Genomic DNA, 128921 nt, shown 5'->3' with positions numbered 1-128921 from the left:
CGACGCTTAACCCACTGAGCCAAACCAGCTAGGGCTGGAATATCTTTCTTTTCACACTGCATCCACTCGCTCACTCCACAAAGATTAAGTGAGCTCAGGCCAGATACTGGGCAATTTCAGAAAGGAGTGACATTTAAAGTAAATAAAGCAGGCCCATGGGCCAGCTATGAAAGGGCATGGAGGTAATCTGGGAAGGTCTCTCAGAGGTGACATTTAAACAGAGACCTAAATAATCAGAAGAGGCCAGCCTTGAGGACATGATAGAAGGGCACTTCAGGCCAGGGAACAACCAGCACAAAGGCCCTGAGGTTGGAAGTCAGGTAAGAATATTTGAGGAACAGAGAGAGGTCAGTGTTGCTGGGTGGGGATGAGGGCTCTGAAGGAGGATGTGGCTGGACAGGTGGTTAGAGGTCTGATAGAACCATCTTGTAGACCAGGTGAGGGGTGGGAAGTTTTCCCTATGAGCTCCAGAGAGGGAGAGATTGGAACAGGTTTTCCAGGAGGCAGAGGTGGGGGTGGTTTCCAAGCTCCCAGAGCAGAATGGAGAGGGGCCAGAGCAGCTGCAGTTATCTTATTTGGTTGAAACTGTACAATAAATCCTTGGTCTTTGAGTTTCAAGCCTGGAGTCTGACTCTGTTTCTAGTGCCATCAGGTTGGCATCCATAAATAATCACTGAGTAAAGGAATGCCGGAAGGTTGTAGTGAGAATCTGGCAGGTTTCCCCAGCTCCATCCGGGGAGAGAGCCTAAAACCTGGCAGGCAACATAAGGCCCATCCCTAGTCAGGGGTGGCCCAGTCCCTGCGCTGGCTCGGAGCCTTACTCTGCCACATCCTCCCCATCTGCAAAATGGGTGGGCTGGAGGATCTCAGGAAGATACCCTGTCCCTGAGGACAAGGACCATAAACATAATTTGGGTGAGGGGCTTCGTTCTGAGTCTGTTTCCTCATCTGTAAATTTGGGGCAAAAGAACTAGCTCAAAGGGTTATTTCATGGAATCCATAAATATTCGAGAAACAGCCAGGAAGCCAATGTGGCTGGAGGGAGTGAACGGTGGAAGGTGGGAGGAGAGGAGAGAAGAAGGAGAGGGGGGCAGATTATCCAGGGCCTTGTGGGCTGTGGTTAGGATTTGGGCTTTTACTCTGAAAAGGTGGGAGGAATAAAGGGATCTAAGCAGAAGAGGGACGTGAATTGACACAGTTGTTCGAAGACATCCTGGGTCTGTTAAGGGGAAAACAGACTATGAGGTGGTAGGCGGAGCTGAAAGAATTGAAAGGAGCCAGCACTGGGCGGGGAGGGAAGATGGAAAGAGACTAGACCTGATGGGCACCTCGGGAAGGGAGAGAATTGGGCAGATTGGTATCATTTCTCCTCCTTCTCTTTCTTTCCCAAAGAGTTTCGCACAGGAAAACGAGAAAACATCGCGCCCTGGTCTCTGGGACGACGCAAACCACGCACAGCCGCGAATCACCAAGGAACCCACAACTCGGCAGGATCCCGGGAGGGCGCCACTGGGCAGGCACCACCGCCAGGGAGCGCTCCCCGCTGCGCGCCCCAGAGACCGCCGTTTGGCGCGGTCACCAGGTTGTAAAGAGAATGCGGGTGGGCCATGAGCCAAGCTGCACTCTCCAGAGGCTCTGGGAGACCTTGGAGTAGTTCTGCAGAAGCCTCCATCCTCCGCCTCCGCTTGGGCACAAGTGTGGATTTATGGAGCGCCAACTGCATACAACAGCCTCGAAGAAGAGGCTGGTCCCCACTTTACAGCGCGGAAAACTGGCTCAGCAGCCACAGGATCCACACGGCCCAGAGAGAGGCAGTGATGGAGTTGGGATTCAAACCCCTTTTCATAAAAACGGCAATAATAAAAATGACAGCAGTTAACATTTATGGAGCGCTTACGTGCTCTCAGCATTTGGCCCGCACTCATTTTATCAACACCCGAGGGATGGGTGGGTAAATCTCATTTCACAGATGAGGAGCTCTTAGGAGTTTGTGGCTCCGTTCCCGCCCCCGCTCCGCCTTACCCCCAGGCATGGGGCACTGGGATTTGAACCCAGATCTGCCCAGAGCTTGCCTGCAGGCAATGGAGGGGGGGGGGGCTCCCGTGCACTTAAACTTGAATTCCCCGTAAACCGAATGGTTCCAGGAGGCCTGAGCTTGCACACACAGGGAGATGGTTTGCTTTTTGAGGGGTCCCGGGAGATCCAGAGGCCTCCGCCACTCCCCGCTTTGACCGCGCTCACGCTTTTTGGGTTTCCGCGCACCAAATGGAGGACCTCTGAGCAGAGCGGATCCAGAAGGGCGTGGGGAGCAGACGAAGTGCCGCGGAGAGGGGGCGCCGGGCAGGCTGAGCCCCGCAGCCCCAGGGGCCGCCGGGAGCCCCGCCCCTCTGCCCCGCCCCCTCCCCGGGCGCCGACCTCGGCGGTCACGTGACGGGTCCGGCAGCCGCTGGGGCCGGAGGGCGCGGCGCGCGGACGCGGCGGCCTGGTCAAGCGGGGCCGAAGTGGAGCAGGCCGAGCGGGCCGCGCCCCGGGCCTGGGTCCCGCTGTGCCCGCCCCCTTTACGCCCTCACACCCGGCGCGGGGCGCACGCGCACTTTCCCCGCTACCCCTCCCTCTGCACGGGGACCCCTGGAGGGCGGCGCGAGGACATGGCCAGCGACGCCGTGCAGGTAGGCGCACCTGCATTCGCAGCCGCTCCGCGGCCGCCGGGCGCCAGGCACTCCCGCCCGCGCGCTGCCGGGATCCCCGAGACCAGGGCGGCCAGGGCGGGAGCCTCCCGAATGTCCGGCGTCCCTTCCCTGGGCCCGTCGGGTGGAGCCAGCACGGCCCCCTTCTCGGCAGGTGGAGGTAGGCACCAGGGGGAGCGGGGAGGTCCGGGAGCCCTCGCCGCACCCCCAAGCTCCACCCCTTCCCGATAATTTGAGGGGGCGCCTCGGAGGTGCGACTTGGGTTGTCTGAGGCTGGCTGTGCGTCCCAGTGCTTGTCGCCCCCGTCACTCGCCTCCCCTCCCCCTCAGGGTTTGATTCTCGGCAGGTGCCGCTTTACCTGGGGCAGGTGCTTGGCATGGTGCCTCGGGAGGGGAGGAGGCCACGCGGCGCGGCCCGGCCCGGCCCTTCCCCCGCACAACAAAGCTCCAGTGGCCCCGCCTCCGGACTGAGGTTTACGAGGGTCCCCACGCTACTCCGATTGGCACCTGTTGGCAGAAGTGCCCGAGACACCTCATTAGGTGGGGGAACTGGGAGTCCACAGGGCCACCCTCTGGGCTGCCAGGTGGAACCTCATCCCAGGTGGGAATACCCGGGTCAACAGGCTGGGGATTTTCTCATACCTGGAATCCTACCTGGGCATGGGGAACAGGGCTAGGTCACCCCCCCCCCGCCCCCCCCCCACACACACATATATACACACACAGAGGCACAGGTGACTGTTGCCAATCTGCTGCCCAGCCATGTACTCCTCATGCCACCTTGTGGACATGACAGCCCTGAACTCACCACCCCCACCTTTGACAAGCAGGGCCAGGGTGACTTCTGACCTTTGGTTCAATGACCCAGATCTGAGACATGTCCTGTGCCCCCTTAGTGCCTCACCATCTCAGCGTCGTCTGTGGTGCTGTGTAACCAGGTTCTCGTCTCCTTCTGCACCTGCCCTCCATCCCCTCTGTCTCCCCCATGTCCCCCGTCCCCCACCCCAGTCCTGCTGATGGCCTGCCAGCCTTGCCGAGGAGCTGGGCGTATATGGTGTTGCAGATCACACAAGGTCAGACCGTGGGGCTGGGGAGGGCCAGGGTCCCTGTCTCTCCCCAGGGCCTTAAGAATCCCCATTATATGCATGTGCTTGGTATGTACCAAACATGACCGGGATGGAGGCTGTGATTCCTGGAACGAGGCTGGACCTGTGCCTTGGTTCCCCTTCCCATCTCTTGCCCGCTTTCACCCCCCTCCTATTCATCCTTTTCTTGTGGCTGCTTGGGCCTGCCACCCTGTCCCTCTGTCTGTCCCAACTTGTGCCTGTCTGTTCTGTGTCCGGCAAACGGATGTCCTGTCCAGATTCCGGAAACGCCCAAAGCATTGAAATCTCCGGACGTGGGGGTCTAGGTCCCTGGTTGCTCTTGGAAGAGGGGAGGATTCTGTGAGGTAGGCCTGAGGTCTCCTGCTTTACAGTGAGAGGTGGTGGAGCAGGGATTCTCTAAGCCTGGGCCAGGCCCCTGACTCATGGGTTCACCCTGCTGGCCCTCTGGTGACTCCTGCCTCCTGGGTAGGAGTGAGTCACTCTAGGGAGAACCCAGGAGGTCAGGCCTCCCTTCCTCCCTGCTGTGCATATTCTCAAGCCTTAGCTGCCGGAGATCAACTGCTCCTCTTTGCCTGGACCCCCATTTGAGATGGTTCTGCTCCTGGCTGCACCCCTGCTCTGCCTGCTGGGGGCTGGGTGGGGCTGGGCAGTGGGCACGACCGGTTGGGAGTGGGTAGTATTAGGTGACCCTGAGTTTAAATTCCAGCGCTGGAACTTCCCTGCCGTGTGTTCTGGGCTGGGTGCCTTTGTCTCTCTGAGCCTCAGTTCTGCTGTTAGAAAAATGGGACTAAGAGGGTGTGTTCATGGTTGGGAGGAAACGTAGACCAGCACTCTGCCAGGTGGGGCTGCTGTGAAATCCTTACTGGCAGTCCTGATCAGCAGCGCAGGGTGTCAGTCTGTGTCCTTTAACCCAGGTTTCTCAGCTTCAGCGCTATTTTTTTAAAAAATACATTTTTATCGATTTCAGAGAGGGAGAAATATCAATGATGAGAGAGAATCATTGATTGGCTGCCTCCTGCACGCCCCCTACTGGGGGGTCGAGCCCACAACCCAGGCATGTGTCCTTGACTGGATTCGAACCCGGGACCCTTTAACCCGCAGGCCGATGCTCTATCCACTAAGCCAAACTGGCTAGGGCAGCCTCAGCACTGTTGACGTTCGGGGCTGGATCATTCTTTGAGGTGGGGACTGTCCAGTGCACTCTAGGTTATTGAGCAGCATCTCTAGTCTCAACCCACTAGATGCCAGTAGCACCCCCTCCTCACCCCCAGTTGTGACAACCAAACATGTTTCTGGGTGATGTCAAATGTGCTCAGAGGTGGGGTGTGCAAAATTCCCCACCCTCATTGAGAACTGCTCTGTCATCTCTCTGAGCCTCAGTTTCCTCACCTGTAAAGTGGGGGAGAATGATGGCAGCTGCTCAGGATTCATGTGAGTGTTTGGTGGGATTGTGGGGGTTTGGCTCGTGGCCAGCCATAAACCCTCCCTGGGGGCAGCTGCCCTCGAAGTTGGTCAGGAGCCAAGGAAGACTTTCTTCATCTGTGAAATGGGATCTCTCAGGGGGTGGGGGGAAGACAGCTCCTGACAGCCAAGCCTGCACTAGGATTCTGGGCACTCTGCTTTAAGTCCTGGTTCTGCCTCGTGCTGGCTGTGAGACCTTGGGACAAGCTATGTCACCATTCTGGGCTTCAGTTTCTTCATATTGAAAATGGGGTGATAACATCTGTAATACTTTCAACAATAAAGATAAATTTATAAAAGAAAATGGGGTGATATAGCACCTACCTCATGGACTTCATTAATTGCCCTGGGTGCAGCTTGTAGTAACTACTGTTGTTATTACTATTATTATTACTCACGTCATACTTGAGCTTCAGAGAGCCACTGGTTTGGGGTACCCTCACCCCAGTACTGTTTTCTTAGATCTCAGGGAGGTGCCCCTGGCCAGGCCAGGCCCCCTAGGCCTCCAGGCTGTAGTCAGCAGCAGTGGGCACCCAGAGGAAGCAGGAAGTTGTGACTGCCTGCATCTGCAGGCAGGGGGCTGGCTCATGTAAACAACCATGTGCATTTGCATATCAGTGTACACTTGTGTTCTGTGCACATACCTGTAGGTATATGAGGGTGTGCATACCTCTGAGTCAGCCCCAGGAGCCTGTATACACTTGGGGGAGCCTGCCTTCAAGTTCATTCAGATGGGGGTTGAGGAGAAAAGTTCCCTAGATGCACAGAGCCCCGGAGCTGGCCCAGCGCAGGGGTTGCTGGGAGCTAGCAGGAAAGAGGAAGTGGCCAGTGAGAGGCCCTGGTAGGGCTGAGGTTCAGGAAGAGGGCAGGGCCCTCAGCCGGGACCCAGGATGGCGGAGGCTGATCCCCCTTTGGACCAGGAGCTGGAGGTGGGGATTGGGGTCCCTGTGGGAGGAGGGCAGAAGAGGACCCCAAGCAGCACAGGCCAGAGGCCCCGTTCTTGGTACCCCTCAGTTTTGGACAGAAGAGAGGAGATAGGTTGGAGTTTCTGTTTGGAAGATGGAACTATCTGAGGCCCTTGGGGACTCCCACGTCAGGGAGATAGAGGAAGAAAGAGAGAGGGCTCTGCTCTTAGGTCCTGGTTGTAGGGGATGAGAGGAGGGGAGACAGGGACTGTCATTGCGACCTCCTAGTTTGGGTGTATAACAGAGGGAAGATGAGGCCGGCCTTGGCACTTACTAGTTTGAGGCACAGCAAAGGGGAGAAAGAGCCTGTTCTCAGGACCCCAATCCCATAGTTTTGGGGGGCAGCAGAAGCCTGCCCTTGATACTTCCTTGATCGGGGAGCAGCAGAGGGAAGATGGGGCCTCCTAGTCTGGAGGGACAGCGAAGAGGAGAAGGGGGTCTGCCCACAGGACCTTGCCATTTGGGGGGGCAACAAAAGGGAGACAAGGCCTATCCTTGGGGCCCCCTAGTTTGGAAGGACAATGTAAGTAAGGGAGATAGGGCCTGTCCTAGGGGATCCCCCCTAGTTGGGGGAGCACAGTGGTGGGGCAATGGGGCCTGTCCTCCAGAATCCCACCGTGTAAGAAACAGATAAAGGGAGACAGGACTGTACCCATGGGGTCCCTGAGGCAGGGCATTGTCTCATCTCCCAGTTTTAGGGGTCAGAAGATGTGGAACAGGCCCTGTCATGGGAGCCCCAGGCCAGGAGGAGGCCAGGCTTGGCTGGCTGAATGGTCTTTACCCCACATCCTCCCGGCCCCACTGACCCTGCTCTGTCCCCGCAGAGTGAGCCCCGCAGCTGGTCCCTGCTGGAGCAGCTGGGTCTGGCAGGTGCTGACCTGGCGGCTCCCGGGGTGCAACAGCAGCTGGAACTAGAGCGGGAGCGGCTGCGGCGAGAGATCCGCAAGGAGCTGAAGCTGAAGGAGGGTGCCGAGAACCTGCGGCGGGCCACCACCGACCTGGGTCGCAGCCTCGGGCCTGTGGAGCTGCTGCTGCGCGGCTCCTCCCGCAGGCTCGACCTGCTGCACCAGCAGCTGCAGGAGTTGCACGCCCACGTGGTGCTGCCCGACCCTGCGACTGCCACCCATGGTGAGCAGGGCCTTCCCAGAGGAGGCGGGACTTCAGGGGCACCACTGCTAGGGACTGAGCTGCAGTTTCCCAGAGGGAGGCTAGCCCCATCTCCACTGAGCCCCAGGGAGACACACTTGGTTACAGTAGCCTCCACCCTCAAATACAGCTCGAGCAAACATCAAAACCAGCACCCAGAGAAAGGACCAACACCCAGAGACTTACAGTGCCACATAGGTACCCAAACCCACACACAGTCACACCAACACCTGGACAACACCAAAGGACCCACACAGTGTCACACCAATATCTAGACTCACACAGTCACACCAACACCCAGACAACAGCCACAGACCTAAACACTATCATGTGAATCCCAGGAAGGCTTCAAGTCACCACAGCACCCAGAGACTTCCATACTACCACCCAGCACCCAAACAGATGCACACACAGTCACACCAATGCACAAACAACACACACCCAGAGACTCACACACGGTCACACCAACCCCCACAGATTCACATAAACACAGCTGTAGCTCTTCCAGACATACACTGTATGCATAATGGGACAAGGCCTGAAGACCCAACACCACTTTCACCAACACCCAGCCTTTCCATACAATAGGCATATCATTAGCTAGGGACCCACACTGTCATGTCAGTACTCTGAGATAGTGAGTTAGGCCAACACCCAGAATCTCATATGGTCACATCTACACCTAGAGTCACTCCCACAGTCACATTACTCTCCAGAGAGTCACACAGAGCCATGCCATCTCCAGAGACATGAGTATCTGGCTGTACACACCCAGACACTCAGACACAGTCATACCATCACCTGAGATCTGAACATCCAGTTGTGCCAACAGTCAGAAACATGCTAGGGTCGCCCCAGCACCCAGATTCTCACACAGTCCTTTTTCTTTTCTCTTTTTAATGTTTTCTTGATTTATAGAGAGAGGGGGGAGAGAAAGGGACAGAGAGATAGAAATATTGATGAGAGAGAAACATCATTGATCAGGTGCCTCCTGCACGCCCCTACTGGAGATAGAGCCTGCAACCTGGGCATGTGCCCTGATCCGGAATGAAACCAGCAACCTCTTGGTCCATGGGTTGACGCTTAACCTCTGAGCCACACAAGCCGTGCTCACACAGTCCTTCCAACCCTGCTGTCTCACATAGTTACACAAGTGCCTAGGGAGATGCACACTGGCTTCATCATGCCAATACCCTATGGGTTACAGAAAACCACATTCACACCCATGGCCTCCACACAGCTGTGTAAAGAATTAGGGGCCGCCGAAACCGGTTTGGCTCAGTGGATAGAGCGTCGGCCTGCGAACTGAAGGGTCCCGGGTTCGATTCCGGTCAAGGGCACGTACCTTGGTTGAGGGCACATCCCCAGTAGGAGGTGTGCAGGAGGCAGCTGATCGATGTTTCTCTCTCATCGATGTTTCTAACTCTATCCCTCTCCCTTTTTCTCTGTAAAATATCAACAAAATATATTTTAAAAAAAAGAAAAAAAAGAATTAGGGGCCTCTGTTCACAGTCCCACCAAACTGAGGACTCAAGCACACCTGGACACTTGCCCATGCCCGTTCATGCTGGTCCCGCCCTAGCCCTGAGGGGGTTCCCTGTGAGGTCTGGGGTGGTTGGATCCTCAGGGCCCTGGCCCGGGATGGAATCCAGGTTGGACAGAGGGCAGATCCTTTCAGCTGGGCCAAACCTCCTGGGCAGATGGAGGTGAGGGCCCTGGTGACTCTGTCACGCCCACCTCTCTCCAGATGCCCCCCTGTCTCCTGGTGAGGGTGGCCCAGCCTGCTCAGCCACCAACCTGAGCCGCGTGGCTGGTCTGGAGAAGCAGCTGGCCATCGAGCTGAAGGTGAAGCAGGGGGCAGAAAACATGATCCAGACATACAGCAACGGCAGCACCAAGGTAGGGCACAAGCAGGCACCCCCATGTGCATGCATGCTCATTCAAGAGGGCAGTGGGTGGGAGAGGTCAGGGGCTAGGGGAGGACAGGGACTGATTGGGGCGCTGGGAGGCAGGACTGGGGTGCAAGCAGGCCCTAAGGGCATATGGGAAAGGGGGTGACTGTGTGATGTCAGACACATGACAGAGACTGTCCTCCCACACTTAGTTGTCCCCTAGAGACTTGAGGGTGTCCATGGTCAGGCCCACACACAGCCACTCGCTGCTAGTGACATCTCTCTGACACATGCAACACAGGTTAACACCTGGATGTACACATGTCATCATCCTAACATACAGAGACATCCAGATGCATACCCATGTCATAACATCTAGAGTCACAGAGTCATAGCAACCCCTAGACACACACACACCATCATAACATGTAGAGACACCTAGACCCACAGATACACCATTAAATTCACACCCAGAGACCAGAGTTTTCATATAGATATCCCCCCCCCAGTCATACCAACATGGGGGACACTGTCACAGGTCTGTCTGTCCCAACACCTAGAGACACTCACACAGACAAACAGTCAGACATGCTGCTAGAGACACTTGTTCACCCATGCTCGCACACACACACACACACACAAATATTACATGTGAGGAAATAAACTACACAGATTATTTTTTCTAGCTTTTATTGAGCCGTAACATACAGACGTATGGGAAACTTAAGTGTACAACCCAATGAAATTTTTTTTTTTTTTTTTTTAAATATATTTTATTGATTTTTTACGGAGAGGAAGGGAGAGGGAGAGGGAGTTAGAAACATCGATGAGAGAGAAACATCGATCAGCTGCCTCCTGCACACCCCCTACTGGGGATGTGCCCGCAACCAAGGCACATGCCCCTGACCGGAATCGAACCCGGGACCCTTGAGTCCACAGGCCGACGCTCTATCCACTGAGCCAAACCAGCCAGGGCCAACCCAATGAAATTTTACCTGTGTACACACCACCCCGTCAAAATCCAGAACATTTCCAGTCACCCAGAAAGTTCCCTCCTGCCCCCTTCAGTCAGTACCCAGGCTTCTGTCACCATAGGTTAGCTTTGCCTGGTTTTGAAACACAGCACAAAGTGGATAGAAAAATCCACAACCAGTTTCTTCTTATTTTTTTTTTAATATAGAACGCTTCACGAATTTGTGTGTCATCCTTGCGCAGGAGCCATGCTAATCTCTGTATCGTTCCGGTTTTAGTATATGTGCTGCCGAAGCAAGCATGACAGCCAGTTTCTACTACTTGTACGCACAGAGCGTCCTGGGCTATGCCCAGTCATTGCAATACCTTGAACTGCACACACAAACATCTGGAGCCCCATGATAGCAGACTGTCTCATACACCCACCCAGTCACCCTTGGAGACTCACCCACATGGCTACAGTCAGGGCTACACCTGCCATGGGGACATGCATGCGTGCTAACAGCTGATGCGAATACAGTGCCTGCTGGTGCCAGGCACAGCCCTGAGCTCTTCATACAGATCAGCTCCTTTAATCCTCAGCCCACTGGGGATCAGTGCTCTTAGTACAGATCCCATTCCTGCAGATTGAGGAAACAAGCCCAGAGAGGTTAAGTGGCTTGCCTGAAGCCACACAGCTATGGCAGAGCCAGGATTCAGACCCCCTGGGCTGCATCACTCCTTTACATCCAGGAACACACAAACACTCTGTCACACAGTCACCCAGGCCTGCACTGTGTGGACAGTAGGGCCGGTGGTTGGACCCAGCTGTTCAGCAATCCTCTCACGACCTACCTCTGCCCCCAGGACCGGAAGCTGCTGTTGACGGCCCAGCAGATGCTACAGGACAGTAAGACCAAAATTGACATAATCCGCATGCAGCTCCGCCGGGCGCTGCAGGCCTGCCAGCTGGAGAGCCAGGCAGCCCCAGATGAGGCCCAAGGTGAGCCCCTCGCCTTGAGACAACCTAGCCTGCATTTAGACTTGCAGCTTAGCTCTCAACCCTGAGAGGGAGCCCTTTCTGTGGCAGAGCGGTGGGTGCTATGACTCACTCTGTGACTGGAGCCTATTTCCAACCCTCTCTGTGCCTCAGTTTCCCATTTTGTCCCACTTGAAGTTTACCCTAGATCACATATTGGCAGACTATAGCCCACAGGCCAAATCTGCTATTGCTTTTTTTCCTTTCTTTTGTAAGTAAATTTTTATTGGCACACAGCGATGCCCATTCATTTACTATCATCTAAGGCCAATTTTGCACTGGGACAGCAGAGCTGCATAGTGGCAACACAGCCTGTGTGGTCTGCAAAGCCAAAAGTATTTACTCCCAATTTTTATAGAAAAAATTGCAGACATCTGGGCTAAGTGGTTGCCTTGTCATGTTGGTTCCTGTTATGTAAATCTGTGGGTGTCCACAGCATGTGTGTCTCTGTCAATGAATGCCTGAGGGGTGTCTCAACCTGAACTTGTGACAGGGTCTTGATGTATTGTGTGACTGTGTCTGCTACTGATGTGTGTCAGCATTAATGTGCCATAGACTGTGGGGACCATTGGTTGAGTGTATGCCCTGGTAACTATGCTAGTTTGTGTGTCACCATGACAGATAGAGTAGTGTCAGCTGTTGGTGGGTGTAAGGGTGTTTGGGCTGCTATCACAGAACCATAGACTGTGTGGCTAATGAACAGAAATTTATTGCTCACAGTCTGGAGGCTGGAAGTCCAAGATCAAAGTACTCACAGTTTCAGTGTCTGGTGAGGCCCACTCCTTGGTTCATAGATGGTGTCTTCAAGCTGTCTTCATGTGGGGAAAGGGGCGAGGGAACTCTCTGGGGTCTCTCTTATTTATTTATTAATTAATTTATTTATTTATTTATTTATTTATTTGTGTATTCTAAAATATTTTTATTGATTTCAGAGAGGAAGGAAGAGGGAGAGAGAGATAGAAACATTGATGATGAGAGAGAATCATCGATCAAGCTGCCTCCTGCACGCTCTCCACTGGGGATTGAGCCCACAACCTGGGCATATGTCCTGACTGGGAATTGAACCTGGGACTTCTGGTTAATAGGTCAACGTTCAGCCACTGAGCACACCAGCCAGGCCTGGGGTCTTTTTTATAAGGGCACTAATCCCATTTGTGAGGGCTCCACTTTCATGATCTAATCACCTCCCAAAGGTCCCACCTTCTAATACTGCCATGTTGGGGCTGGGTTTCAACATAGAAATTTCAGGGAGACACATACATTCAGACTAGCAGTAGGACTTGTAACTCAGATGGCAATGTGTGTGTCTTTGAGGGGGGCGGGTGTCAGTATGACTGTCCATGTGATTGTCTCTGTATTGTGAATACCCTTGTGGGTTTCTCAGTGATGGTGTGTGATGGGATGATGATGGCCATGCGCCTCTTGGTGATATCATGACCTTGGGGACAGTATGACTTTGTCCTGTAAGTGTATAAGTCTCAGCGATTGTCTGAGTGCCATGAGACAGCAGGCCCAGAAGCAAGAGTGTGACTATGTGTGTAAGATGACATGCCTATGAATATCAGGGTTCCTGTGGCACTGTCTGTGTCGTTGGTGTGCAGGTGAGTGCCATACACCTGTGGGTAATGGTATGACTCTGTGACTGAGTGCCAGGGTCTAAGTCTGATATACAGGACAGCGAGACTGTTGGGTTGTTTCCCGTCTTTTGCTCTTAGAAAGAAGGCTGCCATGAATAGTGTACCTATGTCAAGACAGCCATGGATAAGTGTGACCATGGCCTTGTGCCTCTGGGTGACAAGTTTCATACACCTGTGTGACAGTATGTCCTGGTGCCTTTTCCTGTGCCTTTGGGTGACTGGCTGCGTCCTGCATCAGTGACTTCACACTGGGTGTGACAGCCAGCTTTCTCGACATTGGGTCTCCATGCCTATGGGTACTGGTGACACTGCCCTGCCGGGGTGACAGCGTGATGGCATTTCTTTGCCTATCTCTATGCCTTATCTATGTGGCCGTGTGATTACATTCTTATGATTTTCCCTGGGCTGGAGTTAGAGTCCTGGGAGTTCTGCCAGGGTGTGACCGTGTGTCTTAGGGGTCTTGTGATCATGCCCATCTGCCTCTGTGACAGTGTCCCTTTGCCAAAATTGGGTTGTTCCCAGTCTTTTGCTCTTAGAAAGAAGGCTGCCATGGACAACAATGTACCTATGTCAAGTGCAGAGGTGTTTCTATGGGATGTAGTCCCTGAATTGCTGGATCAAAGAGTAAATACAGCCCTAACCGGTTTGGCTCAGTGGATAGAGCGTCGGCCTGCAGACTGAAGGGTCCCAGGTTCGATTCTGGTCAAGGGCATGTACCTTGGTTGCGGACACATCCCCAGTGGGGGGTGTGCAGGAGGCAGCTGATAGATGTTCTCTCTCATCGATGTTTCTAACTCTCTATCCCTCTCCCTTCCTCTCTGTAGGAAACTCAATAAAATATATTAAAAAAAAAAAAAAGTAAATACATTTGTGATTTTGACAGACATGGCCAAACTACCTCCCATTGAAAGGCAACTTGTATTCCCATCAGCAATGAATAAAAGTTAATTTTTAAAAAAATGTCCTTGTGTTTGTGTGACTATGTTCTTGTGGCTGTCCAGTTGTCCATGGTGTCCCCATGACAGTCCCTGGGGATGAAGTGGGATCCTGACAGTTTCTGTCCCTCTGCCTGTGTTGACAGCATGCCTGTGTGTATGACTGCCCAGTGTGGCAGCCTCTGTCCTTGAGACCATCCTCGGGAGTGACAGTATTTGGATAAAAGAGCCTGACCACCCCTTGGGTGAAACTCGATGCATATTGGTAGTGATATGTCTGTGGCCAGTACCAGTTCTTATGGAAGGCTGTGTCCGGGTCTGGGTTGGTTAGACCTGGGTTGGTTAGACTGGATCCCAGGCTCGCCTCACTGCCCTGTGTCCTGTGCCCACAGGGAGTCCGGACCTGGGGGCGGTGGAGCTGCGCATTGAGGAGCTGCGGCACCACTTCCGAGTTGAGCACGCGGTGGCGGAGGGCGCCAAGAATGTGCTGCGCCTGCTCAGCGCCGCCAAGGCCCCTGACCGCAAGGCAGTCAGTGAGGTGAGAAGCGAGGTCTCCATGTGAGGGGGGCGGGGCCTCCGTGAGGGGCGGGGCCTTGGCATGGGAGGGCTGCGGTGAGGGTTGGGGGTTTAGTCCGTGTGATCAGACCTACTTTTCAGGGGTAGGACCAAGAAGGTTTGGGTTTGGGGCCTCAAGGGAAAAGGGGCCCTAGGTAGGACTTAGTCGAAGGGAGGGGCCTGGGTCTGCGCTTGAAGGGCACCCCCAGACCAGCTGTGTCCCCAGCCGGCCCTGCGCCTCCTCCTGCAGGCCCAGGAGAAGCTGACCGAGTCCAACCAGAAGCTGGGGCTTCTTCGAGAGGCGCTGGAGCGGCGACTTGGGGAGCTGCCCACTGACCACCCCAAGGGGCAGCTGCTGCGCGAGGAGCTCGTTGCAGCCTCGTCCGCAGCCTTCAGTGCCCGCCTGGCTGGACCCTTCCCTGCCATGCACTATAGCACCTTATGCAAGCCCTCACCACTCACAGGTGGGTCCCGACCTCCCCTACCCCCCTACAGCTATGGACTCCTGACCCCTCATTGTCCCCAACCCCAAGACCCCCAACCCTCACCCCCCACCCAAAGATCCAGACTCCCATCCCACTGTTCTCTCACTTTTCCATTCACCCCAACCCTCCAGCCTGGGCCCCATGTACCCTGGACTCCTGTCTCACTTTCCCCACCTCCCCATCCAGCTCTGTCTTTTTCCTGCAGCCATAATCCCTCAGTCCAGCCACTCACTCTCAGAACCGGAACCTCTAATCCTGCCCCTAATCCCACCTTCCTTAGACTTTTCAGCCACTATCTCACCAGACCAACCCTACTGTAGGCCTCAGCCCCTGCCCTAGACCTCAGATGGCCCTCTGAATCATGGCCTAGTTCTGCTCTGCTTCTCCTTGCCTGGACTTCCAGCCTACACGCTTTTCTGTCTAAACCCCAGCATTCAGAGCCCCACCCCAGCCTGGCCTGCTGCAGCCTCCCCCCTCCCCCTGGTCCCATATTTCTTATTTCTGGGCACAGCCATCCTGTATCAGATCCCCTGCCCCATTCTGATTGTCCTTCACCAGCTCCCACTTGCGTGCTGACTGTTTCTGTATTGTATACCCACTTCACCTGGGGCCCCCTCCCTTCGACCTGCCCCAATGGTAGTTCCCTCCTGAGCCTCACCCTCCCTCAGGGACCCTGGAGGTGCGTGTGGTGGGCTGCAGGGACCTTCCAGAGACCATCCCCTGGAACCCCTCACCCTCAACGGGAGGGCCTGGGCCCCCGGACAGCCGCACCCCCTTCCTGAGCCGGCCAGCTCGGGGCCTTTACAGCCGAAGTGGAAGCCTTAGTGGCCGGAGCAGCCTCAAAGCAGAAGCCGAGAACACCAGTGAGTGGGTCTGGAGGGATGAGGTGGGGTGAGGGCTCCTTGGATACCCCACATGTATAACACTATAGCATCACACTCATAAGATGGGTACTGTAAAACAAAACAACAGGTGTTAGGGAGGGTGCGGAGAAATTGGAACCCTTGCGCATAGTTGGTGAGGATGTAAAATGGTGCAGCCACTGAACAGCACGACAGATCCTCAAAAAAATTAAACATGGAATTACCATTTGACCCAGCGGTCCTGCCTCTGAGTATATGTCCAAAAGATTTGAAAGCAGGTTCTTGAAGAGACATTTGCACACCTGTGTTCATAGCAGCATGACTCAACAATAGCCAAAAGGTAGAAGCAACCCAAATGTCCATTGAACCACGTCGTGCTGAGTGAAATAAGCCAGTCACAAAGGACAAATGCTGTGATTCCACTTACGTGCAGTGTCTAGAGTAGTCCAATCATAGAGGTGGGAGGAATGGTGGTTCCCAGTGACTGGGGGAGGAGGGTGGGGAGTTAATGCTTAATGAGGACAGAGTTCTGGAGATAGATGGTGGTGATGATCACATAACAATGTGAAATACTAATGTCACGTGGCTATACACCTAAAAATGTTTATGATGGTAACTTTTATGTGAATTTACCACAATAAAAAAACACTAATATATATAAAGTATGTGTAACGAAAAATAACAATAGGGCAAACATTCATATATCCACCACCCAGGTCAAGAAATGGAACTCTGGAAGCTGCCTTAGGTTCCCTCCCCAATTCTAGCCCCTTCCTTCTCTGTCCTAGAGGTAGCTACTCTTCTGACTTCATGGTTATCTTTGTTTTTTTTTGTTTTTTCCTTTTTTGGTTTCCTTTGTAATTTTAGCACTTCAGATATGTGGAAGCATACAGAATGTATTCTATATCAGTGGCTTCTTTCATTCAACATTGTTTGGAAGATGGATCCATATTGTGTGGAAATTTTTTTTTTAAATTTTTTTAAAAATTAACTTTTATTCATTCATTCATTTTTACTCCTGTTTAATTGTCTATTGTCTTAAACTGAGCCAAATCAAATTGATGTCTTTCAGTTTTTTTGTGTTGTTGTTTTTTTTACACAACTCTTTATATATTTTTTACATAGATTTTTAAAAATATTTTTTATTGCCCTCGACAGCTTGGCTCAGTGGATAGAGCGTCGGCCTGCGGACTGAAGGGTCCCGGGTTTGATTCCTGCCAGGGGCACATGCCTGGGTTGCGGGCTTGGTCCCCAGTGGGGGGCATACAGGAGGCGGCCGATCCATGATTCTCTCTCATTGATGTTTCTATCTCTCCTCCCTTCTTCTCTGAAATCAATAAAGAAATATATTTTTAAAAAGTATTTTTTATTGATTTTAGAGAGAAAGGGAGAGGATTAGAGAGCTAGAAACATCAATGAGGGTGAAACATCAATTGGCTGCCTCCTGCACTCCCCTCACTGGGGATTGAGCCCACAACCCAGGCATGTGCCCTGACCGGAATCAAACTGGTGACCTCTTGGTTCATGGGTCAAAGCTCAACTACTGCACCACACTTGCTGAGTTGATTTTTTTTTTCTTTTTTTAGAGAGAGAGGAAGGGAGAGAGAAAGAGAGAAACATCAATCTGCTGCCTTGTGCATGTCTCTTTTGTGTTGTTTTTTTTTTAGGTAAAAAATAGTTGAATATCAGCAATTTCATGATTTAGCTAATAAGACTATATGTTGTCATTTATATAGATTGTTCCTAAAAAATGTATACACATACTTCGAATAATTATAAAGGCAGTGTTTATTAAAATACATTTCATTTTCAAAACTGAGCTATCAGCTATTAAAGTGTGTATACATTTCTTTGGGACATGTATACACATGCCCTATGTATTCATTCTTTTGTTAATGGATAGGGAGATGCTCCCAGTTTGGGGCCATTATGTAAGCATTATATTATGCATTTCCTGATGCATATCTGCATGCATTTTTCTAGGGTAAATATTTAGGAGTACATTGCTGGAATGTGCATATAGAATAAAAGTAAATTTGGATCCCTACCTCACATCATACACAAAAATCAACTAGAGGTGGATTAAAGGCCTTAATATGAAAGGCAGACCTAACTAGTTTGGCTCAGTGGATGGAGTGTTGCCCTACAGACTGAAGGGTCCCTGGTTCAATTCCGGTCAAGGGCACATGCCCAGGTTGCAGGCTCAATCCCCAGTGGGGGGCGTGCAGGAGGCAGCCAAACAGTGATTCTCATCATTGATGTTTCTATCTCTCCCTCTCTCTTTCTCTCTGAAATCAATAAAAGAATATTTTTTTAAAAAAGATAGCATAGCAGAATATTATGATAGGAAATACTATGATAAAAAGATTTAATCAGATATAAGAGCTATACCCCTGCCCCAACATTTCCTGATCCTGTCATCCCCCCACCCCCCTTCCCCGGTTGCAGGTGAAGTTAGTACTGTGCTCAAGCTGGATAACACAGTGGTGGGACAGACATCCTGGAAGCCATGTGGCCCCAACGCCTGGGACCAGAACTTCACACTGGAGCTGGAGAGGGTGAGTTAGGTTGGGGGACAAATGGGGCCTGAAGGAGGGTTCTGGGCCTTGGGCACCCCCAAATGACAGCCCTCTTCCTTTCCCTTGAGGCACGGGAACTGGAATTAGCTGTGTTCTGGCGGGACCAGCGGGGCCTGTGTGCCCTCAAATTCCTGAAGTTGGAGGATTTCTTGGACAACGAGAGGCATGAGGTCCAGCTGGACATGGAACCCCAGGGCTGCCTGGTGGCTGAGGTACAGCCGGACCCCTGACCCTGAGAAAATACTTCCTGCATCTCCAGCTCCAAATTTGGAAGATATGTATCGATTGGGCTCAGAACCTTGATAGAAAAGTACCTCTCATTAGTTACATCAGTGACACGACTTAAGCTTGGATTGGTTTTGTTTTGAGGCAAGATTTAAAAAAAAAAAATTTTTTTTTAATCACAGAATTTTGTCAAGCCAGAAAAGAAAAACAAAACTTGGCAACATGTCATGGCCCGTGGCAACATGTGCTAGCAGAGCCACGGTCAAGTAGAGCGATTCCTTCTGCAGTGGGGTTAGGGTTCAAGTCAGGGGATCCCACCCTCAGCACTGTAGACATGGGGGCAGATCATTCTCAGTTGCAGGGGCCGTTCTGTACATTGAGCAGCATCCCTGGTTCCCACCCCCAGGATGCCAGTTGCAACCCCCCAGTTGTGACAGCCACAGTGTCTCCAGACATTGTCAAATGTCCTCTGGTCGAGAGGCCATGATCTGAATAACATTCCTAGCTGACCCCTTGTCCTATGTCCCAAGTGCTTTGCTGACGTTCACTTGTTAATCCTCACAACAATTCACTGCACAACTGACAGTGGAGGAAACTGAGGCCCAGAGAAGGAAAGTCCCTGGCCCTTCATTTAGCCAAAATTATCCTCAAAATTTTTTTTAATTTGCCTCTAACATATCCATGTGCCCCTGTTTTATATATACATACATCCCTCCCCATATCCATATCCCCATGTGAAAATTCTTACGTGATCTCATAATCCAGGAGCTGAAGGAAACAGAGAGGAGCTGACTTCAGTGGCAGGCCAGTTTCTTCTGTGAGGAATGTCCCAAACCAAGCGAGAATGGTGGGGGTGGCCCCGGGGGCAAATGCTGAGGCCTTCGGGGTTTCTCTCTAGCATTTGATTTTGTTTTATGCTTCCCCAAAATGTCATCTGGTGGAACTTTCTATAGTTCTGTTGTCGATGAGCCAACAATAGTTGCATTCTACTGTGGGAGGAAATGTTTTCTGTCCGTGTCATCCAGTATAGTAGCCACCAGCCTAGTAGCCACTTGAAGTGTGGCCAGTGTGACTGGGAAACTGAAACGTTAATGTTACTTAAATTTTGCTTCACTTAAATAGCCACATGTGGCTAGTGGCAACTGTATTGGACACATATAAAGTGACACCATTCTGTGACTTTAGCACTTTCTAGAAGATGTGTTGGAGTTTGGAGAATTCATCTAGACCAGTGGTGGCCCCACCTGGGTGGGCACCAGTATCACCTGGAGGGCTTATTGAAACAGACCACTGGGCCCCACCCCTGGTGTTTCTGAATCAGTGAGTGCAGGTGGGGGGCACGTGGATCTGCATTTCTAGCACCTTCCCCGGCGATGCTGATTTGCAGGTCTGGGTCCACTCTTGGGAATCAGGGCACTAAGTGACGTAGGACCTGTTTGCTGGAGTTGAATGTGCATCTTGTTGGGTCAGACTCCCTCCCCACCCCTTGAGGAAGGCTTGGGTGCCTGTTTCTCGTGTCTCCAAAATGGCACTCTCTCTCCCTTCCTTGCTCTCTCCTTGCCTCCCGCACGCGCCCCAACTGGGGCCGAGGAGGTGGCTCTGCCAAGCGGTGGATTGGTTTTATAACCCCTTAATATGATGCAATGCCACAGTGATCGGAATCCCCAAAACATGCATGTGCACACCTCTGCTCCTAAGGGCTTCTCCACTACGCTGCCTGGAAGTGGGCAAGGGTCCTCACCCGTTGACCCCTCTCCCCAGGTCACCTTCCGCAACCCTGTCATTGAGAGGATACCCCGGCTTCGACGGCAGAAGAAAATCTTCTCCAAGCAGCAAGGTGAATGGGTGGGTCAGGGCAGGGGAGAGGCCAGGGGTCCCAGGAGCGTCTCGGAGGGTGACACTGCCCTGTCCCCCCAGGGAAGGCGTTCCAGCGTGCTAGGCAGATGAACATCGACGTCGCCACCTGGGTGCGGCTGCTTCGAAGGTTCATTCCCAGTGCCACAGCCACGGGCACCTTCAGCCCGGGGTCTTCTCCCGCACCTGAGACCCGATCCACAGGGTAAGGAGGACAGGCCCTGGGGGTCCCTGCTCCCCCTGTTGCCTCTCAGGGTGCTGGGTCCCAGATATACCCTCCTTTTTTGTACTACAGCGACATATCCGTGGAGAAGCTTAACCTCGGGGCTGATTTGGACAGCTCCCCCCAGAAGAGCCCTCTGGGTTCTCCTTCCAGCTCATCAAGTCTGGTAAGCATCTCTCTCCTCCCCTAAGCCTGCCTAGGCAGCATCAGGGGGCCTCCTTCCCAGCTCAAGGCCCAGAGACCACAAGGAACTTCCCTGGGTCACACAGCACTCCTCTGGCAGAACCTGGGTCCAGTTCTTTTTGTTGTTGTTAATCCTCACCTGCGGATATTTTTTCTATTGATTTTTATTAGAATGGAGGGAAGGAGGAAGGATGAGAAAGATTGAGAGAGAGAAAAACATCGATGTGAGACACATCAATTGCTTGCCTCCTGCATGAGCCCCAACTGGGGCAGGGATTGAACATGCAACCCAGTGCAAGTTCCTTGACAGGGAATTGAACCCGTGATCCTTCGGTTCTTGAACGGCTGCTCTAACTCAGGGGTCCTCAAACTACGGCCCGCGGGCCACATGCGGCCCGCCGAGGACATTTATCCGGCCCGCCGGGTGCCGCTGCCTGTACTGCTTAGCAGCCGACTCGTCCCGGGCCCGCAGTGCGCATAGGAATTTGTTCATAGTTTTTTTTTTAAACTATAGTCCGGCCCTCCAACGGTCTGAGGGACAGTGAACTGGCCCCCTGTTTAAAAAGTTTGAGGACCCCTGACACCTGCCAGGGCAGGGTCCAGTTCTTTAGTCTGGATAAAACATGAGCTCAAGAGCCAGGCCTCCTGGGTCCCCATTCCTGCTCTGCTACCTCCTAGCTGTGTGACCCATGCCAAGCACTGCCCTGTAAAAATGAGCCTGTTTAAAACTGACGTCAAAGATAGTGGTTTTCTCTGGGTGGGGTGGGGGTGGTTATTGATAGGAGGAGGGCACAGGGGAGCCTGCCAAGTGATAGGAGTCTTCTACATCTTGATCTAGGTCAGAGGTCAGCATACTTTTTCTGTAAAGGGTGATATAATCAATATTTTCATCTTTGTGGGCCAGATAGCCTTGCTGCTATCAACACTGCCCCTGTAGAAAGCAGCCACAGGTAATACTAACATACACTAGGGGGTGTGGTGGTGTTCTGGGAAAACCTTGCGGATGGACACTTAAGTTTCAATGATACATCGTTTTCCTAGATCAGGAAGTATTCTTTCGATATTTTCCCATCCCTTTAAAACTATAAAGACCATCCTTAGCTTATAAACCATAGGAAAAACAGCATTTGCCCACCCCTCATCTAGGCATGTGGACCCAGGTGGACATATTCTAGTATATGATAGCTGATCCTTTCACCACCTCCCTGAGTGCATTTTTTAAATTACTATTATTTAAAAATATATGTTGATTACAGAGAGGAAGGGAGAGAAAGAAAGAAAGAAAAACAAATGAGGAGAGAGAATCATTGACTGGCTGCATGCCCCCTACTGGGGTTTGAGCCTGCAACCCAGGCATGTACCCTTGACCAGAATTGAACCCAGGACCCTTCAGTCTGCAGGCCAACGCTCTGTCCACTGAGCCAAACCAGCTAGGGCCTGAGTGCATTTTATATCTTATTTTATTTTGTTTGTTGATCCTCACCCGAGGATATTTGTTTAATGATTTATTTAGAGAGAAGGGAAGGGAGGGGGAGAGACAGAGAAACATTGATGTGAGAGACACAACGACTGGTTGCCTCCCGCACGTGCCCCAACTGGGCTGAGGATTGAGCCTGCAGCCAAGGTATGTGCCCTTGTCTGTAATCAGTCCTTGGGCCGGCACTCTAACTACTGAGCAAACCCTAGGGCTATTTCATTTAAAATAAAAATAAAAATAGCCTTGGCCTGGTGGCTCAGCTGGTTGAAACATTGTTTAACTCCCAAAGGTTGTGGGTTTGATTCCGAGTCAGGGCACATACCTAGGCTGTGGGTTCAATCATGGGTTGGGTGGGTATAGGAGGCAGCTAATCGATGTTTCTCTCTCACATTGATATTTCTCTTTCTCCCTTCCTTGCTTTCTAAAAATCAAATAAAAAAAACCACCATATCCTCGGGTGAGGATTAAAGAATAAAAGAAAATAGTACATGCTTCATTGAATTAAATGAGATATCTCATTATATGAGATGAGAAGAGTTTGGCAAAAAAAGCAACAAACCCAAACCTCCCCAAAATTAATAACACTGATGGCTGGGAAAGATGCAGGAAAACAGACAGCCCACGGGCATGCCCATTGCTATATCACTTGGGAGGGCCTAGCTGGCTGAGTTAAAAATGGACACTATCTTGCCCTGCCCAGAGTGACTCAGCAATTAAAGCATCGGTTCCTGCACCAAAGGGTCTCGGGTTCAATTTCCGGTCAAAGGCACATACCCGGGTTTCAGGTTCGATCCACAGCCCCAGGAGGCCCGTGCAGGAGGCCATCAATCAATGTGTCTCTCACATCGATGTTTCTCTCTCTCTTTCCCCCCACTCCTTCCTTTCCATTTTTCTGGGTTTTTTTTGTTGTTTGTTTGTTTGTTTTTTTAAAAAATATATTTTATTGATATTTTACAGAGAGGAAGGGAGAGGGATAGAGAGCTAGAAACATCGATGAGAGAGAAACATCGATCAGCTGCCTCCTGCACACCCCCTACTGGGGATGTGCCCGCAACCAAGGTACATGCCCTTGACCGGAATCGAACCTGGGACCCTTCAGTCCGCAGGCCGACGCTCTATCCACTGAGCCAAACTGGTTTCGGCTCCATTCTTTCTGAAAAGCAATGGAAAAAAATATCCTTGGGTGAGGATTAACCAAACAAAAAACAAAGAAATGGATACTGTCTTGACCCAGAAATCCCACTCTTGACCTCCCCTAGATCTTCACACATGCATCACCAGGATGTTCACTGCAGTAGCTTTGTGAGGGCAAAAGAGTGGAAACAACTTCAGGGTCCCTCCATAGGAACCAGTGCTAAATAAATGACAGAATGGATAGTGTGCAGCTGTGAAAATGAAACAAGTCTGGTGTGCCGGTGTAGACTGATTTCCAAGACAGATTGTCCAGCGGAAGAGGCAAGATTAGAATATTGTCAATAGAATATTGTGCAAGAAAAGTGGAGCCTGTCCCGGCACTTTGGTTCATGTGGGTATAAAATATATCTAGGAAGATACCAAGGAAATCACTAACAGCAGCTGGCTCTAGGGAGGGCCGCTGAGGCAGGAAGGACTGTTTTTTTTGTTTTGTTTTGTTTTTTAAATATATTTTATTGATTTTTTACAGAGAGGAAGAAAGAGGGATAGAGAGTTAGAAACATCGATGAGAGAGAAACATCAATAAGCTGCCTCTTGCACACCTCCTACCAGGGATGTGCCCGCAACCAAGTTACGTGCCCTTGACCGGAATCGAACCTGGGACCTTTCAGTCCGCAGGCTGACGCTCCATCCACTGAGCCAAACCGGTTTTGGCAGGAAGGACTGTTTTGAACCTGTTTGTACTGATTGAATTTTTGGAACTGTGTTATTTTCCCCCATAAAAATATTATATTTGATCCTTTTCAAAGTTTCATATAGATGTGGTATAAAGAATTAAATGGCATCCTAGCCAGTTTGGCTCAGTGGATAGAGCGTTGGCCTGCAGATTTAAGGGTCCTGGGTTCGATTCGGTCAAGGGCACATGCCCAGATTTCGGGCTCGATCCCCAGTAGGAGGCAGCCAACCGATGATTCTCTCTCATCATTGATGTTTCTATCTCTCTCTTCTCTCTCTTCGTCTCTGAAATCAATAAAAAATATATTTTAAAAAGTCTTGTTTAAAAAAAAAAAGGATTAAGTGGCTCCAAAGGACTAATACCAATAAAGGTAATAAGTAGATAAATGGTAAAATATGTTTATAGCATAAAATGTACTGGAGAGAAAAATAAAGCAGAAAAGGGGGGAATAGAGAGGGTTGGTGTTGCGGGTTCTGTTACTTATTCCATAGAGTGGTCTGCTGACCACCTACGAAGGTGACATTGGAATAAAGGCCTGAAGGAGGTGAGGAAGGAACTGTGTAGAAAAGAGAGTTCTAGGCAGAGGGAACACTCCGTGCAAAGATACTAGGGTGGAAACGGCCTGGTCTGTTCAGGGCACAGTGAGAGGAACTTGTGGTTAGAGGGAGGTGAACGAGGGGCAAGTGGGAGCAGAGGTGAGGTCAGAGAGGTGACAGGAGCCTTGGTGGCTATTGTGGTTATGGGGTGCCTCACTCTGACCCCCTCTCTCTGCTACAGAGTTCGCCAGTCCAGGAGACAACCACCACATCTGAGCTGCCTTCAGAGACTCAGGAGACCCCAGGCCCCACCCTATGCAGGTGACACCCCTCCCCTGTCCACCACCAACCACTGCTGCTCACTGTCCCTGTCCCCACTAGTGTCCTTTCTCCACAGCCCTCTCAGGAAGTCACCCCTGACCCTCGAGGACTTCAAGTTCCTGGCGGTGTTGGGCCGGGGTCACTTTGGGAAGGTGAGACGGTGGCAAGAAGTTGAAGAGCTGGGAGTCCACACCCTTGGGTCTCTGGACTGGTTGCTAAGGCCACCCCTGCCCACTGTGGTTACAGGTGCTGCTTTCTGAGTTCCGGCCCAGTGGGGAGCTGTTTGCCATCAAGGCTCTGAAGAAAGGGGACATTGTGGCCCGAGATGAGGTGGAGAGGTGGGGACCCGGCTCAGGCCATCTGAGAACATCAGTCTTCTCTTCTGGGAAATGGGAGTCAGAGTAGTCCTTTCTCACACTTATTAAGCTAGTACTTAAGAAAATACTCTTTTCGTAACATTTATTTATTTACTTATTTATACTAACTCTTAGAAACATCCACTCTGCACTTTATATTCAGTGACTCATTTGTTCCCCACAACAGCCCTGTGGGGTAAATACTATTATTGTTCCCATTCTCCTGATGGCACAGAGAAGTTGAGCAAGTTGCCTGAGGTCACATAGCCAGTAAGCAGCAGGTCCAGGATTCAATCCTAGGGACTCGGGCTCTGAAGCCTGTGCTTTTTTTTTTTTTTTTTTAATTGATTTCAGAGAGCAAGGAAGAGAAAGATAGGAACATTAGTGATGAGAGAGAATCATTGATCGGCTGCTTCCTACACAACCCCTACTGGGGATTGAGCCCACAACCTGGGCATGTGCTCTGATCTGGAATCAAACCTTGATTTCCTGGTTCATAGATCAGTGTTCAACCACTGAGCCACACCAGCTGGGCTGAAGCCTATGCTCTTAATGGTGCCATTGCATTGCCTCAGCTTTGGGGTTGGGGCCCTGAGTTCAAATCCCATCTCTGCCACAGACATACTTAAAGATCCTGGGGAGGCCCTTCTGAGCCTCAGCCTCCCCCTCTATAAAAGGGGAGTAATGATGCCTTTCTTGCATGGTAATCAAGGTGGATTAAATGAGAGACTGAATCTAGAGTATTCTGCATAGTGCCTGGCCTCCTGTAAATTCTCAGAAGAAACACTGAGATTGTCCCCAATCTTCTTGACATCTTTTTGTTAATCAGGAACCCAATTTGGGCAGGCTTAAGCAAATAGAAGAATTTATTGCTCTGGATCAGAAATGTCCAGGGGTGTCTGCCTTCAGGCATGGCTGTATCCAGGTGCTCAGATGATGTCTCTCAGTTCTGCTTTCCTGGGTATGGACTTTGCAATGCCCTTATGGCGGCAGAGAATGCCCTCCACCCAGCAGTTTAAGGCTCATCCACTAGCTTTAGCCCTTCCTTAAAAATTCCAGGAGATCCCAGACACATGCTTATGTTGCGGGCTCCATCCCCAGTAGGGGGCGTGCTGGAGGCAGCCCATTGATGTTTCTCTTTTTCTCTTCCTCTCTCTGAAATCAATAAAAACATTTTTTAAAAATATATTTTTATTGATTTCAGAGAGGAAGGGAGAGGGAAACAGAAACATTAATGATGTGAGAGAATTATTGATCAGCTGCCTCCTGCACGCCCCCTACTGGGGATTGAGCCCACAACCCAGGCTCAATGTGCCTTTGACCAGAATCGAACCCGAAACCCTTCAGTCCGCAGGCTGATGCTCTATCCATTGAGCCAAACCAGCTAGGGCAATAAAAACATATTTTTTAAAAATTCCAACAGAAATCCTGAGATTGAGCCCCATTGGTTTGGCTTCCTCATTCCTGAATAAATTCCTGGTCAGGGAGATGGGGTGCTCCAATTAGCCCACCCCTTCCAGCTCCCCAAAGAGAAGTTGGGGGACTGTTACTAGGATGACATGAATTCTAGGTGCCTGTTTAGCAGACAAGGCTGCCGAAGGTCAGAGATATAAAGCAATTTGCCCAAGGTTGCACAGCCGTGAGAGGCCTTCAACAAATATCCAATGTTTGAGGACTCTAGGGAGTGTGAGAGTTGGGGGTAGGGAGCTACTATGCTCTCTGACCCCTGTCCCCACCCTGTCCAGCCTGATGTGCGAGAAGCGGATCTTGGCAGCGGTGACCAGCGCAGGACACCCCTTCTTGGTGAACCTGTTTGGCTGCTTCCAGACACCGGAGCACGTGTGCTTTGTGATGGAATACTCAGCTGGTGGGGACCTGATGCTGCACATCCACAGTGACGTCTTCTCCGAACCCCGAGCTATGTGAGCCTGGCCCCCTGTACCCCATGCCTCAGCCCCTTCTCATTCCTCCCCCTAAAGATCCCACCTTCCTCCCCGCCCCCCAGCCCTTGGAGTCTGGTCGAATGGGGGGCTTTTGAGGATGTGACAACCAGGTTTGTATGATCTTCCTGTGGGGAGGCCTGGCTCTCACACCAGCCTCTCTCTGCAGCTTCTATTCAGCCTGTGTGGTGCTGGGGCTGCAGTTTCTCCACGAACACAAGATTGTCTACAGGTGTGTGCGTGTGCGTGCTCATGCATGCATGCTCTGCCCACTGGGGGGCCCTCAGGCTTGAGGCAGGGCACCCATTCCCACTCATCCCTCTTTACATCCCCCCAACCCCTCACAGGGACCTGAAGTTGGACAATTTGCTCCTGGACACGGAGGGCTATGTCAAGATCGCAGACTTTGGCCTCTGCAAGGAGGGTGAGGGGCGGGGCCGGGATCTGAGGGTATTAGACAGAATGGGGGGGAAGGAATGGAGTCCCCAACCCTACCCAGGTTATCTCACAACCCCACCCTTGATCCTGGGACAGGGCTGGCTGGACCCCCTCTGTCCCCCAATAATCTCACATGTCCCTGCTGCCCCAGGGATGGGCTATGGGGACCGGACCAGCACATTCTGTGGAACCCCGGAGTTCCTGGCCCCCGAGGTGCTGACAGACACGTCGTACACGCGGGCGGTGGACTGGTGGGGGCTGGGCGTGCTGCTCTATGAGATGCTGGTTGGTGAGGTGAGGCCACAGGCTGCCCCCACCCTGCTTGTCCCTGGGATGGCACTGGAACCTGCGTGTGCCCAGGGGTGGAATCAGAATCTGCCTCCAACACGTGTTGTGTGATGGGGCAGGTGGCTTCTCCTCCCTGGCCTTAGTTTCCAAATTGTAAAATGGGGTACATACCCTCTATGTGCAGGTGCAGCCAGAGCAGAGGGCTTTGGGGCTGGGTGTGGCATGGCCAGAGGAGATGCCTAATTTGTTCACCCTGTACTCCCTGCTTTCTCCCTGTTCCCAGTCCCCTTTTCCAGGGGACGATGAGGAAGAAGTATTTGACAGCATCGTCAACGATGAGGTTCGCTACCCCCGATTCCTGTCAGCTGAAGCCATCGGCATCATGCGCAGGGTGAGGACCCTCCAAGCTGGGGTATACTGGGGAGGGGCCCTGGGATCCAGAGGGGAAGACTGATATAGTGCCCCCACCCCCAGCTTCTGCGGAGGAATCCGGAGCGGAGGCTGGGATCCAGCGAGAGGGATGCAGAGGATGTGAAGAAACAGCCCTTCTTTAGGGTGAGGACCCTCATCCTTCCAAGGGCCAGGCCATTTCCCCCTAAGACCTCGTTGCTTCACCTTCAACATTGTCACTCCTGCCTTCCCTCCCTCACCCTCACTGACCCTGCTGCACCCATACCTCCTCCAGGCTGGCCTGGTGGGAAACACAGCCTTAGTGTGAGACCAGGCTCCCCTGATCCTTTCGGACCTCCCAGCCCTGCCTACTATGCCCCTCTATCTTGTGGCTCAGATGGACCTCCACAGATCCGATGGACCTCCACAGATCCAGAGGTGGAGGGGGCGCAAGGGGCTGGCCCCTCATGCCCTCTGTGCCCCAGCCCTCCACACTGACCTCCCCCCACTCTCCCTGCAGACCCTGGGCTGGGACGCCCTGCTGGCCCGGCGCCTGCCGCCGCCCTTCGTGCCCACGCTGTCAGGCCGCACAGATGTCAGCAACTTCGATGAGGAGTTCACAGGGGAGGCCCCCACACTGAGCCCGGCCCGAGACTCGAGGCCCCTCACGGCCACGGAGCAGGCAGCCTTCCGGGACTTCGACTTTGTGGCCGGGGGCTGTTAGCCTGCTCCCCTGCCCTTGCTCCCACCCAGCTGTTGTTAGTTTTTAAAAATGCCTTTGGGGTTTGCCCCCTCCATGCATCCCTGGCTCTTTTGTTCATAGTAATGGGATTGGAGGAGCGTAATGAGAGATGGGGAAAGTGGGATGGGAAGATGCCTTGGGTTATGCTGGGGGGTAATTTGAAGGGAGTCAAGGGAGGATGGGAACTTGGAGCTGTCACTATGGTAGGGAGCATGGACAGGCCTTGGAGGGGTTCAAGGCTGTGATGGGACGTGGCTTGGGGGTACAGTCTTGGGGCTCTGTTGGGGGAGCTCAGAGCCCCCGTGGGCGAATGGCTGCGGGAGTCCGTCCTGGCAGCGGCAGGGACCAGAAGCCCTCCACCATCCTCACTGCACCCACTCGAGCCTGGAGCCTGGGGCTGCGGTTGCAGCACTCTGCGCATGCTCCTGCGGCTCCGGCTCCGGCTCCGCGTCAGGCGGCTTGGGCCCCCGCGTGGCCAGTCCCGGAACTGCACCTCCGGAGAAGTGCTCTGGGCCTCTGCCACCTCCCCCCCGCAGCGGCCACGGGCGTTGCTGTAGCACCAACGGGACACACCGCCCTGGGCTGGTCCGCAAAATAGCTTTATTCCTCGAAGGCTCCGCGCTGCGCACCTTGCCGGGCATGGAGTGGTCTGGCTTAGTTGCTGGGTCTCCGGGTGTGCCTAGAAATGGCTGAGGCCACTATGCCGGGAGCTGCGCAGCGAGCTGGCCTCCCAGGTGCTTCTGGTTAGACCCAGCGCGGGGCTGCCCTTGGCGCCGGTCCTCCCGGGCAGGAGGTGAAGCAGTTGGCGCAGCACGGCTTGGCGCAGCAGGATATACACCCATGGGTCCAGGATCTGGTTCCACGAGGCGAGGCGCACGGCCATAAACAGCGGCCTCTGCAGGGAGCTGGAGCCCCAGCCCCCAACGGCCAATACCACCAACACCTGCGGGAGAAGCCGGTGTGAGCGGTGGAATGGCTGTCAGAGAAGGGGCCCAGCGATGGGTGGGGCTGGGATGAATGGGAGCTTGACTGGAAGGTAAGGGGGTTGTGAGCGTCACGGAGGAAAATGGGTGTCTTCGTGGAAAGGAGCTATGGAAAGATCGGCGAAGAAGCGGGGCCTTAAAGGACGCGGAGAAGCAAAGGCCTTCATTGAGTGGGGCTCGGACTAGAAAGAAGTCCCAGGTGTTCCAAAGGGCAGAGGGCTGAAAGGAAGAAGAGAAACGGTGTGTGTTGTGGGGGGAAGCCAGAGAAGGAAGTGTCAGGGTCTAGAGGTTGTGGGGCTGGGGAGAAAGCTTGTGGGGTTGGGGTGAACTACAAAGACCCCAAGAAGGAGTAAGATCTGGGGGCTTGGAGGAGGGGTGAATGTCAGAGGGAGAGGGCAAAGGGCGGGCTTTCTTGACAGGTGGGGCTTGAAGGGGGCGGGACTCTGGTTGGGGAGAGGACAGGAATATGCTCTGATGGAAAAGGGTAGTAGGGGCCAAGGCGGGAGCAGATAGAAGCTTGGCTGAAGGGGCCGGTGCGCCCCTCACCAGCAGCGGGCTCCAGCAGATGCACGACACCATCATGATGCCCACGAGCTGGCCCACCATCTCCACGTCGTGGGCGCGGGCTCTACGCGCTGAGCCACGGCCCAGGATGCCGCTGGGGGCAGCGGAGGCCGAAGCGACGGAAGAGGCGGAGGAGGCGGAGGCCGAGCGGAGTCCGCGCCCACCCCATCGCCGGCGGCTGTCCGGGCCTGAGGTCAGGGGTGGCGGTCGCGAGCGGCGTCGCCAGCGGGCGCGCAGCAGGGCCAGGCCGCTGAGCGTGTTGCACACGAGCGCAGCGAGCAGCGCGGCCAGGCCGAGGCCGGCGAAAAGGCCAGCGAGCAGTGCCTGGCCCCAGCCGCCCGCCGGGCCCAGGCCGATGAAGCACCACGTGCCGGGGTACTGCAGCTCGTAGCGGCCCACGCGCACCAGGGGCAGCAGAGCCACGGCCAAGGCCACGGCGGCCAGCGCGGCCAGCACAAGGCGAGCGCGGGCCACCGAGACGTGCGCTGCGTGCAGCAGGGGCCGCGTAACCCCCACACAGCGCTCCACGGCCATGCCACAGCCCAGCAGCAGTGGGCACAGGCCAAAGAAGACCATGCAGCCACCCAGAAAGTGGCAGGCGCCTCCGGCTGGCGGGCGCCCCGCGGCGTACAGGCGCAGCACCAGTGCACCCGGGATCACATGGCCAGCCAGGTCGGTGGCCAGCAGGCTGGCGACGAACAGCAGGAAGGTGGCAGCCGAGCGGCGGCGCCGCATGCGACCCAAGGCCTGCGCAAGCAGCGCCAGTGCCAGCACATTGGACACGGCGCCCAGCGTCATGGAGAAGATGGGCAGCGCTGGTGATGCGCCCCCGATGCCCGGCGGTGGCCCAGTGGATGCGTTGGGGGCCACAGGTGCAATACACGTGGTCGCCTCGCCCACCAGGCTCAGGTTGAGGGGCCCGTAGGGGTTCATGTCAGGTGCCGGGGGTGGGGCTGGGGAGAAGAGGAGGGCAAGTTGAGGCTGGCCCAGGGCACAGCGCCCACTGGGACCAGCTGATGGTCCCTTTTTGGGTCATTAGAGCCCAAGTCACCTCATGGCAACTCCAAAGACCCTGGAGCCCAGTTCCTGACTCCTCCTCCACCTCTTACCCTCCCAGCTCTTGCTCTCAGCCCCACTCTGCCTCACTGCCTACTTCTCCTTCACTGTGGCCCGTCCCCTGGTCTATCATAGCCTCTGGGTCTCACAGACCCACCTCCCATTTACATCATAGCAAATTTCTGGTCCACTGTCCCATCTGATACTCACGGACCCGTTTCTGATCCTAGGGCTCCACATGACCCCACTGCCCCATCTCGGACAACCATCATCATGTCATCTCTACTCCAGTCCCATCCTTGATGCCCACAGCCCCACCTCTGCCACTGTGGGCCCATCTCTCCCCATTGCACTGTCTCTGTCGCCATGGCCCCATCTCTGTCCTCCACATTCCCATCTCTGAGCTCCATTGCTGTCTCCCTCTCACTCAGGCCCTACCCGACCACAGCTACCTCACCCAGGATTCCACTCCCGCCAGCTCCATGTCCCTGCCCCAGAGGCCTCAGGTTGACCCAGGACCACCCCTCCCTTGATACCAGTGGTGAGGGCTGAGAGGGCATTACTGCCCCCTGGTTCAGAAGAGAAAGGAGAAGGGACAGATGGTTAAGAGCAACCGGGACAGAGGGCTGAGAACACAGGATGGACAGGTAGAGGGAACCATCCTTCTGTGCCCTCCAACCCCACCTGAGATCCTTGCACCCAGTCTTCTTACCTGGTGGTGCCTGGAACACCAGGTCCCCATCGCCTGCTTCTCAGTCCCTGCGGCCCGCTGCGCTCCAGCTCTCGGCAGGCCGCTCCCTCCCTCCCTTCCTACAGGGGCGGCTCCTCACTCAGCTCCCTGCCTCCTCTGGCTGCCCACTCAGGCCTCCAGGGGCTGCTCCACCCAGCACCAGCCCGTTGAGGGGCCTGGGGGGGCAGAGACCCCCCTCTCTGCACTCCTGGCAATGGGTAGGGGCCACTCTGGGCCCCAGCTCCCCTTATAAGGGGGACTTCCATGGAGCTGTCCTGGCCCCCCCTTAACCCCCTCCCCTCGGTAGGGCAGGAGCACCCCCCTTCCCCCCCAGGCTTGGGCCTCTCGCCTGCCTCATTAATAAAGCGGATAAAATCTAAACACTGGAAAATGTGAGCGTCACCAGGGGCCGGCTGGGGCGGCTACAGGGGGTGCCGCTACGCCCATAGGGGCTGCAAGATTGGGGGGCTAGCCCTTGTGGGGGCAGCAGCACTCTTATGCCCTGCCAGAGTCCTCATGGATGTTGGGTGGGTGGTGGTGGGCAGTGCCCTGGGTGAACTAGCTTGGGTCAGGCCCAGCCAGGCCAGGAGATCCGCCCACTATTTACACAGGGCTTAAAGCCCAGGCCAGGGCAGCAGGGAGTCATATCCCTGGAGGGGAGGAGGACGAGGCCCAGTGACCAGGGGGCTCTCCTAGATCCTGCTTCAGGATGTGGTGAGGGACACCTGGGACACACCCGTGGATACACAGCTGCAGCCTCACCTCCTGCCCTGAGAAGTAGGGACAGTCTCACACCTGAAGACACACTATCATATCCCCTAACACCCTGAGACCAGCCACCATCTCAGCCTGTCCCCAGCCAGCCACATTCCTCAGAGCCTTGGAGTCAGCCATCATCACATCCCTGAACTCACTAAGGCTTTTGCACCCCAGCACCAGAGACATCCCCATAGTTACTGACTCTAACACCACTTTTCTCAACACCCTGAAATACAGCCCCTGAGATCCTTCGCTGATACAGCCCCCAAGCCATCCGTATCACTCAGAGATACCCCCTAACAGTCCAAGACAAGTTTCATGGTCACACTCTACACCAGAAACACAAGGCGTTGCAATGCCCTGGACTCCCCGAGATCTTGCTGGTCACGCCTACCCTAGAAATAGGAACATCCAGACACACAGTTCTACAGTCACATACCCACCCTCTGTGTAGACACTGCCATTTATACCCACAAACACCTCAATACAGTCACAAATCATCAACACTGATACACAGTCCTACTCTCAACACTGAGACACACCCTTTCAGTAGAAGGCTCCTACTGGTACGGACACATGAAACACCTCCAGGTGCCCAGGAATGCATGGAGTAATCCCGACAACTGCTACCCCTGCCCCACCAGAGAATATAGCCATGCACCCCCAGTTCAGCGGCACTCCCACACCCCCCACCTTGGAGGCCAACTGCCCACCCAGTGGGAATGGGGAGTGGACTGGGCTCACATTTCCCCCCTCGGCTCACCCCTGCCCCCCAACATTCCTGCAGGGACCTCCAGCCTAGCTGGCTCCCTCCCTTCAATTTTGGCTCTTCCCTCCTGGTCTGGCCAGGGTCCCGCCCCACCCCCCTTTCCAGATCCCCCTTAAATCCTCGAGGGTGAAGCGGGTTGTCAAAACAAGCAGGCTGGGTTTATGTCCAGTGCACAACATGGCCTGCCGTGGACACCCGCAGACCCTGCACGTCCAGTCAGGTGGTGTGTGGCGGCATCATGGCTGCTCCCCGAGCTTCAGGGATGGCTCCTCCCCATAGCACTTGCCCCAGCCTCCAGCAGGCCTGAGGCTGGTTGAGCCCCCTCCCTGCCAGCTTTCTTTTTCCAAGCCAGGCTTCCACACCTCCTGGCCCTGGTGCTTCCCACGACCCTGGGCTGTAGCCAGCAGCCTTGTGTCCACTGTTCACATCAGGCTGGGGTGGCAGGAGGCACTGTTCAAAAGGGAGCAAGACTTGAACCCTCAGTAGGCCAAAAAGCTCAGGCCTTGCCTGGAAGCCTGGTGGCCCACAGCCAGAAGCCTCATCAGGCGGAACGGGTGGGAGGGGGTGGGCAGCCAGGGCCAGCTCCTAATTCAATTTGGAGCCAGAGGAGGATGGATTTCAGCTGCTACATTTTTTCCCAGGCTGGGCCCATCCCACATTCTCACTCCAAGGCCACCAGACAGGTCCAACAGCAGAGTCTTTATGTTCGACAGCAAATTCAGATACGAAAGCCCACCGCCATCATTCCTCATGCCGTTTGTCCAGGGCTGGGCTGAGGGAGACACGGGAGTGGGGGGGAGGGGGGAGTTCACAGCAGACGTGTTTCAAATGCAGAGGTAGGGAGCTCCTCTGGACGAATGGCGGAAGGGGAATTATTGCATTTGCTGAGGGGGGACGCTCCCCCTTTTGAATTCCCTGTCAGGAAACCAGGGAGGTCAGGACCCCCGAACAGAACCCGAGGCCGCAGGAAGACAGAGGGACCAGTTTGGCCGCTGATGTGGAAAGTGTTGCGGGCGGGGTCTGGCTGCCCAATCTGGCTGGTCCCTCCCAGAGCCTGATCTGGCTGAGGTAGGTGGGAACAGGGTGGGAGTAGGGGGGTAGCTGGGGACCCCAGCCAGGCTGGGAATTAGGGAGGAGTGGTACCAATTGGAGTGGGGCAGAGGCTCAGCCCCCACCTCCACGCCACATCCTGGGACTGCTGGGCCAGGGCCAGGCTGAGCCGGATGCCGGAGCCTGGGTGGTGGTGTCCCCACCCCAGGGGCTCCCACCAGGCCCGGCTCAGATCATCGCAAGGTCCAGTGGGAGGCCTAGTATCGGCCGACCTTGGCATCCCCAATGGCACCCCAGACGTCAAAGACGAACTCATCAGGAAAGGCAAAGTCACCAAGCCGCTCATCCAGGGCCTCGGCCAGCTCGTCTGGATTCCTCTTGTCCTTCCCAAGCTCTACCATGGTGGCCGCTGGGGGTAGGGGAGCAGAATGGAGGTGGTCAGGGCAGACCCAGTCCACAGGGCCTGGAAGCCTCCTCCCCCTCCCAGATTCAAATGCCAAGCACTCACCCAACTCTGTGTCCCTGATGCCCATGTAACTCTCCAGCAGGTCATCTACTTTCTCAATTGCCTTCTCCTCAAAGGCTGAGGGCTGGAGGTGGGGTGGGAGGAGGGACAGTGGCATCATAATAATGTAAACATACCTCTAATTGTATTTACTAAGTGCCAGGTCTCTTTTTGCTACTTTATCTATATTAACCCTCAGTTCATTCTCAGGACAACCCCGACATTATCAGTATTATTATCCCCCCATTTTACAGTCAAGGAAACTAATAAGGCCAACAAGAAGGGTCCTGGAGCTGGGAGGAGGCAGAGGTGGTTTGAATCCAGTGCTTGGAGCCCCTCAGCTAACAGGTGACACTGTACCCTGTGAGTGTGCAGGGAAGGGGGGCTGGGCCCAGCTGGAACACTCACCAGATCCTCTACAGTGGCAGGGCCCCGGGATCGGAGCCGGAGAGTCCCTCTGCCAGTGCCCAGCTGGGGGCCGGAGCCAGGACGGCCACCCCCTGAACGCATGCTGATCATGTCTGTGGGAGGCAGGGGAGGTGTGAGAGTGGGGGGAGCCCAATTCCAGCATGTTCTGGACAGGAACCAAGACATCCTGGCCTTTGACACTCTCCTCTACCTTCTCCAAGCTCCTGCAGGCTCCAGGGGCAGTTGGGGGCTGAGGTGATCCCAGGAGGGCAGGATTCCTGACAGACTTGGCATGGATGGGAGAGGGGCAGCCAGGGGCTGGGAATGGAAAAGGCTAAAAGGGACATTAAAGGGGCCATATCTTTCCCAGGGCCCAAGGGCCAGGAAGGGGATGGGGTCTTGATCTCTAGCTGCTGTCCCCAGGGTTGAGTGGCGGGGGAGGGGAGAGTAATAGCTGCTGGGCCATAGACCAGCCCTAGCTGCTTGGGGAAGTGTTTCAGAGTCCCCCACCCCCACCTTAGGGGCCTAGAGCCCATTCCTGAGAGTTAGTGAAGCCAGACTGAAAAGTGTGGGGGGGCTGGCACAGAGCAGCCAAGCCTGGCTTATCAGGGCTGGGGGGGTTGGGGGCGCTTGGCTGGGCTAATGGCTCCTGGAAGCTGGATGTGGGGGCAACTTCCTCTTCGTCCCCACCCAGGCTGGGCAAAAGGCCAGCACCCCCCTCCCCAAGGCAAGGCGGAGCTGTCCCTCTTTCCAATTCGGCCTGCTGGGCTTGGGGCGCCACCTTCTGGTGGCCCATGGCACTGCAGGCCGGACCCAAGTATATTGGGTGGTCCAAGCAGCAGCCCCTCACCAAAAGCTCTTTGCGGGGCTCCGTGAGCTTCAGTGTGAAGGTGCGTCCTCGGGGCAGCTCCTTGAGCAGCCGGGCCACCTCGTAGTGCCGACAGCCCAGCAGGCTCTGCCCGTTGATGGCCTCGATCATGTCGCCCACGCTAATGAGCTGGATGTGGTCAATGACGCTGCCCTCCTTGATGCGCTGAGGAGAAAGGAGCTGTCAGTCCTGTGGCTCTGCCCCCAGACATATGCCGACCTCCCCCCTCCGCCCCAGGCACCTTGATGAAGGCGTAGCCGGCCCCGTTGTCTGTGATAGTGAGCCCTAGCGCCTCCTCCGACTTGACACACTCCACCTCCTTACGCTTGCCCCCTTGACATGGGCAAAGATGAACGTCCTCCAGCCCCAATCTGGCCCCCCAGGAGCTTGTCCATATCCACTTTGTGGGTGTTGAGGGTGCAGAACATCACCTGCAGAGGTAGGAGACACTTAACTCTCACCTTCCCTCCCTCGTCCTTTGAGGAATAAGAAAGAGAGTCTGGAAAGGCCTGGGGGGTCCCCACCCCAATGCCTGACCACTCCAGAGCCAGTGCAGGGCCCCCACTGGGATGTCAGCTCAGCTAGGGCTGAAATTTCTGTCCTAGCAAAAATCTCCCTGCCGGCTCCAGGGCACAGAGCCTGGCCCACTGTGGGTGCTTAGTACATGCTTGTGGAATGAGCGAAGGGCACAGATACCCACCCAGCCTACTGAGACCCCTGTGGCTACTTCTTGCTCAATCCCTCCTGTCCTCTCTTTCCTTGTGCCAAAGTCTTGGGGTGAGGCCTCTCATGCATCCTGGAGAAGTGAATCTTGCACCGGACCTCCAACCCCCACAATCCACTGGGGTGAACCTCTCAATGCATGATGGGAATGCAGCATCCAGTCCTGGACATCAGTTCCCATAATCCACTCGGGCGTAGGTGTCCCAATACCCGATGGAAACTCAGCATCCAGCCCTGGCCTCCAGTTCCCCATAATTCAGTGTGGCATAGGCCTCTGCATCTGCAGCTTTGGCACTGAGCCACAGTTCAGGACCAGAATGCACGTCCAGGCCTCTAGCCCACCGTCAGAACCCCAGGACTCCCTGATGTGTACCTCGGCAGCTGGCAGCCGGAAGGCCTCTGCAATCTTGCCATACAGCTCCTTGACGTTGGTAAAGCCCTCGATGCGACCAGTGGGACTGCCGTGGGCCAGCTGGGTGTGGAACACAAGGCGGGGCCGCAGGGCCGGGGGAGGGGGAGGCAAGCCCATTTGGGGCCCCCCTACCCCACCTCCACCCAAGGGCCCTGGCTCCTCCACACCCAGCCCACCACGGCCTGGCTCAGCTTCTTCATTTTCCACCAGAGGTGGCGCCTTTTTCCGCCGCCCCAGTCCCAGTGGCATGAGCAGCGGGAAGAGGGAGCACGCCCAGGAGATCTGCAGGTGAGAAAGTGGATTTAGGGCCTGTGCAGTGGCCCCAGGACATCTTTCCCCACCATTAGCGCCCTACAGGCCCAATGACAGAGAACAGCGTGGCCTCAGTTCAAATCCCTGGCCCCAGCACTTTTATACTCATACATAATATTAGCAGCTAATATCTATACAACCCCATGCTAACTGCTCCATGACCTTACTTAATTGTTACACTATATCGTGATGTAGGGACCATATTAAGTTACTAAGGCCTGGTACACGAAATTCGTGCAGCGGGGGGGGGGGGGGGGGGGAGGGTCGGTCAGCCTGGCCTGCACCCTCTCGCAATCTGGGACCCCTCGGGACAGTCGGATATCACTCCAGTTGGACATCCCTCTTGCAATCTGGGACTGCTGGTTCCTAACCGCTCACCTGCCTGCCTCATTGCCCCTAACCACTCTGCCTGCCCGATGCCCCTAACTGCTCGTCTGCCTGCCTGATCACCCCTAACCACTCTGCCTGCTGGCCTGATCGCCCCTAACTGCTCACCTGCCTACCTGATCGCCCCTAATCACTCTGCCTGTCTTCCTGATCGCCCCTAACTGCTGCCTGCCTGCCTGATCGCCCCTAACTGCCTCTGCCTCGGCCCCCGCTGCTGCAGCTTCATCCGGAAGGACGTCCAAAATGTCGTTCGGGGGTCCAGTCTAATTAGCATATTACACTTTTATTTTTTATTTTTTTATATTTTATTGATTTTTTACAGAGAAGAAGGGAGAGGGATAGAGAACCAGAAACATAGATGAGAGAGAAACATCGACCAGCTGCCTCCTGCACACCCCCTTCTGGGGATGTGCCCGCAACCAGGATACATGCTCTTGACTGGAATCGAACCTGGACCCTTCAGTCCACAGGCTGAAGCTCTATCCACTGAGCCAAACAGGTTAGGGCACACTTTTATTATTGTAGATGATTACACCCATTTAACGGATGAGAAAATGGAGGCCCAGAGTGGTTAAATTCCTCTTTATTTTTCTATCAGTCGCAGTCATTAGTGCTGTATATTACTGCTGCCAGCCCTCCCTTCAAAGCACATAGGCAGATGGCACTTACAGATCTCCTTATGATTGGGCAGTCATGTCACTAGTTCTGGACAATGAGTTGTGAGAGGAAGTAACACATGACATTTCTGAACTGAAGCGTTTAATTACTAGAGCGAGAGCCTCCGGAGATCTGTTTCTCCCTGGCAGGGTGACCAGCCACAACTGACATGGTGGTGGCTCCATCAGGCCAGGCCCTACGTGACTACAGTGAATGAAACTTCCTGACAAGCTGCAATGGACATGGAGCAGGAATGAAAATTAAACCTTTGTTGAGTTTGACCACTAAGATTTTTGTTCAGCCACTAAGTTGTTTGTTCCTGAGGCACAACCTGTCAGGATTGATACAATGTTTTTCTTTCTTCTCTCCCCCCACTGTCTCTCTTACTCCCCTCTCCCTCCCGTCAAACAATATTTTTGGGGTATTTACAATAATCCATACACCATTTCAGATACTTCCTTCAATAAGCAAGGTCCCTGGCTCGGGCCACCATGTGCAGTTACATAGTTATTCACTGTGCAAAAGCACCAGACCCTGGTGTGGTGATGTGTGTGCTAGGAGGAAGGGCTGCCTTTTCCTAGTTCACTCCTAGGTACTATACTGGCTAAATGGGGCCCTGTTGTGCTGCCCAGAAGCATTCATTCAGAGGAGAGGTATATCTAATATAACTTCTAATAGTCCCATGAAGACAATAAAACCAGAAAAGTTCTATAAACAAGGTCAGGGAGGGCCTCTCTGAGCAGGTGAAGCTGAACCTGAGACTTGACTGATGGGAGGAAGCATCCACACGAGGATGTGAGGCAAGAACGTTCCAGGCAGAGGGAACAGCCAATACAGAGCCCCTGAAGTGCTTGGCATGTTTGAGTAACAGTAAGGAGGCCTGTGTAGTTGGAACAGAGTGAGTAAGGGGGAGAACAGGAGGAGGTGAGGGTAAGGAGGTGACAGGCATACATAGCAGGGCCTTGTGGGCTGCAGGAAGGACTTGGGCTTTTGCTCTGGGTGAGGGTAGCAGACATGGAGGGTTCTGAGCAGACTCACAGATTCAGGCTCACAGATCAGCCAGAGACCAGTGAGATGGAGCGGAGTAAGCAATGGGAGGGTATAAAGAGGGAAAGTAAAAGAGGTGACATTAGCTGACTGTGCAGGGCCTTATAGACTGGGAAAGAATTCAGATTTCATTTTTCAGTCACATGTCCAAAGTCACGGAGGCTGGCTGCATGCATCCTCAGGTCTGACTCCCAAGCACAAGTTAATAACCACAAAGCTGTCCCCTATGCGGTGCTATTTTCCTGGGCCTCAGATGCTTGGCCTGCAGATGAGGACATTTTATCCCTGGCCAGGTTGTGGTGAGGATCAAATGAAACCAAATTATATTTTTCTGTGTAAAAGACTGCCTTCCCTCCCTTCAGACTGCCTATTCTGAGAGCTGTCCTAGATTCAGTTGAGCCCAGTGGGCTGCACCCATCCTCATGCATCCATTCACTCGTTCGTTCATTCATTCATCTATTCTCCAACACCTCCTCCAGTATCACCTGGTCCAGTCCCATCGTCACTCACCTAGACTAGTGCAGTTGCCTCCTCCGGGTTTTCCAGTTTCTACCCTTGCCCCCCACAGTCTCTTGTCAACACAGTAGCCAGAGTGATCCTGTAAAACATAAGCCATATCATATCCGTCCTCTGCTCTGAACCCTTCCAGGGCTCCTAACTCAGAATAAAAGTAAATGTTCTCCCCTCAGCCCACGAGCCCCCAAATATCTGCCCCCCCTCCCATTACCTCCCTTCCCTTACCTCCTCCTACTCTCCCCCTCGCTCACTCCCTCCAGTCATATAGGCCTCGCCCCAACACATTAGGCATAGTCCTGCCTCAGGGCCTTTGCACTGGCTGTGCTCCCTGTTATCCACACAAATCACTCTCACATCTTTCAGGTGGAAAATCTATTTCATCAATTTAGCTTGTTCATTATCTGTGTTCTAAAAGGTCAGGGAATTCTGTCTTATTCATACCTATATTCTCAGTGCAGAGAACAGTGCCTGGCACATAGCAGGTGCTTAATATATATTTGTTGAATGATTTATCCTAATATTCACCAGCCCTCCAGATTCTATGCCTGGTTCTGGGGAGACAAAGAGGCACAGGCTGTAGTCTCTGCCCTCAAGAGGGTCTTGTCTCGCCAGCAAAAACACAGGCCCCACCTCTATGGTCCCCTATCCCTTGCTTGTCAGCACCCGCCTGGGCACAGGGCAGGTGCTTCCTCTATCCATGGAGACAGGTATTGTATCTCCACCTTTTTGTGAGTGTGTTTTTTTCCCCCACTCTCCTCATAATCAATTATGCTGAATACCTTTTAATACATTTATTAACCACGTGGATTTGCCTTTTTGTTACTTGCCTCCTGCTCACCCCCTACTGGGGATGTGCCCACAACCAAGGTACATGCCCTTGACCGGAATCAAACCTGGGACCCTTCAGTCTACAGGCCAACGCTCTATCCACTGAGCCAAACCGGTTAGCGCAGTCTTTGCCCATTTAAAAATAATTACACAGCCCAGCTAGTGTGGCTTAGTGGATTGAGCATTGTCCTATGCACCAATAGGTCATTGGTTCAATTCCCGGTCAGGGCACATGCACGGGCTGTGGGCTCGATTCCCAGTGTGGGGCATGCAGGCGGCAGCCGATCAATGATTTTCTCTCATCATTGATGTTTCTCTCTCTCTTTCCCTCTCCCTTCCTCTCTGAAATCAATAACAATATATTTTAAAAATAAATAAATAAAATAATAAAAACATATTTTAAAAAGTAAATAAAACTTTCTCCATGAAGCATTAAAATAAATAAACAAACAAATAAATAAATAAATATTATTACACAGTTTGTCTTTTTTTTCTTATTGATTTGTAGGAACTCTTTATATATTCTGGATACTAATACTGTATATCCTTAATACTAGTCTTTTATTGGTTACTTCATCGATAGTACCCATCATTGGATCTAGCACACAGTAGGCACTAACTGGATATTTGACAAAAAATAAAATTCTGAATGGATAAACCATTACTGTCTCAAGTTATTTCATTACACTCAATGATTAAAAATAAAAGTACTCATCATCACCTCCTCTGATTCCCCTCCATACACTGGGAGGCAGAATGCTAAGGACTTGAGTCTGAAATCTGGCCTCCCCACTTAATAGCTGTGTGGCCTGGGGCAAGTATCTCAAGCTCTCTGAGTTCTAAGGAAACCCTACATGTGCCAGGAACAGTTCCTGGCACACAATATAAATGCTGGTGATTATGCCCAACCTCCTTATTCTTTTTGCCCACACTCACTACCCTGGTTTGGGATGGCTGCGTGTCCTCACCTGTGAAGTGGGTGGTTAATGAATTTGCTTTCCAAGACAGAAGAGGCAGGGTGGCCTGGGTTCAAATCCCACCTTTGCCACTTACCAGCTGTGTAGCCGTAGGCAAGTCACTTCACTTGAAGGGGCCTCAGTTTCATCTGAAAAATGAAAGGAATTCCTGTCTCTCAGAGTGCTTGTGGGGATTCAGAGATTATGCATGTAACCTGCTTAGCACTTTCCCTGACACTCAATTTAAGGAAGCTGTTATTATTATTGTCGTTATTATATTGCCTCCTCCCTTGCCCTGCCCAGGAACATTCCAGTATTCTCTGCCTGCCAGGGCCTACTCTAGGCCACCTCCTCCAGGCAGCCTCCCAAGCTTGCCCCACCATCTTAGAATTGCCCCTGGGGTCCAGACGGCTGAGACGCATGAACTTAATTACATGTTGCCCTGGCAGAACTCTTGTCTTCCAGTCTTAGGCTGTTATTTAACTCCATGTCTCTATTTTAAAATGTAAACCAGATTGTGTTACTCCCCTGCCTCAAATCTTACAACAGTTTTCTTAATGTGACTCTTGACTCACAGAATCGCCACCTTGGCTGCATCTCCTGCCTCAGCCACCCTATTCCAAGCTTGGTCCAGCTTCAGAGCCTTTGCCCTGGCTGTGCCCTCTGCCTGGTCTTCGCAGGGCTGGTTCCTTTTTTGTCATTCAGGCCTTAGCTCTAAAGTCACCTCCTCTGAGAGCCCCCTTTGTCCAGAGTTTCTATCATGCCACCCCTCATATTTTATTCATAGCACTTATCATCCTTTGTAGGTGTCTTTTTTACTTGTTAGCTTGTTTGTTGTCTGATTCCCCTGCTAGAATGACAGCTCCCCAAGATTTCTGTCTTGTTTACTACTGAATCCTCTGTGCCAAGAACAGTGCCTGGCACATAGTAGGTGCTCAATAAATATTTGTAGAATGAATGAATATATTTTGTATCTTCATTCTGAGTGCTATCTGAGGCCCCAATCCTCAGAACATGTACGCCGTGGAGGTGGTACCCTCTCCCCTGGTTCTCAGGCTCCCCTCAAACCTGAACACAGGGCCGGAGAGGAAGAATTTCAGCCCCAGCACTGAGTGGGTTAGCTGGAATTCTAGCATCCCCATCCTCTCCTCCCTGTGAAAGGCCTGAAACTTAGCAACCCTACAGCCACACAGAATTATAATGGGAGTGGGGGGAGCAGGAAGCAGGGAAGGGAGCTCACACAAGCTCAGCTGGAGAGAGGGGATACCACGCCCAGGTTCCCCTGTCCAGCTGGGTATTGCTTTGGAGAGGAGGGCGGGAGGCCTCTGATTCAGTCTTGAAAAACCTGCTCCTGGGTGTTTCCGGGGAGAACGCCTACTGCTCTGGCATGGGCCCAGGCTTCCCAAGGGGACCCAGCAGGCATGGGACTCCAGCATCCTGGCCCCCTGCCTTTCTCCCCTGAAAATGTCACTCTCTTCTCAGGACCCAGATACTCTCGCCTTGCTTTCCTACTGAGGGAAGAAGAAACATGGGGACAGCTTATTGCTTAAGAGGCTGCTGTCAGCTGAACTCTGGGGGGTAGGTGTGGGAAAAGCAAAGACCAGCAGGTGTGGCCCATATAGTATATATGGCGTTTGTGTATGTGTGTGTTGTGTTGTGTTGTGTGTGTGTGTGTGTGTGTGTGTGTGTGTGTGTGTTGGGGGGCGGGGGAGGTAGGCAGCAGCAGGTGGAGGAGCTGCTCAGGAACATCTGAGCCATGAAGCTACTGGACATGTAGTCTAGCGGTTGAGTCTCCAGTTCTGGTCTCTGAGGTATGGGGTTGAGTCCCAGATCTGGCACTTACTAGCTGTGCGACCTTGGGCAAGTCACTCCACCTCTCTGGGTCTGCTACTTCACTCCTAAAAGAAGTAACAGTACCTCTCATGATGTGTTTAAATTCAGTGATCTGCATGGTAAATACCTGACACGTAAGTGTTCACTTAAATGCTAGTCGGGGTGATTTTTTTCATTATTATTATCGGGACCTCGGTCCTTCCCAAGCCCCCCCTGGGCCCTGGAGGATTGGGACGCGGCCAGCTCCGGGGAGGTGCCTGGGTAGGGCTCAGAAATACCGACCCCACGTCTGTTCCCGTCGGGACGGGGGCTGTCCAGAGGGGTGCAGGGGCAGGGTGCGGCTGGAGACCCATTCCAGCGGCGGGAAGCGTAGGCCCCCTGCCCCAAATGGGAAGGGAGGCGCCCGGCTGGGAAGGGGCCTCAGGCATCCCCCTGCCAGTCCAGCGGACTCCGGCCGCCGCGTCCATCGGGCCGGCCCCACCCCGTACGATCGGCCGGATCCCCGCGAGTTCACAACAGGGTTCCCGGAGCGGCAGCGCCGTGACCCGCCTGCGGGGACCACTCACCTGCGCCGCCGCCTCCCTGCGCGCGCCCTGCTCTGCCCTCCACAAACTCCGGCCGGGGCCTCTCCCGCAGCCTCGGACGGGGGGCGGGGCCGGCGACCGCGCCCGACCAATCAAGAGTGGCCTCCTGTAGTTCTCGGCCAATCCACGCCGCGCTTCAACGAGTCGGGTGGAGCCGACCGAAACATTCCAGAGGGATCCCGCCTCATCCGGCTCTTCCCGACTCCCCCGCCCTGCAGCGTAGTGGACCTTCCCGCCTCGCCTAAGCCGCGGCGGGCTATACCACCGCAGGGCGCCGGAGGGGAGAGCTGAGGCTGGGCCCCGGCGAATCGAGGGGAAGGAAGGAGACGAGTTACCAATGCGAAGCTGGGAAGCTGGGGCGCTGGGCCACGTGCTGTGGGTTGAGTATCTCGGGGGTACTCGGTATAACCAGCGGGGGACTGGCCGTGGGAGCCCGGTGACCGAGGCTGAGTTTGGGGGAGAGAATGCAAACTCTCAACGTCCCGAAAAGCGTACCTTTAGAAGGCCTGGGAAAGGGCCGAGGGCAGCCCCCAATCCAGTTCTCCGCCTGGCCTGAACAGCCTCTGCCCCAGCCCGGCAATCCTCGGAGCGGATAAAAAGATGCATTCATTCCAGGGTGGCGGGCGGGGGACTGAAATGAATAGGGAGGGTCCTGAGTGTCCCTGCTTCCTGGGGTGTACAAAGGACAAGGGCATTCATTCACTCATTCATTCACTCATTAAATATTTAATGTGCCCCTGGTTGGTGCCAGGCTCTGTCCTATCTCTACAGACACACCGACTAGTATACTGAATGTACTCCAGGGAGAGGGAAACTGCGTGCAAAGGCCTGGAGGCTGGACGGAGAGATAAAGTCCTTTAGGATAGGAGCTAGCAAAGCAGTGGATGAATGGATGCAATGGAATGGAAGACAAGGGCAAGATGTCCTGTTCGCTTGTTGGTTAGACCAGCAAACATTTAGAGAGCAGTGCTAGATTACCAAGGGCACCCAGGCAACCCAAGCCTTTGCCCTCAGGGAGCTGACCTTTCAATGATTCAGTCTCCTCCATCTGACAGTGAACAACCCGCCACCCCACCCCGTACAGAGCATGCATGTGTGTATGAGAGGACCAGGTAATCTCACCATCTCCAGGTTTGGCTTGTAACCGGGATTGCTCAGGCGGGAGCAGATCCGAGAAACAAAGACACAAACGCATCTCCCAAAAGCCAGGACACTCAGTTCTCAGGACAGGTAAGAGATTTCCTTGTTCTACTTCAAAGCGGGCCACTTAGGCAGCTGGGGCTAGACCAGGAGCTCGCTGTGTGTTCTGGAACCTGTCGTTCTTGGAGGCCTCGAACTGCTACGACTCTGCTCAAGCCTGATTAAATGACTGGGTCTTTGCAGTCCCCAGTGTGAGCTACTGTGCATCCCAGCCACACGAGGACCCAGCAGAGGGACAAAGTGAAAGGGGAGAGTGGGCCCTGGGCTTAGCTGCTGAGGGCTGCTGGGGCGGCCCCACCCAGCTGGCAAACACCAAGATCTCCATGACAACAGGTTCAGCTATTGTCCTCCTCTTCCTGTTCTGCTGACCTCTGTCGCTCCCACTGAGCAATCGGCTGCCTTAGCTGGCCCAGTGCCTTCTGGGGGACTGTGCCCACTGTCCTGGTTGCACATGGCATCCGAGATTCTCCCTAGGGCAGGATGTAGGGCCAAAGGGACAGTAGTGTCCCCAGCCAGAATCCACCTGAATCCATCTGCTGACTGATGAGGAAGTCCCCAGGGAGGGGTAGAGGAATTGCCCAAGGGTATAGAGTAGTGCCTGGCACCTCTTACCCTCTTTCAGAGTTCGAGAGGCATGCTTGGAAACTGAGGCGGGGAGACCCAGCTGGTGTGGAGCTCAGATCTGAGGGTTGCTTCATCCCCTTTGGAAAAATAAAAATCTGGACCAACTATTACATGCAGAAGGAAAGGTTGAATTAGAAAATCACCATTTTTCAGCCAATAGATGAATAAATGATTCAGATCCATGAGGAAGTGGGTATTCTGTTTCAAAGGGCCAGCCTGCAGAGTGCTGGTTAATTGTAATGGGGAAAAGGTACTGGTGGGAAAACCTGGAAGGCACCACCTTAACCAAGTGATCAAAGTTAGCATCACCAGTGATGGGACAGGCCATGCTCACACGCCCCCTGCTGTGATGTGCTGAGCAGGACACCACATCACCTACAAAATACTTTGTCCTGCCTAAAGTGTTTAACCTGAATCTAGTCTTGAGGAGACAATCAGACACACCCTGACTGAGGTGTGTCTGAAAGGAAGAAAAGATGGATGGAAGGAAGGGAGGGGGAGGAATGGAAAGGGAAGGGAAAGAAAAGGAAAGGGAAGGAAAGGGAAGGAGAAAAAATTGACCTGGGCTCTTCAAGCAGATCTATGTCATGAAAGACATAATCAATCCCTTAATCAAATGAGTGAATAAAAGTCTGGGGAACAGTTCTAGATTGGAGGAGGTGAAAGAGAGTTGACTATCAAAATCATATGATCCTTGATTAAATCCTCCATAAATATTTAAAAAAATATAAAACAGCTATGAAGGATATTATTGGGATAATTGGGGCTATTTGAATGTTGAGTAGATGTTAGATAATATCATATCCATGTTGAATCTCCTGAGATTAAGCATTGTACTGTGATTACATAAGAGACTGGTCTTCTTTCTAGATGATACATGCTGAATTATTTAGTGGTCAATTTGTGATGGCTGCAACTTGTCAAATGGTTCAGAAAAAATATGTATATAGTATTTTATATACAGTATCATAATATGGTATACATTAGTATTTTTAAAATATTTTTTATTGATTTCAGAGAGAGGAAGGGAGAGGGCGAGATAGAAACATCAATGATGAGAGAGAATCATTGATCAGCTACCTCCTATACACCCCCTACTGGGCATGTGTGCTAACTGGGAATTAATTGGTGACCTCTTGGTGCATGAGACAATGCTCAACCAACTGAGCACCCTGGCCGGGCATGCATCCTTTATATCTTACTCATTTGTCCCTCAAGGTTGGTCACCAGGCAACCTCCAGCTCCCCACACCACAGGGATAGCCATGGACATACCCTTTTAGGGACCTGGTAAAAATCTCCCTAGGAGAGAGACCTGGATGCAGAGATGCTGGGTCCCTTCAATTGCTGTGGCCCCTCAGACTAGCTGCCCCCATCATACCCACTGGCAGTATGGGAAGGTCCCATGTCCCCACATTTCCACCAGCTGTTGGCATTATCCAGCTCGCTAAATTTTGTCACTCTGACTCACTGTAAAATGCTATCACCATTGCTTTATTTTATATCGCTCTGATTTCTAATCATTTTGAGCATGTCCTCATTTGCATGATGGCCTTCTGGTTCTCCTCTTCTGTAAATTACCTGCTCACAGCTTTTGCCCTGTTCACACTTGACCTTGCTATCTTTTCTTGTTCATTTGCATGAATTCCTAACACAGTCTAAATCTGCATTGTCCAGTCTGAGCTGTCGAACATGAGGCCTTGAAATGTGGCTGATATAAACTGAGATGTGCTGTTAGTGTGAAATACACACCTGATTTCTATGACTTAGTGGAAAGAAAAGAGGATGTAAAATATCATATCTCATTAACTGCTTTTTTAATACTGACTACATTCTATCTAATAAAGAGGGAATATGCTAATTGACCATCACTCCATCACAAAGTTGGCTGCACCCACAGCTGAGGCCAAGTTCCCATAAGGAGCCTTAACGAGCAATCAGTAGGGACCTGAGGCTACGCCCTCCCCCGCCACCGTGGGGCTTGACAGGGGACCTCAGGCCACACCCCCTGCCCCAGTACCAGGCCAGGGGACCTGAGGCCACACCCCCGCCCGGCTGGGCTTGACGGGGGACCTCAAGGTGCACTTCCTGTCCTGGTGCTGGGCTAGGGGACCTCAGGCTGCTCCCCCCCCCCCCCGCCCCAGCGCCAGGCCAGGGGACCTCAGGCTGCGCCCCCCACCAGGTGGGGCTTGACAGGGGACCTCAGACCACACCCCCTGCCCGTGGGGCTTGACAGGGGACCTCAAGGTGCACCCCCAGTGCTGGGTTGGGGGAACTCAGGCCACACCCCCGCCCAGCGGGGCTTGATGGGGGACCTCAGGCCATGCCCCCCACCCAGCGGGGCTTGACAGGGGATCTCAGGCCGTGTCCCCCACCTGGCAGGGCTTGATAGAGGACCTCAAGGAATGTCCCCCGTCCGTCTGGGCTGGGGGATCTCAGACCACACCCCCATCCTGGTGCCAGGCCAGGGGACCTGAGGCTATGCCCCCTGCCTGGCAGGGTTTGACAAGGGTGAGACTGGCCAGGTCTGGATCTAGCCCAATGAGGGGAGCTGGCTGGGTCTGGGTCTCATGTGATTTTGAGGTGCATGTGGGTGAGTGAGGACTTGACCCTGGGTCCTGTGGTGTGCCCCACACTCTGACAGGAGGAAGGTTTTCATATACATTTTACTAATTTTCTTTCATCTCTGACACTTCTATTATAGAGAAAGGGCAAATAGCAATATTAAATTATTTCCTCTAATTAATCCCATTTTAATGTGCACGAATTTCATGCACTGGGTCACTAGTATCATAATAATATAGATGTATTGGGCTAAACTAAATGTATTACTCAAGTTAATTTCACTGTTGATTTTATTTTTTACTATTTTAATGTGGATATTAAAACATTTATAATTGCCCTACCTGGTTTAGCTCAGTGGTAGAGCATCGGCCTGGAGACTGAAGGGTTCCAGGTTCCATTTCGGTCAAGGGCACATGCCTGGGTTGTGGGCTTGATCCCCAGTAGGAAGTGTGCAGGAAGCAGCCAATCAATGATTCCCTCTCCCTTCCTCTGTGAAATCAATAAAAATAATTTAAAAAATAAAAAATTTATAATTACATATGTGCTTGCATAGTTCTACTGAATGGAAGTGGGATAGAGAGCCCTTGTCAGTTTCAACAGTTACAGATAATGTTTAGATATAGGCGGGCACTGTTCTAAGAATTTTATATTTATTAAACCATTTAACTCTCCGAATGGCCCTGTGAGCTCTCTACAGTGTTCAGCTTTTCAAATATATCCTCCCATTCCATCATGTAATGATTTGCTTATATTCTTGATATTCTTCATTAGAAGGAAATTCTTAATTTCAATGTAATAGAACTTATCTATTTTGTGGTTTGTGCCTGTAAAATTTAATCCAGGAGGCCCTTTCTACTCTTAAATCACGAAGGTATTCTTTTATTTTATTTTATTTTTTAAAAAATAAATCTTTATTCAGATTATTACAATTGTTTCTCCTTTTTCCCCCCATAGCTCCCCTCCACCCGGTTCCCACCCCACCTTCTGCCCTTACCTCCCCCCCACTGTCCTCATCCATGGGTGTATGATTTTTGTCCAGTCTCTTCCTGAACCCCCCCATACCCCTTTCCCCCTGAGAATTATCAGTCCACTCCCTTTCTATGCCCCTGATTCTTTTATATTCACCAGATTATTCTGTTCCTCAGGTTTTTAATTCACTTGATTTTTAGGTTCACTTGTTGATAGATATGTATTTGTTGTTCATAATTTTTATCTTTACTTTTTTTCTTCTTCCTCTTCTTTAAAAATACTTTTCAGCATTTCATATAATACTGGTTTGGTGGTGATGAACTCCTTTAGCTTTTTCTTATCTGTGAAGCTCTTTATCTGCCCTTCAATTCTGAATGATAGCTTTGCTGGGTAGAGTAATCTTGGTTGTAGGTTCTTGCTATTCATCACTTTGAATATTTCTTGCCACTCCCGTCTGGCCTGCATAGTTTCTGTTGAGAAATCAGCTGACAATCGTATGGGTGCTCCCTTGTAGGTAATTAACTGTTTTTCTCTTGCTGCTTTTAATATTCTCTCTTTGTCTTTTGCTCTTGGCATTTTAATTATGATGTGTCTTGGCGTGGTCCTCTTTGGATTCCTTTTGTTTGGGGTTCTGTGCGCTTCCTGGACTTGTAAGTCTATTTCTTTCACCAGGTGGGGGAAGTTTTCGGTCATTATTTCTTCAAATAGGTTTTCAGTATCTTGCTCTCTCTCTTCTTCTGGCACCCCCATAATTCTGATGTTGGTACGCTTGAAGTTGTCCCAGAGTCTTCTTACACTATCTTCAACTTTTTGGATTCTTTTTGCTTTTTGCTTTTTCGGTTGAGTGTTTTTTGCTTCTTTGTATTTCAATTCTTTGACTTGATTCTTGTGTTCCTCTAGTCTGTTGTTGGGTCTCTGTATAATATTTTTTATTTCAGTCAGTGTATGCTTAATTTCTAGTTGGTCCTTTTTCGTATCTTCGAGGGTCTCGTTATATTTATCAGCCTTTTCTAGGATATTCTTGAAAAGCCTTATAACCGTGGTTTTGAATTCTATATCCAGTCGTTTGTTTTCCTCCATTTCTTTTGTTTGTGATCTGTTTCTTTGACGCCGCATTTTCATTGCTTCCCTGAGTTGGTAGGGTAGATTTGTGTGCTAGGTTTCCTATATGGCCCAGTGGGTCGGCCTCCCCAGTTAACCTGAGGTGGACACTCTTGGTGCACCCCTTTGTGGACTGTGTGTACAGCCTTGTTGTAGTTAAGTCTTGATTGTTGTTGGTATCACTGCGAGGAATTCACCTCCAGGCCAGTTGGCTGTAAGAATCAGCTGTGTCTACGCTGGGAGAAGTTCGGTGCTGGAGACAGCCTTATAGGATTAGACTTGCCAAATTGCAATAGCCTCTGTGCTCAGCTTGGATGGGGTGGAGTCTCAGGGCAGAGCAGACAGTCTTGGCTTCCAGTCAGCCTTGCCCTTGTGCGCGTGCGCACCTGCAGACCTCTACCTTCCCCGGCTCCCGAGTCTCCGCCTGAGAATCCAGATTCCCCCCACAAGAGCGTGGGTCCCCAGGGGCTCGCCTGGAACTGGGGTTCAGTGCAGTCAGAACTGGGGCTCAGTGCAGTCAGGAGCCTCTGACTCCCTTCCACTAGGGAAAGCCTGTGGCAACCTCCGCAGCCTTTGTGCGCACTGGCATGCACGCGCCTTCAGACCTCTGCCTTTCCCGGCTCCCGAGTCTCTGCCCGAGAGTCCAGATTCCCCCCCGTAAGAGCGCGGGTCCCCAGGGGCTCGCCTGGAACTGGGGTTCAGTGCAGTCAGAATTGGGGTTCAGTGCAGTCAGGTGCTTCGGACTCCCTTCTGCTAGGGAAAGCCTGTGGCAACCTCCGCAGCCTTTGTGCACACTGGCGCGCGCACCTCCAGAACCCTGCCTGCCGGGACTCCCCCGGGTCTCCCCCGGGTCTCCGAGTCTCTGGGTGCCTTTCTCTCTGACAGTCCAGACTCCCCCTGTATGAGCCTGGGTCCACGGGGTTTCGCCCAGGACTGGGGTTCAGTGCAGTCAGAAGTGGGGTTCAGTGTGGTCGGGGGCTTCCTTCCCCCTTCCGCCAGAGAAAGTCCGCCAGGCTCTCAGCCGCCCTTCCTCTCTGCCCGCACAAAGACCCTTTGCCGTACCTCCAATTCTCTGTGAGCTTTTCTCTTTCCTTCTAGTTTTAGAATTTTCACTCAGCCAGCTTTCCTGTGGTTCTGGATGGTGTCCATTCTGTCTTTTAGTTGTAGTTTTGAAATTGTTGTGCGAGGCAGCAGTTTAGGTGCTTACCTATGCCGCCATCTTGGTTTCTCTCTCACAAAGGTATTCTTTTTAAAAACATATATTTTTATTGATTTCAGAGAGGAAGGGAGAGGGAAAGAGAGAGAGAGAAACATCAGTGATGAAAAAAAATCATTGATCAGCTGCCTCATGCATGCCCCACACTGGGGATAGAGCCCAAAACCCGGGCATGTACCCTGATTGGGAATTGAACTGTGACCTCCTGGTTCATGGGTCGATGCTCAACCACTGAGCCACGCCAACCAGGCACAAAGGTATCCTACTTCATTTTCTTCTATTCATTCTCTGGTTTTACTTTCCCTCTGCTTTTATTCCATCTCTAATCCCCCTTGGGCTGTGGGGTAGGATACAGTCATCCTTCTCCATAACCTGCACTGCTCACCAGTTATGTGACCCTGGGCGAGCCTCTTCCCCCATGTGCCTCAATCTCCTCATCTGTAAAATGAGGATAATCATCATAGTACCTGGGTATAATAATTCTAAAGTTGTTACAGTTAATGTTAGGATGAAATGAACTATTCTCTGTCAAATGCCTACAGTGGCTCCTGGCAGGTAGTAAGTGCTCAGCCCACTGCAATTATTCAACTGCATTGAGGGTATAGAAATCAATAAACCATATGTCATAATAGAAACATGATAGAAGTAGAAACCTTTATTAAGCTCTTACTGTGTGCCAGGCCCCATGCTGACTGCTTTTTAGGAGTAATCCCACTGGATACTATCCCCATTCTACAGAGGAGAAGACTGAGGCTCAGAGAGGGGGCGCCACTGGCTCAGAGTTGCACAGCGACTCATAGTGTGGCGCTTCAGCTCCAACCCCAGCACACAGGACATCCCTCCGGGGGTGTGAGTTTCATCTGCCTCATTTGAGCCTGGCTCTGAGATGTGGGGACAGAGCAGACTGAGGAATGATGGTGCTAAAGCACATTGCCCTGGCCGACTGATCTCAGAGTGTGATTGCCTGGCTATTAGTGGCTGGTAGGTTGGACTCCCCTTATAGCCTGGCAAGACTGGACTGAGCGGGACAGGCCTGGAGGGGAAGAAGAGGTGGTCCTGACTAGGCTAGGTTTTGTGGCCTTAGGTCTCAGCCCCAGCTTGGGTACCTACCTTTGGCTACTGGATTTTAGAAAGTCAGGATAAAACCTAGCAGCAGTGCCATTTTCTGAATGGGCAGATCTCTTTTCAAAACGCATCTCCAATCATTTCCTACCACTTTGTCCCCAGCTGGTCCAGCCTCATCATCTCCAGCAGTTGACTTCTCTCTGGTTTCCAAGCTCTTTCCTAGCTGTACCCCCAAGTCTGTTTCCTCCACAGCAGCCAGAGGGCACCTGTGAGCACCTGAGTCAGATTTCCCCCCTCCCTTCTCTGCAAATCACCCCCCCACAACCCCCACCATGAGGCCATGTGCCCTCAAAACACCCTTCACTGAAGTATTTCATCTGGAGTCAGGCCTGGCCTTGTTGATGTCTAGCATAATCATCCCAAAGAAAGTTGGGCCCCCGGTGAGACAAACAACCCAATCCCAGTGCCAGCTTCCTGGCAAAAGGAACTCACTCCGCGTGCCTGCTGACTCAAACTCTTTCAACCGGCTTCTCTGCCCGGGGCACCCAGGCCTGTCTCAGCAGGGCCCAGACACCTTGCCTGTCTTAAACCTGGGCACGCCCCACCCTGCTCTCTCATGCTTTCTCACTTCAGACCACACCAGGCCTCAAGGCCTCCCACACCCAGGCTAACTGGATCCACATCTCCCCACCCCCCACACACATTCCCCCCCACCCCCGTGTGCCTCGGGGCCTCCTCCATGGGACTTCGGCTCCAATGGCCCACCCCTGAGCCCTAACAAGCTCAGAACTGTGAGAGAATAAACTCCTCTTGGTGGTGCTTTGTGTGGCAGCCCAGGACACTAAAACCTCTGTGTGTTTCCCAGAATGCTGTATTTCCCAAGGTCTGTATTTCCCAGAAGACTGTGAGCCTCACAAGACTGCTGTGCTTGTTGCTGTTGCTCACTGGCTCCCCTGGCCTCATGTTGAGCTGGCCCTCAGGAAGGAGCTGCACCCAAGGACGGACACATGAGTCATGAAGCAGGAGCAGGGCCCAGGAAAGAGGGTCTTTTCCTGGAGCCAAAGAGAACATCCACTCCTCTCAGATGGGCAGGAGCTGAAGGAGCTGGAGGAGGGCCGTTCCTGGGGAACCACAGCAGACCCCCAGCAGGGGCTGTCCTTCCTCTGCACACTCCCTGATGTTAGTGGTCATAGAACAAATGTTGTAGGTCCTCTGGTTTGAGTCACTTTGTCACTCAGTGACGCATTCAACAAACACTCAGAGGGTCACTTCTGGGCCAGGTGTCACTCTGGGCACTAGGAATGCAAAGACGGTGGTGACCTCAAGGAAACGTGGTGCTCTGGGAGGGGACCTTCTTGAGTGTTCCCCAGATGGTCTCTCTTCCCCTCATGACAAAGAGGGAAGATGTCTGCCCGAATAGTCACAGAGTTCCAGTCTCCCTTCCCCACCTCATCTTGGACAAGCGTGGAATCAGCAGATGATGAAAGTGTTGTCAAGTCTGTGGGAGGGAACAGGAGTACCTATACTTTAAGGACTAGGTTTTATAGATGCTTATTGTTTGTGTTGTGCTATTTTAAGATGAAAGGTTGGTACATTGAAATTTCAAGAGACCGATAATGACATATTTCAGGGACTTGAAGCTCTCTTACAAATTAAATGACACTCCACCTCCTCATTCCCAGCAAAGGAAAATTAAGACAAAATAAAAACCAAAAACTTTGAGAGCGCTAAACCTTCACACTCAAAGGAAAAGCCAAACTTCTCCCTGCAGCGCCCCCCCCACCAACCCCTGCTCTACACCATTTGCCCCATCACCCCCACTGTCCTCCCTCATTTCATCCCCCCTGCCCCCACTCTCTCTTCACTCACTCTGCTGCAGCCTCACTGGACTCCTGGCTGTTCCTTAAACAACTCAGGCATGCTCCTACCTCAGGACCTTTGCACAGGCTGCTCTCTCTTGGCTTCCTCCTTACCTCCTCCTTCAAGTCTTTGCTTAAATGTCACCTTCTCAGTGAGGCATTTGCTGACTTTGTTACTTAAAATTGTGCCCAACACTCTACCCACTTGGTTTAATTTTCTTCATCACTCTCAGCACTATCTAGCATATTTAATGCTTTATTTACTCTTAATTATTCCCCCTCCTCGACTGTTAGCTTTGCAAACACAGGAATTTTGTCCAGTTTTGTTCACTGCTGCGTCCCTAGCATCAAGAACAGGGCTGGGCACACAGTAGGTGCTCAATGAATGCATATTGAACGAATGAGTATGTATAATGTGTCAGGCAGGCACTATGCTGTGTGCTTTAATAATTAGTAACTACTCAAGGAGACCTGGGGCAGGCTTTCTGCTGAGTGCTTTAGAAAGACTGTCCATGTTAATTACACACTTTCTGGGTCAGGCTTGTGGCTGAGTTCTTGCTCTGGGAAGTGAGAAGGGCTGACTTCTATGATTAGTCCTGTTTCACATGGGAGAAAACCAAGCCTCTGAGAGGTTTTGTCGTTTTTCTTGGGGAATGCAGAACTTGAACTCAGCACAGCCAACCTCTAGAAACCAAGTTCTTAGCCATGTTTTTTGCCCCCTGATGTAGTGCCTCACCCCGTTTCACAACACCCCTATTAAGGCTGTACCTTCATTGCCCCTGGTTGTCAGAGGATGCCACTGAGACGCAGAGAAGTAAAGGTACTTGCCCAAGGACACACAAGCAGCGGAGTGGCAGAGCCAGGATTTAGAGCCAGGATGGCTCAGCCTAGGAGTAGAGTGAGCATGGTTGTCACAAGGTAGCAGGGGAGCCCTAACTAGTTTGGCCCCCAGACTAACAGGTGCCAGGTTCAATTCCAGTCAATGGCACCTCAGATTTAGGCTCGATCCCAGGCCCTGGTTGGGGTAGGTGCGGGAGGCAACCAATCAATGTGTCTCTCATGTCCATGTTTCTCTCTGTGTGTCTCTCCCCCTCCCTTCCACTCTCTCTAGAAATCAAAGGAAAGATATCCTCGGATGAGGATGAACAAAAAAAAACAGATTAACCCCTCCTCCCCCAATAAAAAATAAAAATAAAAACAAGATAGCAGGAGAATGAGCCTACTTTAGATACAGTGTTCTGGGCTGGGTGAGGGGCCAGGGCTCGAGCTGAGAGTCTCAGCAACTTTCCTGGGAATTTGGTTTTTAAAGCTCAGCCAAGCCCTGGCTGGTGTGTCTCAATTGGTTGAATGTCCTATGCGCCATTTCCATTCCCAGTCTGGGCACATGCTGGTGTTTCAGGCCTGATCCCCAGTAGGGGGTGTGCAGGAGGCAGCCAATAGATGTTCCTCTCTCCTCCCTTCCTCTCTCTAAAATCAATAAAAACATTTTTTGCACTAGCTGGTTTGGCTCAGTAGATAGAGCATTGGCCTGCAGGCTGAAGGGTCCCAGGTTCGATTCCGGTCAAGGGCACATGCCCAGGTTGTGCCCATGACCAGCCCTAGCCTGTTTGGCTCAGTGGATTGAGTGTTGTCCTATGGACTGAAGGGTCCTGGCTTTGATTGTAGTCAAGGGCACATGCCTGGGTTTCGGGCTCAATCCCCAGTAGGAGGCATGCAGGAGGCAGCCCATCAGTGATTCTCTCTTATCATTGATGTTTCTATCTCTCTCTCCTTCTCCCTTCCTCTCTGAAATAAAAAATATATTTTAAAAAACTATTTTTATTATTATTAATTTATTTTTAATCCTCACCCAAGGATATTTTTCCATTGATTTTTAGAGGTAGAAGAGAGGAAAAGACAGAAACATTGATGTGAGAGAAACACATCAATCAGTTGCCTCCTGCACGCGCCCTGACCAGTGCCTGGGCCAGGGAGGAGCCTGCAACTGAGGTACGTGCCCTTGCCGGAATCGAACCCAGGACCCTTTGGTCTGCAGGCAAATGCTTTATCCACTGAGCCAAACAGGCTAAAAACATTTTTTTTTTTTAAACGATGAGATTTCTTGGTTAATTTTTTTAATTTTTATTTTGTTTAATATATTTTTTATTGATATTTTACAGAGAGGAAGGGAGAAGGATAGAGAGCTAGAAACATCGATGAGAGAGAAACATCGATCAGCTGCCTCCTGCACACCTCCCACTGGGGATGTGCCCGCAACCAAGGTACATGCCCTTGACCGGAATCGAACCCGGGACCCTTCAGTCCGCAGGCCGACGCTCTATCCACTGAGCCAAACCGGTTAGGGCTAAAAACATTTTTTAAAAGAAGGTCAGCTAAGAGCACTTGACCTAAAAGACCTGGGACACACCCCAGGCTGTAGGCTAAGAGAGCTTCACATAAGGATGTAGTTATGCTAATAACTGATGCACAGTGCTGGTTCTATGCCAGGCCCTGGGGTGTATCTGTATCTAGAACTACTTTACAGCCCTAGAAGAGGTACTACAGTAGTTCCCCCCTCATCCACAGGAAATATAGTCCAAGACCCCAGTGGATGCCTGAAACTAGATAGTACTAAACCCTTATGTACTTTTTTTTTCTATACATACTTACCTATGGTAAAGTTTAACTTATAAGTTAGGCACAATTATAACACTACTAGAGGCCCAGTGCATGAGATTCATGCATTGGGGGGAGTTCCCTCAGCCCAGCCTGCACCCTCTCCAATCAGACATCCCTCTCGCAATCTGAGACTGCTGGCTCCTAACCACTCACCTGCCTGCCAGCCTGCTTGCCCCTAACCCCTCTGCCTGCCTGATTGCCCCTAACCTCTCCGCCTTCCTGCATGATCACCCCTAACTGCTCCCCTGCTGGCCTGATTGCCCCCAACTGCCCTCCCCTGCTGGCCTGGTCACCTCCAATGGCCCTCCCCTGCAGGCCTGATCTCGCCCCCAACTGCCCTCCCCTGCCAGCCTGATCTTGCCCCCAACTGCCCTCCCCTGCCAGCCTGATAGCCTCTAACTGCCTCTGTCTTGGCCCCCATCAACATGGCTTTGTCCGGAAGGAAGTCGGATGTCCAGAAGATAGCCAGTCGACCCAGTCTAATTAGCATATTACTCTTTTATTATTATAGATACTGTAAAAAGCTATGTTAATGTGGCCTCTGTTATTGAAAACTTTCACCTTTTCACTTAAAGGAAGCACTTCATGGCTTCTCTTTGGCATACCCAAATTGCCAGCATTGCTACCCTTGTATTTTGGGGCCATTATTAAGTAAAATATTGCTATTTGAACACAAGCACTGAGATAATATGACAGTTGATCTGATAATCAAGATGGCTACTAAGTGACTAATGGTTGGGGAGGGGAGGAGCATATATAGTGTGGATGTGCCGGACAAAGGGATGATTCAGCTCTGGGCTGGGTGCAGCGGGTTGGCACAAGACTTCCTTGAACTACTCAGAATGACATGCAATTTAAAACTTATGAATTATTTCCGGAATTTTCCATTTAATATTTTGGACTGCGGTTGACTGGTGTTAACTGAAACTGTGGAAAGCGAAACCACAGATTGAAGAAACTGAGGCACAGAGAGGTTGTCACTTGCCCAAGGTCACACAGTAGAAAGTGGTTGAGCTGGGACTGAAACTTGGAAGCAGGAACAATGCCTAGAGGAGAGTAAGGGGCCACCAAACACTGACCTGTATCTTCACTCCCATGTAGGAAGGCATAGCAGAATAAAGGAATGAGGAAACTTTATTTCCACCATACACTGTGTAAGGGGAAAAAATTCAGAGTGTACAGTATGCACCATTTGTGTAAAACAGAAAAATGCATTTACACAGCATCTCTGGAAAGGCATACACTCACTGGGAATATTCACTGGGGTGAACTCAAATAGCAGGGTGGGAGGATTCTCACTCTGTCCCTTGCAAGTTTGGTATTTCAATTACACAGCCAACAACTGAACCCCAGATTTAGAAATTATGGTTATACAAGCACACTCTGAGGATGCTAATTGTAATGGGAAAAATCTCTGATGCCATGGCTTGTCCATACTGTCATGGAAGGAAAGGGAGCTGCAAGCCCAGAGCGGGGAGGGGACTCAACTTCTCACCGTAGGCTGGATAAACATTTTGAGTTTTGTACTGTTTAAATCATACAAAAATGTGACACTACTGGTACAATGGATTAAGATGAGGTGGGTCAGAGGGGAAGCTCTGCATGTCCTGACAGGCCAGGAACTCCAAAACATGCTGAGGCAGCATGGGAACAGGAAAATGAATCCCTAAAGGGCAGCCCAAGAAGGGGTCTGCTAATGGACCCGCCAAACATCTCTGGACACACACATCCAGGTCCAGCATGTGCAAAACTATGCACACCTGGAAAGCAAGTTTTCTTTCCACATGAGTCTTTTTTTTTCACCATGATCACTGCTCTGAAGAATCACTACCCCACCCACACCCTCGGTAGGTTGTTTCTGGAAGTTCCCATTACTGTGTGCACATTCAGGCTTAGTACACTTTTGGATATTAAGTTCACAGGGACCTGCTATATAATGGAGACTGGGGCAGGGGGTTGGCAGCACTGGGGATGGTGACCCTGTTTGCAGCCAAGTTCAGTTCTGCATTAAATGTCTTCTTGGTGCCTGAGGCAGTTCAGTAAACATCTCGTGATGAGGTCCTTTCTGGCTCTGCTATCTGGGGTCACTTCCCAACTAGGATGGCTCAATGTGGCTGCTCTTCTAAGAAGACCTGTCCTAGATTTGGGTGAAAGGCTCTCAATTCTAGTTCTGTGCTTTCCAATAGTTGCCACTAACCACGTGTGGCTGCTGAGGACTTAAAATGTGGCTGGAGAGACTGAGAAACTGAATTGTTAATTTTATTGAATTTAATTTCCATTTAAACACAGAACATTCCCTTCATTACAAAGTTCTCTTGGACAGTGCTGCTCCCAGACTGTTCTCAGTGGTTAAATTGCTGTAGTGGGAAGGGAAAGCCACTCCTAGGTTGACTTTAATATGGTGTTATTTTTACTGACTTTTTGTAGCTAAGTAGCAATACATTGTTTCCAGCCTGTGTAATTACTTACCTTATAGTAAAACCAGTCCCTTAAAAAAAAGTTACAGAGTAAAAGCAGCTTCAGTGGTGTGCAAAATAAGGGCAAGCAGGAAGTGGTCTTCTCCAGGACAGGCAGCCAGCACCAGCCTGGAGTCCTAGTCAGGCTTGGCCAGGACCTGCCTGACAACCCAGCCTGTTCCAGCAAGAAAGGAGTGGAAGAGGATTAAGAGGACAAAACATGCACTGTCTCCCTGGGTCCCAAAAGACAGGGGAAATGCATAACTTGGGCCCCAACCTTCACAAAAAAATAAGCTCTGAATACAGTCTTGGATGTTTAGATGCAAAGTCTGGGTGGGTCGACACTCCCCACCCGACATGGAGCCCAGGAGGGAACAGTTATCTCTTTCGCAGAGGACTCCTGCCTCTCCCACAACTCCTCCCTCCTTCCCTGGCTGGAGGGATACCCAGCCCCCGCCCCAGTCAGCAGAGCCCTCAAACAGAGTCGCAGGACTGCTCTCCTGAGGTTTAGCATCATACTTTAATGCTGTCTTTAACGTTGCACATTGACAAGTCACACACTTTGGTCTTGTATTGGCAGTGGCAACTTACAATGAGTCTAAAGGTATGAGCACCAGACTGGCCTATAGGGAACACTCATCCCTCCCTCCCCATTCCTTCCCATTATGGGCCTGTACAGAGAGCAGCAGCTGCCGTGGACTGGTTTCATTTGAAAGTATACCAACTTTACATGGAATTATAAAAACATATTTACAGACATCCCACAGTGCTCCTATAATCAGGAGCAAAGACCCTTTTATCAAAAGGGATTATATCTAGGGCTGTGCAAAATTCAAAAGGATCAGATCCTTTTGAAAGAGTCCAGAGTCCATTAAACAAAACATGTCCTGGGCCATTGGGAAGGCCCGGTGTGCCAAAGATTGCCTTAAAGGAAAAGACCCTTCAGTGAGCACACTTGGCCTCGGAGCCTGAGGTTGAAAGGGCTCCTGACTCTCAAGGGAGAGGTGGCTGTGCAAGTCATTCTGAGGCTGGCTCCCTTGGTCCTGCTGGAATGAGAGGTATTGCTTGTGGGTGCAGGCAAGGCCTTTCTGCAAAAATAGTCTAGGTTCTCAATTTGAGATGGCAAAAGATGGGATTCTTCAGAGGAAGAGCAAGACATGGGAGACAAATACAGAATGAAACACAAACTGGTCACACAACAAATTGAAGAGCATACAGGGAAGGTGTGGTGACCAGGACGGCAAGTTGCCATCACCTAATGGCCGCAAGCAAAGAATGACATAGGGCTCAAGTCCAGCTGCAGGGCTGCCTCTCGGCCCTGGGCAGGGCCTGGAGGAGGAGGGGTGGGCCCATCCCAGGAGGGCTGCAGAACCCAGTGGGGCAAACTGGAATGCCTTCTCCTGCTGTCACCACTACCTGCCGCCCTATCGGCTCAAAAAACCACTGAAGTCTAGTGCACGACTTTGAAAGATTGTAATATATTCTCTGGAAAACATTCAGCAGTATGAAAGCCCTCCCTGGGCCCTCCCGCCCTCTCACGGGTCCACAACTGGTGGAACGGTCCAGAAATCCTTGAGCTCTGGAAAGGTCCCTGGTCAGTCTTTGGGGAATACAGGTAGCTATTTTGGAAGAACCTGCTCAAGTATGGTTCTTGACGTCTGGGGAATCCTTTCGGGGAAGATCACTTCAAACTCAATAATGAGGTCCCCGCGTTTCTCGGGTGTTTTGGGGAGAGGGAGGCCTTCTCCAGGAACTTTTCGCCGCATGCCAGGCCTGATGACATCTTTGAACACGATGGGTATGGTCCTGCCGTCCAGAGTGGGGACATTCACAGTACAGCCACAGAGAGCCTTAGAAAAGCAAAGTGACAGCATTAGGTAAAGGGTATAACTTAAGTTCCACTTCAGCCTAGAGGCTGTTTGGGGTAGGGTAAGAGCCATCAGGCCTCTGCAGCTAAGACTCTGCCCCAGTCTACCCAGGTCAGCATCATGGAAGCTCCAGAAAAATGGAGTTTTGATAAGCTGTGTACCTGCTTCTCCCCCACCTTCTCCAAACCTAGCAGGCACCAAGAGCTCAGAACTATCTGTCAAACAAAGACAAGTATCTGTCAAAAAGCAGCCCTCTCCCCAGACACCACTCTGCATAGTGCCTTACCTCCCGAAGGGTGATCCTGGCTGGGTAAATGACATCAGAGCCATCTCTCTTAAAGATATTGTGTGGCTTGTCCTTTAAAACAAAGACGATGTCAGCTGGAATGTTGTTAGAGGTCTGGTCTCCCTCCTTGGGGAAGGTGATTTTGGTCCCTTCTTTCCACCCCCGTTTCACTTCAATGGTCAAGATTTTGTCTTCGTTGCGAATGCTCTTCCCATCGGGGTTCAGCCTTTTATGGGAGATCTTCATCTTCTTGGTACAGCCACTGTAGATCTCTTCAAGGGAGACCCTAAGGTCATGGGTGACAGGGGGATCTTGCTTCTTTCGGGTGGGCTCTTGGGCAGGGCGGGAGCGGACAAAGTTCATGTTGGTGAAGCCACCCATGCCCATGGGGAAGCCAGAGAACGGGTCATCAATGTCCATGCCTTCCTCCCCGTTCCGCTGTCCAAAAAAGGTGTCAAAGGGATTTCGGCCACCGAAGAACTCAGCAAACATGGCATGAGGGTCTCCATGGAATGTATAGCTAAAGGAGGTACCGTTAGCACCACCGCTGCTTCCACCACTGGGGCCACCGCCCTTTAGGCCTGAAAGGCAGAATGAAAAGAAGTCAGATGGGTGGCCAGGGGTTTTCCTTAAGGGAAAAAAACCTTGGGAGCCACCAGGAGAGGAATTTTATTTAGCCTGTCAGAGAAGAACAAGGAAGAACCTGAATTTTTTTGTTGTTGTTGTTAATCCTCACCCTAGGATATTTTTCCCATTTTTTTTCTTTCTTAGAGAGAGTGGAAGGAAGGGAGGGGAGAGGGGAGAAGAGAGAGATCAATGTGACAGACACATGGATTGGTTGACTCTGGCACATAACCCGACCAACCAGGGAGGGGGATTGAACCTGCAACCCTTCAGTTCAAGGACCCACACTCTAACCGCTGAGCCACAAGCCAGGGCAAGAACCTGAGCTTTTACCTCCCATCAAGGACCTTCAGTGTGGCATGACAGGGGCAAGGCAGCTCAAGCTCTGAAATGGTCCTCTAGGCCTAGGGGCTACCCAGTTCCTGTCACTTCTTCACTAACCTATCCTCCCAAAATGATATAAGGACTTAAAAGAGTTCACTAAGAGATCAGATAAATGCCCAGGGGACTTGGCTCAGTGGTTGAGCGTGGACCTATGAACCAGGAGGTCATGATTCAATTTCCGGTCAGGGCACACGCCCGGGATCAATGATTCTCATCATTGAGGTTTCTATCTCTTTCTCCCTCTTCCTTCCTCTATAAAATCAATTAAAAAAGAGAAAGAGATCAGATGAAAAAAACCTGACCCAGGATCAGCTTTCAGGAAGTGCTTACTCTCAAATGCTTTAGGGCTGGAGCCATGTGTGTGGAGAATAAAAAATGTTGATAAAAATACTCGGTAGGTTTTCAAATTCTCACACCCTGGCACTAACTGCCACCATTTAAAAAGCCAGTTAATTTCTTAACACCAAATCCAGAAGCCAGTCTGAGTCAACCATGCGCAATTGGACAAACAAGAAAGCTGCTTTCTCCTTCCCTGAGGAGGGCTACCCAGGGAGGCTGGGCAGAGGCGGGCCCCGTTCTCTACCCCTTGCCGGCGCCGCAGTGGCGCAAGCTGCCATCTCTCTGCCTGGCTCTGGGCTGGGTAAGCACTTTACTGAGATCAGCTCACTCCGCCCTCCCTGGGCCCGGGAGTGAGGTGGTGAGAACTGGCGCTCCCCTTTGCAGGCTCACACTGCACTCAGGTGATGCGCTCGGCCAGAGGCCCTGCCTCGCACCCCTGGACAGCACGGCCTCCACCAGTCCCCGGTCAGCGGGGCCTGTGGGCCCCGCAGCGTCACCGGCCCAAGAAACCTCCGTTCCCCTCTACGTCTGCACCCGCACACGGGGCCGCGGGCGGAGGCGCCCAGGGAGGGGCAGCCCCAGATGTGTTAGAAGCTTCTGGGCGAGCGACGCAGCCAGCGTTCCTCCTCCCTTCCGGCGGCTGCCAATCCGAGGGCGGGGGCCCGCGCGGCCAGAGGGCGGGGGCTGCTCGCCGCCGGCCCTGGCAGCCACCCCCAGCCCGATGCCGCAGCCCTGCTGCTGTGCCTCGGTTTCCCAGGCTGTCAAACGGAGGGGGCGCGCCCCCGGCCGCGCGCGCACGCACCTTCCTCTCCGTAGCGGTCGAAGATCTCGCGCTTGCGCGGGTCGCTGAGCACGTCGTAGGCCTCGGCAATCTCCTTGAACTTCTCCTCGGCGCCGGGCTCCTTGTTCTTGTCCGGGTGGTAGCGCAGCGCCTGGCGGCGGTAAGCCCGCTTGATCTCCTCGTCCGACGCGCCGCGGGCCAGGCCCAGCGTCTGGTAATAGTCTTTTCCCATGGCCCCCGCCTGCGGCCTGCCGCCCAGCTGTCGGTGTCCCCCCCGCTCCGCCGCCCCGTCCCGGACTCTATATACCCGTCCGGCGGAAGCTTCCAGATCCCGCCAGCCCCCTCCAGAACCTTCCGTCCCGCCCCCCGCGACGCGTCGGCCAATCCCCGTCGCCCAGCCCGAGACGCGCGGCATCCGGGGCGGGGCCGTGCCACCAACGGCCGCCCGCACGTGGCCACACCCCTTCCCTCAGCCTTCGGCAACGCCTCCCCGGGCCGCGCGCACCCGGCCGTGGAGGCCTCGCGACCTTGTTTCCCTTTTCCGGACGACTGGGCCGGCCGCACGGCCCGCCCCTGCTTGGGTGATAGGGTCCCACCAAGGGCTGTGGGGCGGGGCGGGGCTGTGCTGGGGAAGGCCCCGCCCCTTCCAAGAAGAAGGTAAACGTGCCGGCCCACCACTCCCGGTCGGGTCCAGAGGGGAGACCCTGGGCAAGTTGCTAAACCTCTTTCTGTCTCATCCTTCCTCTTTTCCCGGCAGCGAGGAGAATGCAGTTTGGAGCTCCAGGACTGTCCCTGTCCTCTCAGACAAGGCCCTATAAAGCGAGGTGCGGTCCTGGGAAAGCTCACCTCCCCGAGAATCTTCCCAGTTCCGCTGCGCCCGGGCCTTTCACTTGACCGTTTTCCCAAGAACACGTGCCATTGAAATCTGAAATTATCTTGGTTTTCACGACCAATGTCACCTGCGTCTCAGCCTGCGACCCCCACCAGGGCAGGCCCTGGGACCTGTCAGTGCTGGGTCTCCGGTACCTTGAACAGTGTCTGGCACTCAGTCGCAGTGGATGCTTCATAAATATTTTTGGCTCTTTTGAATGCACCCCCTCTTTTTCTCTCTCCACTACCTTTTGATTTGGGGAACATAGTGTGTCTGACACCTCTCAGGGCCTGTTTCCTTTTTTGCGGGTGATATGATTCCTTTGGCTCTGGGAGTCTGGGGTGCCTGTGGTCCAGGACAGGGCTGATGGGAAAAGGAGGTTCAGAAAGGGATATAGCCTGGGAAGGGCATAGGGAAGTGGGGGCCATCGAGGGGTCCGGTTCCCGGAAGTACTGCTTGGGAGGTCAGGGAGGTGTGACATTGGCTCTAGAGCCAGACAGCTGGGTTTCATTTCTGGTTCCAGCACTTCCTGGCTGCATGACCTTGGGCTACTTACCCACCGAACTATTCTGGGCCTCAGCTTCCTAATCTGTACAGCGGGGATGGTGGTTGTGCCTGCCTCATAGAGCTCTGAAGTTGACATGGGTCGACATTTGTAAAGTGCCTGGGACAGACCTGGCACAGAAGAAGTGCTCTCAGAAGGGTAACAAACCCTCTTGTTGAGGGAGGGGCTGCTGATCCACCAGCTTCCTGGTAACACCACAACAAAAAGTTCAATGACTGCTATCCTTATGCAACCTGGGACTCCTGAAAAGATGATGCTGGCCTTCCCTGTGGTCTAGTAGGGGGATTCCGGCCCTCCATGGCCACTCACCGCCCCGGGGGCTAGGACACACACCGCCAGCCTGGGAGGCTGTGTATGGGTTGGTGTCCACTGGCACAGCATAGCAGGGGGCATGAACCAATCATGGGAGAAAGAGAGTTTTTAAAACGTTACATAAATAGACAGCAGAAGAGTCACATTATGGGAAAAGCCCAGAGTTTCGGGACTTGCTCATACTTACAAGCTAGTATTTATTTTATAGGATAAATTTAGTTTAGAGTTACAAATGTGACAGCTTCCAAAGTTCCTACCCAGTTGTTCAATTAAACGCTAATCAAGGTGTTGCTATGAAGGTATTTTGTAGATGTGATTAATATTACCAATCAGCTGACTTTAAGTGCATGGGGATGACTCTGGATAATGTGAGTAGGCCTCATCCAATCAGTTGCAGGCTTTAAAAGCAAACACTGAAAGGCCTTAAAAACAAATACTGATGCACCCCTATGGTCCATTGCAGCATTATTTACAATAGCTAAGCTGTGGAAGTAACCCAAGTGCCCATCAATAGATGAGTGGATATGTCTTGGCCAGTGTTCTCAGTGGTTAGAGCAGGGGTCCTCAAACTTTTTAAACAGGGGGCCAGTTCACTGTCCCTCAGACCGTTGGAGGGCCGGACTATAGTTTTAAAAAAAACCTATGAACAAATTCCTTTGTGCACTGCGGGCCTGGGACGAGTCGGCTGCTAAGCAGGACAGGCAGCGGCACCCGGCGGGCCGGATAAATGTCCTCGGTGGGCCGCATGTGGCCCGCGGGCCGTAGTTTGAGGACATCTGGGTTAGAGTGTTGATCTCAGGTTCAATTTCTGGTTAAGGGCACGTACCTGGGTTGCAGGTTCAATCCCCGGCCCTGGTTAGGGCATGTGCAGGAGGCGACCAATCCTCCCTCTCTCTCTCCCTTCCACTCTTCTCTAAAATTCAATGGAAAAAATATCCTTGGGTGAGGATTAACAAAACTAAATTAAAAATAGATGACTGGATTAAAAAAGCTGTGCTACATATATACAATGGAATATTACTCGGTCATGAAGAAAGAATGAATCTTACTATTTGCGACTGTGTGGATGGACCTAAAGGGTATTGTGCTAAGTGAAATAAGTCAGTTAAAGACAAATACCATATGACTCCACTTATATGTGGAATCTAAAGGACTCAGATACAGAGAACAGACTGATGGTTTTCTGAGGGGAAGGGTGTTTGGGGACTAGGTGAAAAAGGCGGAGGGATTGAGAAGTACAGCTTGGTAGTTCCAGAATAATCATGAGGATGTAAAGTATCGCATAGGAAATATAGTCAATAATCCTATCTAATAAAGAGGGAATATGCTAATTGACCCTCACGCCATTGCAAAGATGGCGGTGCCCACAGCCAATAAAGAGGGAATATGCTAATCGACTGTCCCACCCTCAAAGATGGTGGCTCCCACAGCCAATAAGGAGGGAATATGCTAATTGACTGTCACACCCTCAAAGATGGCGACACCCACAGCCACAAGATGGTGGCGCCCAGTCCCCTCAGCCCTGCTGGGGTGGCAGGCATGTGGCAAGGCTGGCTCTGTGCGCCTGCCTCCTGAGTCCCCCAGTCCCCTCAGCCCCCCAGCTGCCCAGGACCGGCCCGAGGCGCAGGCAAGCCTCACATGGTGGCTGCCCAGCCACCCAGGACCACCTGAGGCTCAGGTAACCAGGGCTGGCTAAGGCTTGCACTGCTGGCAGTGGCAGCAGCAGAGGTGTGATGGGGCATTGCCTTCCCCTGATCACCTGGTCCCCTCCCGCCCCTGAGGGCTCCCAGACTGTGAGAGGGGGCAGGCTGGGCTAGGGACCCCCCCACTCCAGTGCATGAATTTTCATGCACTGGGCCTCTAGTATTGTAATAAGTAAGTATGGTGACAGTTTGGTGCTGACAATATCAGGGGGAACATTTGTAAACTATATGATTGTCTATCCACTATGTTGTATATCTCAAACTAATACAAAATAATACCAAATGTAAATTGTAATAGAAAAGAATTAAAAAACAAAACAAAAATTAACTATAAATGAAAATACTGAAGTTTCCCTGAGGAAGAAGTATCAGCTTTTGGCCAAGAGTTTCCAGCCTTCTGGTCTACCCTACAAATTTCAGACTTGCCTTGTCAGTCCCCATAATCATGTAAGCCAATGCCTTAAAATAAATCTCTTAATACACTCACAAACACATATAGCCTACTGGTTCTGGTTCTTCGGTAGACCCCTGACTGATATAGGAACTAAGCAGGTGAGTCTGGGGTTACACAGCCTCAGCTGAAATCCCAGACCCACAATTTACTCATTTACTACCTGTGCGATCTTATACAACTTGCTTGATCTCTCAGAGTGTTAGGTGTGTCCTCTATAAAATGAGGATAAGAGTAGCTCTTACCACCCAGGGTTACTATGTGGAAGGAATTAAGAGGAGCCAGGAAATTAACATTATAATAACAGTTAACTATGTGCCAAGCCATTTTCAAGTGCTCAGTATATATTAACTCATGGAATCCTCACAATAATCTTAGGAAGTTGGCCTGGTGTTAACCTTCGTTTTACAGTTGAGGCTCTGAGAGGTCATGTGACTTGCCTGAGGTCACCCAGGGAATAAGATACTGAAGTATATCGTGTTTAGCACACTGCGTGCTTTCTGATAAGCACTCAGCTTGTGTAAGATATGATTCAGATGACGATAAAGCCTTAATTATAAAAAAAGTGCATCACCACCCTTTTCAATTCTCTTCATCAAAAAGGCCTTCAAAAGCACAACTGCCATATGAGCCAGCAATCCCACCCTTGGTAGAACACCTGTGTGAAATAAAAACCTATGTTCACATAAAACCCATGAACCAATAATTATCAAGGTTTTACTCATAATTTCTGACAGCCATTAAAACCTAAATGTCCTTCAGTGGATGAATGGATAAACAAACTGACCTAGCAACACGATGGAATATTATTCAGCCATAAGAAAGAAACAAGCTGCTGATACAGGAACTAATGCAGATGCACTTTAAATACATGGTTAGTGAAAGAAGGCAGACTCAAAAGGCTATTTACTGTGTAATGCCAATTAATAGCACCTGGAAAAGGCAAAAGTATTGGGGCAGAAAGTGGTTGTTGGAAGCTGGGATCTGCTACAGAGGGGTACAGGAGAGATTTTTGGGATGCTGAAAATGTTCTATATCTTGACTGTGGTAGTGGTTATACCACTGTCTGTATTCAGAACTATAAACTGAAAAAGGTGAACTTTACTGTATGTATATTATACCTCAATAAAAAAGAAAAAGAAAAAAAAACATCCCATGGGCTTCACAATAAAAAATGCAAATCAGGGTAGGGCTTGGGAAACCTCACTCTGGGGCTCCTGACACAGCAGAAAGTTGCTAACCAGCCCTAGCTTGTCTGTTCTCCGCTTTACCTTCCCTCACATTCTCTGAACCAGCTCTATCATGCACTCCCAAACCAGCCAAGCCAGGTTCTGGACAATCAAGATCCTACCTAACTCATGTGTGGGATGCAAACAGAATCTGTGAGCTGGATACAACTGAACACACCAGATCTTCGGTGTCCAAATTATTGTGGGTTCCCCCAGATCCAAGATCCCAAGAGGCCCCACTTATCTTGCAGCGCTGCTAAATGCAAGATCTGTCAGGAATTTCCTCTTTGGAAATTGCTCCCAGGGGCTTGTTACAGTCAGCTCAGCAAACACCAAATGTGTCTACCACTGAGGCTAATAACACAAGCATGATGTAGCTGTCCCTAATGACAGGCACAGCCAGAGCCACAGTACAGTGTCATGAATGGCTGTACAAAGTGGCCAATGTTCATTCCAAGGGTGGATTTGATTTTTGCTGACAGCCTGGTTTCTGGAAGCCAGATGAAGCCAAGAGGTCCTTACTCCTGAAATACTTGTCAAAAATAAAGAGGAATTCTCCTCTGGAGGCTTGCTCTTGCCTTTCTATGAACTTTTTGTGGGTGAGCAGGGTGGAAATTATTTGTATGCCCCATATGGCACAGAGCATAGTAGGTTCACAAAATGAGTTGGTTCCTGTTGAGTGAGTGCAGGGCTCAGGAAAGCAATCTCAAAAAGGGGAACTCCAGAATGTTCCAACTCCCTAGGAATGTGTACAGAATTCCCCCAAGAATGCCATCTATTTGGTCAGGACACCACAAGCCTTACCTAGCTGGAACCCAGTGATACGGAAGAGGCACCAACTCAGACTGCACTGGAGAAGCTAGAATTTGACGGAACTGCCGAAGTAGCAAAACATGGCTAGATTTTAGGGTTTCAACTCTATCCCCTTAGTACCTCACAATTGGACATCTCAAGTAATTCAACTTGGTAGGATTTTAAGTTGTGGTCTTGGAGTGAGTATTCCCATTGTTCCCCTCAATGAGGGCAGCAAATGAGGCCAGTTGGGACACAATGGTTTCAAGATACTGTGAGCCCCGCCAACTACCAACAGAATAAGATCGATGCAATAAGATCGATGCTTTTGGAAGTATAGTTATAAAACACCTTTGTGTTTTCATCTTTTTGGTCCAGATAGGCCAAGTGAAAAAGATAGTTTCTGAAGACCACAGCCTTTGCTGTTACTTAGAGGTCCCCAAAAGCTGTAGCTTCAGAGTGTTAGAACCAACCTGGATGATTAAGGGCTCAACAATGACTCACCCTTGCCCCACCCTATGACTCAGAGGTCTACCTTTGAGGACTTCTCACCATGTCCCTGATATCAGATCTCTGGGTTTCCAATGATGTAAATTGATGGTGGCTCAGGGCTGGCCTGGAACTGGGAGAAAGAAGAGAAGGTGAGGGAGTGTGCCAGATGCTGCCCATTCAGCCTGTCCAGAAATCTTGTGTGCATGAGTGTGTGTGTGTGTGTGTATGTGTGTGTGCGAGTGCACGCACGCAAGTTAGCATCCAACCTCCCCAGCTGGTTCATGACAAAAGATGGCATGACCTTAGACCAGCTAGTGTGAGAGGCACAACTGCCAGCCATAAATGGGAGCCGTGTCTGTGATTTTCAATGTTCCAATAGGTATGTTAAGAAAGTAAAATGAGCCTGGCCAAAAGTAAAATGAGTGGCTCAGTGGCTGAGCGTGTACCTATGAACCAGGAGGTCATGGCTGGATTCTGGGTCAGGGCACATCCTGGGTTGCCGGCTCTATCCCCAGTTGGGGGCGTGTAGGAAGCAGCCAATCAATGATTTTCTCTTATCTTTGATGTTTCTATTTCTCCCTCTACTTTCCTCTTGGAAATTAATAAAAATATATCATCAAAAGAAAGTACTTTGTTTAAAAAAAAAGTAAAATGAAATAGGGGAACTTAATTTTAGAAATATATCTTAATCCACTATAGCCAAAATATCATTTCAAGGTGTAATAATCATAAAAGGTTATGATGAGATTTTAAAAAATTTCCTTTTCCTACTGTCATTGAAATTGATGTGTCTGACATTTATACAACACATCTCAAATTGGAACAGCCGTATTTCAAGGGCTCACCAGCTTCATATGGTGACCAAACCGGACAGCGCAGGCGGAAACAAATGTGGGTCCCCTGCCATAGGGGGACGGGGGCTTGCATTAAAAAGGGCGGTGAAGACATCCCCTGGTTACAGATTGGGAGGGTCTCAGGGTGCTTTCCTCCACCCATTTCCCCTTTCCTTCCCTCCCATTCATGACAGATAAGGGTCTCCTCGCCAGAGAGGCCACTCCATACAAGCGCTTCAGCCCACGCCCCAACCCCTAGCCCTCTTCCGTTGCTCCCCAGTCCCCCAGGGGCCGCCCACCTCGGAATTCACCTGGCTTCGCCGCCCGCCTTGTGAATGCTGCCCTCCCTGTCACTCAACTTCTTGCTCCCGCCCCCGCCTTGCAATAACTGTCGCTTCCTTTCGTTTCCACAGCGACGCCATCCAGAGGCGGGGAAAGGGGCGCGCGGCCTCGAGACCCATTTTGATTGGTGGAGGGCCACGCCCCTTCTTTCTCGCCCACTTTGTGCCCGCGTGCCGCCCCCTCGATGGATTCCGCAAGCTGATTGGCCAGCATTATGGTGCGAGCGGCTAGCTACGCTCCGACCAGCCCCGTGGGGTGGGGACGAAGGTGGGCGCCCTACACGCTGATTGGCTGGAAGGGCACGCGCTGCAGGAGGGGTGGGGCGGACGCGGAGCCGTGGTTAGTCTCGCGCAGCAGTTGTGAGCGCGTGAGGGATCTGTGCTGCGTTGCGTGCTGGGAGGCAGCAGCAGCAGTAGCAATAGCAGCAGGAGCAGTAGCCACCGTGTGAGGAAATCATGAAGCATTATGAGGTAAGAAATGAGGATACCGGCATCGAGCGGCCACCGCAAACCCACTCTTTTTTTCGTGGGACCACGAGATCCCCCTTTCCTGTCCTGTGCCCGAAGGACTGCTAGACGGCGCAGGCGCAGTGGGCGCGGTTGTGCCCCGGGACGATCGCAAATTTCAGTGCGCATGTGCAGAGGAGGTATTTATAATTCTGCAACCCAGGCTGTTTTGGGGATGCCTTTTCTTGGGGGTCTCTGAACCTGAGGAGTTTGCAGTTCCCTGCAGCTCTCCCAGCGGGCAGAGTTGCAGGCTTTGGCAGGGGAGGAACGAGGGTGCGGGACCCTTGCTCCCAATGCGTAGGTGTCTTGCACAACCTTGCACCATGTCGCCACCTCGGGCTTAGGAAGGGGCTTTGCTATCAGCCCTCTCTGGCACGACCTTTGGACCCCTTCCCTCGCCCGTGAGGTTCCCGAGAAGCTTAGGAGGTGAGGACGGTGCTGCCAGGGCTGGCTCCCGCCAAGCAACAAAGCTGATCTGGCTTCCTGGTAATCTACGAGTTCATCTTTGTCACCCCTTGTGTGTCACAGAAGTCTCACGCCCACAGCCACTCTTGAAGCCCATCTTTTGACTTCTAAGCTGGGCTTCTTTTTCCCGTAAAACGAAGTTTTTTCAGGCTCTTAGAGATCTCTCTGATAATATTAGTAATTTTATCATTTAATTATTGCTGACTTATTAGTAACTAATTTTAGCAAGTGCTCACTCTTGTGCTAATGAAATTCAGTTACCTTCTTCTCTTATCCTCATAGCCTATGATGTAGGAGACTTTTTTTTTTTTTTTTTAAATAGAAACCTTTTTTTTTTTTAAAAATATATTTTATTGATTTTTTACAGAGAGGAAGGGAGAGAGATAGAGAGTTTGAAACATCGATGAGAGAGAGACATCGATCAGCTGCCTCCTGCACACTCCCCACTGGGGATGTGCTCGCAACCAAGGTACATGCCCTTGACCGGAATCGAACCTGGGACCCTTGAGTCCGCAGGCCGATGCTCTAGCCATTGAGCCAAACCGGTTAGGGCTATGATGTAGGAGACTTTTATTGTTATTTCCATTTTTGTAAACCAAAAAACAGTCTCAGAGATGTCATGTGACTTGTTCAAAGGTTCCCAGCCAGTAAATGCAGAACACAGAAAGAAACTCAGAACTCCAGAGTTCCTAGTTATTAGCCACTATGCCATGCTGGTATCCAAATGAAAATTAGCAGGTTGAGAGAATTCTCCCCCCTCAACCCCCCAATTAAAAATTTTTTTTGGTAAAATATGTATGAAATTTACCATCTTTATTCTTTTTAAGTGTACAGGTCAGTGGCATTAAGTACGTTCATATTGTTATGCAACCATCACCACTATCCATTTCCAGAACTCTATTCTTTTCATCTTGCAAAACCGAAATTCTGTACCCATAAAATACTAACTTCCTATTCCCCCCCTCTGCTCAGCTCCTAGCAACTGCCATTCTACTTCCGTCTCTGAGTTGGACTACGGTTAGGTACCTCATATAAATGGAAGGAAGGATTAATTGTTTTTATTCATAAGTTGAATACCACTACCTCTGCCCGCCCCCTTTATTATTGTTATTATTATTGGTAAATTCACCCAGAATCTTTTGAAACTTTTACCCCATAAGTCCTCAGTCATTTTTGGCATGGTATTAGGAATAAGGAGGTAGGGTTCAGTAATCTCTCATGCCCCATTCAACTTTGTGATCATAAAATAAAGTTCTTCTAATATAATTTTCCCTTTCAAACCCTCTGTGTAACCCTGGAGAAAAAGCCACATTCAGTTTGAAAGATGTAGGATGGAAGGTCTGTGTGGCATTTTTAAAGTGGAGTTTTAATTCCCCCCCAATTAAATTTATCGGGGTGACATTGATTAATAAAATTACATAGGTTGCAAGTGTACAGTCCTATAATACATCATCTGTATATTGCATTGTGTGTTTACCACTCAAAGTAAAATCTCTTAATTTTACTAGTCAGATCAAGTAGGCCTCTGAGAACCCACAGGGTAGGCACTTTTGTTCTGGGAAGCTGGGCACAGACTGGAACCCATGGTTGGACTGGAGAACATGTTTTACCTTGCTCAAACCTTTTCCCTCCCAAAAGGAAGGGGAAGTGTCAAACCCACTGTTCAAAATGAAAAAATAAACAAACAAAATGAAAAAAATAGTTATTTTGCTGTGTTCTCTGTTGTTATTCTCTGCTAACCTTTGCCAAGTGTTCACTGAGGTGTTAGCTACAGAGTTTCTGTATGGGAGGAGCAGTCACCTCCCTGCCCGGTTTGCACAGCAAGCAGATTAGTTTTACTCCAGGGGTGTGTGTTTTTACAGATCAATACAAATGGCAAGGATGATTTCAGTCACATTTAGCAAAGATTGAGAAAAGGTTTCAATTACTGTCCATGTCGAAGAATATATTTCTGTTTGGGACAAGTGACCCCCTGTCTACAGAGCGATTGGCTTCCTCAGAAGGCCTTTGTGGCCCCAGAGGTTTCCCCTAGGACCTAACTCTCGATTCCAATAATTACAGGCTGTTGTTCCTTGTGATTAAGCCCCTAGACCTGTGGTTGGCAAACTGCAGCTCGTGAGCCACATGCGGCTCTGGCCCCTTGAACGTGGCTCTTCCACAAAATACCACGGCCTGGGCGAGTCTATTTTGAAGAAGTGGCATTAGAAGAAGTTTAAGTTTAAAAAATTTGGCTCTCAAAAGAAATTTCAATCGTTGTACTGTTGATATTTGGCTCTGTTGACTAATGAGCTTGCCGACCACTGCCCTAGACGATAAAGTGCAATATACAAGTGATTGAAGTATTATTCAGAAAGGTGCAGGACTCATGCAGTGTCAACAGCAAGCTAACCAGGATTGACATCTGATGTTATGGCAGTTAGAGTTTCAGCTAAAGGGGAAGGTTTGTTGTAGTTTGCTGTCTCTGCCTATTTCCCTCTGTGATCTGAAATGAAAAAGTATCCCTTCAGTGGCCTGAGACAAGCCTATAGAGCAGGTCTCCCTCTGGTCTTGGCTGAAGCTGGCTTTTGGAAGTTCAGAGCTGGCCTTGGGATTGTCTTGGGGACAGAGCAAGTTAAGATAAGAGAACTACTTATCTCAAGCTATAGGTTTTTGTTTTGTTTTTTTTTTTTTTTAAATTTCAGTCTTTGCCATTGCCGATCAGAGGTCAAAACAATGATCCCAGTAGCAATTGGAAAAACAGCTTATTGCATCTTGTAACTGAGGAGAATCGGTACCTTCAGCCTCCCTGAACCCAAGTCCCTGCTCATTTCCTGCAGCTAGGTACCCCCAGGTGAGGAAGCGGAAGCTTCACCCTCTTGGGGTCCCCACTGCCCTCATTTAGGATCTTCTATCACCTCACCTCAAAGGGTAGCTCTGTTGGTGCCCATTTTGTAGATAATTCTAGGCCAATATTGTGCCTTGCCTCAGGCAAGTTCTTGCTTCAGCTGCCTCTACAGGTGTAAGTATGTGAAAGTTCTGTAACTAGAGTACAGGTCATGGGACAGTTTAGAGCCAGAGAACTGAGCAGGAAGGTGAAAATTAAGGAGGAAGTACAAGTCATGTTTAATGGTCTCATAGGTGTGTGGGCTTTACTAGGCCTTGGTGAATCCTGGCTCTGCCACTGTAAATAATGGCGTGACCCAGGCAACTTACTTAACCTCTGTGAACCTATCTCTGGCTGCTCCTTGGAGTGAAAGAAAGTTTTAAAGTTTTAAAGAACATTATGAAGTTGCTGGAAATATTTTAGCAATGGGTATACATAAAAGGGGTGGTGCTCTTTTTAAATGTTTTGCAGAATTCCATTATATGAAAAGAAATCAGTTTGATAAATCTCCAAATATCCTGTTGAGTGGAATAAAGCAAATTGCAAAAGATTCTGTAAATTGAAAAAAAAAAAGTACCAAGTGAGACTTAATGTACTGTTGTTTATGGGTATATACCTAATCTAAGGATAAATTGTAATACAAGGTGAGAAATGTGTGGGAATTACACAGTAGTTAGAAGAACCATTGCTTTGGGAGAAAAAGATGGGGAAGAAAAGTTATGGGGAGGCTTTAGCTATGTCTGTTTTATTAAAAAAAGAAAAAGGGAATCTGATATAACTAGAGTAAAATGAAAATTTTACTTCAGAGGTGGGATTCTAGGTGTTTCCTGTAATTTTTTCTCCTGAATTCTTGTGTCCTTTTGAAATAGAAGGTGAGGAATAAGTAGGGGGTTTTTGGCCATTGAGCACTGTTTTAACATGTGGTTCTCTGATCCTTGCAGGTTAAATTTGGTGCCTGTTTGCAGGAAGGTGGTATGTTCTAAGATGGGGACTGCTTGATCTCTTTATTCTTACACCTTTTTTTTTAAAAATATGTTTTTTAAAAAAATTGATTTTAGAGAGAAGAAGGGAGAGGGTAGAGAGATATAAACATAGATAAGAGAGAAACATTGATCAGCCGCCTCCTGTACACCCCCTATTGAGGATCGAACCCGCAACCGGGGCATGTGCCCTGGCCAGGAATCAAATTGGGGACCTCTTGGTTCATGGGTCGACACTGAAACACTGATCCACACTGGCCGGGCTCTCACACCCTTCTACATTGCATTGAACAGGTCTTCAGAAAATGCTTTTGGGATTGATTTTGCGTTTGCAGACAGGATGGACCCTAGTTGTGATCCCCTCATCCTGAGCTATCTTTTTGTGGCTAGATAATGATAAAAGCAGGGACATTTGACATTTACGGTGTCCTTCCGAAAACCCTGAGAGGTGGGTACCATTTGTCCCCCATTTTGTAGATTAGGACGGTCAGTCACATCATGATGGAGACAGGATCCAGAGCTAGGTCTGTCTGATTCCTCATTGATAGAATAGTGTGATGATGGTGCTGCGGATAGCCGCCATTGTTTATTGAGTCCTATGAGCATCTGATCAGGTGGGCAAGAGTATTATTTCTACTTTATTTCTACTTTACAGGCTCAGAGAAGTAATTAAGTTGCTCAAGGTCATAGACCTAGGAAGCAGTGTGCCTGTCTCCTGTTTCTGTCCCTGTGGTTGATCCTCTACTGATGCTGCTCCAGGCAGCTGATGGCCGTGCATGTTTCTGAGGACACATCCATGGCTAGAGGGTGGGAGAGGCGCTGTGGGCCAGTGTGGACTGCTGGCAGAGGGTCTACCTCTGCCCTAAAATCGGGTGGACTGTGGAGTTCTGCAGCCATGAAAGCTTGGTGAGCTTTAAAGGCCTTTCTTGTGTTGGCATGCCTCAGGCTAAGAGCCTGTGAGTGGGTCTTAGGCTTTTGACACCCTGCAGGTTTCTTGCTCTGAGCAGGTAGTGATTCACTGTTTCAGATTCTCCTGGTGGGTCCCCTCTTCTGTCCCTTGGTAGCTCTACACTTCAGCCACTCCCTTACTGCTGGCCCGAATCTGAGAACCCCAAGCCTGAATGAGCTCTAGAATTTCTGGTTTGTCTTCTGTACTCTACAGGTAAGGGATCTGATGCCCAGAGAGGAGGGCCTTTCCCAAGGCCACGCGGCCAGTCCCTCAATGGGTTTGGCAGTGTCCTTCCTGGGAAGACAGCAAAGCCTGAAGGCTTTGGATCAGAGTTGGATTCAGGTCCTTAACTGCCCCCCATACAAAGCTGAAGCCCACGGACAGGTTCTGCAACCTCACAAACCAGTTTTCTCGTTCATACAGTGGGGGTCAATGGTGTGCCCTAGCCGGCCCCTCCCCGCTCAGAGCTCCTTGTTGCACACTGACCATTACCCTGCTAGGCATAATGGTCCCTAACCTCACTGGGTTATGGCTTCAAGGGGTTATTGCTCTGGTGAACATTAGATGAGCAGGTGCGTGGAAGGCACTCAGCTCAGGGCCAGGCAAAGCACAGCACAGCAACTAACATTTAGCAAGTTCTGTTGATCTACTTGCCTTCATAGGCCTTGGTGCTGAGTTGGAGGAGGCAGGGTGGGGTGGGCTGAGGTGGAGAAGAGGGGGGGTCTAGGCGGAGGAGGCAGGTAGGAGGTAGGTGAGGGTGGGCTCCAGGTGGGGCAACTGAGCTGCACTGGCTGGGACTGGGAGTGATCCTGTGCTTAGCAGAGCCCCTTGAATAATTGGTTCCTGAGGAGAGGAGAGAGGAGTTGGAGGGTTAACAACTGATGGGGAATGTGCTTGGAAAGGACTTGCACCTGTTTTGACATGGTTGTTTGGTTGGGAATCTCTGCACGTTCACTGACAAGGCTTGGCTAGGTGAGAAAGGCCAGAGACCTCCGGCTGGTGGGTCAGGTTCAGCCTAGGTCTTAATACCCTCTTGCAGACATTGACAGTGGCGGCTGAGAATGTTTGAATACAGGAAACAGCCAGAGCATCATCATCATCATCACCATCAAGCTACTGCCAATGTAGTGCTCACTCTAAGTGCTTTTTATCTAGTAACTTGTTTAACCCTTATAATTAATCTATGAAAGAAATACTGTTCTTATTCCTGTTTGACAGATGGGGAGACTGAGGCACAGAAAAGCAAAGTGACGTGCCCATGGTCACACAGTGAGTGGCAGAGCCCAATTCTATGAGACTGAAGGTGGGCTGTGCTGTGTGTGGCCCAGGTGGTCAGGCACTGAGGAAGGGATGCAAGGGTGGCCTGTGGAGGCCACTGGGTGGGTCTGCCTTCGGACATTTACCCCACTCGGTGTTTCAGTTTTCTCACCCGTGAAGTCAGGATGAGGATACCTGTCTCAGAGGGCCACTGGGGAGTGGGAAGTGCCCAGCACATTCCTGGCCTCCAGTCACTGTACAAAGCATTAGGTGGATCAGAACCAATCGCTGGCAGATAAAGACAGATCAGCATTAGTCAGGCACCTGAAGTGCTTTCTGCATGTGGTCTCTTGAACACCTGAAAACTTGTTGGTGAACAAGCCAGTGGGGCTCCTGGAGATGGCTTCGTGCTAATAACATCCCCAGAAGGTGGAAGAAGCAGCCCAGATGCCAGTGATCAGTTTTGATATAATGTCAGAGTTACATTTTGGGATGATCCCCTCTTTCCTGCTTTGTGGGAAGACCCTCAGTAAGGTCAAAGTCATGCAGAACCCACTTTTTAACTATTGTGACGAAGAGCCATCCCAGATAGTGGTGCTGTGTCACAGCCTGCTCACCCAGAAGCTGTCAAAGGGAGGGTCTTAGCACTCTGGCTGGCTCACACCTTTTGAGGCTTCTTGTCATTCTCTTTCCCCTGCGTTCCTCACTCAACACAGCACACTTTCTTCTCTTCAAACACCCACAGCCATGTTCCTGCTCTAGGAGCACATGCTGATCCCTCAGTCAGGAATGTGCTTCCCTCTGTTCTTCCCTTGCCTGGTCCCTTGCTTTTGAGAGCTCAGCTTCAGTGTCATGCTGAGAGGCCTTCCTGGACCGTCCTATCTGGAGTGCAACCTTCTACCCTTCTCCCAAGCTCCCTGTAGTTCCTTTCATGGGCTGTTTCTGGCTGTGGTATTCTCATTTGGTTACTTGATGGTCTTTCTACCCTGGTCAGGCTGTGAGCTCTGTGAGGGCAGGGACTCTGTCTTGTTCCTGCAGTCTCCTCAGCATTCGGTCAGTGCTTCTTTGCTGAATGAATGATTGGAAGAACGAACGCATCTTCCTGCAGTCAGGCTCACAGGGAGCATAAGGGTGAGAGTGGGGCCTGCTGCAGGGACCTGGAGGAGTCTGGTTTCCCACACGGTGAGCTGAGGGGCCTCATTAGGGGTCCTGATGTTGGGAAGGCAGCTTCTTATGGCTTCTGACCACTTGCTCTGGGTTTACCCAACCTCAGCAGGGCTATTCCCCATCACCCACCCCTTCAATGAGAGCTGCCACCCTGCACCTGGGCCCACCCCTCCCCACACTGGTGGCTGGCAGGATCTGCTCTGGGTGTTCTGTGGGGCTTCACTTACCCGTTTCCAATCTATCACTTCATTAGTCCTCTAGTTCCAACATATTTTTTTTCTCTTTACCCCTCACATGCCAGGAATACTGGAATGAATGAATCTCAGCCTCTGCCCTCAAGGTCCTGCACCTAAGTGAGGCCTGAAGGAGGGGGAGGGGAACAGCCTGTGCTGAGGCTTGGAGGCCAGACTTCCTTGGGTGTCCCACATCAAGAAATGAGGCCGGCCAGGCATGGCTTCGTAGCCACCAGGATGCCTGTGGACTTTAACCCGAGTGTGATGGAAGTCCCTTTTGCCTGTTGATTTTATCTAAAAGGTTAACTTCCAGGGGGTGGTTTAAGTCCTTTGGGGGCTCTCTTGTTAACGGTGTTCGTTACATAAATGCTCAGGGTAGTTCCTTATTGACAAATGGTTAGTTAGAGATGGGCCACAGCCTTCCCCAGCCCTTGGAGGGATAAAGGGCCTCTCATTAGCTTGCAGTGATTGACTGGCAGGCTGGCACAGCCCTGTCCCTGTCCCTGCTTGAACCAGGTTCTTATGTAAGCAGAGTCCCCAGACCATTCAGTCAGCCCAGGAGACTGCAGGGTATGTGCCGTACCCTGGGCCCTTCTGAATTTTTTTTTTTTCCTGTTTAAAGGGAGCATTGGCCAGGGCCATGCCAGTTGTGTGGTGGGCCCATGGGAACAGTGCCTGTTTTCAGGGTGGGTGTGGGTTGGCCAAGTTTGGGAGAGGGTGGTTTAACCTTGGCACCGAGGCTTCACGGAGCTTTAGGAAGCAGGTTGAAATTTGAGGAGGTCACAAATGGAGCCTCCAGCCTTATGGGGAGAAGCTGTCTCCCAGGCACCTTAGTAGTCTAACTCAGCAGGGGGTTGCTGCATCAAGGCTTCTCAAGAGCTGGGGTTGGGAAAGCATATCTCTTGAGGGTGGGTGAGGGTAATATCAGAATTCTTGGGGAGATCTATAGTCTGAAACAGTGTATTACTGAATATGATTTGCTCCAGAGAATCAAGTTGAACAAAATCTCCGGGATGGGGGTACGGATCCCCAGAGGACAGGGCTGGAGTTCAGATGGGTAACTCCAGTGCTGGGACATTTTGGGGAGAGGTTGCTGTTCTCATCTTGTCTGGAAATCCTGTCATTCAGGTTTCAGCTCGAATGTCACCCCTCTGAGAGGCTCCCCTTGACCCAGCCAGGCCACCTGTCACTCTATCACCTCTCCTGTTTTAGTTCTCCACACAGACGTAGCACCTCCTGGGAGCATGTTAGTGTGAGTCCCTCACTCTCCTCTTTAACCCCAGCTCCTGGTGGGGCTCGGGAGACATGTGGAGCGAGTGATTTTGTATGTCTGCTAGAGACACTGTCCTATAGAGCAAGGTGCAGGGTAGGCCCAGGCAGTCGGCCATGTCTCTTCCCCCCAGAAGGCACTGCAACTCCAGGGGAAGGACCCTTGCCTGCTTGCAGGGTGCTTGTCTGTTTCAGGGCCTGGAGTTTCTGGCTTGGAGCGCATGTGGCTTCCCTGTGTTGGCCCCCTTTTGTCGTGAAGCTGGTCTCTGCAAATCTTTAGCTATTTTGGAGCTTGACCATTCTCTTTTTCCCCTTTTTGACCCAAAGTTACCTGAACTCTTGAGTTGTCCTGTAAAGATAAGATGGGGATCCTGTGGGAAGTGCTAAAGCCATGACCAGTCCCCCAAAATATTTCCTGCCAGACTCTTCTAGGCCAGCTCAGGAACCGCACTGTCCACCACATTCCAGCTTGCCTGGGGCCTCAGTGGACAGACACCATTTCCAGTCTCCGGCTGGGTCTGGGAACATGCACCATCCAGGGAGAAAGCATGGGGAAGGATGTCCATGTCAAGACTCTTAGATTCCTTTCCTCTTGGTTCATTTCACTTTCAACCAGAGGGGCAGAGCGGAGCCAGCAGGCACCTGTGGGGCTTGCATGTGGGAAGACAGCGTGGGCGTCTTCCTGAACCTCTCTCTCAACAGGTAGGGCTGGCATTTTCAGTTTACCTTTCCCTTGGTAGATGTGGCTGGGCCTGTTAAACATTCCAGAAACCCAGTACCTGTCTGTTGAACCCTCTTGCACTGGTTACTACTCTGTCTTCATCCCAGATGTACATTTTTCCCTCAGCATTTTCAGAAGATCCTTATGTTATGATACACACACACACACACACACACACACACACACACACAGTATATATGTGTGTGTGTATGTGTATCTTGACATAGGAAGTTTATTTTTTCTCTTAAAAGTCAGTGGCTTGTTTTGAATCCGTGACAACTCAGGATCCAGGAACTAGGGTGTCTCTTTCACCACTTGCCACCTCTATGCCCCAGTCTAAGCCATAGAGTCTCTGGCCTGGGTTGTTTCCGAGACTGTCACTGTTGTCTCTGCCTGCTTGCTGCTCCCCCGCTGCCGCCGCCCCCACCTTCACCCCCCCACACCCCCCCCCCCCAGCAGGGAGAGGGATCCTTCTAAAAACCAGACCAGTTGTGGCACTTACAGCACCTTTCCAAAGTGCTTATCTTGACCGCCCTCCCAGCCTCCTCCTCCTGTTATTTGCTTGAAAGTCCACTCTGCTCCAACCTTTTGATGTTCTTGAGCCCTGCAAAGCTCTATGCTGCCAGAGGGCCTTTGCACCTCCCCCAGGGAAGCTTCATGGTTTGGTTCAAATCACACTTACTTAGAAAGGCCTTCTCTGACCACTCCTGTGGCACTCTCCTGCCCTTTGTTTTCTTTTTGGCGCCTGGTACAGCCTGACCTCGAGTCACATGATAGATGCTTTGCTTGTGTTCCCCTTGAGCGTAAGTAGGTCCCGTGGGGGGCATGGCCTCTCTTGGCTGTGCTCACTGTTGTATCCCTTCACCTGGAATACTGCCCAGCACCCTGCTGTCACAAATAGGTCTTTCTATTCATCCTGGAGCCCAGCACCTAGCACGGGTTGGCACATGGATGGGCTCAGCAAGTGTTTGCTGAGGGGGTGAAGAACAGGAACTTCTCTGCCAGCAGAAAAGGCTTGTAGAGGTTCCAGATGCCCTCTGCACACTGTTGACCCTTTGTAGGTTCTGTGCAGCAAGCATATCCTTGCTCTGTGTGGGTGTGGGCCATGGCTTCTAGTAGGGTGGGGTTCCCTGGCTTGGGCCAGCTGCTCCTGAGGAGCACAGGGAACAGGATTGCTACATAGGAGGCAGCCACAAGCACCCAGCCACCCTTAGGCAGAGCCCAGTGGCTCACTCTTACATACTGAGATTTCATGGCCTAGGTTGGAGCTCCTCTGGGCCAGGTAGGGTCCCAGGAGACGGGCAGTCAAGGGAGCTGCAGCCAGACTGGAAGATGGGGCCTGGATCTCCCACCCTAACCTGGTAACGGCTGCCATGCCACTTGCCTCTTGGGGACCTACATGGGGGTGAGAAAGTGAGTGATGCCAGTCCCTGGGACCAGGTCCTATTGCCAGTCATAGGACTGGGTTCCAAATCTTTACGTTCAGAAAAACAGTGGAGAGGTACCTGCCTAATGGGTTATTTGTTGTAACAAAAGCAGCCCTAGACGATACGTCAACCAATGAGCATGAACAATACAACTTTGGATACTGACATCTGAATTTCTTGAAATAGGTTTCTTTTGATTTTTCCCAACCACTCTTAGCTTGTACACAAAGAGGCAGATAGTAGACCGGAATTGGCCTGTGGGCCATGGTTTGCTGACCCCTTGGTCTAAGCCAGCCGTGGGCAAACTATGGACCGTGGGCCGGATCCGGCTGTTCTATCCGGTTCTCTTGCTCTCCCCCCCGCTCCTTTACTTTGAATTTATATTAGTTCACACAAACACTCCATCCATGCTTTTGTTCTGGCCCTCCGGTCCAATTTAAGAACCCATTGTGGCCCTCGAGTCAAAAAGTTTGCCCACCCCTGGTCTAAGCCATCCTTTATTCGTGATAGAATTATTCCTATAGCCTACTGCCACCTTATTTCTTTACCGTTCAGAGAGCTCCTTTAAGAACCCAAGTCAGGTCATGTTCCTGCTCTGCCCAGAACTCTCTATGGCCCCCACCGCACTCGGAGTAGAAGCTAAAGTCCTCACCCAACCTGTGAGACCCTGCACGCCCTGGTCAGCATCCTGCCCTCACCTCCTCTCAGTCCCACTCTTGCTCCCTCCCTCCAGCCACAGAGGTCTCTGCTCTGTTGCTTGAATGCACCAAGCATGCTGCACAGGACATTCCTCTGCCTCCATGCAGATCTCTGAACTGCTCTTTTCTTCACTACTTGGCTCAATGTCCCTACAGGGAGGCCTTTCTTAACTATATGTAAAACTGAACCCCCCTTTACTGTCACCCCTGTACCCTTTTCCTATGGCACATGTCATCATATATATATACACACACACACACACATATACATACACTAGAGGCCTGGTGCACGAAATTCGTGCACAGGGGGTGTGTGTCCCTCAGCCCAGCCTGCACACTCTCCAATCTGAGACCCCAGGACTGCTGGCTCCCAACTGCTCGCCTGCCTGCCTTCCTGATTGCCCCTAACAGCTTCTGCCTGCCAGCCTGATCACCCCCTAACCCAGCTGTGGGCAAATTACGGCCCGCGGGCTGGATCCGGCTGTTCTATCTGGTTCTCTTGCTCTCCCCTCCGCTCCTTTACTTTGAATTTATATTAGTTCACACAAACACTCCATCCATGCTTTTGTTCCGGCCCTCCGGTCCAGTTTAAGAACCCATTGTGGCCCTCAAGTCAAAAAGTTTGCCCACCCCTGCCCTAACCACTCCCCTGCCATCCTGATTGATGCCTAACTGCTCCCCTGCCAGCCTGATTGCCCCTAACTGCCCTCCCCTGCAGGCCTGATCTCCCCCAACTGCTCTCCCCTGCAGGCCTGGGTGCCCCCCAACTGCCCTCCCCTGCAGGCCTGGTCACCCCTAACTGCCCTCCCCTGCAGGCCTGGGTCCCTCCCAACTGCCTTTCCCTGCAGGCCTGGTTGCCCCCAACTTCCCTCCTCTGCTGGCTTGGTCACCCCTAACTGCCCTCCCTTGCAGGCTTGATCGCCCCCAACTGCCCTCCCTTGCAGGCCTGGTCCCTCCCAACTGCCCTCCCCTGCTGGCCTGATCGCCCACAACTGCCCTCCCTTGCTGGCCATCTTGTGGCGGCCATCTTGTGTCCACATGGGGGCAGGATCTTTGACCACATGGGGGCAGCCATCTTGTGTGTTGGAGTGATGGTCAATCTGCATATTACTCTTTTATTAGATAGGATAGAGGCCTGGTGCACGGGTGGGGGCCAGCTGGTTTGCCCTGAAGGGTGTCCCGGATCAGGGTGGGGGTTCCCTTGGGGTGTGGGGCGGCCTGGGCGAGGGGCCTGTGGTGGTTTGCAGGCTGGCCACGCCCCCTGGCAACCCATGCTGAGGCCCTGGTATCTGGGGTTTATTTATCTTCTACAATTGAAACTTTGTAGCCTGGAGCGGAGCCAAGCCTTCTGCTTGCTCCGTGGCGACAGCCATTTCTATTGGGATTTATGTATCTTCTATAATTGAAACTTTGTAGCCTTAAGTGAGGCCTGGGCCGGCCAGGGTGTGTGGAAAGCTTGGCTTCCTCCATCGCCGGGGGCAACCCTAGCCTCCTGCTCTTTCCAGCTCCATGGCTGCCGCCATTTCTGTTTGGGTTTATGTATCTTCTATCATTGAAACTTTGTAGCCTTGAGTGGAGGCCTAGGCCGGCAAGGGCAGGCGGAAAGCTTGGCTTTCTCCATTGCCGGGGAAACCCAAGCCTCCCTCCTGCTCTCTGTGGCCGTAGCCATCTTGGTTGGGCTTATTTGCATATTCACTCCTGATTGGCTGGTGGGTGTGGCTTGTGGGCATGGCTTGTGGGTGTAGCAGAGTGATGGTTAATTTGCATGTTACTCTTTTATTAGATAGGATAAAAGCCTAATACACAAAGTGTCCCCTTGGGAGTTCTATTGCTCGCTATGACGTGTGCTGACCACCAGGGGGCAGTGCAGAACGAAGGAAGGTCTTGGCCGGCAGCCAGGGAAGGGAGGCCCCGGCTGGTAGCCGGCAGCTGCTAGGGACCCTACCTGTGTACAAATTTCGTGCACTGGGCATCTAGTCCTCTAGTATGTTATGTGTAACTGTCTCTGTTCCCAGACTAAAATGTCAGCTCTGCATGGGCAAGGTTTTCTGTCTCCTTCCACCCCTGAATCCCTAGAGCCCTAAGCAGTGCCTGGCTTGTAGGAGGTGCTCAGTCAGTATTTATGCAGGAAATGAATAAGATTGTCTCCTTATCTGCAAAAGGGGATTGATAGTGAAGGAGGTAATTCACGTGGAGGATGTGTCTCTGTGTCTGGCACACTGTAAGTGTGCAGGGAGCACCAGCTGCTGCCTGTGTAAGGCTGGCAGCGTGAACCCCAGACCGGCTGTTCTGCAAGCTGAGCTCCCCGGGGTGGACTAACCTGCTTGCTGCACTGGGGCTGGGAGAGCTGGGTGCACAGGTTGGGGGCCAGCCTGGATGAGCTCCTCTTGCCGCTCTGGTCAGCCTGTGTCCATAGGGGTCAGAATCTCCGGCCTTTTCCAGCCTTTTGTTCCAACAGTGCCTTTCTGCCCAGAGATACAGAGAGACAGGTGATCACCAACCTCAAACTGGCTAATGGGGTACAGGGGTGCAGATCTGGGCCATCTCTAGGGGACGGGCCTGAGACAGCTCTGGAGGAAGAGTATTCAATTCCTGAGGAGCAGAGACAGATGGGGTCCTGCTCCTGGAGCTTGTAGCCTGTGTTCCCTTGAGCTACGACTTGTGCTTCTGAGCTTCGGCCTCCTCCTCTATAAAATGATGTAACTGCCAAATGGGGCAGTGAAGGGGTGGGTGGGTGGGTTGGCGAGCGACCTCAGGGGTTGGCTGAGGCCTCACTGCAAGGGTCTGGGAGGGCCTAAGAGGGCTGCATCTGCTGTGGTAAGAGTTTTAGACTTCTTCCAGAGGGCAGGGGTTGTTTGATGAAGGTCTTAGCAGAGTCCTAGGAACGAGGTCAGCATCTGATACATGTTACTCGTGGTGGCATTTCCAAATGGAACAGGTACAGCCTGTAATCACCCAGAGAGGTGCGTGGGCTGTGGGTGCTGGCGAGCAGCTGGTCAGATCCAGGCCTGAGATCCAGAGTCCCCCGCTGTGTTAGTCCAGCGTCCCTTTCATCTTGGGCCTTCTGTGGTCTCAGTGACCAACCTGGGGGCACCCGAGCACTTGAAAAACATCCTCTGAGGCTAGTTGCTACCAGATACTCTGCCAGCTTCTCCTGGCCCTGGGTCCCACAGCCTAGGGACATTGGCATCCAGACTTCGTGACCCCTCATCAGTCAGTGGTCGCAGGGCCTGGGAGCTGGCTGGCTGGGTGCCTGGGAATGAGTGATCAGCCTCTCTCTGTTCTTCCCAGTCTGGGACGATGACATTCCGCCCCCACCACGGCTGTCCTGGCCTCCTCGGCTGCCCTGGGCTCCTCGGAGAAATAGGGTCACGAGGCGAGGCCACTGGGGAAGGAGGTATTTCTGGCTGAGCAGGTGTGGCCTGTGCTGGCATCCTGGCAGCTGAGCCCAAGGTCTTTTCAGCTGCCCTGGCAGGAGCAGTGTGACTTCGATATTTTGGAAAGTGTAAGGGAAAGCGAGCCTAGAGTGCTGAGCTGCTGAGTGTGGCAAGTGTGCTCAAGCCTCTGCATTTGTGAAGTTGGTTAGCTAGCCGAGATGAGCCAGGCCTCCATCCTGCTGTGCCCTGTGTGATGGCTGTGGGAGCTGGCTGAAGGACCTGCTGGGCCATTTTCATTTTTTGCCTGGAGTCCTAGGTTGCTCTGAGCAGGGTTTGCACCACAGCAGGCCTTTTGTGCCCCAGCTTTGGGAGAAGATGTTGCCCACCAGAGCACACAGTCCTTTGCAGGCACTAGCTGGGTGCTGCTAGTCTGCCTAGCATGCCACAGCCCAGTTTAAGGGCCTTTTCCTGGCAGGCAATCCCCTGTGGCATCCCAGAGAGCCTGCTGGAGGCAGGGTGTGCTGCCCTGTGCCACTTCTGTGAGTGGACCACTGTGAGCATGTCCTGGCTGGAGGTGCAGCCCCACAAGACTGTGCGGTGGCTGGTCTGGGCTCAGGCATTTGCATGACTTGGGTGCACTCTGCACCCTTTGGAACTTGGCTTCCTCATGGCTCCTGCTCCCTTGGCCACCGTAGGGATGAGGGAGGATGAGGAGAGGGGGCTAGGAAACTTGCAATTCCGGGCCAATTGTCCTCATCCATAGCCACCTGGCATTCCCTTTCTTAAGACACAGCAGTTCCTGATATAAAAGTGGGAGGTGTTAAATCCATGCTGACTTTCTGGCCTCTTCCAGTCCTTTGTCCAAGGCCCGTGAGGCCACTGAGTCTGGTTTACTGGTGGGAGGAGCCTGGGAAGCACCAGGCTGGCTGTGTTTGTAAAGATGGTGAAACACAGGCTCCTGGCTCTGGTGACCTGGGCCCTGGCGCCTGGACCCTGTGTGTTATGTTTTCCTGGTGGCTCATGCAGAGTGGAGCAGCAGTTACAAACTCAGCTCTTCCAACTTGGGCCCAAGTGCTACCTGCCCCTCCCCCCGGCCTCCTACTTGCTCTTCCTGCCTTATGGGGCTCAGATAGGAACCTCAGATTTCTCTCTCCTCTCATTCCACTTGCCAACAAACGATCAGCAGATCCTGTTGCATCCACCTTCATAGTCTGTCCAGAATTCCCACTCTCACCCTCATCCTCACCTCCATCCTGCTCTCCCAATTCCCAGGTGATACCTGTGAACACCTGAGTCAGGTTATGCTCCTCTTCTACTTATGAACCCTCTGTGGCGCCTGCCTCACTCAGAGTAAAAGCCAGAATCCTCTCTGTGGCTCACAAGGCTCTGTATGAGCTGCCCTTTTTACTCCCCGTCTTCATGTCCTCCCACTCACCCCCTCACTCACTCTGTTCAGGCCACATAGCCTTCTACCTGTTCCACAAACATGCTAGGCACCGTTCAGCCTCAGGGTCATTGCACTTGCCGTTCCCACTTCCTGGAATACTTTCCCCCCCCAGATGTGTGCATGGTTTGTTCCCTCACTTCCTCCTGACCTTTGCTCAGTTGCCCACCCTGAGGGAGGCCTTTTTTCCCTGATCATTCTGCCTAAAATGACCACCCTCCCCACTCCTGATACCCCACCCTTCCCATTCTCTGTTTTACTTCGCAACCCTTGGTGACACAAATCATGCCAATATTGTCTGCCCCACCCCTGCTTGCCACCCCCCAGCACAGGACTGTAATGCAGGTCCCTAGAGGTAGGGGCTTGGTTTTGTTCACTGCAGTTCCCAGTCATGGGAAGAAGGGGTGCAGGAATAAATGAATGAAGCCTCTTTGCTGGTAAGTGGCAGAGCTGGGGTTAGGACTCACTCTCTTGATCCCAATCTGGTCCCATCCTGTACTGGAATTGGGACGTGGAGTTGGGACCGAGGACTGGAGCAAAGCAGCTGCAAGCACCCTTCCAGGATGTGGGACTGTGGGATGCTGCCACAAGGGGGCAGCAGAGATGTGGCAGCCTCCAGCGGGTGAACTGTAGTAAGACTATAGAAGGGACTGCGCAGAGGCCCCACCTCTCGTGCCCACACGTGTCTTACTATTGTTAGGGTTCTGCTCACTGTCAGCAGCTGGATGCAGCATCATTGCACCAACCCCCCGACCCTGATGTCCTGTGGATGGGCCCCTTGATGCCCATGGTCAGGATTTGGGGACAAGAGGCCTGGCTCCCTGGGCATCTGGCAGTGCTATTTCACTAATATTGGTCTGCATTATATTTATTCTTTATAAGACTTATTCTAGACTGGATACATTTATGTACTTTTTTTGGTTGTTATTATCTCTGTAAATCTTACAGTGACCCTGCGAGATGGCAGGTGGGGGCAGCCTACTTTGTAGATTTCAGGGCCTCACAGCCAGGAAGTAGGTGAGTCTTTGCCTAGGAGCCATTCACAGGTGTTTACAGAGCACAGCTCCATGCTGGGCTATGTTCCGGGTGTTGGGAAACAACTGATGGTCAGGAAGGGCTCACTGCAAAGTCGTCTGAAGGCCTGAGGAGATTAGGGAGGAGCCCTGTGGGGTCTGAGGCAGAGTGTTCTAAGCAGCTGGAACAGCATGTGCAAAGTCCTGAGTCTCCTACAGTTGCATAACTATGCTCTTGTTTTGTCATCGCCTGACAGGGCCCATCCCTGGAGCTTTGCCTCCCTGGCAGCTCTGGGCACTGGTGCTCGCTTGGAGCAGGTGCTCAGGAACGGTTCCCCTCTTTCTACCACTGCTGCCTTGATCAGTAACATTTTTATTTCCATGAAGAAAGTGAAGGCCAGGGGCCCTGCTGCTCGACAGTGCTCTGGGTGCTCCTCTCTGGGTTGGGGAAGACCACAGGGTGGCTTCTGCTCGTCCCCTCCTGCGAGATGGGCTGTGGCCTTGCCCCTTGCCCTCGCCATCCCCCACACCCCTCTGCCACCTCGTGCTGCCATGAGTTGCTGTTGGCTGGGCCCCAGAATCTCAGGCCTCTGGGTGAGAATTCCTCCCAGGCTAGTGGAATGTCATCACATGCACCCCAGGCCAGGGTGCCTGCCCTGCCCTTGTCCTCTGTCCATTGTAGGCCATGGGGCCACACTCCCTGCCTACAGCCATTGATGGACCTTGAGCCAGTGACCTCCTCACAGGCCTCACTTCATTCATCCATAGAGTAGAACATGTTACCTTTTCCCAGCCCCTTCCCTCTTTGGGGGCAGGAAGGGCTGCCCCTGTGTTCCTCAGTAGGGCCCACCACTCCTTCCCACCACTCAGTCTCCTTCTCCCCAGGGCTGGGGCCTGGGCCTGCTGTCTTTTCTGGGCTCAGGAGTTGCCTGTGCCCTCTGACCTCAGTCCTGGGTCCTACCCTGGGCCCCTATCCCACTCTGGCCTCAGGGCTGGGCAGGCATGTGTTTGTCTCTCAAGCAAAGGGCATGGGAGGTATGCTTGGACACAGAGCAGGGGGTAGGGGTGGCGCTGGCGTGGGGAGGGTTGCAGTTGGGGGGGTGAGCCCAGGGACTGAGGACTGGGAAGCACATGACAGGGCCCCCACATTTAGGCCCTCAGTGTGGGTGGGGTGGGTAGGGGTGGGGGGAGGAACCTCTGCTGCTCCCTGCCCAGAGACCTTTGTTTTGATGGGTAAATGGGACTTGGTTGTTAGCCTTCCCACCTAAAAACTTTATTGAGATGAAATTTGCATAACACAATACCCATTTAAAAGTGAAAAGTTTAGCGGCATTTAGTACATTCACAGTGTTGTACAACCACTGACCTCGATCTAGTCCCACAACTTTCCATCACCTCGAAAGGAGACCAGGTCCCCATTAGCTGATACTCCCCTGTCTCACTCCCTCAGCCCCTGGCAACTACCAGTCTGTGTTTTGTCTATGGGATTTAACTGTTCTGTACATTTCATATACATAAGTGACCCCTTTGTGTCTGGCTTCTTTCACTTGGCAAAACTTTTTTCCCAGCTAGCATAACTTTTTATTTTGAAAAAATTATAGAGACAAAAGGAGATGCAAAAATAGTACAGAGGTCCTTGGTCCCCCCACCCCCCCACCCCCTACCCCCAGGGCCTTTCAGACCTCTCTTGGGGTAGATGGCCTCTGGGTCCCAGGATTTGGGTCCAGGAAATGGGAAATGAGGACTGATCCTATCGGGGTGGCCTGAGCTGGGGCAGCCCCCACCCTGGTGGGTCGGGCCCTTTGTGCTGCCCCTTGGGCTGAGCTTACCTCTGTGAGGGCGCAGTCTCTCCTGTCCTTTGGTCTTGGGCGCAGTGTGGCGGCTGCTGGGAGCATAGCCCCTCTCCTGGCCGCCCTCTCCTGCTGCCCAGCTTCCTCTCCCAGCAGCCAGTTGGGCCCCCGACGGCTGTCCTCTCCTCCTGGGCCCTGGTCTCATGCCTGGTTGGGGGGAGGGTAGAATTAGCCCTTCCCCAGCAGCTGGCAGGCAGGGAGAGGGCTGGTTGTATTTTAAGCTGTTGAGTGGTTCCGCAGGAACTCGAAGGCCTCTTTCCCCGGAGACACAGTGTTGCCTTCCTGTGGACCACACCGGCTTGGAAGGCATGTGGGCACTGCCCGCCTGGGACCCAGCAACTATTAATATACCTGCAGCCACGGGGCAGGCCCTGTGCCTGCCCAGGGCCCTGCTGTTCTAGCCCTTTCCGTACATTCCTGTGTGCCCTGCCCGTCTCCCATGAGTCCCCTTGGTGGGACTGGTACTCCAGGTGATTAAGACCAGCTTTCTGTTTTTGGCCCCTCTGTCTGGCCTTGTTACCCCTGTGGCTCAGAGGGGTTCAATAACCTGTGCCCAAGGCACACAGCCTGGCAGAGCTCTCTCTAGGGTGTTAACAATAGGCAGGTTGGCCAAGACTTCTTGGGTGCCGGGCCCTCTCCTACCTGCAGGTCCATGGCGGTGGGTGCTACAACCACCAGCTGGCCAGCAGGGGGTCTGGGATCTCACCCCAGGCCACGTCCTTCCCTTCGTGGCAGCTCCACAGGCTTTGGGACACTGAGCCTCTGTCAGGCACCACGCTGCACTTCTCCTGTGTTGTCTCATGGGACCCTCCCAGCCCTCCTATCTGCTCCCCAGGCTGAGGCCCAGAAGTGATTCTGTGGCAGGGCCAGATTCAGTCCCATGTACTGTCCACCACACCCCCTGCCTCTCTCACTGTCGTTGGGGTGTGTGTGAGGGGAACCCCTTCTTTCAAGGGCCTTGGGTGGGTGGCATGCCCTCAGAAAGCCTGCGTGGGCCCTGCATGGGGTTTCGAGCCCTGCGCCTCTTCCCCACGCTGCCACTGACTGAGGGCCACCAGGCGTGGGAAGGGTCCTCAGCACCTGTTGCCCAGTGGCCGACTTGGGGACAGACCCAGCCCTACCTGCCACTGCTCGTTTGAGCTCTGTGCACTCAGGCCTTTCAGGACTGGCCTGCCCACCGGCCTCACTGCTGCTCTTCCATGTCCGCGGTGTCTGTTTTGACCTGCGTGGCGTGGTGGGTCAGATCTCCCCTCACTCCTGGAGCTTCTTCCCTCCCAGCAACACCCCTCTGCTCTGCCACTCTCTGGGGTTCAGGGAGATCGTGTGTGAAGTGGGCTGTGTGCTCTGGGCTTTGGGGATCTCAGGGCCTGGACAAGGCAGCTATGTTGGGCTTACATGATGGGAAGACTGCCCTGAAGGTGACCTTGAACATGGTCTGGGTGGATCTAGTGAAAAATGTGTGGAGAGGAAGGTCAGGGAGGTCAGGGAGGTGGGCCAAGGCCTCATCAGCCCAGGCTGGGGTGCTTTCTGGAAACTTCCCGGTTTCTTTACCCTTTCCACACAGAGGCTCTCTGCACCAATAACTCTGGAATCTGTCACCTCCCTGGGAACACGAGTACACAAGGGAAATAATCCGAGTGTCTCTCACAGCTCAGAAGGGGAAATGAATGATCTATCTCTCGGATTCTCAAAATAGCTGGGATTTCTCCAAGCCCAGTGAACTCTGCTGGCCTGAGCCGGGTGCCGGGGTGTGGGCTGGCCTCTTACCCTCCTCCCCAAGACTGGTCCCCACCCTCCACTGGGTATGGGGGCCAGGAGACACCTCCATGCCTTCCTCTGGAGACCTCCCTACCCCCCAGTGCTCTTTGGGGGCTATGTCCACTTGAAAGCCTCACTTTCAGGGTGACCCCAGCCCCTGGGGGGCTGCCCCCGATCTGTGCCATGGCTCTTCGGGGGCTCAGTCTGGGAAGTTTTATATTTAGCTGGGCATGGCTGTAGGGCCACTCGGGTTACAGCTGCACAGAAGGTGGCAGTGCCAGGGCAGGCGTAGGCTCCTTTCCAGCGCCGCGGCAGAATTTGATCGCGTGGCCTGGCCCAGAGCGCTGTGCGTGGGGAGGTCGGTGGTGGGGCCTGACGGCCGGCAGCTTGGGCCACTGGCCTCGTGGGCAGAGCAGGGTGGCATGGACCTGAGTGTGAGCTTGGTGGCCCGGGAGGCCAGCCAGGGCCATGGCCCCAGCCCTGGCTTTGGCCTCAACGGCCTGCCCCGGCCTGCACCACCCAAAGTGGTCAAGAAACCTAAAAAGGGCGTTCTCTTCTTTGAGGTGGAGATTCTGGATGCAAAGACTCGGGAGAAGCTGTGTTTCCTGGACAAGGTAGTACCGTGGTGCCGGCGGCACTGGGTCAGGGTGCTGGGCCCATGATTCTTCCTTCTGGGGGCTCCTGACCCCAAGGGAGATGGGACTGCTCCTCCAAACTGCTTGGGGGGTGCGCATGAGGGGTCCTATCCTCGGGCCTGGGCCTGTCCCTGCCAGCTCGGGGTAGTGTGGGCAGCCCTGGCCCCTGGGTGTGGCCGGGACTTGGCCTCACAGTGCAAGAGGAGGTGAAGCAGCCTCAGTGGAGCCTGCAGGGCTTTGGGCTGCGAGGGGGTAGAATTGTAACCTGCCCCTCCTGAGACCAGGCCAGGGGAAGGGGCTTGTCCCTTCCTAGGGGAGGTCTGGCCTGGACTGTGGGTCTTTACTCTGGGGGGAGATGTGGGTAGGGTGGAGAGGAGAGGCCCAGCTTCTCCTGCTCAAATTGTCTCCCAGCTTGGCTGGGGGGCATCCTGGCTGCCTGGTAAACCTGGGCCCTCAGGCCCACTGCTGTCCCCACTCTGACAGGCCCTTGCTGCTCCACTAGGCCATGTGGGTGTGGGGCTTGGACCCCAGCCTTCCCCACTCCCATAGCAGCTACCTAGGCCCCCATCCATCCCCACCTCAGCAGCAGGGATCCTGGATCAGGGGTCCTGGCTCCCCCCAGGGCTGACTTCCCTCCGGCCCGTGCTTCCCTCAGGTGGAGCCCCATGCCACCATCGCAGAGATCAAGAACCTTTTCACTAAGAGCCGTAAGTCCAGGGCCCAGCCACACTGCCTCCTGCAGCCCCTCTGGGCAGGGGCCTCTGGGTGGGACCCCTCCTGGCAGCCTCTCCCCCTAGGGCCTGCAGAGATGCCCATAGTAGAGCCCAGGACTTTATGGGCTAGCCTGTTGCAGCGCCCCCGTGTGGCCACTGGTAGGAATGCCCTTGCTTGGTTTTCGGAAGGACAACATCCAGCTTCTGCCAGTGCTCTTCCGGGCTGTGTCCTGGAGCCACACAGGCCACAGAGGCCTTGTTCTCGGTTGGAGGAGCAGTGGGGTCCTTGGGCCCCACCAGGCTGTGTGCTGTGACGCCCTGCTCTCCCCGCAGATCCGCAGTGGTACCCTGCCCGCCAATCCCTCCGCCTGGACCCCAGTGAGTACAGCTGTTGCTTGACCACCCCTGGGCACCCTGGTGGCAGTGGGCAAAGGCCTGGGTAGCTCCTGAGCTGTGGCCTGCCTCTCTGCAGAGGGCAAGTCCCTGAAGGATGAGGACGTTCTGCAGAAGCTGCCTGTGGGCACCACAGCCACACTCTACTTCCGGGACCTGGGGGCGCAGATCAGCTGGGTGACGGTGAGTCCTGACCCTACTACCTACAGCCTCCTCTCCCATCAGCCACGTTGGGGTGACTCACCTGCCCCCGTCTTCCCAGGTTTTCCTGACAGAGTACGCAGGACCCCTTTTCATCTACCTGCTCTTCTATTTCCGGGTGCCCTTCATCTATGGCCACAAATATGACTTCACGTCCAGCCGGCACACAGTGGTGCAGTGAGTGGGCCAGGCTGGAGGGGGTGACGGGGGGTGGGGGAAAGGCCTGTGGATCGGCCCCTCTGAGCCAGCTCTCCTTGCAGCCTCGCCTGCATCTGCCACTCATTCCACTATGTCAAGCGCCTACTGGAGACGCTCTTCGTACACCGCTTCTCCCATGGCACCATGCCCTTGCGCAACATCTTCAAGGTAAGGCCCCCCGGCCTAGTGTCCCAGGCCCACCCACTTTAGCCCCGCCCTCGCAGGACCCAGGTCTCTGCCCATACTCCTTAGGGTGGACCCCACCCGTACCCCCACCCCCCCGGACCCTGCCCTCCACTGGGCTAGGCCCCATCCTGGCCCTGCTCCCTTTCAGAACTGCACCTACTACTGGGGCTTTGCTGCGTGGATGGCCTATTACATCAACCACCCTCTCTACACGCCCCCCAGTAAGTGGCTTTGGGACCCTGCTCCTCCTGTGAGCCCCCATCTCCCACCAAGCTCCTCTCATAGGCCTCCCCTCTGGCTTTCTTTTCAGCCTATGGAGCTCAGCAGGTTAAACTGGCACTGGCCATCTTTGTGGTAAGCAGGCAGGCTGGTATGTGTGATGGGGTGGAGGGAGTCTGGTGGGCTCCGGGCTGACCCTGCTCCTCTGACAGATCTGCCAACTGGGCAACTTCTCCATCCACATGGCCCTGCGGGATCTGCGGCCGGCTGGTGAGTGGTCTCCTCTGGGCAGGGGGTGGGCAGGCTGGGCCAGAGTGTCTCACTCACCCTTCCCATCCTGCCTGTCAGGATCCAAGACCAGGAAGATCCCATACCCCACTAAGAACCCCTTCACGTGGCTCTTCCTACTGGTGTCCTGCCCCAACTACACCTATGAGGTGAGGGCCTGCCTTGCTCCCCTCTCCCCCATGGGGCTTCAGGTTCCAGGTGGAGGGGTCAGTCCCTGGAAATAGAGGTCTCAACCTTGGGGCTCCCCAACATTTACAAGGCGGGGAGTGGGGAAGAATCAGGTTGCCTGGCTCAGCAGTTGCTTTTGCAGTTTGAACTTGAGAGCATCTGGTGATATTGTGGCCTGGGTTGGAAGTTGTGTAAGGCTGGGCTTGTGGCTGTTGAGGGCTGAGGGGTATGTAGGCCCCTGTCCCCCACCCCCAATAGCTGGCCTGCCCTCATCTCCGCCCTGTGCCCACAGGTGGGGTCCTGGATAGGTTTTGCAATCATGACACAGTGTCTCCCAGGTGAGCCCACTTCCCCCCCTCACCCTGGCCCTGCCCCACTCCAGGCCCTGCCCCCTCTCTGACCCCCTGCTCTGCTCTGCAGTGGCCCTCTTCTCTCTGGTGGGCTTCATCCAAATGACCATTTGGGCCAAGGGCAAGCACCGCAGCTACCTGAAGGAGTTCCGAGACTACCCGCCCCTGCGCATGCCCATCATCCCCTTCCTGCTCTGAGTTGCCTATCCCCACCAGCTCCTACAGTCAGGCTCTCGGGAGCCGAGCTCTTGTACCCCACCCTGTGTCCCCCTGGGGGAGGAACGGGGGTACACTGCTGTTCAGCACCTGGAATAAAATCTGCCTGCCCAGCTGGATTCAGACTCAGGCTCTGTGTGTTTCTTTGGGGGGTTTGGGGACCAGTATACCACGGGAATAGGCAGGGCTTGGGCTGAGGGCCTGGAGGCTTTTATTTCTCCCCTTGTCCAAGGGTGGTGGGTGGGCCCCACTACACGGCCACCTGGCTTCTGGCCAGATCTGCCTCCCTCTGCTCCTGCCGCTTCTTCCGCTGGAGCAGCCGCCGTTCACGCTCAAACTCCTTCATTCGCATCACGTAGCTGTGGGCAGAGCATGAGAAAGGGCGTTACAGCTCCCTGGACTGATGTGGCCCTCCCTTAGCCCTGGGAAGCCAACAACGGGGCTGGAACTCCACCCCAGAGCACTCTGGGAGGCCTCAGAGACCTGTGCCCCTGGTTTAAGTCTGGGGTCTGCCCCCTCTCTGCCTCTCTGGACACCAGTGAGCCCTGGGCCTCCTACCTGGAACACTGGCATGGCTGATCCTCCAGGTGGCCTCAAAGATGCCTGCCCCACCTGACTCTTCCTTGCCTCCACCCAACAGACCTCCTGAGAGTCCTTTTTCAACTAAGCTGGGGGCCTGGCTAGAAACTCAGGTTAGCTCACTGTCCTTTGCCTCAAGATCCTTGGGCTGAGGGGTAGATGGGGGTGGGAGTGAGGGATAAGGGGTGGGTCTGGGGCTCACTCGAGGTGCTCGCAGTAGTCCCAGTCGTGCTGCTCGTGTTTGCAGCCCAGGAAGTTGGGGAAGCTGTCGCGCTTGCATTTGAGCAGCCGGATAAGGTAGTGAGCGCAGTAGTCTCGCTGCTGGAGCGTCAGCTGTGCATCATTCATCTGCTGCTGTGTGGCCACCATCTCTGTGGGGAGGGAGAGGGTGGGACTCAGCCATGGTGGGCTTTTGGGGGCCTAACTGCTGGAGGTTCCCCATGATGCCCTGAGTCCAGGGAGACCCAGCCGACCCACATGCAACCAGGAGTCACAGCTCAGGCCCGTCCCCCACAGGTCAACTGTGTGGCAGCAGGTGACAGCCATCCTACAGATGGGAGTGTCCTTTTCTCATTTGTTCAAAGGCAATCCTGGACACTGAGGCCCAGACAAGGGAAGAGTCCCTGTCTCCCCATCACCCCAGGCACCTCAGCATCCACACTGGATCCTCATCTCCCCTCTCCTCACTCTGGGATCATTTTCCAGACAGTCACATGGGGTGACTTGGATCCCGGCTCTGCCCTCTCACCAGAGTGTGGCCTCTTGGAAATCCAGTTTCTTCCCCTAAGGAGTGGACTAACAGTCCCCACTCCAAAGTCAACTGAGCGAGCATGAAGGAATGAATGTTAAATGCTCAGTGCCCACCTCAATGAGAGCTGAACTAGCCACTGGCCTTACACCCCACCCACCTGGCAAATCTAATCTGGGACCAAGTCAACCTTCAGGAGGCTGACTGGGGCCCTTAAAAGTCTGGGTGCACACTTCATGCTGGCAATCTCCCAACTCTCCTGCAATCTTCCCCCACTGGCTTCTCTTCCCTCTGCTTCTGAACACCGTGTCTCTGTCTCCTTCAGGCCCTGGTCCATCTCCTGTCCCTGCACAGAACCCCTCTGGCTTCCACACTCTGCACAGCACTGCCCACTCAAGGCTCTCACAAGGGCAACTGAGACCCCAGGACACTGCTCTTCCTTAGCTTCTTTCTTGAACATTCTCTTCCCCTGGCTCTCCCCTCCCCAGGTTTCCTCCCATCTCTGTGGCTTTGGCTTCCTGAGGTTCTTGCTGAGAGCCTTTGCTCCTTTTAATCCATGGCTTCCATCACCACCGCATAGACCGTTAAGCCCCAACTCGGTATCCTCACCCTCACCTTGTCTGAGCGCCAGGCCCATAATCCACCTATAGCCCCCCTGCTGGTTTCCATGGCAATGTGACTGCTACCTGCACCTGGCATAATCAGTCAGCAGTTAGGATTTATGGAGTACCTACGTGTTAGGGATCCTGCTCTTGGAGGGAGACACAGTACAAACAGGTGGAGCCAATGTCACAGAATGTCCACAATGCTAAGTACCAGAAAATAAAGCAAGGGAGAGAGGCAGTGTTGGAGGTGGGTCACAATTTTAGATGAAGGGGTCCTTTAGAAAGTGGCATCTGAAAGTGAGGGATGAGACATGAAGATACCTGGGGGAAGAGCATTCCCAGTAGGGGAGCAACAGGTGCAAAGGCCTTAAGGTGAGGGGACAGGCCTTGGGATGCCCCAGAGATGTGGATGGAACATGTGGTCTGAGTGGGCTTGGTGAGTGCAAGATGCTCATTAACACTGTGGAGAGATGCCAAGTAGGCAGTGGGGTCCATGAGTCTGGGGTTCAGGGTCAAGGCCCAGCTGGAAGTAAAAACTTGGGAGCACTGGGACACAGCATTTGAAGCTAGGGAACTAGCAGAGAACCCTAGGGAGTGGAGACCCTGGGGCTCCCCAATATTTATGGTATGGGGAGTGGGGGAGAATCAGTGAAGGAGCCCACATTGAGGTAGGCAGGAGTGGGGGGATCCTGGCAGCCAGGTGAGGAAGGGCTTCCAAGAAGAGGCAGCGATCAACTATGCCTGGCACTGCTGCAGTGGGGACAGTTGGAACTGGGAACTGACATGGGGTATAGCAATAGTGTGTGTGACAAACTTGATCAGAGCTCTTGCAGTGAAGTGGAGAGCTGGAGGGGGAGGGGGTTCAGGAGGGGATTTAAAACAGTAAAAGTAACTTGTATTTGCATGTCGATGGAAAAAACAATGTTGCAAGAGAAAGGGAGAATGATAGGGATGCCCTTGGATAGGTGAGAGGATGGGATGGAGGTCACAAGGGGTTTTCTGGAGCAGGGTCAGATCATCTGAAGTAACAGCAGAGGAAGAGTGCCAGGGAGCCATGAGAGCTCTTTTGACAGTTTCTATTTTTTTTTATTTCAAAAATATGTTTTTATTGATTTTTTTCAGATAGAGGAAGGGAGAGATAGAAACATCAATGAGAACCATTGACCGGTGCTCCTGCATACCCCCTACTGGAGATGGTGCCTGCAACCCAGGCATGTGCCCCAACCAGGAATCAAACCGTGACCTCCTGGTTCACAGGTGGACATTCAACCACTGAGCCATACTGCCGGACTCCATTGAGTTTTAGAGTGGAGGGGAGGGGGAGAGAGAAAAACATTGATGTGGGAGACGCATTGATTGGTTGCCTCTGCACGTGCCTGAATAGGACCAGGGATTGAACCTGCAACTTGACTGGAATCGAATCCGAGACCCTTCAGTGCGTGGGCCAACGCTCTAACCACTGAGCCAAATAGGGAAACAGCTTCTATTTTCTTAATAAGAGAATTCAAAGTGACTAGCTGAAAGGAGGTACTAGAGTCAGAGAGAAGGCATGGGACACTCATCTAGGAGGGAGGGGGAGAGGGAAGGGCCAGGAAATGTATCAGGAAAGCCAGCAGCAGAAGGATCAACCAGGGGGTTGATGGGGAGAACAGTTGTAGAGGCCGAGTGTTTTTCTCCCATGATGTCCAGCTGAATAGGGACAGGAGCCAAGGAGAGCTGGGCTTAACCAGGGTTGTGGTTTAGACAAGCAGGAGAGAGGAGCAGGAGGCTGTGAGTGTTTGCAAAACAGCAAAGCAGGGTGAGAGAGGCAGGGAAGGATTAACATGTAAGAAGGTAGGTGGATCAATGGACTGCAAGTTCATGCAGGGCTGAACAACTACCAGGAATCCGCCATTGGAGGGGTCCACTTCCTAACGTTCTCTCAAATCCAGACCTCTCTGCACATCCCTGTCTCCAAGTCCTCGCTCACCCAGCAGCCAGCACAGCCTTTTGCCAAAGCAAATCTGATCGTGTCTTCTCTGCTTACAAACGCTGGCTCTCCCCTCTCCCGGGTCTCCGTGTGGTCAACTCCTACTCATTACCCTGAGGTCTGGCTTCCAGCTATTGCCTCCTGGAAGCCTGCCTCCATACTACTCCAAGGTGTAGACCCTCAGATCTGCCTGGTGCCGCTATCTCACCCCCAGGGCTGCGAGGTTCCTTTAATCAGTGCCTGCTGTATCCATGGTGCCCAACTTGGGACCCTGGCCCAGGACTGGCGTTTGATGTGCTTGTGATATTACTACATTAAAAAGCAACGTGCAGCCCTGGCCGGTGCCGCTCAGTTGGTTGAGCGTCGTCCCATGCACCTAGAGGTCGCCGGGCTGGATTCCCGGTCGGGGCACAATCTCAGGTTGCGGGCTTCGTCCCCGGTGTGTGCAGGAGGCAGCCCATCGATGTCTCTCTCTCTCAAATAAATAAAAACATATTTTTAAAAAAGCAACGTGCACGACAGTATGTATGGCGTGAGTCCCTTTGTGTTTCCTTGCGCATACCTAAGAACAGGAGTGACATCGGGACAGAGGGACAATGAACACGTCCCTTCGCAATGGGCCCTCCCCTGGATCCCCGCTGACTCCATTACAAAGCCCAGCTCCCAGCGCCTAGTTAGCCCCATATCGCCACTCTTCCCCCGGGTTTTTCCTCAAGCCGTGCGCTCTGCCCTGAATGCCTCCACACTCAGGCAGGGTCACACTTGCCCTCCCTACTCCCCCCGGCCAGGTCAGTGCTGGGCCCAGCCCGGCGGACCCCGGGGTTAAGGCGTCCGCACCCCACTCTCGTTGGTCGCGCCTGCGCATTGGATCTCACCGCGCTCCTTGCGCCCGGGGAAGCCGTAGTCGGGCGGAAAGGTGGGCATACGCAGGGGGTCTGGCTCCCCTGAGGAATCGCCCAGGTAGCGCCTGGCCAGGTGCGCTCCCATGGCTGCTGTCGCCACAGATTCCTGTGGCAGTCAGGTCACCTCGTTCCTATCCGGAAGCACAGCCCCCGCTAGTCTCAGCTTCCGGGTTGCGCTGGCTGTCACAGGGATCATAGAGACGAACGAGTCCGGAGGACTTCCGGTATTTCTGGCGTCACCTGGCGGCCATTTGGAGACATTACAGGCGCGGCGCGCCCCTTAGGATCCGGTGACTGCCAATGAATGCGGGTGTGTGTGTAGGCTTTTTTTTTTTGCCTCTGGATAGAAATCCACTTGGGTGGGGAACTGAAGGGGGGACGACGTGGGTCCGGGGCCTTCCCCTACCCTCACTGGGCGCCCCTGATCTCCCCAGGCTACAGCATAAATGGAAAATTTTTTTCATATTATAATCATATTTTTTAAAAACATGGTTTTCACAAAAAACATTCCAATTTGTTTTAAAAAGCCTTGCACGGTATCAATGATAAATTTAGTGAATATCAAAAGTTTAAATAAAGTTATTCCAAAAAAATGCAAATAAAGTTATCTAATCCTCTGTAATAAAAAGGGAATATGCTAATTGACCATCACTCCATCACAAAGATGGTTGCACCCACTGAGGCCAAGTTCCCTTAAGGAGTCTTAATGAGCAATCAGCAGGAACCTGAGGCTACACCCTCCCCCTTGACAGGGGGACCTCAGGCTGCGCCCCCCCACCCGGCAGGGCTTGACAGGGGTCCTCAGGCCTCGCCCCGTGCCCTGACGCCAGGCTGGGGGACCTCAGGCTGTGACCCCCGCCCCAGCGCCAGGCCAGGGGACCCAAGGCCACACCCCCTGCCTGGTGGAGCTTGATGGGGGACCTCAAGGTGTGCTTCCTGTCCTGGTGCTGGGCTAGGGGACCTCAGGCTGATTTCCCCGTCCCAGTGCCAGGCTGGGGGACTTCAGGCCGTGCCCCCCACCCTGGCACCATGCTGGGGGACCTCAGGCCACACCCCCACCCCAGCACCGGGCCAGGGGACCTGATGTTGCGCCCCCCTGCCTGGCGGGGCTTGACAGGGGACCTCAGGCCATGCTCCCCACCCAGCAGGGCTTGACGGGGGACCTCAAGGTGCACCCCCAGTGCTGGGTCGGGGGAACTCAGGCCACACCCTCTGCCCAGCGGGGCTTGACGGGGGACCTGAGGCTGCGCTCCCCTGCCAGTGGGGCTTGACAAGGGTGGGACTGGCCGGGTCTGGATCTAGCCCAAAGGGGGGGGGGCGGCCGGGTCTGGGTCTCATGCGATTTTGGGATGCATGTGGGTGGGCGGGGACTTGACTCTGGGTCCCCCTTTTAATGTGCATGAATTTCGTGTACTGGGCCACTAGTATACGCATAAAAGGCTAAGCAACCGGCCAGTACCTATGATGCGCACTGACCACCAGGGGGCAGATGCTCAACATAGGAGCTGCCAGGCTCTGGTGACTTGGCAGCCGCGGTTCTCAGGCGACGTACCCGGGGAACCAGAGAGGAGGGAGTTCGATTCCTCGCGGGGCCACATGATTCCACCTTCGGCCGTGGGTTATGTTGTTGCAAACACCAATGATGAGAGAATTATTGATCGGCTGCCTCCTGCATGCCCCACACTGGGGATTCAGCCCACAACCTGGGCATGTGCTCTGACTGGGAATTGAACCGTGACCTCCTGGTTCATAGGTCGATACTCAAACACTGAGCCACGCTGGCCAGGCTGGGCTGTCTTTATTGACCCATCATCTGGTTTGGCAGTTTTGGACCATTACAAACAACACTCTTTAAAAAATATTTTTAAATTTGATTTTTAGATAGAGAGGAAGGGAGAGGGATATATATAGAGAAACATCAATGAGAGAGGAAGTTTTCGATTGGTTGCCTCCTGCATGGCCCCCCACTGAGGATTGAGCCCACAATCTATCAGTTTCTGGGTTGACGCTCACCGGCTGAGCCACACCAGCTGGGCCAAACAACACTCTCTTTGAAACACTACTGGCATTTAGGATTCTCTGTTGATGATCTTGGCTGCTGTAAAGTGATTCATCATAATCTCTGTGGTACCCATATAGTTGTAGGAAGTATCTTTACAAATGCAACCCAAGGTAGCCATATTATGAAGAATGAAGTGGAAACTAGTAGTAATGTCAATTTATTTGCTGTACTATGTCTAGTTAGCATTCGAGTTGATCTATAAACACTGTCAAAAGCTTCAGTTCTGCCAAAACCGGTTTGGCTCAGTGGATAGAGCGTCGGCCTGCGGACTGAAGGGTCCCGGGTTCGATTCTGGTCAGGGGCATGTACCTTGGTTGCGGGCACATCCCCAGTGGGAGGTGTGCAGGAGGCAGCTGATCGATGTTTCTCTCTCATCGATGTTTCTAACTCTCTATCCCTCTTCCTTCCTCTCTGCTAAAAAATCAATAAAATACATTTAAAAAAAAAAAGCTTCAGTTCTTAAAATCTACTTATTTCTAGGTATATATTTCAACATTTATGAATTTACAATATTGACAAGGGTTTGTAATATTATTTTCTTTATTTAAAAAATACTTTTTAAAATATATTTTATTGATATTTTACAGAGAGGAAGGGAGAGGGATAGAGAGCTAGAAACATCGATGAGAGAGAAACATCGATCAGCTGCCTCCTGCACACCTCCCACTGGGGATGTGCCCGCAACCAAGGTACATGCCCCTGACCGGAATCGAACCCGGGACCCTTCAGTCCGCAGGCCGACGCTCTATCCACTGAGCCAAACCGGTTTCGGCTAAAAAATATTTTTATTGATATAGAGGAAGGGAGAGGAAGAGAGAGAAACATCAATGATGACAGAGAATCATTGATTGGCTGCCTCCTGCATGATCCCTTCTGGGAATCGAACCCAGGACCTTTCAGTCCTCAGGCTGAGGCTCTATCTGCTGAGCCAAACTGGCCAGGGCGAGGGGTTTGTGATTTTAAAAAGTTCATATTGTCAATGAACACATGTTAAGCACATCCACATTGCATAGAATGTGGTAATTAACATGTAATCATGGTATGATCTCCTATTGTTATCTCTCCCCTTTATTGGAGAAACCTTAGTTTTAATTATTTTCTCCAAACATAAATTATCCATTTGCTTACAAAAAAAAAAAAAAAAAAAAAGAATCTTGTGCCCTAGCCGTTTGGCTCAATGTTGGATAGAACGTCAGCCCTTGGACTTAAGGGTCCTGGGTTTGATGGCTGGTCAAGGGCATGTTCCTCTGTCGCAGGCTTGATCCCCAGCCCTGGTTGGGGTGCGTGCAGGAGGCAACCAATTGATGTGTCTCTCTCACATCGATGTTTCTCTCTCTCTGTCTCTCCCCCTCCCACTCTCTCTAAAAATCAATGGAAAAATATCCTTGGGTGAGGATTAAAAAAAAAAAAAAGAATCTTGAGATGAGATAATCTTGGATTAACCAGGTGGGCTGCCAATCCAATGACAAGTGTCCTTATAGGAGAAAGACAGAAGGAGATTTGGCACAGACAGAAGAGGAGACACAGAAAGAGGAGCAGGCCCTGTGAGGATGGAGGAGAGGCTGGGGTGATGCAGCCACAGCCCCAGGAACCACCAGAGGCAGGAAGGCCCAGGAACAGACTCTCCCCTCGGGCCCTGGGAGGGAGCACGTCTCTGCCGACACCTTGCCTTCGGACTTCAGGCCTCCGGAGCTGTGAGGAAATAAATCCCAGTGGTGGTCAGCCGCCCAGTTTGTGGTCTTTTGTTTCGACAGCCCTAGGAAACCAACACGCGGCCTTTCGGTGGATAAATCCCAAATTCGTCTCCAGGTGTGTGCAACCACAGACTGGGCGCCTCCAGGTGGGCACCTCACACCTCGCAGGCTGTCTGGGTCCATTTGGGCTGCTATGACCACGTCTACAGACTGGGTGGCTTATCAACAACAGAAAGTTACTTCTCAGAGTTCTGGGGGCTGCAGGTCCAAGATCAGGGTGCTGGCATGGTCAGATTGCAGATGGCCCACTTCTGGCTGTGTCCCCACATGGGGGAAGGGATGAGCGAGCTCCCTGGAGTCCCTTTTATAAGAGCACGAATTCCAGTCATGAGGGCTCTACCCTCATGACCCAGTCTCCTTCCAGAGGCCTCACATCCTAATACCATCACAGTGGGGGTTAGGATTTCAACATATGAGTTTTTTTGGGGGGAGGGCCACACATATTCAGTCCTTAACATACACTCAGACCACACTCCTATTTCCCTGCTCCTAAACCTGCTTCTCTCTCTGTCCTCTAGTTTTGGGCAATGGCTGCTCCATTTTTCCAGGGGCTCAGGCCCCAAACCTTGGGATCACACTTGATTCTTGCCCTTCTCTCACTCCAGGCAGCCAAATCATTGGCCCATTCCTCTGCCTTCACCGCTGAAGTCTGTCAAGGCACCATCACCTCTCCCCAGTATGACTGCAGAGCCATCTCCTTGTCCTCATCTTCCTGAAGCACACTCTCAGGGTGCACCTGTCAAAAGTGAAGTCAGAGGAAGGTGGGGGTGTCGAGGGTGGGTGGGAAAGGATCAACCAAAGAACTTATATGCATATATGCATCACACATGGACACAGACAATAGCGTGGTGAAGGCCTGGGGTGGGGTGTGGATGTGGGTGGGCTAGAAGGGGCCAATGTGGGGTGGGGAAAGGGGACATATTTAATAATTTCAACAATAAAGACTTTAAAAAAAAGAGAAATCAGATCATGCCATTCCTCTGCTCAGATCCTCTTTTGGTCCCCCCCCACCCCCCCATTTCATGTGGAGTAAAAGCTGGACCCAGCCTGGAAGTGTCTGACAAGGGAGGTCTGGGTGCCGGGGTTCTTGTCCCAGCCTTACAAAGGGTTCAGCAATCTGGAGAAAGGAGCTGCGCATAGATTATTAAAGAGTCCGGAGACGAAAGATAATTTTGAAAGGCATTGGGGGTCAGATGAGCTTCAGCTAAAGGAACTGAAAGACTACCCCTTGTCTAAGGACTCTGTGCTATTTATTAACATAATTTGTCCTAAGGCAAGGTGGAGACATACACTTCAAAGGGTAAGGTTTCCAAGGGTAGGATACAGAAGCATTGTCAGTTTGGGGAATAGCCTACAGCTGTTCAGGTGTTTGGCCAACAGGAGGCAATAAAATGCCCTGAGCTGTCTGGCAGCAAGCAATCCTATTCAGGTTTGGGGGAAGTGCCGTTTAGCCATTCCAACAGGTAAACTACATATGTGGCTCAGCCCTTGTTGAGCCACCCAAGCTTCACCAACCTTTTGATGAAACTCTTGTAATTATTACATGCTGGAATTGGTTCCTGGCATCTGGGGTGTAGGGCCCCAGGCTCTGTATTTATCACAAGTTCCCAGGTGATGATGATGTTATTGGTCTGGGGAGCACCCTGGGAGGACTGCTGAGCTCTACTTTCACGTGCGGAAATGGGGGAGTGGCCACTCTATACTAAGTGGAAAAGGCAGCTTTGGAGAATAGACCAGTGGTGATGGAGATTTCCCTTCTCCAGGCCACGGCTTCCATTTGTGCCCTTCCTGACTCTGGAGCAGCACTCACATGTGGTCTTTGTGAAGGGCACTCCTGGAGCTGTGCAGTGTACAACCTGCACAGCTGTACCCGGCAGCCCCACCCCACCCTGCCCGGCCCTGGGCATCTCTCCTCCCCCTCCCTTTTTCTGTGCTTCAGCTGCTCACCCAGAGGTCAGAGCTGGGGGGAGACTCAGGGAGGCAATTTAAGGTCCCAGACCCCCTGGATGACCGCGGGAAGTGACAGCCTCTTTCAGGGATACTCAGTTTACTCATCAGTGATACCTCGTGCCATCTAGCCTGAGATCCATTTGACCTATTTATCTTGTTTATTGTCTCTTCTCTTCTCAAACGGCAGCTTGTTTGGAGCAGGGAATATTGTCTGTCTTGTTCATTGCTATATTCCCCGCACGTAGAATGGAGCTGGCCCACCATGGGTGCTTAGCCAATACTTGTCAAGTCCACAAATGAATAGATGGAAGGGATGGTTTGGAGGAGTCAATTAGATGGTTGGGTGCATAAAAAGCGCTCACTGCCTGGCACCTAGTCGGCGCCCAATATATACTCTCTAACCAGGCGGCCAACCAGAGGGCACTCCCTCCTGGGCCCAGTCATGTCACTGGAGGCTGAAGGGGGCCAAGCCAGGGATGACTCTGGGTGGGGGGCGGGATGGGGCCCATTCTGTCCTGAGGTCCTTGGACTTAGATGCTTCAGTCTGTCCTGTCCATGCTCAGAGTTGGGGACCTGGGGGAGATGATGTTAGGGTGAGGGTGGTATTAGGCAGCCTGTGTGAGGGTGAGGAGGGAGGGGCTAGGCCTTAGTTACCTGTGCCCACAACCTTCCTGTTTTTTCTCTACCAACCAGCTGACAAGGAGACCTTCCTGTGTCCCCCGCCCATGCCCCCCCAGGTGCCCTGGTTCACTGCCCACAGCTTCTCTGCACCTCCTTCCTCCCTCCCTTGCTCTCCTGGCCTGCCCCAGGCAGGGCTGCTCTGGCATTTTGTAAGCAGAACAGCCTCAGAGGCCCCAAGTGGACCGGGGGTGGAGAAGGAAACTTTGGGCAGCGTCTGTGCCTCGGCATGGTCTGCTGGCTGGGAGATCGGAACCTCTGGGTAGTTCAGTTCCGGGGGAGGAGGATAAACAAGGTTAGTGAGGCCTGGCCAGAAAACCCCGGGGAGTGTGTGTGGGGGGCCTCCTCCCTGCCCGGGGGGCAAACAGGACGCTTGCCTCTAAGCTGGTCCAGAGGCTCTGCCTGTGTGGAGGGTGGCTGGCTGGCTGGTGCTGAGGACGCGTCAGCCTGGAGAGACCTGGCCGGGCAGTGGCCTTAGTCAGTGCTTGGTGAGTAGGATGTCACTCATTCATTCAACAAACATTCGTTGGACACTGACTGTGTGCCAGGCCGTGGAGCTGAGCTTCCAATGGTGGGGAAGACAGGCAGTGGCAAGAGAAATAAGTGAGATATATGGAATGTCAGGTGGTGATAACTTTTAGGGAGAAACATAATGGTGGAACGCACGAGAAGGGCTGGCTTGGGAATTTACATAGGGTCATTTTAGAGAAAGTCTCACAGAGAAGGGGCCATTGGATTCAAGACTTCCTGTTTCTCAAACGCACCAGGAGATTGTTGTCCTCAAAGCCTTTGCACAGCCTAAAATGCTCTTCCTCCAGATATCCAAGGCCTTCCCCCACCTCCTTTGGTCTATTTCAATTGTCAGGCCTTTTCCTAATCACCTTCTTCTTCCTTTAAAATTGAGGTATAATTGAAATATAACATTATATTAGTTTCAGGTGTACAACATAATGATTCAATATTTGTATATCTTGCAAAATGATCACCACAATAAGTCTAGGTCACAACTGTCACCACACATAGTTACAATTTTTTTCTTGTGATGAGAACTTTTAAGATCTACTTACTCTCTGGCCTGGCCGGTGTGGCTCAGTGGTTGAGCATCAACTTATGAACCAGGAATTCCAGGTTCCATTCCGGGTACCATTCCCGGTCAGGGCACATGCTCTGGTTGCAGGTTCGATCCCCAGTGAGGGGCATGCAGGAGGCAGCCAATCAATGATTCTCTCTCGTCATTGATGCTTCTGTCTCTCTCCCTTCCTCTCTGAAATCAATAAAAACATATATTTAAAAAAAGGACACATGTGAAAGTCATGTTTCTATGAGTGTTCTTTGTTTATATAGTTCTGAACAGTGTTCAGAGATATAGACAATTCTGTGATTCATATAGAAAAGTCTAGCAGCACATGTGGAAAAGATATTTCTAGCTCTGGTCTGGTAGCTCAGTTAAGAGCATCGTTCTGATACACCAAAGTTGTGGGTTTGATTGCTGGTCAGGGCACATACAAAAATCAATGAATGCATGATTAAATGGAACAACAAATCAATCTCTCTCTCTCTCTCAAATCAATCAATAAAAATATATTTCTAAGAGTATTATCTAAAAAAAAACAACCAACAAAATAATTTATTCTCCTAGCATCTTTCCAATATACCTGATCACCTTCTTAAACATAAGCATTTAATGTCCCAACTTTCCCTCTTAGCACTGTTTTACCTGCACCCCACATGGTTTGATAGGGTACACTTTCGCTTTCATTCAGTTAAAAATACTTGTAATTTTTGACTTCCTCTTTGATGCGTGGATGTGACTTGATTTCTGAATATTTGCAGATTTTCCAGATATCAGTCTATGATTTATAGTTTAATTTGGTTCTGGTCTGAGAACATGCTGTGTATGATTTCCATTTTGTGATCTTCCTTTTTATTGCAAGGGATTTTTTTTTCCCACCAGTGGATCCCTAGAACCTAGCACAGTGCCTAACACATAGTAGGTGGTCAATACATATCTGTTGAATGGATGAATGAACGAGTGAAATCCTCATCCCTTTGGATGTATCAGGAGATAGTTGCTCAGAGATGTTGTTTTTGCCCTGAGGTCACACAACAAGAATGGGGCAGAGCCAGGGTCAGCCTGGGCCCATGGTCTTATGTTATACCCAGTGGATTGGACTGGATTCTACTGCCAGTTCCTCAGTGCCTACTGTGAGCCAGGCCCTGAGGGATGGCCTAGGGCCTAGGCCATGTGGCCATCACTCCCACACAGTGAGTCCATCCACTGCACTTACCTTGCTCCAGGGCCATTTCCCTCAAAAGACGCCCTTGATAGGCAGAGATGCTATTGATCCTCTTGGCTGGTGTACCCCACTCCTATCTCTGTCCTCTCTCTTCGATGACCCCCCCAAAACCACGCATATGCTCCCCCTGTGTGCTCCACGGGTGTTTGCTGGGTGAACAGCTCTTTCTTCCTTCCTTCTCAGACTTTCCCAACGGCAGAATGAGACCATCCTCATCATTCATTGTAACAGGGGACAGCCTGGCCCCAGGTTAGCTTTCTCTGGAAAGGGAGGCTAGTCTGCTGCCCCTACTTGCTCAGCTAGGCCTGGGGCCACCCACCTCCCTCTGTGTTGGGGACAGCTTTCCACTTGTCAAGACTGCTGATTGCCAACACTGAGACTGTGAGTTGAGATATAAATTCTGTTTTGTGGAAGCCACTCTTGTTCCGAATCTCTGTCACAGCACCTCAGCCTGCTACTCTAGTCTGAACGTGGGCTGGATGGGATTTCCTTGTTGTTGAAGCCAACCTGAGTTGTGTTTCCTTTTATTGGTAGTGGAAAGCCCCTACAAAGGGGAATTGGGGTATTGTTCTTCGGGGTATGTAATAGTTTCCTATGATTATTATACCAAATTATCACAAATTTAGTGATTCAAGACAACAGAACTTAATTCTTTTATAGCTCTGGAGGGCAGAAATTCAAATTATTTCATTTGGCTTGAACCAAGTTATCAGCAGGGCTACCTTCCCTCAGAGAGTCTCATGGAAGAGTTTATTTTCTTGCCTTCCTTGCTAGGGAGAACTGCCTTCCTGATCTCATGGCCTCTTCCTGTGTCTTCAAGGGTACCACTATGGCATCTAGCTTCAGAGAAAGGAGAGGGAGCCCTGACTGGTGTGGCTCAAGGGTTAGAGTGTCGGTTCACAAACCAGAGGGTTGGGGTGCGTGCAGGAGACAACTAATTGATGTGTCTCTCTCATGTCGATGTTTCTCTCTGTCTCTGTCTCTGTCTCTGTTTCTGTCCCCCCCCTCCCCAATTTTTTTCATTCTCTAAAAATTGATGGAAAGAATATCCTCAGGTGAGGATAAAAAAAAAGGGGAGAGGAAGATTGAGACACAGAGACACACAGAGAGAAGGCCATGTTTAGACAGAGGCAAAGATTGGAGTGATGCGGCCACAAGCCAAGGGATGCCAGGAGCCCCCAGAAGCTGAAAGAGTCAGGAAGGTTCCCCGCCCAGAGCCTTCAGAGAGAGCATGACCCTGCTGACACCTTTATTTTAGACTTCTCCCTCCTCTAGATAAATTATATACTAATAAAATATTTAAAAAATAAAAATAAATGAAAAAATCCATGATGAACAAAATAGCAAAAGTTTAAATCAAGACAAGCTATTGTTTGCTTTTCTTCCAGCTTTATTGAGGTTCAAAAATTGTATATATTTAAGATGCATAATCTGATGACCCAATGTACATATGCATTGTAAAATATTCACCACAACCAAGCCAACTAACATATTCATCACCTCACAGTTACCATTTTCCTTTTTTTTTGTAGGGAGAACACTCAAGATCTACCTTCTTAGCAAATTTCAAGTACACAATACAATATTGTCAACTAGTCACATTGCTTACACCACAGTTCCCCAGCACTTATTCATCGTGTATACCGGAAGCTTTGTAACCCTTGATAAACATCTCCCCATTTTCCTCTTCCTCTGGCCCCTGGCAACCACCTCTCTGCTCCTACTTTCTGCTTTTATTAGTTTGACTATCTTGAGGACAAAGGGGGAAGCAGGTAGACCAAGGTGGAGGTTATGACTGTAATTCAGGTGAAAGATGATGGTGGCTCAGACCAGGAGGTGAGAAGGGCTCAGATGCTGGATATATTGTGAAGGCAGAGCCAACCAGACTTACTAACATTTGACCAGAAGAGAGGAAGACTCATAGGGCTGAAGGCGACAGATGTCTTGGGGGCTAGAATCTTTGGCACCTGGGTTGAGCTGAGACTTTTGAGTGGAGCACCTTCCTGTGACCTCCATGTGGCTTAGGCTTTCTCACGACATGGCTCTGGGTGCACATGTTCTGACAGACCCAGGTGGAAGCTGCGTGGCAGATGTCACTTCCACAGCATTCTGTTGGTTATAAGAGACTAAGGCCAGTCCAGATTTAGTGGGAAGAGAATTAGACTCCATTCCTTAAGTAGCACCAAGGTCACATTTCATAAGACCATGCAGGACATAAGATATGCTTTTGAAAATTCTCTTTGCCATAGCCATGGAATGAGAGAGAAGAGAGGAGCCATAGATAATTCTAAGGCTGTTGGGCCCAAAGGCCAATGGCAGTCCTTTTGAGAAATACAGGTCAGCTGCCCTCTTGAGCAGGGTTCTCCAAATAGCTTCAGGCTGGTTATTTCAGTTTGATCACAGGAAACTTCCATGTCCTTGCTGTACCAAAAGAGGCAACCACTCCTACGGCAGCCCTTTTTTTCTGTCTATCTTTCACTTCATGCTGTTTTGGATGTGAGTCAAAACCTCATCTTTTGGCTTTCCCATGGGATAGGTAGACCTCTTTCTCTCTTCAACTTTTCCTTTTTAAATACCCACCAAGGTCAAACTAAGTGTGAAAACGTTATTTGCAAGTTCTGTAAATATGACTGTAGTAGCCAGCTTTAAAGATGGTCCTAATGATGCTTGCATCTTGGTATTCACACCCTTGTGCAGTCTCCTTCCACAATGACTCACAGGTGGTCCATTTGACAAATAGAGATAGTGGAGATCATAATTTGGGATTGTAGGTTTAGACCATAAATGGCACTGTGGTTTCTACCTTAGCCTCCACTATGTGGTGAGGACAACCAATCAGCCCTTTGTGGAGGCTCCCATGGTGAGGAACAGTGGACTTTCCAAAAAGTCATGTGAAGGCTCCATCTTGGAAGAGGCTTTTTTTTTTAGCCCCAGTTGAGCCTTCAGATGATTGCAGCCCTGGTCAACAAATTGACTGCAAACAAGTGAGAGATTCCAAGCCAGAACCACCCAGCTAAGCTGCTCTTGCATTCCTGAACCACAGGACATATGAGAAAAGTGCTATTGTTGTTTTAAGTCACTAAATGTTGGGGTAATTTTTAATGCAGTCATAGGACAATGATCCAGTGTCCTAGCACTTCACTTAGGAATGTGGGAGTACTTAGCATCTGTCACTTTAACATCTTGTTACAGATGTTACAACCTCCAGGAGACCTTCCCTGATACCTCTCTACATTAGCCCCCATCCTATCCCATTACCATGTTTTATTAAAATAATGTTTAGTCACAATGGGAAATAAGATAAAAACTATAGCATTTATTTTTATATTTCTTTACTGGTTGATTGTTCTCCTGTCTTGATGGAAAGTTCCATGGAGGAAGGAGCTTGTCAATCTTTTCCACCCAGGGCTTGGCACTCTGAAGGAACTCAAGTGAGAGGGCTGTTGTTTCTGTCAATTCTATGCATGAATTGATACTGGGGAGAAAGGTGTGTGTGGTCTGGGGTAGTTCCCCTCAAGATGGATTTGCATGTACTTCTCTTAAAAAAGGGAACTGAGAAACCTGAGAAGGAAGGACAGGGGGCAGAGCTTGAAGGCTCTGGATGCACCTTCTCAGTCTCTTGTGTTAGCTACAGCCATGCATATCCTGTATACTAACTCTGGGTGCCGGGACCTTCCAGGTACAGCCCTGATCAGACTTGGGTTGGAGGCCAGGGGTGGTCAGGACCCAGGTTACAGCCTCTCTATCCTGGGGCTGAAAACTTGGGCCTGAGGGACAGAGGTGGAAATGGGCTGGGTGCTCACTTACCTTTCCTCTGGAAGGGACCAGAGAGGATGATGATGATGATGATGATGATTATGAGAACATGGCACCATCCTACAAGGACCTTCCTCCCAAGCCAGGTAAGAGGACTTACCAGAGGCTAGGTGAAGAGATGTGTGGGCTGGAGGGGGAGCTAGGTATCCAGAGGACACTAGCTGGGCTTTGTAGACACATAGTCAGCTTCCTGTGTATTCGGCCCATGCCGGGCACTCTGATGGTGGGAGTACTCATGCCTCTGCACTGCCCTTGATGATATCTCAGGGCTGGTGGGGAAATCAGTTCTGGGAACAACCTCAGGTTAGCATATCTGAACAGGGATAAACCAGAGATTGGGGAAATTGGGAGAGAAATGGAGGGCTCAGCCTGCAATGGTAGGAAGATTGGGGGTCAGAAGAGAGGACGCTGGAGTAGGACTTACGGATGAGTAGGAGTTTGTAAGGAAGAGAAGCCCAGAAGAGAACTGGTGGATGCAAAGATCCCAAGATATGAAAGCCAGTGTTTGAGAAACTGAGAGTGGACTGTTGGCTCCCCAACCTCCTAGCATTCTGACACCTAGGGTCAGATTTGCCTTCAGACTTGGGTGGTCCACACCTGGCTTGGGAATCAATAAGAGTCTGATAAGTGGGTATAAAAGTGGAGGTTTTGGAAGTTTCCCTGAGGGCTGACTGTGTTGCCTTGGTGTCCTTGGACAGGGGTCATTCCATGTGGGATGAGGCTCCATATTCTCCACTTTTGTGTCCAGACTGGGGCCAACTTGAGAGGTCTCAGGGCTCTGTGGGGCTCGGGATGAGGTGGGAGGTAAACTGAACTCTGCTGTTTTGTTTTGTTTTTAATGTATTTGCCATTGATAGAATATTTTTTAAAAATATTTTTTTATTGATCTTTAGAGAGAACAGAAAGGAGAGGGAGAGAGAAACATCAATGTGAGAGGAAAATATCAATTGGCTGCCTCCTGTATGCCCCCTACCAGGGATCGAGCCCACAACCTGGGCACATGCCCTGACCAGGAATCAAACCAGCAAACTTTTGGTGCACAGGACAATGCCCAACCAACTGAGTCACACCAGCCAGGCTTGACTCTGCTATTTGACTGCTTATCTCCAACTCCAACCTGGTCCTAAGATGATTCTCAAACCCAGTCTACAGGGTCATCCCTTCCCCCATTTAGCCCCCTCCCCATCTCCAAGTACGGCTATATCTCCATCCCCATCTCCATTTCTAAATACAATGCCATCACCATGCTCCAACACAACTACAATCCAACCTCAAATTCTTCCCTTTTTCCAAACCCAAGTTCATCCCAGTTCAACTTCTTCCCCATCCTCCAACACAACTAAGACCCCATTCTCCATCTCAACCATTTCCTGAATCACAGCCCTACTCCAATGCCCATCAGTATCCCTGACCCATCTTCAACCCAATCCTCATCTCAATTCAAATCCTCATGCCAACCCTAACCTTAACTTCATTCCCACCCCTAAACTTAACTGTGTCTTTAACTTAGGGTGACCAACTGTCACAGTTTGCCCAGGGATGAAAGATTTTCTGGAATGTGGGACTTTCAGTTTTAAAACTTGGAAAATCCTGGGTAATCCAGGATGGTTGGTCATTGTATCTTAATCCTGTTCCTCTCTCCAACCCCAATTTTATTCTCAAGCCCAATCCCATCCATTACAATCTCAATCTTGTTTTCACCACTGCCTGTGATCTCATTTTCATCCACAGGTCAGCTCTAACTCTGAGCTTCTCTTTTTCAGGTTCAGTGGTTCCACCAAGGCCTCCAAAGGCAGGTGAGCTGGGGCTCGGGGTACAGGAGACCCAGTGCTGGCTTTACACTGCTCTGATCTTGAGCAACCTTTCCTTCCTCCTCAGGAATAAAAGCAGAAACTCACCCACTTTCCAGCAAGCCCCTGAAAACCACAGGTGCGAATCTAGGGCTACACCTTTGTGTTCACCTGGCTGACGATCTGCTCTACATGATTATTATCTTTCTGATCCCCTCCAGGCCTGGACCTCACCCCTGTCACCAGCACATCTCAACTGGGTGAGCCATGAGAAGGCCGTTCAAGAAGTCTGAGAGGGGACATGTGGAAGTCCTTCCTCCAGTCCCCCAATTCTGACCAGAAAGCAAATCAGAGGGGGTAAAGGCTTGTTAATCTTGGAAGACAGAGTCAGCAACTTCTTAATAAAACTTTCTTCCCCCTTTTCCCAGGAATTTCTCTCGAGCTTCCTCCATTCCAGCCATCCCAAGCCAGTAAGTCAGTTCTCCATATGTTCTCCTATTTTTCCTCTCACAGTGGCCAAAGTATTTGAGTCAGACCTATAGTTCTGGAGTGTGACTATAGGGCACAGAAATGTTTGCTCTCAGAAGATACTTCTCCCTGAGTCTGTACTAGATCCCCAGGGGCTCAGGGTGTCTGCTGGGTACTCTTTGGGGTCCACCTCCTGCTTGCATTTAAGGTACAGGAAACATTCTCTGCCCCAAATGCAAGTGTTCACAGGCTTCCCTGAATGGAGAGCAGCTTGGGAAGGTGCTGCTGGAGAGCAGAATACAATGCATCATAGGGGTTAAGGGCAGAGCGGGGTCCAAGTCATGCATGACCTCTCAGTCTACTCATATGCAAAATGGGAATGATATATCTATGTCATATGGGTGAGGATCCAGTAAGGTAATAAGGCTGCAAGAGGATGCTTGGCACACAGTAAGTGTTCCATAGATGCTCTGGGTTTCTTCAGGGTTTGCTTTCCCTAACACTCTCTTGCTGGCCCCATCTGGTGATACAGTCAGAACCACAGATCTCTGTCCCCTTGCTTTTGGAGAAAAGTTCAAGGATCCTTTCCTCACATTCTCAAGCACCAGTATTGGTCTCTCTGTCCTCATTCTCACCCCCAGCAACTCCAGTGCCCTGGGTCAGTCAGAAATCTGCGGGTCCTGGGTGCTACCAGGAGGAGAGATGGATGGTTTTCCTGTGTCTTCTGGTGGTGGTGTCACTGTTCCTGGGTTGCACTGGTCTGGCTGTAACCCTGATTAAGTGTGAGTAGGGTGAGGATGGGGCATGTGGAGAGATTGGGGATGGGGTACAGGAGGACTTGGGCTCAAGCTGGACTTCTTCTCATAGACCAGGTGGTGGTGGAAGAACTGAAGATGTTAACCTTTCAGCAGATGGCATGGCAAGCAAATGGTGAGTGCTTCCAATCATCCCTTCATGCCATGCATACTGAACATCAACATGATCCTCAAACCCAGCTCCACGACCAATCCCCAGCCCCATCTTTGCCAGGGACTTCCCCAGGTACCAGGGTTAGGGGTTGGGTGGGTAGGATGGTGAACTCATTAAACATAGTCCCTGTCCCTGTTCCTGTGGAGTGTGTGTGTGCGTGCGTGCGTGCGTGCGGGTGTGTGTCTAGACCTCAACTGCCCAATATGGTGGTCATGAGTCACTGTGGCTGCTGAGTACTTGAAATGTGCTCATTCTGAACTGAGATGTGCTGTAAGTCTAAAATGCACACTGATTTCAAAGCCTTGCTACAAAAAAGTGAAGTATCTTAATAATAATAACCCTTTAATATTGATCACACATTGAAATGATAATATTTTGGATAGATTGAGATAAATAAGTATAGCATTCAAAGTAATTTTATCTGTTTCTTTTGACTTTAAAAACATGGCTCCTAGAAAATTTAAAATTACCCATGTGGCTCACATTTTATTTCTGTTGTATAGTACAGGCATAAACAGCCATTTACCAAATTATCACCTACATGAGTATAAAATTTCAAACTTTGATGAATAGTCTAAAGGAAGAGGAAGTTGATTCTATGAAAAAGTCTAACAAGGAGTCTTGACCTTATCTTTGGGAGGATCATACAGGGCTTCCCTAAGGAATGGTATTGCCACTGTGTGAAGGAAGAGAGGGAATTAACCAGGTGAGGGGTTGAGAGTCTCAGGCATGTGCAAAGGGTCTGTGGTAGGAGGCAACACTGTTTAAATACAAGGGAGAAGGATGGTGTATTTGGAAGGTGAGAGTTGATAATAGCTTGGGTGAGGGTTGTAGCTGTGGGGATGGAGAGAACTGTGTGAAGTAGAAAGATTTTGGAGATAAAATTCACCAGATCTGGGGATGGATTGATTGGGAATGATAATGAGAGAGAGGGAAGGGTGTCAAGGATAACATGTGTCATATATCTCTATCCCTATCTCTATCTCTTTATCTTTCTACTAGAGGCCCGGTGCACAAAATTCGTGCATGGGGGAGGGGGGGGTGTCCCTCAGCCCAGCCTGCACTCTCTCCAATCTGGGACCCCTCGAGGGTTGTCCGACTGCCCGTTCAGGCCTGATATCACCAACAAGAATGTGGGTGCAGTGGGGAGCACAGCTTGTGTGCTCTCTGCCGTGTCTGCAGTTAGTGGTGGGTGAGTGGGTAGATGGGGGTTTGAGTCTCTAACCTTCCAGTCCCTCCCTGCTGACAGTGACTGGCATGGCGGGGCTTGCTGGCCTGAAGAAGGACATTGACCGAGTAAGAGCTGACACCAACCAGTCTCTGATGGAACTTCAGGGCTTATTAGGTGAGTGGGACTTGGGGAACTGTCCTGAGATGGGGGCATGGCAGAGCCATGGGAAGGATTGCACAAAATCATGGGAAGGATTCTCATTGCAGTCTATCCTGTTTCCAGGCTGTGCCAGGGTCACCTGCCCTGAGGGCTGGCTCCCTTTTGAGGGCAAGTGTTACTACTTCTCCCCAAACACCAAGCCATGGGATGAAGCCCGAAAGTTCTGCCAAGAGAATTACTCTCACTTGGTCATCATTAATAGCATTGATGAGCAGGTGAGCTACCCCTCCAAACCCCCAGGAATCAGCAGGGCCAGCCTGCTCCTCTCCCCGACTTACACATCCTTCCCTGGCCTGGATGGGAAGAAATTGGAATTGCTTTTGAGCCACTGAAACTTTTATTTATGTATTAAAAAAATCTTTATTGTTGAAAGTATCACCTATGTCCCCACTTTTGAAACTTATAATGGCAAGCTTTTACTAACCTGATATCAGGCAGAGGTTAAGAGGGTATGCTCTGCCTGAGTTCAGATCCTAATTGTGTTTACTTATTCTCGAAAGTCTCAGTTTCCTAGTCTTAGGCAACAACACGTCCTATTCTCCAGACTGTATCCCAAACAAAATTGATGCCAAAAGAAAAACCCATGGTGAAGGTCAACATTTTATTTTATTTTTAATAAAATTTTAAAATTGATTTTTAGAGAAAGAGGAAGAGAGAGGGAGAGAGAGAAACACTGATCGCTGCCTCCTGCACGGTCCCTCTTGGGAATCAAGCCCACAATCTGGGCTTGTGCCCTGACCAGCAATCAAACAAGTGACCTCTCGGTGCTTGGGACAATGCTCAACCAACTGAGCCAGACTGGCCAGGGCGGCACTGTTCTATTTTGATAGGCCAAGCAACACTTTTGTCTTTCTGGTTTCCTGACACCTCTCTGGGGCTTTACCTAGGGACAAGGGTCCAGGTGCCCTCCACTTTTTAGAGTCTCCAAACCCAAGTTTTGGCCATCACTGCAGACTCACTGGGGATGAATGTAGAGCCCCTCTCTCTGGCACCCATCGTATCTATATATTTACAACTATTTTCCCTTTGTATTATCTCCTCTCCAACTTTTAGGGAACCTTAGTACTGTAATAAGATTGGGTGAGTGAGTATGGTTTGCCTATAGTAAAACACACAGATCCTAAATGTACTTCCTGTTTTGACATATGCATACACCCGTGTACCTGTCCACCCAGTCAGGACTTAGAACATTTTCACCGCCTCAGTGAGTTCCCTCATGGTCCTTTTCCACTCATCTCCCCACCCCCACCAGGCAACTACTGATCTGGTGATCTGGTTTCTCTCACTGTAGATCAGTTTGCCATGAGAGGAGGTGTTTTTTTAAATCATCACCTGAGGATATTTTTCCATTGATTTTTAGAGAGAGTGGAAGGGACGGGGGGTGGGGGAGGAGGAGGAGAGAAGAGAGAGAGAGAGAGAGAGAGAGAGAGAGAGAGAGAGAGAGAGAGAGAGAAACATCTATGTGAACAATGATTGGTTGCCTCAAGCATGTACCTCAATTGAGCCTGCAACCAAGGTACATGCCCTAGACCAGAAATGAACCCAGGACCCTTCAGTCTGTGGGCCAACGCTCTACCCACAGAGCCAAACTGGCTAGGGTGAGAGGAGTTGTTTTTGATCATGATATTTTCTTCCTAATCTTTTGTCTTTGGCCCAAGTCCTTTCTTTTCTCCCAAAGGCTTGGGCTTTTGAAATACAAGAAGGCAGGAAGCCCCATTCCTCGCCTTTCTTTCCCCCTCACGTTCTTTTTCTGAAGCAATGAATTCCTTTTCTGCCTGAACGCAGATCAGGACTGCAGGGTGGGGTGAAAGTACCAGGGAAGCCAAGACATCGGTTATTATTAAAGTGTCCCTTATCTATAATAATAAAAGCATAATATGCTAATTAGACGTCCTTCTGGACCACCTTCTGGACGAAAGCCTGGGCTGCGAGGGAAGCCCGGGTCCCAGGTGCCTGCTGGTGGCTAGAGGGAAGTCCGGGTCCTGGGTGACAGAGGGAAGCTGGTGCCGGCAGCCAGGGGAAGGAAGGCCTATTCTTGCATGAATTTTGTGCATCGAGCCTCTAGTATGTTATAATACTAAATGCAAAGATGTCACAGTACTGACTGTGTGTCAGACACGGTTTTGAGCACTTTATGCTATTATCTCATTTAATTCCCACAATCCTCGGAGGCAGTAGCTACTATTATTCCATTTTAAAGATGAGGAAACAGACTCAGAGCAGTTCACTGGTCGTGTGAGAAAGTAGCATAATTATTCCCACCCCGCATGCTCAAGTAGGAGGAAGGTGTTGATCTTGCTCTGGATGCCACAGGGTGTGGGAGGGACTTTGGGGGTGGCATTTAAAAGCCCTAAAGGAGGGAGGGAAGACCCTTATCCTGAGGGTTGTGTAGAAGAATTGATGGCTGAATGGAGTTTGTACTCACAGAACTTTGTGGTCAAGGCTCACCGCTCTCCACGGGTGCACTGGCTGGGGCTGAGCGACAGGGAACATGAAGGGCACTGGAAGTGGCTGGATGGGTCTCCTGTCACTTTGAGGCAAGTATCTAGAGTTCTTGGGCTCTCTGCTCATTGTGGGCCCTTGTGCAGTCCAAGCCAGGAGATTCTCTAGAATCCCAGGCTGGACTAGACAGGGGAGGCACAGGGTGCTTTTATTGTGATAGGGGTTCTGGTCCTTGTACCTCTTTAATCTTCCTCCATTGCAATAATATGCACCTTTTAACACAACTGCTCAAATATATCCAGTCCCCAGGCTGATGGTTGGGGGGTGGCGGGGTGGGGGGAAAGAAAGATGGAGTGGCTATAGGACAAGAGGAAGAGGATTAGCAGGATCTCATTCTTTTTACACTCTACAGATACTAACCCATTTATTTAATCTTTGTAAGGAAAGTCGTATTATCATCTTCATTTTAGAGATGGGGAAACTGAGGCACAGAAAGGTTAAGCAACCTGCCCAAGGTTAGACAGCGGGCAGGTGGCAGTGCCAACCAACCTGGCTCCAAAGCCTATACTCTTAGCCACTAGACTTTACTTTCTAAAGGAGTGTATGTATTTGTATTTTAAATAAATATTAACAAATTGTTCCCCATACCTATTATACCAATTTATTCTCTCAGAAGTTTGACTATAGTTTTTTTGACCCACATGTTCATCAAACTTTTGAAATTTTGTTGGTTTTATTACAGATGAAATATGGAATCCCAATGTAGTATTAGTTTGCATTTCTCTTATAATGACACAACACATATATTTAATAGCCATATGTATTAACATTTCTGTGAATGATCTATTTATATCTTTTGTGTGTTTTTTAATGTTGGAATTTTGGTCATTTTCCTATTGATTTCTAGGAGCTCTTTATATATTACATACATTAGTGTTTTGTCTGGGGATTTCATTTTTTAAAATAAGTTTTTATTGATTTTTAGAGAGAGAGGAAGGGAGAGGGAGATAGAAACATCAATCGGCTGCCTCCTGCATGCCCCCTACTGGGGACTGAGCCTGAAACGTGGGCTTGTACCCTGACCTCTTGGTGCATGGGTCGACGCTCAATCACTGAGCTACGCCGGCTGGGTTGGGGGTCTCACTTTTTATTAAAGATTCTTGGAAGGAGGCATAGCTCTCTAAACAGAGATGGCATGGCATGACATGGCAATGCGGGTGCCCCGCTCAGATGCCTGTATGCCATCGGGGGGCATTGGTAGCTACAGGGTCACAGTTATGCTTTTTCCAGATAGTTGTCCTCAGCTGAATGGAAGCCTGCTCACCTATTCCGACTGGGGTCAGTCCACAGCCAATGACTGGCTAAGAGAAGGCTGGACACCTTGTCTCAACTTGGGATAACTCAGTGTTGCTATTCACTCTCCAGAGCTCCCTGTGGGATAAGGCGAGGCTAGATTCAGCTGAACTTACATCCTTGCTCATTTCTACCACCTACCCCATCCTGCTTCTCTCACTCCCTCTCTCCTGGGTGTCCTTTAATAAGTCATGTGCACCTGAATCACCAAATAAAGATCTGCTGTGACCTAAGACATTACAATGCCTGGAAGGTTGGGAGAATTAGAGTGGAAAGGCAGTGTTCTTTGGAAAAGGAGGCAGATACTGACCAGATGCAGGGAACAGATTCAAGAGGGAGGAGATTGGCCTGGTGAACAGGGAGGTGGGGCTGAGCTAGGACAGGCAAGTTGGGATGAAGGGAATGATGCAGTATCTTCAGGTAATTCTGAGAGGCTGAAGAAGTGATTCAGGTAGAATAAAGAGCCTTGTACCATGAAGGCCTTTCTCCCCAATAGATTTTTAAAAACCAATAGATTTAATGATTTTTTATTTTAAAGCCCTGACTGGTTTGGCTCAGTGGATAGAGCATTGGCCTGCGGACTGAAGGGTCCCAGGTTTGATTCCTGTCAAGGGCATGTACCTTGGTTGCGGGCACATCCCAGTAGGGGGTGTGCAGGAGGCAGCTGATCAATGTTTCTCTCTCAACGATGTTTCTAACTCTCTATTCCTCTCCCTTCCTCTCTGTAAAAAAATCAATAAAATATATATAAAAAATGCTCACCGAGGATATTTTTTTCCATTTTTTTTCTAGAGAGAGAGTGGAAAGGAGGGAGGAGGGGGAGAGAGAGAGAAACATTGAAGTGAGAGAGACACATCAATTGATTGTCTCCCACACGTGCCCCTATTGGGGCTGGGGAAGCTTCAACAGAGGTATGTGCCCTTGCCTGTGAATTGAACCTAGGACCTTTGGTCTGAGGGCTGACACTCTAACCATTGAGAAAAACTGGCCAGGGCTTAATTATTTTTGAATTTACAGAAAAATTGGGCTGAAGGTACAGAAATTTGCCATATATATATATATATATATATATATATATATATACTCTCCCACACCCAGCTTCTACTATTATTAACATCTTGCATTAGTGTAGTACATTTGTTGAAATTGATGAATCAATATGGACACATTATTATTAACTAAAATCCATACTTTACATTTGGGTTCACTTCAAGTGTTGTATGGGTTTTGACAAATGCATAATCTCAATATCATGTAGACTGGTAGTGCCACTGTCCTGAAAAATACCCTGTGCTCCACCTATTCAGCCCTCCCACACCCACTTTTTCTTCTCTCCAGCTTCTGGGAACCAGAGGAACCTAACAACGTGAATGATGAGGACTGTGTCAGCATGAACAAACATGGCAGCTGGAATGACCTCTCTTGCAACAAAGCTACGTATTGGATTTGTGAGCGGAAATGCTCCTGTTGAGCCCCAGGGATGAGACTGGGTGGGGGTCCATATCCGAGCGCCCCTTGATTCTTGGAGATGAGAAGTTCCTGCCCTTCCTGCCTCTCTAGGAACTGTTTTGGGTGCGTCCAAGGCGAACCAGCAGCTTGGATGTAGCAAGTTCCCTGAGGTGTAAGTCAGGCAATTTCTAGGGTGAGGACTCGGGGGCTTGATCAATTGGATAGAGTCTGAGTGTGTTCAGGCTACTATAACAGAATACCACAGACTGGATGGCTTCTAAACAACAGAAATTTATTTTTCAAAATTCTGGAAGCTTGGAAGCCCAAGATCAAGGTGCAGGGAGAGTCAGTGTTTGGTGTAGGAAGGCCTGTTTCCTGGTTCATAGATGCCACCTTCTTGCTGTAAAATGGACAAGGGAATTCTCTGGAGTTTCTTTTATAAGAGCATTAATCACATTCAGGAGGACTCTACCCTCATGACTTAATCACCTCCCAAAGGCTCAACTCTGAATGCCATCAAATTGGGGATTGGGTTTCAACATATGATTTTTTTGGGATCACACACATTCAGTTCACAGCTGATGATGAGCTGGAGTGATGGTCTCCCAGTTTTGGGATCTGGAGGAAACTCACCAAGTCCTTGATCACGGAACTTAGGAAGTGATGCTTGCCCTTGGGGCTCTGACTGACATTGATTGACTAGAGATGAAAATACCTTCGGTCCTCTGTACCATGATGCACTGGGGCTGGACTCCCTTACTGCCTACCAGATGTGGATAAGCTACTGGCAAGAAGATGGGGCAAGATTCTTCTTGACAAGCAATTTTCTCAATGTCCCAGGTGAGGTTTGACCAAGCTAGGTGGTGGATTCAGACCTCTGCTAAGATTTGGCCCATGGAACTGCTGACTAGTTGAAAGGCAAGACTCTCCACTCAGTGTGGCCAAGCCAGGCCATGACTTGGTCAGATCCTCAGGACAGCAATGAAGATACCTACCCACATGTGCCTTTGAACTATTCATAGTTTGTAAAGGTCTTTGATGAAATATTTCACTTTACTGCCAAGTGGACATTCTGGGGCTATTAGCTCTTGCAATGTTAGAGCTTCTAAAAATGCCAGTTCATTGTGTGGTCCTTGTCTATTGTGTTAATTTTCTGGGGCTGCCACAATAAAGTACCACAGGTTTAAACAACAAAAATATATCGTTTCATAGTTCTGGATAATGGAAGTGCAAAATCAAGGTGTTGGCATGGTTGGTTTTTGGTAAGACTTGTTTCCTTGGCTGTCTTCTCTCTGTGTGTTCACATAGTCTTCCCTCTGTGTATGTCTATGTCCTAATCTTTTTAAATAAGAATTCCAGTCATATCGGATTAGGGCCCACCCTAATGACTTTATTTTCCCTTAATCACCTCTTTAAAGACCATATCTCCAAACACAGTAATATTCTGAGGTACTGGGGGTTAGCACTTCAACATACGAACATTTTTGGGGGTGCAGAATTAAGCCTTTAACACTAAATGCCAGAGGTACTCCCCCAGTCATTGTGACAATCAAAAACATCCCCTAGAAAGCTGGTACTATCCCCAACTGAGCACAACTCAACATGGCAATTCATTTGGACAATCCCTGAATTGTATCCAGGGGTGAGTAGATATTCTCCAAGTCAATTAATTTATTGATTAACAAATGCCCATGACTAATAGAATTGTTCCTATTTTGACTGAGATCAGGTGATTTCAGAAAGGAGGCTCTGAGCAGGGTGGGTGGGCAGTGGGGGAGGTTGGCATTCACTTCATTTTCTGTTCCTTTTATACTTGTTTCCCTTCCCCACTTTTACACCTGTCCCCACCTCACCAGTACTGAAACCAGCCTCCATATAGCCCATAGATTGTAGAGTGGAACATCCTGTTCCAAGCCCTTCACCGAGGGGACCATTGGTTCAATCAACTGTTCATCTGGGGTCAAAGGAAATACTTGCATCTCAGAAGAGGAAACTTCAGTTTCCCCCAATATGTGGGTTGAGAAAAGGAGAAGCAGGGCTCTGTGGTCATGTCTCCAAGTCATGCTAGGGGGTTCAAGATGGAGTTGGCCCAAACCTATTTCACTTCCCCATCTCTCATGATTGTCTAATTTCAGATACAGAGATGAATCTGAAAGAAGTTCCCTTTACTACATGGGTTATCAAGCATGTATTGTTTGCTAGATAGATGCAGAGCTTTTATTTAATCTTTATGATGACTCTGTGAGGTTGCAATAATGACCAACCCCATTTTATAGCTAGAAATACTGAGCACAGAGGGGTGTTATGGCTTGTCCATTGATGTTTAGTGGGTAAGTGGCAGAACTGATATTTGGACTCAGTCTGTGCCTCCAGTGGTTGATCTCTTTCCGTAGCACCTCTGCTGCTTTCTGAGGGACTGTCTGTAAACTTGAGTTATTTCTAAGGACCCTGACCTTGTAGCTCTTGTTTCAGCTGGCAATTATGGGAAAGGAACAGCATGGTTTGGAGGAACAGACATCCTGGGCTAAGATAAGAGACCAAGAGTTGACTTCTAGGTCTGATGACAATAATCTGGGGCTCTCCTGGCGCTATTATCATAATGCAGGTGATAGATGATGGGGACCAAAGAGCTAATTTTGAAGGTAGGAAGGATTCTGGTTCTATCTTGAAGCCACAGCTAATTTGTTTGAAGGATTGAATATGGGGTGTGAGAGAAAGAGAAAAGGATGACCTTCAGATTTTCAGCTTATGCAATAGAAAAGATGGAGTTATCATTACTTAGAGATGGAGAAGGAAAAAAAGCTTATGAACACAACACATTGAAATTTAGATGATTCATGAACTCTTGCTGAAATTCTTAGAGCTTCTCTTTGGTCAAGAAAGAAATCTTGCCCGATGGGTGTGGCTCAGTGGTTGAGCATCGGCCCATGAACCAGGAAGTCACGGTTTGATTCTCGGTCAGGGCATAGGCCAGGATTGCAGGCTTGATCCCCAGTAGGGGGTGTGCAGGAGGCAGCTGATCAATGATTCTCTCTTATCATTGATGTTTCTATCCCTCTCTCTTCCCCTCTGAAGTTAATAAAATACATTTTTAAAAAGAAAAAAAAAAGAACGAAATCTTGTGTGGAGCAGATGCTGTCATACCCCGCTTATAGTCTTGATTCTCACGCTTTCAGTGACTTCTAATGGCCAGCAGTTGCCACCAGAGTCTACCTGGTTTGGCACATGGCAGGTGAGAAGTGCCAGGTGGAAAATACTTACCAGAACAGACCCTACCAAAGCATGGACTTAGTGGGCATATACACCAGCTCCCTCACCCCTCAGGTGAGATGTCTCTGAGATAAGCATCCCACGGACTGCCCAGTGGTCCCTGCTGGTATTAAGCTCCCATTTCCTACAGCAATAGCTCGCTCAATAACACATCCTTGGATGCATCTTGTACTGGCTGCCTTTTCCTTACTGACTCACTTCTTTACACCCCT

The 128921-nt window shown here is 51.4% G+C and overlaps 7 protein-coding genes across 19 annotated transcripts; 3 read left to right on the top strand and 4 right to left on the bottom strand.

The window, feature by feature from the left end:
* The first annotated feature begins 2405 nt into the window (after window positions 1-2405).
* Window positions 2406-29202, top strand: PKN1 (protein kinase N1). Of its 8 annotated transcripts, none has more exons than XM_080675206.1 (23): window positions 2406-2669; window positions 3695-3759; window positions 7043-7346; window positions 9112-9263; window positions 11075-11210; window positions 14211-14356; window positions 14624-14837; window positions 15527-15721; window positions 18170-18279; window positions 18369-18512; window positions 20287-20362; window positions 20443-20584; window positions 20675-20768; window positions 24910-24989; window positions 25066-25141; window positions 25236-25327; window positions 27091-27267; window positions 27455-27517; window positions 27633-27709; window positions 27875-28017; window positions 28295-28402; window positions 28486-28566; window positions 28922-29202. In XM_080675206.1, the coding sequence occupies exons 2-23, from the start codon at window positions 3703-3705 to the stop codon at window positions 29123-29125; spliced, it is 2871 nt and encodes a 956-aa protein (XP_080531332.1). In that variant the 5' UTR covers window positions 2406-2669; window positions 3695-3702; the 3' UTR covers window positions 29126-29202. The 8 variants fall into 8 exon arrangements, with proteins under 8 accessions (XP_080531332.1, XP_080531338.1, XP_080531335.1 ...); XM_080675205.1 differs by lacking the exon at window positions 2406-2669 and adding an exon at window positions 2765-2847; XM_080675207.1 differs by lacking the exon at window positions 2406-2669 and adding an exon at window positions 3113-3226.
* Window positions 29203-29782: 580 nt separating this feature from the next.
* Window positions 29783-32625, bottom strand: PTGER1 (prostaglandin E receptor 1). Its single transcript, XM_080672012.1, has 2 exons — window positions 30673-32625; window positions 29783-30086 (listed from the first exon to the last, which is right to left on the bottom strand). Exons 1-2 carry the CDS (start codon window positions 31621-31623, stop codon window positions 29823-29825), a joined length of 1215 nt encoding a protein of 404 aa, XP_080528138.1. The 5' UTR covers window positions 31624-32625; the 3' UTR covers window positions 29783-29822.
* Window positions 32626-34683: 2058 nt separating this feature from the next.
* Window positions 34684-45159, bottom strand: GIPC1 (GIPC PDZ domain containing family member 1). The gene is given in 12 exon segments (XM_080672011.1): window positions 34684-35463; window positions 35563-35644; window positions 35968-36080; window positions 36818-36824; window positions 36827-37000; window positions 37077-37166; window positions 37169-37195; window positions 37198-37266; window positions 37932-38252; window positions 40884-40971; window positions 42771-42822; window positions 45073-45159. Coding segments are annotated over 9 exon segments (1002 nt in total). The 5' UTR covers window positions 38220-38252; window positions 40884-40971; window positions 42771-42822; window positions 45073-45159; the 3' UTR covers window positions 34684-35311.
* Window positions 45160-62251: 17092 nt separating this feature from the next.
* Window positions 62252-93236, bottom strand: DNAJB1 (DnaJ heat shock protein family (Hsp40) member B1). Of its 5 annotated transcripts, XM_080672001.1 has the most exons (6): window positions 92873-93236; window positions 87530-87674; window positions 71560-71629; window positions 65106-65235; window positions 62957-63537; window positions 62252-62652 (listed from the first exon to the last, which is right to left on the bottom strand). In XM_080672001.1, exons 1-6 carry the CDS (start codon window positions 93201-93203, stop codon window positions 62422-62424), a joined length of 1488 nt encoding a protein of 495 aa, XP_080528127.1. In that variant the 5' UTR covers window positions 93204-93236; the 3' UTR covers window positions 62252-62421. The 5 variants fall into 5 exon arrangements, with proteins under 5 accessions (XP_080528127.1, XP_080528130.1, XP_080528129.1 ...); XM_080672004.1 differs by lacking the exon at window positions 71560-71629 and having other exon boundaries at window positions 92873-92987; XM_080672003.1 differs by lacking the exon at window positions 87530-87674 and having other exon boundaries at window positions 92873-92977.
* Window positions 72944-98343, top strand: TECR (trans-2,3-enoyl-CoA reductase). Of its 2 annotated transcripts, XM_080672009.1 has the most exons (13): window positions 72944-73144; window positions 95215-95265; window positions 95942-95993; window positions 96333-96377; window positions 96472-96575; window positions 96655-96770; window positions 96854-96959; window positions 97126-97198; window positions 97288-97331; window positions 97409-97466; window positions 97545-97633; window positions 97945-97990; window positions 98073-98343. In XM_080672009.1, the coding sequence occupies exons 1-13, from the start codon at window positions 73130-73132 to the stop codon at window positions 98198-98200; spliced, it is 927 nt and encodes a 308-aa protein (XP_080528135.1). In that variant the 5' UTR covers window positions 72944-73129; the 3' UTR covers window positions 98201-98343. The 2 variants fall into 2 exon arrangements, with proteins under 2 accessions (XP_080528135.1, XP_080528134.1); XM_080672008.1 differs by lacking the exon at window positions 72944-73144 and having other exon boundaries at window positions 95011-95265.
* Window positions 98337-103199, bottom strand: NDUFB7 (NADH:ubiquinone oxidoreductase subunit B7). Its single transcript, XM_080672010.1, has 3 exons — window positions 102995-103199; window positions 99000-99168; window positions 98337-98577 (listed from the first exon to the last, which is right to left on the bottom strand). The coding sequence occupies exons 1-3, from the start codon at window positions 103104-103106 to the stop codon at window positions 98469-98471; spliced, it is 390 nt and encodes a 129-aa protein (XP_080528136.1). The 5' UTR covers window positions 103107-103199; the 3' UTR covers window positions 98337-98468.
* A 12138-nt stretch (window positions 103200-115337) lies between these two features.
* On the top strand, window positions 115338-126624 carry CLEC17A (C-type lectin domain containing 17A). The gene is made up of 12 exons (XM_080672696.1): window positions 115338-115441; window positions 115584-115664; window positions 117342-117374; window positions 117457-117507; window positions 117590-117628; window positions 117797-117838; window positions 118478-118618; window positions 118704-118766; window positions 120055-120150; window positions 120259-120410; window positions 122623-122732; window positions 125329-126624. The coding sequence occupies exons 1-12, from the start codon at window positions 115399-115401 to the stop codon at window positions 125459-125461; spliced, it is 984 nt and encodes a 327-aa protein (XP_080528822.1). The 5' UTR covers window positions 115338-115398; the 3' UTR covers window positions 125462-126624.
* The last annotated feature ends 2297 nt before the right edge of the window (window positions 126625-128921 follow it).

This window comes from Plecotus auritus (genome assembly GCF_963455305.1).
Source record: "Plecotus auritus genome assembly, chromosome: 6".
In the NCBI taxonomy this organism is placed as follows: Eukaryota; Metazoa; Chordata; class Mammalia; order Chiroptera; family Vespertilionidae; genus Plecotus; species Plecotus auritus.
This window is presented reverse-complemented; position numbering and strand designations above follow the sequence as displayed.

What these genes read in the sequence shown, in the direction of transcription:
- NDUFB7 (XM_080672010.1), bottom strand. Translation starts at nt 103,106, where the DNA reads ATGGGAGCGCACCTGGCCAGGCGCTACCTGGGCGATTCCTCAGGGGAG. An exon ending in CCCCGGGCGCAAGGAGCGCG is followed by an intron (nt 99,169 to 102,994) that starts GTGAGATCCAAT and finishes CCCTCCCCACAG; the next exon opens with AGATGGTGGCCACACAGCAG. An exon ending in GACTACTGCGAGCACCTCGA is followed by an intron (nt 98,578 to 98,999) that starts GTGAGCCCCAGA and finishes CTCTGCCCACAG; the next exon opens with CTACGTGATGCGAATGAAGG.
- CLEC17A (XM_080672696.1), top strand. Translation starts at nt 115,399, where the DNA reads ATGCATATCCTGTATACTAACTCTGGGTGCCGGGACCTTCCAG. An exon ending in CACCAGCACATCTCAACTGG is followed by an intron (nt 117,629 to 117,796) that starts GTGAGCCATGAG and finishes CCCTTTTCCCAG; the next exon opens with GAATTTCTCTCGAGCTTCCT. An exon ending in GATGGCATGGCAAGCAAATG is followed by an intron (nt 118,767 to 120,054) that starts GTGAGTGCTTCC and finishes CCCTGCTGACAG; the next exon opens with TGACTGGCATGGCGGGGCTT.
- DNAJB1 (XM_080672001.1), bottom strand. Translation starts at nt 93,203, where the DNA reads ATGCCTTCCAAGCCGGTGTGGTCCACAGGAAGGCAACACTGTGTCTCC. An exon ending in AGCCCCAGTGCAGCAAGCAG is followed by an intron (nt 71,630 to 87,529) that starts GTTAGTCCACCC and finishes TCTTTCTCCCAG; the next exon opens with TTCCAGGCCAGCCCTGAGCC. An exon ending in CGACCGCTACGGAGAGGAAG is followed by an intron (nt 63,538 to 65,105) that starts GTGCGTGCGCGC and finishes TCTGCCTTTCAG; the next exon opens with GCCTAAAGGGCGGTGGCCCC.
- PTGER1 (XM_080672012.1), bottom strand. Translation starts at nt 31,623, where the DNA reads ATGAACCCCTACGGGCCCCTCAACCTGAGCCTGGTGGGCGAGGCGACC. An exon ending in TCTGCTGGAGCCCGCTGCTG is followed by an intron (nt 30,087 to 30,672) that starts GTGAGGGGCGCA and finishes CTTCTCCCGCAG; the next exon opens with GTGTTGGTGGTATTGGCCGT.
- TECR (XM_080672008.1), top strand. Translation starts at nt 95,074, where the DNA reads ATGGACCTGAGTGTGAGCTTGGTGGCCCGGGAGGCCAGCCAGGGCCAT. An exon ending in GAACCTTTTCACTAAGAGCC is followed by an intron (nt 95,994 to 96,332) that starts GTAAGTCCAGGG and finishes CTCTCCCCGCAG; the next exon opens with ATCCGCAGTGGTACCCTGCC. An exon ending in TGGCACTGGCCATCTTTGTG is followed by an intron (nt 97,332 to 97,408) that starts GTAAGCAGGCAG and finishes CTCCTCTGACAG; the next exon opens with ATCTGCCAACTGGGCAACTT.
- PKN1 (XM_080675205.1), top strand. Translation starts at nt 2,781, where the DNA reads ATGTCCGGCGTCCCTTCCCTGGGCCCGTCGGGTGGAGCCAGCACGGCC. An exon ending in CTTTGGCCTCTGCAAGGAGG is followed by an intron (nt 27,710 to 27,874) that starts GTGAGGGGCGGG and finishes CTGCTGCCCCAG; the next exon opens with GGATGGGCTATGGGGACCGG. An exon ending in ATGAGATGCTGGTTGGTGAG is followed by an intron (nt 28,018 to 28,294) that starts GTGAGGCCACAG and finishes CCCTGTTCCCAG; the next exon opens with TCCCCTTTTCCAGGGGACGA.